The sequence below is a fragment of the Lontra canadensis genome, unplaced genomic scaffold (assembly GCF_010015895.1).
Source record: "Lontra canadensis isolate GAN:19392208 unplaced genomic scaffold, GSC_riverotter_1.0 scaffold67, whole genome shotgun sequence".
Classification (NCBI taxonomy): domain Eukaryota; kingdom Metazoa; phylum Chordata; class Mammalia; order Carnivora; family Mustelidae; genus Lontra; species Lontra canadensis.
This window is the reverse complement of record NW_022631061.1, coordinates 8,461,759-8,583,654: the sequence shown is the minus strand read 5'-3', so window position 1 is coordinate 8,583,654 and position 121,896 is coordinate 8,461,759. Positions and strand designations below refer to the sequence as shown.

At 38.9% G+C, this 121,896-nt stretch overlaps 2 protein-coding genes across 6 annotated transcripts; one reads left to right on the top strand and one right to left on the bottom strand.

Moving 5' to 3' along the window:
- The first annotated feature begins 794 nt into the window (after positions 1–794).
- Positions 795–76,027, top strand: SMAD9 (SMAD family member 9). 5 transcript variants are annotated; one of them, XM_032880082.1, is made up of 7 exons: positions 795–922; positions 10,436–10,644; positions 50,455–51,090; positions 57,338–57,601; positions 62,927–63,148; positions 69,515–69,771; positions 74,706–76,027. In XM_032880082.1, exons 3-7 carry the CDS (start codon positions 50,679–50,681, stop codon positions 74,847–74,849), a joined length of 1,299 nt encoding a protein of 432 aa, XP_032735973.1. In that variant the 5' UTR covers positions 795–922; positions 10,436–10,644; positions 50,455–50,678; the 3' UTR covers positions 74,850–76,027. The 5 variants fall into 5 exon arrangements, with proteins under 5 accessions (XP_032735973.1, XP_032735975.1, XP_032735977.1 ...); XM_032880084.1 differs by lacking the exon at positions 795–922 and adding an exon at positions 1,001–1,028; XM_032880086.1 differs by lacking the exon at positions 795–922 and adding an exon at positions 1,113–1,133 and having other exon boundaries at positions 10,443–10,644.
- A 10,551-nt stretch (positions 76,028–86,578) lies between these two features.
- RFXAP (regulatory factor X associated protein) lies at positions 86,579–102,943 on the bottom strand. The gene is made up of 6 exons (XM_032879950.1): positions 102,834–102,943; positions 102,477–102,562; positions 102,121–102,351; positions 101,370–102,007; positions 96,300–96,407; positions 86,579–87,858 (listed from the first exon to the last, which is right to left on the bottom strand). Exons 1-6 carry the CDS (start codon positions 102,941–102,943, stop codon positions 87,748–87,750), a joined length of 1,284 nt encoding a protein of 427 aa, XP_032735841.1. The 3' UTR covers positions 86,579–87,747.
- Positions 102,944–121,896: the final 18,953 nt, after the last annotated feature.

Genomic DNA, 121,896 nt, shown 5'->3' with positions numbered 1-121,896 from the left:
CTGAGTGAGTTCTAGGAGTCCACAGTGACCTAAAAAAAGCAGGCTATCTAGGGGGTAGCCAGGCTCTGAGGCAAAAAGTTTGTACATTAACGTTGTTCAACGCCCATAAGGTTTTATCTTTATTAGATTAGATAATACTATGTATTATATGCTAGTCTGTTAAGCAAATAAATACACAAAAAGAAGTGACAATCCACATAATTCCATGACTAGTTTTTACCACCACTCACCACACACAGTGATTAGATTTTTTTCCGCCCAAGCCAGTACAAAGCAGTTGCCCTGGTGCAGTTGATGGGTGTAAGGATCCCTTTAGCCTGAAAAGCTAGTAAGCAATAAATGGCGAGTAACAGTAACCATCAGGGCCCAGAAACGTGTCAGAAAAATGCCTGGGGCGGGGCGGTTCAAACCGATTTGTTGATCCTGTATCTCTTGCTCTGGTAACAACTCTCCTTGGCCTCAGGCTCCAGGCAGACACAAGAAATCTCAGGGGTGGCGGAAGAGCGAGAGACGCGAGGTGACCCGGCTGGCGGGAGCCTCCCCACCGCGGCCCGCCATCGGGGCTTAGTCACCCACTGAGGCTAGGCTAGGGTCCCGCAGAAGGACCGGGAGGCAGCGCAGGGCCGCTCCGCAGCGCCCCCGCCGCAAGTTTCCGCGCACGTGGCCGCGGGGCGGGCCGCGCTCCCCCTGTCTCGCGGGCTCCCGGAGCGGCCAGGGCGCGCGGCGGCGGGCGGGGGCGGACCCGTGCGCAGGGCTCCTGGCCGCTTTCCAGGTCGGCGCACTAATACGGGCGATGAGGCTTCGCGGCTCCAGTCTGACTGACGCCGGCTGGGGCCGCCGCCGCCGCCGCCGCCGCCGCAGCCGCTGTCTCGGTCCCCGCCGCCGCCGGGCCCTGCAGCCTCTGAGCGCGCGCAGCCACGCAGTGAGTGCGCGGCGCTTGGAGCGGGCGACTGGGGACCCACGGCGGGGGGTGGAGGGGGGAACCGGACCTGGGGTGGGGGGAGGGATGAGTGGCATCGTGGGGACAGGTAAGAGATGCCCTCCCCAGCGCGTGCTGGACGAGTGCGCGCGCGTGTGTGTGTGCTTGTGCTGCTAAGTTGTTCTTCCCCGAGGGAAGTCTCCGAGGCCCTTTGGTGTGTGGCTTGGTTCTTTTAGTCTCCATCCCCGCATTTCTTGGCGGAGCCTGTTTGGGGTGGGGTGGGGCCGGAGGGGACAGCTCCGGAGAGTTGGCCGCGCGCCCTCTCCGCCGCCGCAGCCGTCCGGGCTGCAGGCACCTGGGACCTGTAGGAGGATGCTGGTCCCGGGGCGGGGGCGCCAGCCGAGCGGCGCTGTGGCCCAGGGCGTGGGCAGGGATGCGCGCTAGCTCTCCGGCGCCCGGACTGGGCACCGCGCGGGGGTCGAGCACCGAGGACAGGCGCCGCGGAGACCCAGACTCAGAGCTGAGTAACCGTTTGTTGTGGCCGAAAGTGGGGGGGCAGTGGAGAAATCGGGGTGGGGGTAGTAATTGTGACTCAGCTTGCCTCCCTGGCCTTCTGTCTCATAGGCTTTTTTACTCTGCTTACCTTTGAGGCACGCGAAGTGGGACGAAAAAAAAAGTTAGGAATGTTGTTCAAGTGTCTCCGGGCTAGCGCTTGGATTGTGTTGGGAGCTGGGATGTTTGTCTTTTCCTTCGCCTGCCATTCGGTGCCAGCTCTCCGCAGAGGGGAGGGGGGCGAGGTGGGGAACAGATACAGGAGACTAACTGACGCCAGCATTGTGATCGGAAGGAGGAGCGCGGGGAAAACATTTTTATGGATGGCTAATCGCTGACAAGTCTTCCCGTTACTATTCCTTCCTCCTCCCACCCTTGACAGTGGAAATTTCAAAGGATAATTTAGATAATCCTACGTTGACTTGTTTCTGGGTTGGAACTGGTACTTCTGAGAAATAGCCTACAAATAATGTATATCTAGTTTCGGAATAAAATTGCATGTTAAATTATTTACCCAGTAATTAACAGTCGGATGCACACCCACAGGACACTGTGGATTGCTTTTAATGGATCCAATTTACAAGTGTCATTACAGTGGTTTGCCAGATTTCTCGGATGATCTTTTGGAAGTGTGGTTTAGCAGGAATAAAGAGGATAACTGTCAAGTCATACGGCATTTAATAATGCTACCTCCTTGGCCATAACTGAGCACAGCTTTGGGGGCATCCTTCTGAGGGAGTGAAATGTTCATGCTACAAACAGATCTTCTGTCTTAGGAGTCCTGCCGGTGTGAGGGAATGCCATTGGATTTTTTTATTTTTAAAATAGCGGTCTATATTTAAAAAGGAAGTAAAAGTAAAGCCCAAACACATTCTCCAAACTCCACATTCAGTAAGTGAGTCTTTCTATGCTTGTAGGAAATCATGAACAAGATTTTGGACTGTTTTCAAATCTGTGGTTATCCAAGAAGGACACTGCAGATAAGAAAATGATGTAATAGTTTATAAATAGGGAACATTTAAAATATAATATGACAAAAGTTTAAAATAATATATCAGAAAAGGAACTTGTAGTGATAATAATTGCCTTCATTGATGGCAGGACAACTGTCTTTAGCAGATAGCCTTGAGCCTCTTAATCTCTTCTGACACAACCAACTCCCATTTTTATGCTTGACTGGCTATCTTTGTCCGAGTTGTTTTATGTTTCAGCTCTGTGGTTTTAAGCTATGTTTAAGAGAATGTCAACATATTCTTGACCTGAACAAACTCATTTTTATCAGTACAGTGTTTACTGAAGATCAAGGGTATAAACAAATTTTAGGTTAAACCCCTAAGTACTTTGTAGTTCCCACACCTTTGTTGTCAGTGTCTTAGAGTCAACATGAGCTATTAGACTTTTCTCCCTCTAAAATATTTTTCTTTTACTTCTATATCTTCAGTTAATGGCTAATCAGAGAATGTTTACAGATATCAACTACTGCATCCCTGATTGCCCAAGACATGGAATGAAAAAGAAGAGGTTTTCTTGTTTTGTTTTGTTTTTTAAATGAGACCTTGCCAAGGATATCTATAAGTAATAAACAACTGGCAAAATTATTTATCTTTTCTGTCCATGTGGTCAGTTGGAAGAGAAAAAAAATCTGTCAAATTATTTCATAAAGATTAAAATATTCACTTTCAGGGTTACAAATAGTTTAATTCTGATTAATGAGAGTGCAATTTCCTTTGCCAAATTGGAGAGCTCATGTCTCAGGAGTGGTCACTATAGCATGTAGGCAACTAACTAGTTTATATCTAACATTCCCTTTGCAATAAAGAAAACAGCAATTTCATCGTATACTGCTTTATTATGTCAGAAATAATACGTATCCAAAGAATGTATTTTGCTTTAAGGGAAGGTAAATGTTACAGAAAATGAAGACTTAAAATTTGCAAAACATACTAATTACAGTTTAAGCTTCTATCAAACCTTAGTGCAGATTTTGTTATTGCTTCTAACATTTGGAGAGGAATTCAGAAACAAGGAAGTGTCCAGAATAAGAGAATAAATATAGCAGTACATTGAAAGCATGAATCTCTTCAAACAGTTGTAATTTTAGGTTGTTGGATTTATATTTCCTTGGTTACTGTTGCTAGTGAGTTGAAAAGTTATTCTAAAGCAAAAAAAACCCAAAACAAAACAGGCAAACAATGAATTCATGAGTAGTTATAACAGTTTGAGTATGCTTTATAGATTTTTTTTCTGTTAAGCTCGTGAATGTTCATGTCGTGAGTAGTCACATAACAAAAAATAAATAATTATCCTTTAGCAATAAACTAACCTTTTAAAATAAATATTCCTGTAAATTGTGTCTCAAGGAACGTGTGCTAACTAATGTTGTTAAGATTTCACAATATCTGTTAGTATTAGAAGCCATTATACCGGTGAAAACTGGGTGTTAATCTTCCCAAGGGACTGCATCCTGACACTTGCACCCCAAACCATCCTGAACACCCTATACTACTCTCCTTTGGTGGCAGCCTCCAGCTGCCCCAGACCACTTTTCCAGGTTGATCTTACCCCTCCTTCTAGATTTTAAGCTGTCATTAAATTATTATAATTCATTATAATAATGAATTATAATTTCCCATCATGCCCTGTCTTTTCTCTGTATCTGTACTCATGCTAAGGCCTAAAATGCCATCCCCTGCTTCCCAGCGTAGTATCAGATCCCAAGGGATAGCTGCATCTTCCTCATGTTCTGTGGTCCTGTCCAGGTGCAGCCTTCACAAACTTTTTTATGGTCCCAGTCTCAGATGTCTCCTCCTTTGAGCTGCTGAACCTCTTTGCCTTTTCCAATCTTGCTTCATCTCGTCTTATATGAAGTTACTCATGTGCTAATTTATTTCTGCTAGTCAGTCAGTGCTTTCAAGATATGTGAAAGAAGGGACCATGCTTCATCTTTTCTATTCCCTTAATGCCGACCACAGTGCCTAGCATAGTGCTCAGTCAATAAATAGTAATTAAGTCACACATCTTTCACTGAACCCATGTTTTTTTTTTTCTGAAATAAAATCTGTAAAAGAGTTTCCCCCATACAGTACGTCTTAGCGGTGCATCTTTCAAGAAGCCAGTGTTGAACTTGAGCTGAGGACTTTGTTCAGAGGCTGTGGAGAGCTGGCCCTGAAAAGCCTCCAGTCCAGTCAAGCCTCTTCTGAGTATTGTGGCTGAGCATTACAGTCAGGAAAGCTTATGTGATACTCTTATTGCATTAGCAATTTTCCATATCAGATTCACTAAACACACAATGGAAACCATTTAGGAAAAAAAAACGAACAACAACAACAACCAAAAAAACCCAGATTTTGATGTGATATGACTACCACAATGAAACTCTAATGTGATTCCACAGAAAATCGCTAACACGATATGCTAACCCCTCTCCCCAGCCCCATAGCCACATAAAAATTGATACCGTTTTTAATGTATATGTTTAAAACTATGCTCACAAAAGAAAAAGTAGACCGCTACTGAGATGAATTTCTGTTTAGGTCAGGTTGGCTGTATAAAGGGTCTTACCAGCCTTGTTAGAGAACTGACTCTCCTTTCTGTTCCGTGCTCATTGCGTTAATAAACGATACTAAATCATTTCTTAAAATATGTCATATTATGTTAAGTGACTCAGAATTAATAGAGATAGTGTAATATAAAAATATAATTTGTGTATAAATATCATGCCCCTATAATACATTCAATTTTACAGTTTTAGTTGGGAAGTCTAATCAACTCAAAACCAATTTTCTGAGATTCAAAGAGAGTCTGACATAAAATTTAAATTCATAACTTAAGATGAAATGCAGAAACAGTAAAACAAATTATAAATGTGTATGTTCTGTTCTGTATCATTTTAGAAGTCATAAACACTGAAAAGATTTTGGTTCTTCCCCTTCATTCTCTAACCCATATTTAATTCAAAGATAAAAATTTAACCCATAAAATAAATGTAAAGGAGTCCTACAAAGTCTGATTTTTCTTATAAAGACAATTCTGATTTCTTTCTTGGGGGGGGTAGTATTAAATGTCAAATTTTTTCTCTCTTTTTTATTCTGAGTACCAGATATCACTGGTGGCATTGCTTTAGTATATGAATTTCCTCATGGGGAAATTTAATATTTGATCACTTCCCCTTCCCCTTTTTCAAATTTAATTTTGAAGGACTATACATGGAAAACATATATTCCTCAGTCATGAAATGGGTTTAGTGAAAAGTAGTCTTTGGCTTATAAACACTGACATCACTAAGGATGACCATTCATCCCAATTCTCCAATACCTGGAGAAAACTCGGTTTTCAACCACTGCACAAATAATCTGTAAAGTGCACATGTGCTCTGGGGGCCACCCAGGTGGGTTGACATTAGAGATTGCTTCTGAAACAACCTAGAGGGAGGCTTTGGGAGTAGTGGAAGTGTGAACACTGAGTAGCAACAGCTTACATTCATTGCTCCTGAGGGCACTTCCCCAGCTAGGCTGGGCCATGAGCTCACTTGATCCCAACCCTGCTTTATCCCAAGGAATATCTTTTTCCATGTAGCCTAATATTTTTCTTTTTTAATCTGTTAAATTGCTTGGAAGCTGGTCAAATGTAGATTTGCTTTAGTTAGTGTGTATGTAACTATGTTTTGATTTGATTTGATGAAATACAGACATTGTGACATGGGTAGGGTAAGAGATTGATTTGGAACTGTCGTTTGGGACCATTTATCAGAAGGCGTGAAGGATTTTTAACTTAAGTACTTGTGGGTTGTGGAAGGTCTGGAACAGATTTGCAGATTTTTTTTTTTTTTTTTTTTTTTTAATGGAGAGTTTGATGGATGGTGAAATTCAACTGAAGTGCTGGGAGTTGCTTTCTGAATTCTTGTATCTAAATTTAACTGACTTGGGAGCCACACATTTCAGAAAATAACTCCAAGAAGGATTCACAGATTCCATCAGAGTTTTCCATCTCATGGTAGAATGTTTGACTTCTCTTCACGCTTCACTCTAAATCCATTAATCCATATTCCTTTTTTTCTTTGCGGGGAATCACACAGGAGAGAACTGGAGTTTGACTGCGTAGGAAAAAGAGTTCATTGAAAATCTCGTGCATTGGGGTAGTTGTGAGGATTCAAGACACCTTAGCTTGGACAAGCTTACTCATGCCGAAGACTGACATTGCTTATTTGGGCTGGTGTCAGCAGTATTAGAGGCTAATTAGGAGTTCAGAGGGTCTCAGTGGGCTGGCCAGGGAATCTAATCAGCACTCAGAACATTGTTTGTCTGGAAAAATGAATTCCAGTTTCCAAATGACTCCCCAGAAATTGGCACAACATGTTCACAAAATGGCACTGCTGGTGATTAATGGTTATGAAGAATGATATGGGATTATTGTTAGTTATGATTAATGGTTTGATTAATGATATGAGTGACTATTAGAAGCCAGTGAATGTGGAAGATGAGAAAATGTGTTAAAGCTAAAGAGATATTAGTTCTCCTGTGGTTTTCCTTAACTTGTTGGTGCATTGATATTATTCTTTCCTTGTTATGTGGTGGTAGTAGAAATTCATTTCTGGGAGCAAAAATTAGATCAGATGTTTGTCAAAGAGAAACCTTTGTGTACAGAAATGCTTCCCTTAGGGCTTATTGGTTAATTGTGTTGACACAAAGCAGTCATTAGGTTTGGGCTATGTTTGCAAACAATGGCAAGTCAGTGCCTAGGTGTTACTTCAAAGGAGTGGCACTTCCTTTCTGTTGTCATTAATTTAAGTTGATTGCAAATACACTTTTTTTTCAGGACATTGTATGGATTATGTTTACGGTTTTAAAATGTGACTTTGTTGATGTAGTCATTACACTAGAAAGTCAAATAAAATCTGAGCAGCTTATATAGGTTTATTCATTCAATCATTGTTTACTCTGTAATTGCACTGCTAGAAGGCCCCTAACCCTAAGGACCATATAACAAAATAAAGTACCAAAGGAAAATAAAATCAGGATTTCATAGCCTAATTAGAAAGAGAGAGATCAGGAAAGCAAATATCAAAATATTTACCCAGTAGTTTCTTTATGCAAAAAAAAGGGGGGGCAATCTATTTGGATTTCTCTATATTTTTCCTGGTTAGAATTCCGTTTTTACTGTGTGTGTATTTTGAATCACCCGTGACAAGGATAATTACAGTGGTCCCATATGGGGTTTTAGGAGTCTAAATAAAAGTGAAATACAAAGTGTAAGGGGAATAGAGATTGTTGCACCAGCTCCTTGTTTATAACTGAAGGATGCTGAAGACATCCCTGGGCCTGGAATTGTACTAATGTGTCTGTGGGGACAAGAACCTTTGCTTCTCTGGTTTTCCCTCTTAACCTCTACTGGCTCAAGAGTGAGCATGCATGGCCCCTCCTACAGGAAGTCGCCCCTGGTCCTTTTAATAGCAGTTGTAATCTATCACCTGTCTGGCATTAATATGTTTAGATTCTGTCTCTGCTCCTGTCTCTACAACTGTACTATCGGAGAGAGAAGGGACCAGCATCTAACATAGGTGTCTGGCTCATCGCTGATACTTGCTTGATTTCATTTCTTCCTTCAACCACCATCCTTTCTCTTTCCTAAGATACTGTAGAAGAAGGCAGAAGGAAGGGTTAGGCATTTGGATTTTACTCTGTAGGCAAGAGAAAACTATTAAATTTTAACCTGTGGGTAAAAGAGAAATCCCCAAAGTGTTTGGACAGGTGAATCACATCATCAGATCTGTGTCTGAAGGAGATTAGAGACCAATGGAAGGGGCGTGGTGCTTCTAAATGGCCACATGGACACCTAGCAAAGCCGGTGAGATGGCAGTTGACACACCATCTCCACAGCTTCATGAATGTCTTTGGCAATTAAAAATCTGAACTTTGCCAAAGAGCAATCTTAAGCACAGTTATCAGTGATTCTTCTCCCTCAGTTTATAATCTCCACCACTCAAGCCGCCCTTGGTCAGGAAACTCAACCTCCTCCAACACACATGCATCAATAAAACTTTTAAAGTTACCCACACGCCATTTAAAAAAATATATTTAAAATATTATTTATAGCCATTTCACACTTTGCAGGTGTTTCCATACAGGTTAGTGTGCAATATGACGGCACCTTAAGTAGAAAGACTATTAAATGTACAGGAAGGAGGAAATGCATTATGTGGTTCTGCCTGTCCCAGGAGTTTGTTATCTTACATCAGCAAAGCAATGGGCTATAGGTCGAAAGGTAGCCTAATTACATAGGCCTTAATAATACTGTAGATATTGTTCTTTTTTTTTTTTTTTTTTTTAAAGATTTTATTTATTTGACAGAGAGAGATCGCAAGTGGGCGGAGAGGCAAGCAGAGAGAGAGAGAGAGAGAGAGGAGGAAGCAGGCTCCCCGCAAGAGCAGAGAGCCGGATGTGGGACTCGATCCCAGGACCCTGAGATCATGACCCGAGCTGAAGGCAGAGGCTTAACCACTGAGCCACCCAGGTGCCCCTGTAGATATTGTTCTTGATAATCACACTGGATTTTACCTTCATTCATGCAGCATTTATTGTATGCCAGACCTAATGTTAGGCAATTCAGACCATTCTGTGGCATAGCCTGGGGCTTTCCTGGGAGCTGGGTGTCTCTGGGGAAAACAAGTAACAAATATAAAGAAGCAAGTGTCCTCTGAGCTTTCAAGAAGGTATATATATGCCGGGTGCTGTGGAAGCCCAGAAGAGCTGTGGATAGATGATTAACGCTGCTGCCTGGGGCCGTGGGGGAGGTTTCCAGGATGTCACTGTGCACAGGCCCCAGGGCAGAGGGGAGGCAGTGAAGACAAAAGGAATGAGGATTGATGAGAGGGGAATGTAGTTTGAGGAGAAAGATTTTGAAGAGCCTTGTTTGAAAGTGACGTTAAAAGTACTAAATCTTACCCAGGATACTGTTTTGTTTTTTCTGTTTTTTTGGGGGGGTGGGGGGCCGGTGGTTTCCATGTAAAATATATAAATGCATGCGCATAGTAGAAATTTGGAGACAGAGTGCCTGGCTGGTTTAGTCAGCGGAGCATGCAACTCTTGATTTTGGGGCTGTGAGTTGGGGCCCCACATTGGGTATAGAGATTACTTAAAAGAAAATAAAATCTTCAGAAAAAAAAAAGAAACTGGACAAATCTATATATACATGTGACAAACATTTTATTTTTAAAGATTTTATTTATTTATTTGACAGACAGATCACAAGTAGGCAGAGAGTAATAAGGCAGGCAGAGAGACGGGGAAGCAGGCTCCCTGCTGAGCAGAGAGCCTGATTCGGGGTTCAATCCCAGGACCCTGGGATCATGACCTGAGCTGAAGACAGAGGCTTTAACCCATTAAGCCACCCAGGCGCCCCTACATGTATGTGACAAACATTTTAAAGCACAAATACAACACTTTTAATCCCAAGCCCTAGAAATCGTTTCCGTCCCATTCTGCTTCGGTCTCACAGCAAGGTGTGTCACTAAAAAATGTGACAGGATCTGCTCTGGACTTGGAATGACAGGGCAATAGTGGCCCAACAGGGAGGGTACTTTCTTGGGGGTGGGTGGATGTGGGGAGGCCCAGAAGGACAGACTCATGAGGGATGTCTGGGATGGGGCATAGCTACGAAATATGTGGGAGGGTCCATCCAGGGGATTTAATGACCTATTGAATGTGGCCTTGAGGAAGAAGAGAAATAAGATTTCCCTGGGGTTTTTCTGAGTTTTTTTCTTGCTTGGGCAAGTGTAGTGTTATACAGAATGGTTTTACTACCCTTAAAGTCCTCTCTGCTCTACCTGTCCATCCCTCCCTCTCCCCAGGTCTTGGCATGGAGTTCATTACTACATTGGAATGTATTGCATTTAAGGATCCTGGAGTGTAGAAGTCAGTGGTGGTCAAATTTTAATTAAAAAAAAAAAATTTTTTTTTTTTTTTTAAGTCAACAGGGCCCTTTTATCAAAGAAGCCTCATAAGTAAAGCTGAATGAAGAGGGCTGCTTTGGTGGATGGTGGCATCTGCAGAGGGACAGAGTCGAGAGCTTTGCCCTTCCCCTGGCGTCCAGCTCTGCCCTGCTGTCTTGCTGCTGCATCTGACCGAATCTTTCTGTGGTCTCCAGATTTCTGAAGAACACCGTTTACAAACTGCTCGGTAAGCAAGGCTGGAGCTGGAAGGAAGGTCTGGTCGTTCCCAGATCCAGTGACCTCAAACTCTTGTACTTCTGAGACCTGCTGTCTGTTTTTCAGTAGTTTTTCTGTTTGTCAGTTTGGTTTGGTTTGGCTTGTTTTGGTCCCTTTCCTTGGGGTCCAGCTGCCAGCTTCGATTTCGTTTTGCTGTCACGTGCCCCCAGGAGCATCCCCTCATCCTTCTCCCAGTGTGCTGCTCTAATTTGCTGTAAACTTGGAAATCATATAAACATGCTTGTTTAAACGTAGCCAAAAGCAGTTGCAAGTAGGTCCTGTGTGAGCTTTTCTGTGCAGACTCCGTAACACCTCTTTTGGCAGGTAGACATTTGCTTGTCGCTTGTTCTCAGTTAGGTTTTGCACAGGTGGAACTGCTGGATAGTCAAATTTTATACAGTGATCACCTCATGTCTCTCAGGGTCCGTTTATCTTCTCACCTTCTTCCTCAGAACTATATAGAAAGTATAAATTATGGCCTCAGAAATATCTGTCCCCTAGCCCTGCTGGGTGAATAGTAGCATTTCATGCTGAGTATGCAGAAAATGATGCCATTAAAAAAATAATAATAAATTTGATTCCTAATGCAATGCTAGTATGTTGAGATACTGTTTTTCTTTTTATGTGAACATTGATCCTCTTTTTTTCCTTTTTTTGCCTCTGATCTTTCTCTGAGGTTGTTTTACTTTATCTTTCTTCCTTTCTTCCTTTTTGTCACCTTTTACTTCTATAATAAGGCATGCAGGAGGAATAAGCAGAAGTAGAACTATTTGTTAATAATAAAAAATAGTTATCACATTAATTTACAGTTTTCAAACTGCTTTTGCATGCTTCCTCTCAGTACGAAAAGTAGTAATTTTTGTTCCAGTTTTGCAGCAGAGGAAACAGGATCAAAGTGGTTAATTACTTAACGGTCACACTTAGTGATGGAGCTAGCATTCGGACTCAAGTCTTCTTCGTCCAAATATTCATTATATCATGTTGCATCCTGTTCCTGGAGACACTAGTTACCTTGTGGGCCCTTTCAAACTTGAATAATAAAATACCACATTTGTGGGGTGGTATATAACATCTCCAAGCATATGCTGACAATGTGAAGAACATAGTGTGGAATGCTAGAAACTTAGGCTGTAATCTTTCCAAGACAGTGTTGATGTTCTCTTACAACAGTCTTATGAGTTACTTACCCTTAATTTTTTTTTTTTTAGGCTTTTATTTATTTATTTGGTGGAGAGAGACACAGCGAGAGAGGAAATACAAGCAGGGAGAGCAGGAGAGGGAGAAGTAGGCTTCTGGTTGAGCAGGAAGCCCGATGTGGGGCTCGATCCCAGGACACTGGGATCATGACACTTAATGATTGAGCCACCCAGGTGCCCTTAATCATGTCCTAAATATTGAGAATACTACTTTAATAAAAATTTATAGCATTCTGAATCTACTTTAAAAGCAGCCCAAATGATTAGGCATGTTTGTTAGAGCCCCTGTTTGCTGCTCTAATGTCTATTCCTCTTTCCTTTCATGACATTTGTCATAAATAAAATATCAAACAGGCAAAAGAATCATAATTCTGTCTCCAAAAGAAGTGGTACTCTGCAACAATAAAAAATTATCTTTATTTATTTTTTATTTGTTAAATGTATTTTTTTAAAGATTTTATTTATTTATTTGACAGAAATCACAAGTAGGCAGAGAGGTAGGCAGAGAGATAGAGGAGGAAGCAGGCTCCCTGCTGAGCAGAGAGCCCCATGTGGGGCTTGATCCCAGGACCTGGGATCATGACCCGAGCTGAATACAGAGGCTTTAACCCACTGAGCCACCCAGGTGCCCCAGTCTTTATTTTAAAAAATAATTCTAAATCTCCACTGAAACTTAAGAAATAATGTCCAGTCAACATTGACTTTCTAGTTGAAAAATCAAACTAGATGAGTGGTCGAAAGAACCGTATCCCAGGGATTCAGGTGAATGTAAATCAAAACTTTCCCAGTGGCTTATTATTAAGTATAAATGCCGATGACACCTCATGTCATGAGCACAAGCCTGCCTAGTATGGTAACCCTGTCTAGGTTTAGTCAGAGCACATCATTTTTAGTCAGGGCCTTTTGTTTTATGTGAAATTCAGTATTAACATAAAAAGAAATCAAAGTGTTTTTTGGAGTTCTGTTTTAAAATGAGATTGCATAGGGCACATGGGTGGCTCAGTCATTAAGCATCTGCCTTCGGCTCAGGTCGTAATCCAGGGGTCCCGGGATCGAGTCCCACATTCTCCCTTTCCCACTCCCCTTATTTGTGTTCCCTCTCTCGCTGTGTCTCTCTCTGTCAAATAAATAAAATCTTTAAAAAATAAAAAATAAAATAAAATGAGATTGCATGTGTGTGTTAGGCATTATGAGGGTTTTGATATATTTGTGGGCTTTTATTGAATGTGACTCATGCAGTCATTACATAGTGACTCTGGGCCACAGTTAATCCGAATCCAGAAATGAGGATTAAAAATTAACTTCAGATATTCTTGTACTTAGTTGTATATTGTAGGATAAATTTATTAACCCAATAATATTTTCTTGCAGTAGATTCTGTTACATTCTTATTCCAGGAGGGATCGTAAAGTTTTATGAAAGAGTGAATTTCAAAATCTGTGGACCTTCTAATGGATTTGAAGTCATATAGGTTTTGGACTATTAGTAGATTTTAATACAACTTCAAATATCAGGTTTGGGGTACCTGGCTCAGTTGGTTAAGCATTGGACTCCTGATTTTGGCTCAGGTCTTGATCTCAGGCTCTTGAGATCAAGCCTCAGGCTGCCTGCTTAGTGCAGAGTCTGCTTGTCCCCCTTCCCCTACCTCTTTACTCCCCTCCTCCCCTCCTTCTCCATTCCCACCCCACACACATGCTTTCACTTTTTCAAATAAATAAAATCTTTTAATAAAAAGAAAATCTTTAATAAATACACATCAGATGTATTGGTGCATGGAAAGATTTAGATTTCTGCTTTCTTTCCGAATGCTCACAGTTGAATCGATGGATGTTTGTTGAACGCAATTATTTGTTTTCAAGGAATTTTATAGTTTATATTACAAAAATAATATAAATTCCAAGAAAATAAAGCTCAATAATGTTGATTGATAGTATACAAAATTGGTATTGGCTGGTTCTGGGATAAAAAATACACTTCGTTTAAAAAATAAGCTTTCTGGACATTGTTCCATATTTTCCCTTTTTTCTTAGTGTAGAAGCAAATGATACTTTAAAAATAGTACTTCCTTTCTCTCCTAAGCTATGGCCATCAGAGAAAATTGATATGTTTACATGAATCAGCATTAAGTGGAAGAAAGGATCTGAAAGGCAGGCAGAATGCCAGACAGTGTACAAAACTGTGCTTGTCTTTCACTGAGTATGGGCTTTGGAAGAAGATTATCCTATATAATTGGGCCTGGGGTATGTGTGATTTCCTAGCATTTTATGTTATGGGGGATTCTAGTTACTTTCAAGGCTTCCTTGTACCAATGGCACATTATTTTCCATCTCAAAATTAGATAAAAAAAAAAAAAACCTCAGATTTTTGTAGAGGGAGACATTATTTGTAAAATCCCTTGAAGGTAGTGATGAAGCAAATTATTATAACATTTGGAGTAAGTTTTTTCTTTATTGTGGTAAAAATACATAAAATTTACCATTTTTACCACTTACGTATACAAATCAGTAGCATTAAATTCATCACATTATTGTGCAACGATCACTACCAGCCTTCTCCAGAACCTTTTCATCCTCCCACACTGTAACTCTGTCTCCATTAAACAGAACTCCCCATTCCCCTTTCTCCCAGTTCCTTGTAACCTCTGTTCTACTTTATATCTTTATAAACCTGCCTATCCTAGTTACCTCATATAAGTGGAGTCAAACAAAATTTGCTTTTTTGTGTCTAGCTCATTTTATTAGTATAACATCTTCAAGTTTTATTCATTATGTAGCCTGTATCAGAATTTCCTTCCTTTTTAAAGCTGAATATTATTGCATGGTGCATATCTACCACATTTTGTTTATCCGGTCATCTGTTCGTGGACGCTTAGATTGTTTCCCTCCTTTTGGCTGTCGTGAGTAATACTACTGTGAATACTGGTGTACAAGCATCTGAATACCTGTTTTCAGTTCTTTTGTGTGTATATATCTAGGAGTGCAATTACTGGGTCATTTGGTAATCCTACATTTAATTTTTGAGGAGCTGCCAAACTGTTTAACACAGAGGCTGAGCCATTTCTTATTCTCATTAACAATACACAAAGATTGTCCTTTTCCACATCCTTGCCAAGACTTTTAAGTTTCTGTTTTGTTGATCATAGCCATCCTAATGATTATGAAGTGGTATCTCATTGTGGTTTAGATTTGCATTTCCCTAATGACTATTGATGTTATGATGTTATCATGCAATCATATTGTTGACCATTTATATATCTTCTTTGGAGAAATGTCTATTCATAGTGCTTTGTCCACTTTTGAATTATGTTTGTTTTTGGTTGTTGAGTTATAAGAGTTCTTTATATATTCAGGATGTAAATCCTTATCAGCTGTATGAGTTACATGCATGTTATTTTGAATGGAAAATTTCCAAAAAATCTTGTAAATATATTTTCCACCTACTTTTGTATGTGATTTTTTACATTTAAGAATTAATTCACAACATGTGGTCATATAAATGAAGGGAATCACATATTTTTTTTTAAATTCTTTGCTTTTAAAACCTACCAGCCTTAGATCACATTAATTTTGAACAAATCAAGGTTAGATTAGAGCATATCTAGCCAGGATAAGAGATCACAATTCAGTGTGTGGTATAATTTTCAGTGAAACAGCATTTAAACTGCAAATGAAGTTAGAAGGGAGATTTGGCCTTTGTAGGTTTAGAAATTTGGATCACTGAAGAAAAATTAGCTGTCATCTTTTAGAGTCTGTTTTTTCCCCTCAGTGTCCTCCTTATTTAAAAATGTTCATGAGAGTTGTAAAACACCTACATGAGAAATAGGAATTTTTAAGACTTGGTTCTAGTTCCACTTTTGACATATTGATGTATTGATAGTGTTGAAACTCCAGAAACAACTAAACCGAAAACTAAGGACATTAAAAAAAGTTTAAGACCTTTTGAACAGGAAAAGGATGATAGATATTTTTAGTCTCACTTATAAATAGAATCTAAAAAAAAAACAAAAACAAAAAACCAGATATATAGAATAGATATGTGGTTGCTGGAGGCTGGGGATGTGATGTGGTCAAAATGGGTGAAGGGGACAAACTTCCAGTTATAAAATAAACTATGGAATGGAACGGAATGGTGAGATAGTTAATACTATTGTATTCTATATTTGAATGTTGCTAAGAGAGTAGATCTTAAAAGTTACATCACAAGAAAAAACTGGTGACAGATGTCAACTGTGCTTACTGTGATCAGTTTGTAATATATACAGTATTGAATTACTGTGTTGTACATCTGAAATGAATATAATGTTTTATGTCAATTATATCTCAATCAATGGAGATTATAGGAAGAAGAGATTAGGGGAGAGAAAGAACAGGATTAGAGGGGAATGACCAGGAGTCAATTTCAAGAAATAAAAATCTAGCAGTGCCTCCTGGCATTGAGGGCAGGACAATTCTTTGTTATGGGAGCTGTTCTCTGAAATGTTTAGCAGCATCTCTGGCCTCTGTGCCCTAGATGCCAGTGGGACCCTCTCCCTCCAGCCAACTTGTGGAGCCAGAAATGTCTCCAGACATGGCCAGGAGACTCACAGGGAGCGAAGTCATCCCTCAGAGAGAACCAATAGTCTAGGGTGATGAGAGCCTGAGCTGAGTTCTAACAGCAGAATGGTGATGAAAAGGGGGGGAAAAAAAGAAGGCGAAATTTTGAGTAGAGGAGAGGAAGAAATTTTCTGGTAGTTAAAATTTATTAAACATCTACTATTTCCCAGGCATCGGCACTAGGTGACATAGTCATTTAACATAATTAGTAATAAATATTTATTAAATGCCAATCTTGGGCAAAACATTGGTGCTACAGAGGTGAGCAAGACAGTCAAGTTCTTAAAGACTCTCTCATTTAATAGAAGAGAGATATATGAACAAACAAGTTATGATCCAAAGTGAAAATCGTCATGTGTATAAGTTACTGACTGAGAGGAGAATTCCATCTGGGGAAGTCACAGAGGCCTAAGTGACCTGAGCTGCATTTGAAGGAGAAATAGCAATTTCGCCTGCTGGAGTGGATTTTGTAGGGGTGGTAGTGAACTGCCCCATGGTCTTTTTTTTTAGTTGCTAAGATGAAGACCAAGTTGAGGCAAAACTCTCTCCAGGCTGTCACTGCTGTCCACGGAATAAAACTCCCAGGCGGTAATTAAACCTAGGATGATTGCCTGGGGCAATTGTGCATTTTCCCTGAGGCTTGAGTAGAGCAATTAGCACCTGGCAAATCCCAGAGCTCTGCAGTTTTAGTGCTAGTTTATATATTTCACATACTGTGTTAAATCATCATCAGCGCCAAGAGGATAAGGAGATGCATATCTAAATCCCCTAATAAGTCAAACTCTGCCAAATTATATTAATAACACTTTGTTGATTTTGAACAGGTTAAATAAGAGGCATATTTGCATCATGTGGTTAACAGTTTCTTTTTTAACCAGTAGGTGTGCTGTAATGGAACCTAGAAACAGATGGAACCAGATGGCTTTATTTGTGGAGTGGCATGTATTGTTTAATCTCATGGCAGCAGTATTTGCTATTATGTAAGAAAAATACAATTATTCAGTGACAGTTTATATAATATATATTCAAGAGGAATGATCTCTTCATCCTTCCTTAATGATTTACATTTTAAAAATTTTGCAAATTGAAAAAGGTAACGAACACCAAAGAAAATTTGCCAACGCATTTATCGTAAGCTGTTCTACATGTACTCTAGCTCTGCTCTTTATTCACTGGCTTGTGTCCCATTAGTAACAATAGTGTTCAGACTTGCTGATGTCACTACCCAGTTATTTCATTTGACTAAATGTGATAGATGTATTTATTTAAGATTTTGTTCAGAATTTTTTTTTAAAGGTCAGTATGGCACTTACACATTTCAAGGAATGTTGTGTGATATGATTGTGAAATTACATTAACTTATCAACAGTACTTATTTACATATGCTAAAAGCTGTGCAGACTCTTGAGATAAGATGCAAAAGCTAGTTGTCCTTTCAGTCCACAGAAAACAATTCATGGTTATTCATTCTGTTTCATCTTATCTTCAAAAAATATAGAATGTTCAACATGACATTAACTACATGATTTTTAGTTTTAGTACATTTGAATTGCAGAAGACTGACTCATACACCAGAATGGTTACTGCTGCTCATGCCCTCCTGCCAGTATGGTTTTGAAAGGGTCTCTTGGCACTGGAGCCTGAGGCCTTAAGTCGCCCCTCCTTCCTGCCCTTTCAACTCTTCTTTGACCAGAGTTGCTCAACCGTGGGTATCTCTTCCTCTCCTCACCTCTCCTCCTCCCACCCCCACTCTTTTCTGGGAGCTGTGAATGATTCTATCTTCCCAAGAGCTCATTCATTCATTTAGCAAGTAGTAAACTCCTGCTACATGCTAGGCTTTAACTCTATGTGCTGGGGTGCCGAGGTGGACAAAAAATTCACATCCTCATAGAGTTTGTGTTGAGGGGAGGAAAAAGAGACAATGAACAATCAAAATGAGTAAAATGCAAAGCAATCTCAAAAAGGGTGAACAAAGTTGGAAAGCTCACACTTCCTAGTTTGAAACATCTTAGAAAGGTACAGTAATGAACACTGTGGAATTGGCAAAGGATAGGCATAGAGATCAATGGAATAGAATTTAAAGTCCAGAAATAAATCCGAGCAGCTGTGGCCAACTGATTTTTGACAGAGGTGTTAAAACCATTCAGTAGTGAAAGAATAGTCTCCAACAAATGTTACTGGGAAAACTGGGTAGCCATATGCAAAACAATGAAGCTGACCCCTACCTGACACTATTTCCAGTTAACTGAAAGTGATGAATGACCTAAATATAAGAGTTGAAACCATAAAGTTCTTTGAGGAAGTCATAGGGGCTAATCTTTGTGACCTTGGATTTGGCAGTGGATTCTTAAATATCATACTAGAAGCATAAGCAACAAAAGAAAAAGTGAATAAATTTGACATCAAAATTAAGAACTTTTGCACTTCAGGGAGCATTATCATGAGAGCAAAAAGGCAACATATAGAAAGAGGGTAATATTTGCAAATCATATATCTCAGTATTTATATATCCAGAATATATTTTTTAAAAGCTAAAAAAAAAAAAAAACCTCATAAAGCAACATAAAAAAACAACACAATTTAAAAATGGGGTGGGGGCCTGGGTGGCTTAGTCGGTTAAGCATCTGAATCTTGATCTCAGGGTTGTGAGTTCTAGCCCCGGTTGAGCTCTATTCTATGCTGTGGAGCCCACTTTAAAAATAAATAAATAGATAGATAGATAGATAGATAAAATATGTAAGGGACTTGAGTGACATTTCAGAAGATATACCAATGGCCAATAAGCTTGTGAAAACATGCTCAACACTACTAACCATTAAGGAAATCGAATGTAAAATGGTTCAGCTGCGGTAGAAAATAGGTTGGCAGTTTCTCAAAATGTTAAGCATAAAATTACCATATGATCCAGCAGTTCTCCTAGGTTTATACCCAAAAGAATTGAGAAGAGGGGCTCAAACAAATACCAGTACACAAATGTTCATAGCAGTACTATTTATTATAGTCTGAAAGTAGAAACAATTCAAAGGTCAATTAATGATTGACTTGATGAACAAATTGCTATATATATATATATATATATATATATACATACACACACATACACACTCAATGAAAAAATATTAGCCATAAAAAAGAATGAAATACTGATATCTACTACCATCGGGATGAACTCTGAAAACATGTCAAGTGAAAGAAGCCAGATACAAAGGCCAGGTATTGCATGATTCCATTTATATGCAATAAGCAGAATAGGTTACAGCCATAGAAATAGAGCACAAGTAGAATATTACCAGGGTCAGGGGCCTGAGGTTGGGGGCAGGACCTAGAAATAAGGAGAAATTGTATAATAGCTATAGGGTTTTACTTTGGGGTGGTGGGAATGATTTGGAATTAGAGGTAGTTGCACAACATTGTAAATGTACTAACTGCCACTGAATAGTTCACTTTAAAATGAATGATTTTATGTAATGTAAACTTCACTTTAACATAATTTGGAGAGGGGCACCTGGGTGGCTCAGTGGGTTAAAGCCTCTGTCTTCAGCTCAGGTCATGATCCCATCGGGCTCTCTGCTCAGCAGGGAGCCTGCTTCCCCCACTCTTTCTCTGCTTGCCTCTCTGCCTACTTGTGATCTCTGTCTGTCAAATAAATAAAAATATTTAAAAGAAAACATAATTTGGAGAAATAAGTAAAATATGTGGTATGTTAATCACACATCTCTTGGGAAAAATAAAACAAAAAAATTTTTAAAAAATTAAAAAAAGAGGGGGCGCCTGGGTGGCTCAGTGGGTTGAAGCCTCTGCCTTCAGCTCAGGTCATGGTCCCGGGGTCCTGGGATCGAGCCCCACATCGGGCTCTCTGCTCAGCGGGGAGCCTGCTTCCTCCTCTCTCTCTGCCTGCCTCTCTGCCTACTTGTGATCTCTGTCTGTCAAATAAATAAATAAAATCTTTTAAAAAATAAAAAATTAAAAAAAGAAAGCAAAAAAACAAAGTGAAAGAAGGTGAGGGGGCTTCAAATTAAAATAGAGGGAACTATTATAACACTGCATGTTAACTAGCTAGAACTAAAAGAGAAACTGAAAAAGAGTACATTATCTTAATGAACACTGACTAATGCGTAGAATTGTTGAATCATTGTTTTGCACACCTGAAGCTAACATAAAATTGTATGTTAATTGTACTGGAATTAAAAATTAAGTAAATAAAAAATTAAAAATAACGGCAGGAAGGCAGGGAAGGCTTCTCTGAGATGACATGAGTAAATTCTGAAGGAGATGGAGGAGAGAGAGAGCCCCATGATGGAAGAGCATTGTAGAAACAGAAATACCCTGGGGTAGTTGCAAAGCTGGCATATTCAAGACAAAGTGAAGAGGCAGCTGTGGAAGGAGTAGAGGGAGCAAAGGAGGAAGTAGAAGGAAAAGAGGTCAGGGAGGTAACGGGTGGATGCTCAAGGAAGGGTCATTCTAACATGCCACCAGCGTTGAGAAGTATAGTGCTGCAGGGTCTTGTAGACTATTGGAAGGACTTCAGCTTTTATTTGGAGTGAATAGAACCTTTGGAGGATTTTGAGCAGAGAAGGATCATGAAATTGACTTGTGTCTTAATAGGGTCAACCAGGCTGTTGTGTTAAGGACAGACTCTGAGGAACAAGTGTAAAAACAAGAAGACCATTTAGAAGCTCAATATCATAATTTAATAAAATGTTGTTATGACTCTGCTTTTCCCATACTCTACAATTTCACCCAAACTATCATTTCCTTTCCCCCTTAAGTGCTGATAAATTTGGGACTAAATCGCTTTGGTTCAGCCTTGTCCTCTGAGCTGTACCTAAGTGCCTAATGAATTCCACTTTGAAACAGTGCTTTTCCTGATCCTCTACCCACCTTACCACCTCAGACCCATATATCCAAAATAGACTTCATTACATCTGCCTGATACCCAACTTCAACTCCTCCTGAATTTGTTAATGAATGATATACCATCACCCATGTGCCCAAATAATCTGGACTCATCCTAGTCTCTGAATCTCAATAGTCAAGATTTTTTTATATTCTAAATTTTTTACTTTTTCATATAAATTACAAGTCACTAAATCAAGTTATACAAAAAAATACTACTGGGAATTTGGTCAAAATGGCATGGCATCTATGAAATGATTTGGAGAGAACTGAAATCCTAACACTATTGAGTATATAAATTCATGAATATGATATAACTCTTAATTTTTTTCTGCAGTATTTTGAAGTGTTTTGCAATTTTCATTCTAGAATTTTCTGCAGTGTTTTGCAGTTTTCATTCTAGAGTTCCTGCCCATTTTTTGATTAAATCTATTCTTAAGTGTTATATGGTTTTTGATGGTATTATAAAATGCTTTCACTTATTTCATTTTCCACTTGTTTGCTGCTAGTAAATAGGAATACAATTGTTTTTGTACATTTACCTTTTATCCTGCCACTTGTTAAATTTGCTAGTTTCCTTTTTTTAAAAAAATAGATCCTATAGGGTTTCCTGTGTTTTTATTTCTGTTTTCTGTGCATATCAACAGTTTACACCTTCTTTCCTAAGCTTTATGCCAGTTTTTTTTTTTTCCCTTGCTTTGTTTCCAATCTCAGTGGAAATTATCCATGTTTCATCACTAATTCTGCTGTTAGTTATAGGCTATTGTAGTTGTCCTTTAAAGATTATGGAAGTTTCCTCCTATTTTTAGTTTGCTGGGAGTTAATAGTATCTTAAAACTCATGAATGAGTAGTGACTTTTGCCAAATGCTTTTTTGGCATTTATTAAGATGATAATATGGTAGGGTGCCTGGGTGGCACAGTTGGTTAAATCTAACTCTTGGTTTCTGGTCAGACCCTGATCTCAGGGGCTTGGAATCAAGCCATGCATTGCGCTCTGCACTTAGCAGGAGTTGGCTTGACTTTCTCTCTCCTTTTCCCTCTACCCCTACCCACTGCATGTGCACACTCTCTCTATCCCATTCTCTCTCAAATAAATAAATCTTTTTAAAAAATGATAATACAGCATTTTTTCCTTTATTCTGTTTATATAGTGAAGCATGTTGATTTATTTTCAAAGGTGATACCAATCTTGCGTTTCCTGTGTTAGATCCCACTTGGTCATGAGGTGTTAAACTTTTTAATACTGCTGGATGTGATTTGCTTATATTTTGTTAAGGATATTTACATCTGTGTTCCTGAGTGATATTTGCCTGTGTTTTCCTATAATATCCTAATCAGATTTTTGTTTCAGGATTATGGTGGTCTTATGAGTTGGGAAGTTTCCTTCCTTTTCAATACTCTGAAAAATTTGTTTTTCTATTATTTCTTCTTTAAATGTTTGATAGAATTTGCCAATGAAGGCATTTAGGCTTGATGATCTCTTCCAGGGAAAATTTTTAGCTGTGAATTAAATTTCTTTAACAGATATAAGGCTTTTCAAAATTTCAACTTCTTTCTCTGTATATCAAAAATTAACTATGTTGTATACATCTGTGTAACCCACACCGTTATTAAGACATAGGACATTTCTATCACACCCAAAGGTTCCCAGTAATGAACTTTGGGTAAATAAGTCTTTGTAATTCAGGCTCTGTATGAATTAAGAAATTATAACTGAAAATGAAAATGTAATGTAACTTTTTTACCAATCATATGTTAGCTTTATTTCATTAACATTTATACAAATAGGGGAAAAGTAGAAATTAAAAAAATAGATGTTCTTCTAGATTATCAAAACAAGTTATCAAATTCTTCATTTTTCTTTTACAGGTAAACAGTTTTTATTGTAACATTATTTAAAATAAATATAAATGGGAAATAATCTAGAAACCAAAACTGTGAAGCAATTGCAGAAGAGCCAGATATAGACATATAATATACATCTGTTAGCTTCAAAAATGTGTGAAAAGTTTTATTATATATTGTTATTGTTTTATTTCATTTTGTTTATCTGTGTATTTGTCTAAGTTTTTATTTCAATTCTAATTTGTTAACATATAGTGTAATATTGGTTTTAGAAGTAGAATTTAGTGATTCATCACTTCCATATAACACCCTGTGCTCATCACAAGTGTCCTCCTTTTTTTTTTTTTTTTAAGTAGTATGGACATTTTTTTTTAAATTTTTTATTTCTTTTCAGCGAACAGTATTCATTGTTTTTGCACCACACCCAGTGCTCCATGCAATTCGTGCCCTCCCTAATACTCACCACCTGGTTCCCCCAACCTCCCACCCCCCGCCCCTTCAAAACCCTCAGGTTGTTTTTCAGAGTCCATAGTCTCTCATGGTTCACCTCCCCTTCCAATTTCCCTCAACTCCCTTCTCCTCTCCATCTCCCCTTGTCCTCCATGTTATTTGTTATGCTCCACAAATAAGTGAAACCATATGATAATTGACTCTCTCTGTTTGACTTATTTCACTCAGCATAATCTCTTCCAGTCCCATCCATGTTGCTACAAAAGTTGGGTATTCATCCTTTCTGATGGAGGCATAATACTCCGTAGTGTATATGGACCACATCTTCCTTATCCATTTGTCCGTTGAAGGGCATCTTGGTTCTTTCCACAGTTTGGCGACCGTGGCCATTGCTGCTATAAACATTGGGGTACAGATGGCCCTTCTTTTCACTACATCTGTATCTTTGGGGTAAATACCCAGTAGTGCAATTGCAGGGTCATGGGGAATCTCTATTTTTAATTTCTTGAGGAATCTCCACAGTGTTCTCCAAAGTGGCTGCACCAACTTTCATTCCCACCAACAGTGTAAGAGGGTTCCCCTTTCTCCACATCCTCTCCAACACATGTTGTTTCCTGTCTTGCTAATTTTGGCCATTCTAACTGGTGTAAGGTGGCATCTCAATGTGGTTTTAATTTGAATCTCCCTGATGGCTAGTGATGATGAACATTTTTTCATGTGTTTGATAGCAATGAAGACATTTGTATGTCTTCATTGGAGAAGTGTCTGTTCATATCTTCTGCCCATTTTTTGATATGATTATCTGTTTTGTGTGTGTTGAGTTTGAGGAGTTCTTTATAGATCCTGGATATCAACCTTTGTCTGTACTGCCATTTGCAAATATCTTCTCCCATTCCATAGGTTGCCTCTTTGTTTTGTTGACTGTTTCCTTTGTTGTACAGAAGCTTTTGCTCTTGATGAAGTCCCAAAAGTTCATTTTCGCTTTTGTTTCCTTTGCCTTTGGAGACATATCTTGAAAAAAGTTGCTGTGGCTGATATCGAAGAGGTTACTTCTTATGTTCTCCTCTAGGATTCTGATGGATTCCTGTCTCACGTTGAGGCCTTTTATTCATTTCGAGTTTATCTTTGTGTACGGTGTAAGAGAATGGTTGAGTTTCATTCTTCTACATATAGCTGTCCAGTTTTCCCAGCACCATTTATTGAAGAGTCTGTCTTTTTTCCACTGTATATTTTTTCCTGTTTTGTCGAAGATTATTTGACCATAGAGTTGAGGGTCCATATCTGGGCTCTCTACTCTGTTCCACTGGTCTATGTGTCTGTTTTTATGGCAGTACCATGCTGTCTTGGTGATCACAGCTTTGTAGTAAAGCTTGAAATCTGGTAACGTGATGCCGCCAGTTTTATTTTTGTTTTTCAACATTTCCTTAGCAATTCGGGGTCTCTTCTGATTCCATACAAATTTTTGGATTATTTGCTCCAGCTCTTTGAAGAATACCAGTGGAATTTTGATCGGAATGGCATTAAAAGTATAGATTGCTCTAGGCAGTATAGACATTTTAAAATGTTTATTCTTCCGATCCAAGAGCATGGAATGGTCTTTTATGTCTTCTTTTTTTTTTTTTTTTAAGATTTTATTTATTTATTTGACAGACAGAGATCACAAGTAGATGGAGAGGCAGGCAGAGAGAGAGGGGGAACAGGCTCCCTGCTGAGCAGAGAGCCTGATGTGGGACTCGATCCCAGGCCCCTGAGATCATGACCTGAGCCAAAGGCAGCGGCTTAACACACTGAGCCACCCAGGCGCCCCCAATTAAATATTTTTAAAAATTCAAACTCATACTTTTTTGTAAGTACCTATCCATGGATGAATAGGCAGAACAAAATACCTAAAAATAAGTTCAAGGGCACCTGGGTGGCTCAGTCGGTAAGTGTCTATCTTTGGCTCAGTTCATGATTCCAGAGCCCTGGAATCGAGCCCCGCATTGGGCTCCCTGGTCAGCGGGAAGCCTGCTTCTCCCTCTCCCACTCTCCCTGCTTGCGTTCCTTCTCTCACTGTGTCTCTCTCTGTCAAATAAATAATGAAATCTTCGGGGCGCCTGGATGGCTCAGTGGGTTAAAGCCTCTGCCTTTGGCTCAGGTCATGGTCTCAGGGTCCTGGGATCCAGCCCCGCATTGGGCTCTCGGCTCAGTGGGGAGCCTGCTTCCTCCTCTCTCTCTGCCTGCCTCTCTGCCTACTTGTGATCTCTCTCTGTCAAATAAATAAAGAAAATCTTAAAAAAAAAAAAGAAAGAAAGCTTTAAATAAATAAATAAATCCATTTAAAAAAAAGAAGTTCAAATTTGTAACAGTAGTCATATCAAGAAGCACATGAAGATTTGGGAATTTTGATTGATGATCAGATGAAATTTAAGTAAAAGAACATTTGTGTATGTTTAATTTTTGTAAGAATAGTAGCTTGATATGAAACTTAAGTAGTTAGAACTGTAAAGTGACTTGACTGATTTACATATGACTAAAGGCAAAATGCATCTAGGTTTTGTTTTTGTTTTTGTTTTAGCATTTACTCTGAAACTCCAGAAAGCCAGCTTTCTGTATAGGGAGTGCTCTAAATCTGTTTTGTGTTTTTCCAAATTACAGCACAAGAAAGTATTTCAAATGAAGTAAAAATGCAACTTAGAATTAAAATTAAAAGTCGAATATTACTCTGACTACAAAAACCTTTAAAAAACAAAATATTTAATAACAAAAATGCTTACAATATATCATTCATTGAAATAGGCAGACTGTGAGACATATCTATAAACAAATGCTCTTTTAAAATATGTCTTTTTATAAAAAAAGATTTAAAAATTTATAAAAATGTTAACAATGATTATTATCTCTGTGTGGATGAACAGTGGTTGAGGTTTTTTGTGGTTTTTTTTTTTTCATTTTCAGCTTTTTTTTCATGAACATGAATTGTTTTTTAAATCAAGGAGAGAAAAACTCCCTTTCTATCCCAATGAAAGAAGGAAGGAAGGGAGAAAGAAAAGAAGGAAAGGCTAGACAGGACAGGGAAAGTAAGAGAAGATAGGAAATTCTTAACATTTACAAACATGCTACACAGAGTTCTGGTACATTTTTAAATGAGAATGTTAGTAGTGGAGTGCCTAGGTGGCTCAGTCGTTAAGTGTCTGCCTTTGGGTCAGGTCATGATTTCGGGGTCCTGAGATCGAGCTCCACATCAGGCTGTGTGTTCAGCGAGAAGCCTGCTTCTCCCTCTCCCCACTGCTTGTGTTCCCTCTTTCACTGTCAGTCTCTCTGTCAAATAAAGGAATAAAATCTTAAAAAAAAAAAAAAAAGACAGTGTTGGTAGAGGTGTGTATTAGAAACCTGGTGATTTGTAGAAAGTTTGGGAGAGATGGAGGGAAGTGAGAGAGATGGAGAGGAAGAGATGGTTTTGAAAGATGTTTAGAAAGTAAACAGTCCACAGGACTGGTAAGAGAGTGGGTAGGATTGGAATGAGAGACTGAGGGAGAGGTCAGTTTTCTTTTTTATATTTGTCAATTTAAAACCAAGTCATTTCAAATCTATTTTGTAACTGTTACTCTTTGGTGTAGGTAGAACTGTGATTCTTCTTTCTGTGACAAAAACTCATGTCTAAGCCCTTTGGCTTTTGCCAAGGTGGTTCAAAATAACACTAAATCACAGAGTTTCAAGCTGCCCAGGAAAATGCTGTTTCTTTCCAGTGGGTTAATATCTGAGTACAGAAACCATGATCTAGAGCCTTCTGTTATCTTCAGCCTAAACAACTGCCCTGGGTAACTTAAAAAAATCAATCAATCAATCAATCAATCAATCACTAAATTTTCTATGCCCAGATTTCAAAACTTAATGTGCAGCCGTTAGCAGACCAAGTTCCCTCCCTCTGATTATTTAAATCCACGGTAAACACATCTTTGTCTGAAATTCCATTTCATTTTCATTTAACACTAATCTAAATCTGAATTTTTAAAGATTTTAAAGCAGAATTATGATTTATGTTAAACCAGGGGTGATTTTTGACACAGAGGGTGATTTTTGCCCCCCAAGGGACACCTGACAATATCTGGAGAACTTTTTAGTTGTCGCAGCTTGCAGAGGGCGGTACTATGGACATACAGGGAACAGAGAGCAGGGATGCTGCCAGACAGGACAGCCCCAAATCATTAAAATCAAGGGGAGAAAATGCAGAGTGCTGAGAATGAGAAACCTGTGTTAGACCCTCAGGGGAATTTAGTAAGGGATAGAGCCAGATAATTACAGTGTTGTTTATAGTAGAGGGATAGTTGGTCTATATGGATGTAGAGCATTGGGACTCATTAGAAAAAGGATGACCTGGGAAACTGAGGAAGACATGGATTTGAGGGCTTAAGGTTAATGGAGTGATAGAGGGATCAACTGATTAATCTGACCTAAGGCCAACTAGTGCTGGCTGGAACTGCCTGCAGGAGATGGGGTGGATGGCAGCTAGGCCATTTGGAGTCCCTCACCACCAGATCAGGCAGAGAAAGCGGACAGCCATCATTGCCACGAATGTGAAAGAGAGAGTGATGTAAATGAACTGATCATACATCACAGCCAAGGAGTGTTCTTGGGGTGGTACGTATATCAGCAAGGGCTTAGATTACTGCCATCTTTTTATTTCAGACACTTAATCAACTAAGCCACCCAGGCATCCCTCAATGCCTCTTTTAACGGGTTGGTTCAGGATCTCTAGGGAGACTTCACAGGGAGGTGAAAGGGATAACAGCCTCAGAGGAGGTGACGTTCTCTGCCAGGACCGGAATCAGCGTGAGGCCACGTGGGGTGAGGGCATATGGAAAGTACAGACTAGCATCATGAGCAATGGTAGGGATCACATTCACAAAGGCAATCAGGAAGATTCTATGGGTGAGAGCGAACTTTGAAGAGGAGAGATGGAGGTCAGGAAGTACAAAAGGCGAGAATGAAGACAGAGGGCCAGGAAGGGCTAGTAATCCATAACAAATAATTAATTCTTAGATGCTCACTCAGTGTTCCATGGGTGGCTTGTAAGTTTATAACTTGTGTTTAGTGGATGCTTAAGAGAGGCTTGTTCTTAACCTTTTTGTTCCTTGTTCTGAGGCTCTTCTGATTGTAGATTAGGGTCTTTTCTTTTTCATAATCTTTGATTGGACTTTGGTTCTTAAATTTGATCTGCTGAGAAATATTGTTAATTAACAAGAGGGACCATGTTATACATGTCCTCTGATATTTTGTTCTAAATTTATTAAATATTTTATTATGTAACAGTTGATACTTTCTTTTTTTAAGTTTTTTTTTGTTTTGTTTTGTTTTTTTTTTTGTTTTTTTTTTTTGAGAGAGAGAATAAGAGAGAGAGAGCATGAGAAGGGGGAGGGTCAGAGGGAGGAGCCACTGCGGGAGCAGGGAGCCACTGCAGACTTGATCAAGGATCCAAGGATCCTTGATCCTTGATCCAGGATCATGACCTGAGCTGAAGGCAGTTGCTTAACCAACTAAGCCACCCAGGCGCCCTAGCTGATACTTTCAAAAGAATATGTGATACATGTATAAAAAATTATGAACATTTTAATAATATATGATAGTATAATAAGATTCAATATTAATAATGCTATATCTTCCTGTTGTGCTGCTCCTTTGCCTCAAGTATTAATAGCTTGAATTTTGTGTTTTCACTTCTCTGATAGTTTAACTATAATTTCTTCACATATATATGTATCTCTATGATATTTTTTATTTTTAAACTTTAGAAAGATGATTCCATGTTCTGTGTAGTCTTCTAGGCTATGCTTTCTTTTTAATAATGTGTCTAAGATTAATTAATTAATTAATAATAATGTGTCTAAGATTAATCCTTGTGCATATAGTTAATATATTTTTATTATTATATAATACTCCACTGTGAGATTTTATACATCCATACTTTAGTTGATGGACGTTTGGGTTGTTTCTGCATTTTTGCTACTTTGAATGATACTGCTATGAATATCATCTTTTGTCCAGTAGTGTCATTAGGATAGTGACTTCCAAATGGTTTTGTTTTTAACTATAACCCAATACGTCAATCTCTCTCTCTCACTCTATGTATCTATCACTTTAAAGCTTTAAGATATATTTTCTCCAGTCGCTCTGATAAAATTCAGCCTATTTTAAAAAAAGCTAATACAGATCCAGTAAACTCAATAAATGAGTTAATTTCAGTAATCATTTCTCTCTGAGGATTGAAAACCAGTCTAGGATATATATATTGGGCTGTGAAATTTGCTAGATCCTATGATATTAAAAATACAACTTTAGGGGCGCCTGGGTGGCTCAGTGGGTTAAAGCCTCTGCCTTCGGCTCAGGTCATGATCTCAGGGTCCTAGGATCGAGCCCCGCATCAGGCTCTCTGCTCAGCAGGGAGCCTGCTTCCCTCTCTCTCTCTCTCTGCCTGCCGCTCTGCCTACTTATGATCTCTGTCTGTCAAATAAATAAATAAAATCTTAAAAAAAATCAGCTTTAAAAAATGATGGCAAATTGTTATCAAAATGCATACTTCACCTATTCCAATTTGTGGTTAATCACATTCTTATCAACCCTTGACATTTCAGACAAAATTAGGTTTTCAGCAAGAAGTCTATTAACTTAGTAAACCAAATGAGGGTATATTATTTTTATGTATGTTCTAATTTTAAAACTAAAAATTTCTTGCTGAATAAAGTGCCAAGACTTCTAGAAGACTAGAGAATACTGAGTCATCCTACAATTTGTTGAGCATTTACCTAAGGATGTCTTCACATTTTCTTAGCTTAAAAATATATCTTCCTTCTTATTCTCTTCCCTTTGCTGCTTAAATATGCAACTATTGATCTATCTCAGTTGTGGCCTTGTGCTTGATTATTTTAAAGTTAAGCATTACTGAGAAATTATCTGGGAAGTAAATGTTAAACATACTGAGAAAATAGCTATGTTGTCCTTGAGTAGTATGACACATTTTATCCTAAAAAGACTGAAATTTTTATGGATGGTTGATGATGTCAATTTTAAAGCTCAAAGGATTGGTTAAATGTACATAAAATAGGCTGTTCCATGAAAAATTTTGGTTCACTTTTGTCAAAATGCAGCATTATAGTCCCAGCCTTAAATCTAAGACTGCGTTAGTAAGAACTTCATTTAGCTTGTTTGTAGTCTTGCCGTCATTTTAAGGTAGAAAGTATCTTTCCTGGTATTTTCTTTGCACTTGCTAAGATAGTGCTTCCCCTCCTGGTGCATCCCCTCCTGGCTTTTGCTGTGTTTCATGATTCCTTAGCATGTAAAAATCTACTTATTAGTCTGGAGGCAGTAACTAAATCTACATAGGGAGAAATTTTGCTCTGCACAATGAATAACTTCATTATTCATGACTATCCTCTTGGTTTATGGGTGCTCAACTGTAACGTTCTAAGGCACTTGTCTTAAGCTCTAACTTCCCTACAGCTTAATCTTTCAAGTTCGTGGTACAATTAAGCTTAGTCACCCAACAGTGCCATTTTGTATATATTTCAACAAAATTGTCATCATCGTTGACAAAAATTTTTGCAGCATCGTCTTACACTCTGTCATTCTTTTGGGTGTGTGTTTTTCTGGCTTGAGAATATACAGAGCTCATTACAGTTGGTGAGCTTACTTTTCTCCAGCGCAGATTCAGTTTTTTGTTTTGTTTTTAGTTTCTGGAATCCTTTCCCAACAGTGAGAATCCATACTGTACATCTAAAGGCCTGCACAGAGGGAAAGTAGAAGTTAACACATGTGATGTGGAGTGGAAGGAGTAGATGAATTTCCTTGTAGAAATACTAGGAGTCTAGTTGGTGTCATGTTCAGTTATACCATGTCTGCCTTTGCAGAGTGTTCTGCCTGGAGAAAATGCAACAAGTTGGAGTTGCTCAAATTCATACCCCAGAGTCCATCCAGCGCTGGTCTAGGAAATAGGGAAACGGTCCTTCGGGTATCAGTTTCACTTGTGGGTCTCACTAGACCTGTACAGTGAAGAAAACACGCTGGGCTGGCGTTTTAGACCCTCTATGATGAAATCACTCTGTTGCCACCTATGTTTAAAATAAGGATAAAATAAAACAGTGCCCTCCCATAAACCATTTAGTAAAGCCTAAAATAGCCCCACAAGTATCCTTTATTATGTTTTTAGGACTCTAAATATTTTGAAGGAGTTTAATGGCATTGTATCCTGACTTAAATTTTTTTAATTCCTTAGGTAATGAAGATTTCTAATCTGAGAAGCCACTGTGTGGTTTTAGTACACACACAACACAGCCCCAGTGCATGGTAGAGACTAAATCTAAAAACTTTGAGAATTACTTCAGGATGGCTTCCCAGAGGATATTTTTAAGAGTTTTTTAGAAGTAATTCCTACTTTTTGTAGTGTGCCTAAGCACAAGGGAGGGTAGTAAAATGTTTTTGGTAAGTCATTCATTCTTCTCTAGATTGTTATTTCTCAGAGGACCTAAATGGGAAAGAGGAAAAGTGAAAGGTCATTTGTTGTGTTTAAAAATAATTATAGGTTGAAGTTATGAAAGTTAGTAAGAAAATTTTTTCTAGTATGCCTCATATACGTTACTTGTGTGTTGATATACGAGAGGCTCTGAATGAAAAATAGGGAAAATTTAAAAAACATGAAAAATAGGGAAAAAACAAACAAACCACAACGTGTTTCTGTCCTCTGTGTAATGTGGTTGTGATATACTATTCCTCCTGTGCCTCACGATCACATTCCCCCATATTTGGGCTGAACTACATTTTCTGAGAGAAACAGGGAGGAAGATGGTTGAGGAGGGGGAGGGAAGTAGAAAGAGGGGGAGAGTAAATAAGAATGAATGTTTGGGGGCGCCTGGGTGGCTCAGTTGGTTGAGCAACTGCCTTCAGCTCAGGTCATGATCCCGGACTTCCAGGATCGAGTCCCATATCGGGCTCCCAGCTCCTTGGGGAGTCTGCTTCTCCCTCTGACCTTCTCCTCTCTCATGCTCTCTCTCACTCATTCTCCCTCAAATAAATAAATAAAATCTTAAAAAAAAAAAAAAAAAAGAATGAATGTTTGTATTTGTTGAAGGGAAACTCATTTTTGTTGTTCCCAAACACTCCTCAGGGTTAAAAAATAACATCCAAGCTGTCCTGAGATGACTTTACAACAATGAAAAGGTGGAAATATACCTCATTTCCTACAAAACCAATTTTAAATCATCTTTTTTTTTAAAGTAGGGAGTACCCGTTTTCCAGACGAGATAAGCTAGTCTACATGGATATTATCTGATATTTAGAATAGTATAGCTTATCTGTTTTCGGAAGGACATGCTGGGAACATTTTTTTAAAAAGTGGGTTATTGACTACATCAGTAAAATAATACTGTATTGCTTACAAAAAAGCTTGGAACAGTTACAAAACTCAAAGTTTTAAGGTTTGGTGTTTGATGGGCAAGGAGTTTCACTGATTTATTCCACACTTTGCTAACAAGAGTGTTCTCCAGTGCCCAATAAAAACACTTAGATAAGGTGGGCAGAACATGTTTTTAAAATTAGAAATATATTTTAGAAGGAGGATGGTAAAATGAGTTCTCTTAATTCTGCTCTAGAGTCCAGATTTTTCTGACTAAAAAATTAGATCTGTTTAGAAGTAAACTTTGTGAGGTTTAGCAGTTAACTCTAGGAACTGCAGCCTAAAGAACTTGGTAAATATGTGTGAAATAGGACATTTTTTCCTGAAAAAGCTGTATACGGATCAGATTTTTCTAAATTGACTAATACTTTTACATTTATTATGATTCATTTTGTCAGACCAATAGTCTTTCTCAGATTTATATTTGTGGTAAACCCAGATTTTCATGGGTCAGGATTGCTTGGAGTAAGATACCTCTAAGATGCCTTGTATTGCTTAAGATCTGATTTATTCTTCTGAGGTTGCTAAGGGACAGAAAAATTTTTTTTTTTTTAAGAGCAGCAGTTGTTCGCCAGTATATAAACAATTCAGTAAAAATAGATTTCTAAAGATCTTCAATTCATAATTGATAAATCATTCATGCTGAAATAGTTGGCCTTGATTCTTATTCTCCTTGAGGCTGTGGAATGTTCTATAAACACATTAAGAGTTACAAATATAGAGAGAAGAAAGAGTTGCACTGTCAGTAATGCGATGATACACATTTGTGCCTAGTGAATTTTTAATCAAAGTACTCTAATGCCAATGATAAAGCATGTTAGAATTGCGTATAAATTAAGAATAGGCTCTAAGTAACACATAGTCTATGTTGTGGTCTGTTTGGGTACTACTGTGAGTTAAAGGTTTACTTTGTTTTTATAATCCTGGCTCTGCTGAGTTCTGTCTCTGAGGTTCAAGTTTTAGGACAAGTGAGAGCTCTTGATGAACGGATCATTTCTCATTGTGATAAATAGTTGCTACCTGCTCTTTAACTGGGAATGCAAGACTTATTTTGGAGTGAAGGAAACATGGAACCACGTCTTGGAGTGATAGCACACCACTTTCTGAACAGATATGGGAAATCCAGTCTTCCTGGAGTTTTAACAGGAGCAGAACCAGAATATGTGAGTCCCTCAGAGATACTCATGATACGCTTCAAAATGTGTTGAGGAAGGGGGCTGCCTGGATGGCTCAGTTGGTTAAGCCACTGCCTTTGGCTCAGGTCATATACCAGGGTCCTGGAATCCAGTCCCACATCCCGCTCCTTGCTCAGCGGGGAGCCTGCTTCTCTGCCTCTGCCTGCCCCTCTGCCTGCTTGCTTGTACTCTCTCTCTGACAGATAAATAAATAAATACGATCTTTAAAAAAAAAAGTATTTAAAAAATGTGTTGAGGAAGGGTGGGAAAAATCAATCTTTACTAACAAAAAGTTTATACAGAAAGAAATTCAAGTATGAAAAATTAGTGCTACAATAACAGTGGGCAGAATACTTTCTGCTTTTTTGTAGTTGACTTCTGTTTTCTGTTGGGATCTTTCCGACTCTGGAGGTATTTTGCAGTTGACACAAAATACAAAAAAGTACAGAAGTCACACGTCTTTCACTCTTCTTCCAGCCACCAGTAGTTCTTTCCCCAAAGCAACTGCTGTCCGTTTCACGAGTAACGAAAGCATTCATCTCTAGCCCCTTCTGCTGAGCTATTAAAGTGTTCAAAAGACAACCGAGTTAATTACATCTTTTGGTAAGAGATACAAATACTGTGTATCACCATTTCAAAATTTCTTCTGTCTTCCTGACTGCCAAGGGCTGATGAGTAGCATGCACATCATACACACAAAAAATCTGTGGGTGTTACTTTTTCCCCACCTGAGGGCACTGCCTACTTTAGCAGGAACATGACCAACTTATATTTTGAGAGTTTATTGTAATGATATTTTTGCGACCCTTATAGATAAAATGTCCAAGCATGTACTTGGCTGTCCGGCATCTTTATCCAGTTCTTGTCACCTCTTTGTATCAAAAGGGGAGAGAGCCCAGTGGTTAAAGGAACCAGGTTTCAGTCTGAGCAATGAACAATGTTCATTTTCTAAGAGTAGGTCTCTTTTTTTCCTAAAGTGCTTTGGAGTTGGACCCTAGAAAGTCTTTGTTGTCAGTCATGCTGGCTGACTGGCCTCTATAGGAGTCTGCCTTTTGTTTTCTGTCCTGTAAATCAGAACACACTCCTTCCTTCCCCACTCTCTCCGTACTTCCCACCTTTTCCTTGCTCCTCCAGTCTCTCACCCCGCCCCTCCCAGTCTTAACTCAAGACTTCATCGGGGCATTAGTCTTTCAGACGGAATACTCCCATTCTTCCTGTGACCAGATGGATAGACCTGCGCCGTCCTCTCTCTTCTCTTCCATCCGTGGTCCCACGTCCTCTCTCTCTTTTGCAACACGGAAAGTCTCCTTTTTAATGATTAATTCTTAATCTGTAAGATGCTCTTTAGAATCCCCATCTTAAAATAAAACAAAGCCACACTGTTGTGATTCCGGCCTTCCTCCTCAGCCACCACTCTGTTAGAGCTTCCGCAGCCTTTCACCCAAACTTTATGGCATCTTCTAGTTGGTTTCTCTGCTTCCATTTGTTCTTCACATGAGCCACCATTGTGATCATTTAAGAATAAGTTCAATCGGGGCACCTGGGTGGCTCAGTGTGTTAGGCCTCTGCCTTAGGCTCAGGTCATGATTTCAGAGTCCCGGAATCGAGCCCCGCCTTGGGCTCTCTGCTCAGCAGGGAGCCTGCTTTCTCTCTCTGCCTACCTGTGAGCTCTCTGTCAAATCAATCAATCAATCAATCTTAAAACAAAAAAAGAAATTAGATCACTAAACTGATTTGTTTTTGCAATCCATTCAAGGTTCCCCTTTGCAGTTAAAATAAAACCTATTTTCCATACATTGTCTTCAAGGTCCAGCACAACTACCTTGAACCCTCAGGTCCTGCCTCACCTCTAGCTGTGCACCTCCTTGCCCACTCCTCCCTGGCTACTCGGGCTTCCCTGCAGTTTCCCAAGGGCACCGAGTTCTACCCACACCTGTGCCATCCTTTTAGGGCTTTTGCCTGGAAGTCTCACTCCACAGCTTCTAAAGAGGCTGACACTTCCTCTCCCTCTCAGTTTAATTCTTACTTCCTCAGTGAAGTCTTCCCAGTGGGTCCAAGAAGGGCTCTCACCCCTGCTTTGCTCTATCCTGACACTAACACTATGTTTCTTTCCATATAGTACTTTATGGCTTGTTAATATTTGCTTGTTTAATATTCCGACAAGACTCTAAGCTCTGTGAGGGCAAGGACCATGTCTGTTGTTTACCACTAGGCAGTGCCTGGCACAAAGTAAGCATTGGTGGCAGGTAATTTTTTTGTTTTGTTTTGTTTTGTTTTGAAATATACAAATGAGTAAATGCTGGCTAACAAAGCAAGCTTAGATGTGGTTTATTCTTTAGATATAGAGCTGGTCCTTTTACAACAGAAAGCCAATCCTTCACTTGAACTGCATATCCCTTTAGAGTCACATTATTTTGGACCTTGAACTGTCTTTTCTCCTATCTTCCTATCATACATGCCCCTTCTGTCACCATCCTCCAGTTTAGTACAGAGTTTAGACTTAGCTTTGGGTCCGGCTCCTCTCTTGCCCTCAGTCTAAGCACAGCGGGGGAGACACCCACTGTTGCTTTCCTCCTGTCTCCTTTGGGTACTACTACTTACTAGTTCTGTAATCTTGGAGAAGTTACTTAATTTCAATGTGCCTCAGTTTTCTGAAATATAAAGTAGGGTTATAATAACCACACATAGCTGCTGCAGTGGTCCAGTGAGGAAATGCATGTGAAAACTTACCATGATAATACAATGCGGGGCTCAATCCCAGGACCCTGGGATCATGACCTGAGCCAAAGGCAGACGCTTAACTGACTGAGCCACCCAGGTGTCCCGAACATCTTTTCATGTGCTTATTGGGCATGTATTATCTTCTTTGGAGAAATGTTTGTTCAAGTCCTTTGTTTTTTTAATCATGTTTTTGGATTTTTGTTGTTGAGTTTTAAAAACTCTTTTTTCTGGATATTAATTCTTTATTAGACATAGGATTTCCAAATATTTTCTCCCATTTTGTGGATTGCCTTTTTATTCTGATGCACAAATTTTTAGAATTTTCATGAAGTGCTGTGTATTTTTTTCTTTTATTGCCTGTGCCTTTGGTGTCATGTTGAAGAAATTGTTGCCATATCCAGTGTTATGAATTTTTTGCCCTATGTTTTCTTCTAAAAGTTGTTTATAGTTTTAAGTCTTATATTTAAATAGTTGATCCAATTTTGTTGATTTTTGTGTATGGTCTGAGATAAAGATCTAATTTAATTCTTTTGCATGTGGATATTCAGTTTTCCCAGCACCATTTGTTTCTAAGATTGTCCTTTCCCATTGAATGGTCTTGGCACACTTGTCAAAAATTACTTGACCATATATGCAATGATTTATTCCTGGAGACTCTGTTCCATCCCATTGATCAGTGTGTGTGTCTTTACGCCAGTACCACTCGGTTTGACTTCTGTAGCTCTGTAGTAAGTTTTGAAATTAAGAAGTATGAGGCCTCCAGTTTTGTTCTTCTTTTTCAAGATTATTCTAACTATTCAGAATTCCTTCAGATTCCATATGAATTCTAGGATGAGTTTTTCTATTTCTACAAAAACTTCTTTGGGATTTTGGTCAGGATTGCAATGAATCAGTAGATCACTTTACAAAGTATTGACATCTTGACAATATTAAGCCTCTAATCCATGAAGATGGGATGTGTCTCCATTTATTAATGTATTCTATCATTTCTCTCAACAATATTTTATAGTTTTCATTTGTACAAGTTTTTACCTCTTTAGTTAATTCCTATGTATTTTATTCTTTTTTTTTCTTGAATTTCAAAACTGATCATGTCTTATTAAAAAACAAAACAGAACATTGAATATGATATGATAGCATTTTACAAATACAAGGATCCTCCCTGCATGTTCAAAAGTAACATATTCTGTTTAGCCCATACTAATACACAGGCTTCAAATTCTTCTGAATCCCACATGTAAATATCTCCCTCCAGTCAGGCTATGTGTGAAATCAAAGATTCATTGGGGTCTATACAATAATGATATTTAGATCAGGGTTGAGAACACAAGAAATTCCTAAGAAAATACATTCTCTCTCTCTCTTTTTTCTTTCTTTCTTTTTTTTTCTTTTTTAAAGATTTTTATTTATTTACTTGAGAGAGAGTGAGTGAGAGAGAGAGCATGAGAGGGGAGAAGGTCAGAGGGAGAAGCAGACTCCCCGCCGAGCAGGGAGCCCAATGCGGGACTCAATCCCAGGACTCCAGGATCATGACCCGAGCCGAAGGCAGTCACCCAACCAGCTAGGCCACCCAGGTGCCCCAAAAACACGTTCTCTTATGAGGAATCCGTATCTTCATCTGTGACAATGTTGTTGGGAGATCTTCAGAGGCTTACAGCCCTGCATTCTGCAGTGGTTATTCATGTGCTCACTGAGCCAGGTCCTGGAGGGCCTGTTGGAGGGTGTTATACTCAGCCACGATCCCCTCATGCCTGTTGCCACATGAGGGACCAGTGGGCTGTGAGCACCAGGGGCACTGATGATGCTCTCCAGCCTCTCCTCCAGCGAATGCTGAAACCTGGCCTCACTGAATATCATGGGGTCCAGGATTATCTTACTGTCAAACTTATCCATAGCCTCATTCAGCTCACCAATGCCCCTGTGACCTTTGGCTTCATCAGTGGGCCAGGTGGCTTAAGCAGCATTGGAGCAGTGGCCTCCTGGACCTTTATAAACCCATAATCTCGATTGGCTCTTTGGCAGCAACATCTCTGTGGTGGAGAAGCACTTGGGAGGCCGTGTACAGCATGGCGGCGTTCTACTGGGGCTACTGTCTCCTCCCAGCAGTGAGGGTCCTTCTGTTCCTTTGTCTTCTTGCTGTTACATAATTAAGTTTCTCCTTCTCTTTGCCCAACTTTTTTTTCTTTAAAGATTTTATTTATTTATTTGACAGGGATCACAAGTAGGCAGAGAGGCAGGCAGAGAGAGAGGAGGAAGCAGGCTCCCTGCCGAGCAGAGAGCCCAATGCGGGGCTTGATCCCAGGACCCTGGGATCATGACCTGAGCCGAAGGCAGAGGCTTTAACCCACTGAGCCACCCAGGTGCCCCTGCCCAGCTCTTTAAAGGGGTTCACAGGGTATTGCTTATTTGTAACATGTTTGACAGCTTCCAGGGCCTCCTCCCCTGCTGCACAGCATCTGGCTAATGGACGAATACTTTCCTAGTGATTTTGAAGAGGAAAGTCTTCCTCCTACTCTTGGAAATTCTGCAGACAACCAAGCACTTGGGAAGAATGGAAGCAACACAGCAGACAAGATATGAGCAGCAGGTTTCTGGTGAGGCCTCTCTAAATATTTTATTCTTTTTGTACTACTGTAAATGGGAATTTTTGGTAAGTTCCTTTCTGATTGTTCATTGTGAGTGTTTAGAAATTTTGTGTGTTGACTTTCTATCCTTCTACTTGCTGAACTTAGTTATTCTAACAGGTTCATTTGTTTGTTGGTATGTTTATGTGAAATCGTTAGAGTTTTCTAAATAAAAGGTCAAATCATCTGTGAGTATGGAAAATTTTACTTCTTCCTTCCCATTTGGATGCCTTTTATTTCTCTTTCTGCCTGGCTGCTCTGGCTAGAACTTTCGGTATTATGTTGAATAGAAGAGACAAAAGTGGACATCCTTGCCTTGTTCCTAATCTCAGAGGGAGGCTTTCAGTCTTTCACTGTTGAGTATAACGTTTGCTATGGGTTTTTCATATATAGTTTTTATTCTGTTGAAGTAGTTTTTTTCTATTCCTAGTTAATTCAGTGTTTGTTTTTTTTAATCATGAAAAGGTATTGAATGTTGTCATATGCTTTTTCTGCCTCACTTAAGATGATCATGTTTCCCCCCCTTCATTCTGTTAATGTGGTATATTAGAGTGATTTTTCTTTGTTGAATCATATTTGTATTGCAGGAATAAATCCCACTTGGTCATGGCGTATAATCCTTTTAATACACTGAATTTAGTTAGTATTTTGTTGAGGATTTCTGTATCAATGCTCACAAAGAATATAGTTTTCTTGTAGTGTGTTTGTCTTTGGTCTCAGGATAATGCTGGCCTTATAGAATGAGTTAGAAAATCTCTTTTCATCAATTTTTTTTGGAAAAGTTTGAGAGGGATTGGTATTCTTCTTTAAAGTTTTGGTAGAATTCTTCAGTGAAACCAACAGGTCCTGGGCTCTTCTTTGTTGAGAGATTTCTGAGTATTAATTCAATCTCCGTACCAGTTATAAATCTGTTCATATTTTTTTTTATTTCTTTGTTAGTAGCTTTTGTGTTCCTAAGAATTTATCCATTTCATCTAGATTATCCAATTTGTTTACATACAATTTTTCATAGTATTCTTTTATACTCTTTTTTAAATTTTTGTAGAATCAGTTGTCAGGTCTGCACCTTTATTTCTGATTTTAATAGTTTGAGTCTTCTCTTTTCTCTTAGTCCATCTAGCTAAGGGCTTACCAATTTTATTGCTCTTTGCTGAGAACCAGCTCTTAGTTTTGTTGATTTTTTTTTTTCCTTGTTGATTTCCGGTCTCTGTTTTATTCATCTCTGAGCTAATCTTTATTATTTCCTTCCTTTCATTACCTTTGTTTTTCATTTTCTAGTTCTTTAAATCATAAAGTTAGATTGTTTATTTGAGATCTTTCTTATTTTTTAATGTGTTTTTAGCTATAAATTTCCCTCTTAACACTGTGTTTGTTGCATCTCATAAGTTTTGGTGTTTTGCATTTTCTTTTTCATTTATTTATAAATATTTTCTAATTTCCTTAAGATTTCTTCTCTGATCCATTGCTTGTTTGAGTGTATTGTTTGATTTCCACAAATTTGTGAATTTTCCAATTTTATTTTCGTTGTTGATTTCTAACTTCATCCTTTTGGGGTCAGAGAAGATACTTTGCACGAAACCTATTTTTTTTATATCTATTGAGACTTAATTTGTGGCCTAACATATGGTCTACCCTGGAAAATGTCCCATGTGCACTTGAGAAGAGTGGTTGTGGTGTTGATGTTGAATAGGCTGTTCTGTTAATGTTTGTTAGATCCAGTTGACTTACTGTGTTAAGTTCTCTGTTTCCTTACTTACCTCTGTGTGGTTGTTCTATCCATTATTGAGAGTAGGGTATTGATATCTCCAACTCTTGTTGTAGCACTGTCTTGTTCTCCCTTCAATTCTATCAGTTTTTACTTCATAAATTTTGCTGGTCTGCCATTATTTGCATAAATGTTTATAGTTGTTCTATCTTTCTGACACACTCAGCCTTTTATTAATTATATAAAGTTTTTATCTCTTGTAAACTTTTTTGATTAAAGTCTATTTAGTCTGATATTAGTACAGCTAGCCCTACTCTCTTTTGATTGATGTTTGCATAAAATACTTTTTTCAACGTTTCATTTTCAATCCGTTTGTATCCAACGTGAGTCTCCTTGGATCATATTTTTTTTATTCTCTACTCTTCTGCCAATTTCTGTCTTTTGGTTGGAAAGTTTAACCCATTTACAGTTAAAATTATTAGTGATAATGAGAGACTTCCTTCTGCCATTTTGCTGTTTGTTTTATATATGCTTGATAGCTTTTTTAGTTCCTTATTTCTTGCATTGCTCTCTTCTTTTGTGTTATGTTGGGTTTTTTTGTTGTTGTTGTTAAGTGAAATATTTAAATTCCTTTCTCATTTCCTTTTATGTATACTCTTTAGCTATTTTCTTTTTCTTTTCTTTTTTTTTTTTTTTTTAAGAAGAGAGAGATTACAAGTAGGCAGAGAGGCAGACAGAGAGAGAGGGGGAAGAAGCTCCCCACTGAGCAGAGAGCCCAATGCGGGGCTTGATCCCAGGACCCTGAGATCATGACCTGACCCCAAGGCAGAGGCTTCACCTACTGAGCCATCCAGGCACCCCTTTTGCTATTTTCTTTTTAGTTACCACTGGAATTGCTTTAAACATCTTGAAGTCATAATACTCTAATTTGAGTTCATGCCAGGTTAACTTTAATAACATAAAATTCGGGTTTTTCAGTCCTTCAGGCCTATCCCTTTCAGTTGTTCACAAAATTGCATCTTTATACCTTGTATGCCTCAAAACATAAACTAATATTTTAGTGCATCAGTCTCTTAAATTACACAGAAAGCAACATGTAGAGTTGCAAAACAAAGTTACAGTAGTGCTAGCTTTTTTAGACTAATTTTTTTTTTTAAAGATTTTATTTATTATTTATTTGACAGAGAGAGATCACAAGTAGGCAGAGAGGCAGGCAGAGAGAGAGAGAGAGGGAAGCAGGCTCCCCAATGATCAGAGAGCCCAATGCGGGACTCAATCCCAGGACTCCGAGATCATGACCTGAGCCGAAGGCAGCGGCCTAACCCACTGAGCTACTCAGGCGCCCCTAGACTAATATTTTTTAAAAAATATATTAGTCTCTTAAATCATGTAGACAGTAAACTAGTGAAGTTATAAACCTTTGTTACAGTAATACTAGCTTTTATAATTGCCCATGCATTCATCTTTATTTAGATCTTTATTTCTTCATATGGCTCAAGTTAGTGTCTCGTGTCCTTCATTTCACCTTGCAGGACTCCCTTGATCATTTCTTTTTCTTCCAGGACAGGTCTAGTGGTAATGAACTCCCTTAGCTTTTGTTTATTGGGACCTTCTTAATTTCTCCTTCACCCTTGAAGGACAGTTTTTCCTGATACAGGGTTCTCAGTTTATAGTTTTTTCCTTTGAGCGCTTTGATATTACTGGCCTATTTTGCATCCCTCTACTGAATTTTTCATTTCTGTTATTGTAGTTTTCAGTTCCAGAATTTCTTATTGGTTTCTTTTTAGGTTTTCTATTTCTATTGATACTTTCATTTATTCATACTTTTTTTTTTTTTTTTTTTAGTTTCTCTACATCTTCCTTTATTTTTTTTAGCATCTTTTAGATAGTTGGGTTGACATCTTCGTCTAGTAGATCTGCCATCGGGTCTTTCTTGGGAACAGTTTGATTTGAATGGGCCTTACTTTCCTATTTCTCTGTATGCCTGTGATTTGTTGTTGTCAAAGCCTGAACATCTGAATCTGATAATGTGGTAGATCTGGAAATCAGATTCTCTGCCTTTGCCAGGTTTGTGGGTTTTTGTTATTGCTTTTGGTTTTGTTTTGTTTTTTAATATTATAAGCAGTTTCTGTGCCAAGGATCAGCCTGAGGTATAAATTCAAGGTCTTCTCTGAGCCTGCTTCTTTCCCTAGATATAGTCACTTTCTACTTTCTACTTTTCCCCATATATGTAGTGGCTTTTGAATATCCTACCCTTTAATATCTGTCTGGCTCCTAAAAGAAGAAAAAGAAAAAAGATGGGGGTGGGGGAAGGGTGTTGGCCCTATTAAAAGCCCTGGAAGTAACTGTGGCCAGAGAAGGAGAGACTTGCAACAATGGGGGAAGTACACATGTAGAGGCTTCCCTCACATTTGCAACTCTGTGATCAAAAACAGCAGTCAGCGGTCAGACCACAGATACCTGATGTTTGGAGGACAGGATCCATTTTGCTTTCCCTGGCTCCTGCAGAGTGAGTACGAGGTGCTGCAGGAACATATGCACAGTTGCCTGCCAAGGAGTCGGGGGTTGGTCACTGCTACTGAGCTAAGAACTGCAATGGACCCATATTAGCCACATTCGCCATCCAAATCTTCCCCTAGAAGCTGTAATCCTTCAACAGGTTCTAGAGTTCCAGAATAGTTAAGTTATCCTGCTAGGATAATAATCATCATCTCGATGGGGAGACAGATTTCTGGTGCTTCATACTTCTCCATCTTTCCAAAACCCTCTGACTCTAGTCTTTAAGGCTCTCCTCCGTCTTAGTTGGGACAGTCAACAATTGTCTTTAGTCTCTTCAGCTTGTTCCCTTCTCTCTCTTACCTTCTTCTTCTTCTAATTCAGTGTTTTGTGTTTTTTGTTTTTTTAACCTTTCAGAGGTCATAGGTTCTTTTCAGAATTTGCAGAAAAATACCCATGAACTGTCTCCCTAGAAAAACATGTATGTACAGTCACTCAAAATGAGCAGACAATTCAGATGTCCAACAGATGACCTGAAGTCCTATCATGGCCCTTTTGAATAGAGCCTCTATTATAAAGATGCATCTCTGTGATCTTCCTTGGTACTGTGGTCAGAAGATATTCTGTCCTGCAACAAGATGTTAACTAGCAGACTGTGAATAGGAATTGCCCTCTCTCAGATTTGTAGGAAAATTCTGAATACAGCTAGAAAAGCCTCTTTTCCAGAATATGAAATCATGATACATTTTCCATTTTTGCACAATTGATATGTTTATTCGATGACACTAAATTGGTGCATGTATGGGGTAGTTATTTATAGTTTACAATGCAAACTTGTAATTGTCACCCACTTGAAAAACATAGGGATGACAGACTAATTAAGTGAGGACAAAGTCAAATTAAGGAAATATACATCCAGTGCATTTGTGTCGGTGTATGTGTGTGAAGCCTGGTATCTCTTCAGGTGTATAGAGAAATAACACATTATGTATATATAATAATAGGGACAATAACAGCCAGTTATTTTCTAGGTAGACTTTTTTTGGATCTGTTTTTATGCTTCAAAGGCACTTGTTTTATACTTCAAAATCACCATATTAATTACTAGTATACAAAAAGTGTTATAAAAGTAGTCAAGGAAACAGACTTTTCCTTTAAGAGATTAAATGTTCCTTTAGCAGGTGAGTTCAAGTTCTGAATTTGGTTCATAAAACTGTTTTCTAGAAGGGATACCATGGATTAGAGGGTCAAATTGATAAGATTAAAATATTAAAAAAAGCAAAGCAAATATTGAAACAGTAACATTTTGTCACGGTGAGTATTTCTGGAGTGGGCCCTTGCAGAACAGACCAGTGCCTCCTGATCCCCTGGGCTGACAGTGGCATCCAGTCTGGTAGATGATGTGGACTTTTTTTTTTTTTTTTTTTAAAGATTTATTTATTTATTTATTTGACAGACAGAGATCACAAGTAGGCAGAAAGGCAGGCAGAGAGAGAGGAGGGGAAGCAGGCTCCCCGCTGATCAGAGAGCCTGATGCGGGGCTCGAACCCAGGACCCTGGGATCATGACCTGAGCCGAAGGCAGAGGCTTTAACCCACTGAGACACCCAGGCGCCCTGATGTGGACTTTTCTTGGGCACACTGACCAAGAAGCTGTGCCCATGAAGGATTGTTCAGAGGTTCTCTGTGTGTAGTGCTTAGGCATGCTCCAGGGCAGATAGCCAACATGTTCATCTAAAATGGTAATTTTTTTGAGTTTTGTTTTCTTCAGAATTAAAATCACCAATTGCATCTTCTAAGGAGGCCAGTAAGTAAAAATAATCTCGGTAACTGCTAACAGGAGTTTGACTTAGACTGACAGATTACAAATGAATGGTTCGTATCTCCCAAACTGTTTTCCAGCCTGGCAAATTGGACTTTAGTATAGACTTATGTACAGTTAAATCATGGTGTATGCATGTGGTCAGTGCTGCTCTTCTTTTAAGTGGTCCTGTTTAAAAACTTGGAAATGAGGAGTTTTTTTGTTCCCTCAGTGGGGTCTATCATAAAACTCATATGCCCGAAAAAGTCCTTTTTCGTGCTGTGCATGAAGTGGACCACGAGTGAACCGGAGGAGGGATGGGCATAGTGCTTTTGTCCTTCCGTCCACAGAAGGCAAGCTCTAATGGCCAACAGATGACATTTGTGGAGATCTGGGGTGATGAAGGCCTTGAGGAAGGCACTGCAATTGATGTCAAACACAGTAATGCCAAGCATACATTTTCATTCTTACTCCTTAGTGATAATAAAAACAATGCTAGAAAGAAACAAAAATCTGGAAAGACGAGTGAAAATCATGTGGTGTTGGTAGATGACATTTGCTGTGAAAAGGGTCGGTTTGACAACTGTGGAGGAGGGAATGTTGTTTTGCTCCACTCTATGCAATATAGCTTCACGAGTAAAGGTTTCGGTCTCAGACTGGACTATTCTGGGTGTCGGGTGGGGGAAGTAGCAATGTAGCGTCAGTAGCAGCTAAATGAGTTGCACAGTCCCATGTGGCAGGTACAGCTAACAGCCATGGAGTCATGGAACTATAGCTCAGACAGACCGTCACAGGGAGGGTGAGCACCCCACCCTTTGATCTGTAGATGAGAAAATGAGGGGGCTCAGAGAGACCACATAGTTGGTTTGTGGCAAGGGATAGAGAGTTTTCTTAGGAAGGTGAGAATTTAGCCACAAAAAGAATTGGTAGAAAATTATCCTAATCTGCCAAGTTAGTTATTTTTTTAAAGATTTTATTTATTTATTTATTTATTTATAAAGATTTTATTTATTTATTTGACAGATAGAGATCACAAGTACGCAGAGAGGCAGACAGAGAGAGAGAGAGGAGGAAGCAGGCTCCCTGCTGAGCAGAGAGCCTGATGTAGGGCTCGATCCCAAGACCCTGGGATCAAGACCAGAACTGAAGGCAGAGTCTTTAACCCACTGAGCCACCCAGGCGCCCCTAAGATTTTATTTATTTATTTGACAGACAGAGATCACAAGTAGGCAGAGAGTCAGGCAGAGAGAGAGGGGGAAGCAGGCTCCCCACTGAGCAGAGAGCCTGATGTGGGGCTTGATCGCAGGACCCTGAGATCATGACCTGAGCCAAAGGCAGAGGCTTCACCCACTGAGCCACCCAGGTGCCCTTTAAGTTAGCTTATTTTTTAACTGTGACCTAAATCCTTCTAAGTACAACTCAGTTATCATCTCCAAAATCCTTCTAGAACCCCCAGCCTTGGGCCAAGGACTCTTCCTCGTGTAGCCACCTCTGGCATCTCGCTTCCATAGCTCTTATTAGATGTTGCAGAAATTATCTGGTCAGGTTTTTGTTTATAAATCTTTCACATACATTCATCTTTAGAGTCTGTTTTGTTTCATTCTTCTTTGTACTTTTTATAGGAATAGAGGAACTACATGCAATATTAACAACTCCACTCCTATTTGTCGAACCGCTTTTTAATAACCTCCCTGGGAGTGTTGTCTTTTACTTATAGGGTAAGCCTGGACACTGGTGTTTTCAGGAGTCCGCAGTAAGTTTGAGCAGATAGTCTATGGGCATTTAAATTATCTGACAGTAGAAAGCTGTTCTGAGCCAGGTTGACACTCTTAAACAAGCTTGCATGGGGCGGAGGGGACGGGGTGGCTACACTGTTGATGTCGGGTAATGGCCAGCTGGAAATAAACAAGGGGCCCTTTGTTCTACTGGTGGCAAAAACTTTATGTGAGTGGGTGGAAAAGCCTTAATGAGCCTGAAGTGGCAACCTGGACAAATAGGAACTGAAGCCTTAGTGTTAGTGAGAATCCAAGTCTGATTCCCTTTTTGAGTTTACTTTTTCTATTAAAAATATATATCAAACATAGGAGCAAGTATAGAGAATATTGTTTGAACGTCTGCATGCCTACCCATTGCTTTACTAAATCTTAACTTTCTGATATTTTCTATCCTCTTTCTTCCCTACCCAGAGGCTTTTATTACACATTTGGTGTGAAATACTCTGAGATTCTGAATTTGACTCATTGGGGTCTCCCTCCATGCCAAGGCCTCTGTGTAATGAGACAGGTGCTGGGCCTTAGAGCAATAAAAGCATAGTTTTGGAGCCACTAATGAGGCTATCATAAAGATTCAGAATGTGGCAGTGAGATCAGACCACAGAGCCAGGGTTCCGTAGACCTTACGTTCTTGACCAGTCTCGGTGTTGCCCCCAACGGATGAGGAGAGATGGTGGCCCAGAAAGTCACTCACCAAGGTGAGCCTCGAACAGACATGGTTTCAGGATCTCTGGTTTAAGGGTGGTGCTTTTCAGTCATTCTGGGTTGTAACCCACAGTAGCAAACCGCATTGCGTTGTGCATTGCAAATTGCTCAGTGACCCTCAGCATAAGAGCGTGTACACTCGTACACACTCACACAGCACACGCCTGTGAGTGAGGGTGTTAATGAAATAATACCCTTTCTTTGTAAGCTGCACTACAGTCTAGTCTATTTTGTTGTACAAAAGCTATTTTGTTTGACTAAATTGATTTCATCTGTCATTAATAGGTAGGAACCCGTGGTTTAAAACAACAGCAGCAAAGCCCAGTTTAGAGAACCATTATTTGTCTCATGGAGCAAACATTTTTTGAAGGATTATTTGGTTTAACTCTGCTGAATATTTTGTAAAAAGCTTTTATGTATCCCTGACTTAAACTTCAAGCTTTATTTCACAATGTACTCATGGAAGTCCCATGTAAAATTGAGCAGAATTCAAAGCTCTTTGGGGGTTCAGGTCATTCTGCACTGTGTTACTTCTCTTTCAAGCTCCCAATCCTCTTCAACCATTGCTTTAAGGCAGCCTGTCTTGATTAAATAAACAGACCTTGAACACGGTGACTTAACTATTTTTATAAATTCATGATCGTTAAGCCACAAAATCAACCTTTCCAAATAAAACCGAGCATAAGTCAAACTGCCAAGTGAGAAAACCCAGCTATCAAGCCCTCAAGTCTCCTTTGCCTCAGAGTTTACCTCTCTATTCAATGCTAAAGTCTATATGAAGAACAAAGTGATGCGGGTGCTGCTTTATATTTATTAAACTCATCAATCTGCTTGTAACCAGGCTGACATCCTCCTCCCCTGGGGGGGCCTGACAACTCTCACGACAGCAGGGGTTTATGTAGCACCTTTGCTGGGAGAAGTTTATATAATTGTACCCGGATAGGTACAACTTTCCCTCCAGGGAAGTGGAAGAGAAAATGATACTTACTGCATATCAAATAAGCAGTCATTGGAGATTTTGAGCTAGATTGATTCTAACATACTGAAATGAGTTTGCATGCTCCAAAATGTTACCAACAGACACTTTAAACTTTAATAAGGTACTGGTTTCCAAAATCTGGAAGAAGGAGAGGGTTTTGTTTGAGCCAACTATTTCACAGAAGAGGAAGTGTGGTTCTACCTCAGGAAATTTAAATGGGACTGTTGAATAATAAGGAAAGAATGTCTCCTTTGGATGACAGGGTGAAGAAGTATTCAACTGATTTTCAGGCAGAATAACAAATGGGACAACAGTACTTTTGTGTACACATTTTTTGTACCATGAGTATGTATAACTTCTAAAAAAAAAAACCAGTTTTCAAACTTTTTGGTTTTATGACGCCTTTCTACTCTTAAGAATTATTGAGAACTCCAAAGAACCTTTCTTTGTGTGGCTCATATCTATCAGCCTTTACCATTTTCAGAATTAAGACTTAAAAACTTAAACATATTTATTGATTCATTTAAAAAGAATGATAAACCCCTTATATATTAACAAAAACATTTTTATTTAAAAATGATATTTAAAAAGAATTATTAAAAAGACTGTTACTGTTTCATATCTCTGCAAATCTCTTCAATGCCTGGTTAAGAGATGACACTTGGATTCTCATATCTGTTTTGCATATCATCATTTGTGATACATTTTTTTTAAGTTGAAACACATGAAGAAAATCTAGCACACACAGAAATGTAATTGGAAAATAGAGGACCCTAGCAGCCCCCTCATGGGAACTCTGGTCCTTTGAAAACCACTGTCCTATAAAGTAGTTTGTACATAAATGGTGAAATTATTAGTGTCCTAATTTTTTTTCTATTCCATTTATATATTTTTCCAACAGTGAAGATGGATTACTTGCACAAACTCTAATTGAGAAAGGAAGAAGCATGAGCATGTTGTGGAAAGATTATAGAGGCCGTCAAAATCCAGGGAGAGAAGTTTATACTTGGGAAATGAAGGAGTCACTGTAATTTCTTAAATAGGAAAATGACTCGGTAAAAATTGTGTTGGGGAGTAAATGGATTAGAATTGGAAGAGAAGAGCTACTTCAGAGGTTGTTGCAGTAATCCAGGAGCATGGTGAGGGGGGCGAGACCTCACATGTTGGCAGAAACGGAGAAATATCAAAATCTGAGAGGCACTTTGAAGACAGAATTACCAAGACTTGGGTAAGGGGATAGTAGAGAGGGAGAGTCAAAGGTGACTAAGACTTTCCAAGTCTAAAACATTTGAAGTGTATTTTCTTCCTTATATGCAATGTTTAATTTTTTTTTTTTAATTATCCTGATGAAGCTAATTAGAACTTTGTCTTGTCTTTTTGTTTTTGTTTTTGTTTTCCAGAGTTGGCCAGGCCCTTGTAGGGCCTGGGAGAAAGTCAACCGAGTTCCCAAGCTGAATTGGTCAGTTACTTCCAGAAGAAAACAAAGACCTACAACATCCCCGGAGAGTTTGTACCTATGACATCCCTGGAGAGTCTCTTGCTACATTCTTCCCTCAGGCCCTGCAGGCAGTAACGGGCCGTCTCTCCAGTTCCGTTGGCCCTGGACGCCTGCAGTTCACCTCTTATGCACTCCAGCACCCCCATCAGCTCCCTCTTCTCCTTCACCAGCCCAGCAGTGAAGAGACTGCTAGGCTGGAAGCAAGGAGATGAAGAGGAAAAGTGGGCAGAGAAGGCAGTAGACTCCTTAGTGAAGAAATTAAAGAAGAAGAAAGGAGCCATGGATGAGCTGGAGAGGGCCCTCAGCTGTCCAGGGCAGCCCAGCAAATGTGTGACAATTCCCCGGTCTCTGGATGGGCGGCTGCAGGTGTCCCACCGCAAAGGTTTGCCCCATGTTATTTACTGCCGCGTGTGGCGCTGGCCTGATCTCCAGTCTCATCACGAGCTGAAGCCGCTGGAGTGCTGTGAGTTCCCATTTGGCTCCAAGCAGAAAGAGGTGTGCATTAACCCCTATCACTACCGCCGGGTGGAGACTCCAGGTGAGTTTTTTTCTTGATGTCATCCTTTGTTTTAAAAGTTGAGGAACTGTGTCCCAGTTGATGAGGAGTGATGGGGCGTAGGCGAGACAAAGACCCCCACCCCCAACACCACCAACGAAAGAAAGGAAGAGGGGAAGGTTCAGTTTTGAGGAAGTAATCCAAACCTTTGTTTTTGTGGTCAGAAAAATCTAGAAAGAAGATAATTTTAGTATACATGTAAGTTTTGTGTGATTTTGAAAAATGAAGTTTGGATGTATTATGGAGTTTATTATCATCAGGTTTTTCTAGTTCTTGGGGTATTTGAAGATCTTAATATGGCCTTGATATGATTAACTTAAAAAAAAAAAATCCTCCTTCCTGTCCTATGTCCCTCAGTGAAACCGAACCAAGCTAAAGAAGGTTTTTTTGTTTGTTTGTTTTGTTTTTAAGATTTTATTTATTTATTTGACACACAGAGAGAGTAGGCAGAGAGGCAGGCGGTGGGGGGGCGGGTGAGATGCAGGCTCCCTGCTGAGCCCAGAGCCTGTTGCAGGGCTGGATCCCAGGACCCTGAGACCACCACCCAAGCCAAAGGCAGAGGCTTAACCCATTGAGCCACACAGGCGCCCCCTAAAGAAGGTTTTTGCTGCCACTTTCCACAAGCTCAGATACATGGAAGTATCTCCTATCTGGGTCTTCAAACAGCCAGTGAAAGAAGTGCTGGAAATCCTTTCAGGGAATGAAAGAAACAGGGGCTGGGAGAGACTGGCAATTGTTTTTAAGTGTGGCTTTAAATATAAGAAGATATCATTCTGAAACCCGTCACACGTGTGTGTGTGGACACACATTTTTGTGTGTCTTTTTGAAGTCTGGAGTTTACCTTTGTCCTTCACACTGACTGGAACAGTTGGAGTCCATTCCTCTTGGACTGAGTGTTTCTGTGGCTGCTGGGATGCAGATTTAATAGAAGCTTCCTCTCCCTATTTGGCTGTTTGCCTCATCCCAGAAGACCAGAGCTGGCCCAGGAGCTCTGGGAATGGCCCATGTACATTAAAAGATGGTTCTGTCTAGGCATGCGGGCCGTGGTGGGGGTCCAGCCTGCCGCCTGGCTCCAAAATTCAATTAACCTTACAGCAATGGTGGAGAAATTGTGCTCAGCTGCCAGTGGTCTTTGTGAGGTGACTTTCAGGCTTCCAGATCTTACCATCCTATTGTAAAACTGCCTGGGTGTAGATGCTTCTCACCGTCACTTCATCCCAGGATTAGTCCCTATAAGACTGTTGAGAAAGTCCTGGTGAATCTGATGGGTTTCCACTAGATCATATAGGTCTTAGCCTTCTTCTTTTCTTTCCTGCTTCTCTCTGGATTCTCTGCCTACTAAAAAAAAGTCATCTGGGGCACCTGGTGGCTCAGTGGGTTAAAGCCTCTGCCTTCGGCTCAGGTCATGGTACCAGGGTCCTGGGATCGAGCCCCGAATCGGGCTCTCTGCTCGGGAGGGAGCCTGCTTCCCTTCCTCTTTCTCTGCCTACTTGCGATCTCTATCTGTCAAATAAATAAATAAAATATTAAAAAAAAATAAAGTCATCCAGGTCTGACTTTAAGACAGTGGTTTGATACCTTTTTTGTTTCAAAGATTTGAGTTATATTAAGCATTTAGAATATACCCAATGAAAAAAATGTTCATTAAGAAATCATTTTCCTCTTTCTGAGGAATGTAGTTGTAAAATGTACATTGTAAGAAGTATATTGTTAAATGTCTCTGGCTTTCCTTTTGAATACTAGAAAACCTAATTTTATTTTTAAACTTTTTTAAAAAGATTTATTTATTTGAGAGAGAGAGAGCATAAGAATGAGCAGGGGAGGGGCAGTGAGAGAGAGAATCCTAAGCGGACTCCCAAGCCAAGTGTAGAGTCCAACGTGGGGCTTGATCTCGGGACCCTGAGATCACGATCTTGAGATCATGACCTGAACTGAAAGCAAGAGTCAGACACTTAACCAGCTGTGCCACCCAAGCACCCCTAGAACACCTAATTTTAAAGGCTTAGTTTGTGTTTTAGTTTATGTAAGGTTCTTTTTAGAAATGGTAATGTGAATATATTTACATATGGCAGATGGATTTCATATCATAATATTTTAGGTTTTAGTTTCCAAAATGAAAGATGGGTGGAGATTGTATTAATTTTAAGGTAATATTTAAGCCATCCGGGATTTTTTTATTCCTAACTTTGTTTTTGTTTTTTTATTATTTATTTATTTATTTATTTATTTTTAAAGATTTTATTTCTTTATTTGACAGAGAGATCACAAGTAGACGGAGAGGCAGGCAGAGAGAGAAAGAGAGAGAGAGAGAGGGAAGCAGGCTCCCCGACGAGCAGAGAGCCCGATGCGGGACTCGATCCCAGGACCCCGAGACCATGACCCGAGCCGAAGGCAATGGCTCAACCCACTGAACCACCCAGGCGCCCTGTTTTTGTTTTTTTATTAGAAAAATCAAATTTGTACTTAACTTTCTGCCCATGTTTAAAGTAAATATTTTGAGAACAGTGAGGGTGCTAATATTAAGCAAGTTTACTGGGTTCCTAGTTATCATAAAGCTTAATTAAGTTTTTTTGCATTTGAAATCTCATTTTTTTGACAACCTTCCCCCATTTTAGGAACACTGAAGGCTACACTCTGATTTTCTTATTACTCACACAACCTTTTATATCATTTATTTAAGTTCTTTCTAACTATCTGTAGTGAAGGATCCGTTTTAATTTTTAAATTTTCAATCCTTCAAATATCAGTACTTTTGTAATGTAAACGAATTACGTGGCAAATGAAATTTTAAGAAGACAAAAATAAAAAGGCAAGCATAGGTTTGCTTTTTTTTTTTACTATAATAAAATACATATATATATATATATTTTTTTTTTTAGATTTTTATTTTATTTATTTGACAGACAGAGATCACAAGTAAGCAGAGAGGCAGGCAGAGAGAGAGGAGGAAGCAGGCTCCCTGCTCAGCAGGGAGCCCGATACGGGGCTCGATCTCAGGACCCTGGGATCATGACCTGAAGTAAAGGCAAAGGCTTTAATCCATTGAGCCACCCAGGTGCCCCTATAATAAAATATTTTATATCTGCATTTCAACAGATATAAAATTACCCTGTCAAATTGCTAACTTTAATAAGTTTCTGAACAGTTCAGTCTCAACCTCAAAACTGTATTTTCCTTGACTGACACCTAGCAGCTGGTAAAGTGTTATCAGTCCCCAAATCTCACTTTGCATGGCTTGCGTCTAGTAGCTTCTGGGCAAACAGTGTTTTTGTAGTGTGTCATGATTTTACTCCATGCAACTGGAGCTTATTTCAGGAGTATAATTTCTTCTCTACATAAAATACCCACATATAAAAACCACATGAGTTTTGAAAGAGATACAAAATCTTTTCAGCTCTGCTCTGCACCCCATATGCAGCAGGAATAACTCCTGCCACTGTTCTTCCCCAAGTGGTGCTTAGTTGTTAAGATGGTGTTGTATTTAAAAGGTGGCATAAAATTGAAACCAATGTCTGTAATCTTACTATGTCATATTTGTAAGCAGCAATTATGATCTAGAAATAGAATTTAGTAATTAGGAATAGCTATTGCTATAGATTGAACATTTTTGTGCCCCCTCTCCTTCATATGTTGAAAACCTAATCCTTAAGGTGATAGTACTAGGAGGTGGGGGCGGTCGTTTTGGGAAATGATTCAGTCATGCAGACAGACCCTTACAAATGGGGTTAGTGTCTTTATTAAAGAGGCCCCAGAGAGATCCCTCATCCCTTTCCACCCTGTGAGGGCAAAAAAGGTCCCAGTCTGTAGCCTCAAAGAGAGCTTTCCCCAGAACCTAACGTTGCTGCACCCTAATCTTGGACTTCCGGCCCTGGAAACTGTGAGAAATACATTTCTATTGTTTATAAGCCACACACTGTATGGTATTTCTATTATAACAGTCCAGATGGACTAAGACAGCTATGTTTTGAGTGGAAATATTTAAAAACATGACCAGTGCATATCTAAGGTAAACTAGCCAGTCAAGCTGAATGCCAGCCGGGATGATTACCATTGGTTTTCTTTACAGAAATCACTGCCTTTGGTTTTAGGTGAATGGTAAAAAATACATTATCAAGACATTTGTTTCAATAAAGGAAAACAAACCTTTTTTTTTTTTTTTCCTTTTTTTTCTTTTTGGTGTCTCAGATCTTTGGCCCATGAGGAAATAGAAGTTTCTGCCTCTGGATAGTGTAAGGCATTACATTTAACAATGTTAGGAATACCTTATAGATATTTTACACTACAACTGAAGTTACAGAGATTATCCCAATTCTTTTTCATCCAAAAAAGAAAAATGAGTGTTTGTTTTGAGCCTTGTTAGCATTATAATGAAGTGTCATTTCAGAAGAAGCCATATACCATGTACTCTGTTGGGCCCCCCCTTCCGGGCCATATACCATGGACTCTGTTGGCCCCCCCCGCCTTTCATGAAGCAGGTCATCTTTTTGTTCCCACATACTCATGGAACACATAAAAGGAAGTGATAGCTTATCATCCAGCTCATTTTTAGATGATGATGTGGAGAGTTCTGTAATGTCATACATTATACACATAGACACATACACTGGCTTTTTAAGGGGGAAGAATTCATTTGTTTCTCTGCCACCCTCAGCTGGGGTGGTTTAGTTTTAAAACTTCATTTACCTGTTTATTTTCTAACTTGCTTGTTAGGAAAGAGATAAACGTATGATGGCAGAGAAGTGGTAGACTTTGTGATTGATGTTATTGTTATTTTATCGCTATTGTTGTCATCTGTTTATTCCAAAACATTTACTTTTTATCAAAGTTTTCATCAATACTTGCATGTGGTAACAAACCAGTAATATTATTAAAAACAAGAGCTACCCCATCCATCTCCAGAAACAACTTCTCTTAATCATTCTTGGTTAGTTCTTTTCTTGTTCCCTCCATTATTACTAAAAATTATGGACATAACTCTAGATAATATATTTATACATGTAGACGATATGTTTATACATTAATTACTAAAAATTATGGAGGTAATCCTATATAATATGCTTATATATCTGTTTCTGAACCTTTCACCTTCAGGTAATTTCATTGACTAATACAAAAGATGAGGACTTAGCTAATTTATATTAACTTCTTTCTTCCTCTTTTTAAATGTCTGGTATCTATCTTGTAGTTTATTTCTTTATTTATTTATTTATTTTTGGCTCTTCAATTGATTTCCATTTTGGCAGCTGGGGGTAAGGATTATTTTCCCTTAGAAGAGCTTTGCAATTGCCTTTGACCACTTCCTCCTTGTTTTCTCTGCTTCTCTTTCTGGAACTTACTTTGGTCACAGGTTGTACCACATTTATTGATTATCTTCTTTATGCCAGGCACTCTGACACTTTAGAAGTCAGTAAGAACTAGGAATGCCTGGATAATACTTGACCTTGAAAATTGCATCCATTCCTAACATTTTGTATAGAATCAGGATCAAAATCACTTTTTTTTTTAATGTGGAACCCAGAAAAAACATACATAGGGCTTTGTTTTTAAGGTTTTTTTATTGATGCTTATCTTTTACTGATTTGCTTTGTATTACTCTCTGTTTATCTTTTACTTAGTCATTTTTAGGTACCTTTAAGAGCTTTCTGATAAAGACAAGTAGATTTTTTCTTTTCTTTTCTTCTTCTTTTTTTTTTTTTTTTTAACTTTAGCAACACTAGGCTGCCCCTCTGAATAATTCAACATGGTCTCTGAAAGAAAAATATTCTGGGCATCACTTAGAAACCAATTTTGCCTTTTAAAAAAACCAAACCACTTTATTGGCAGAATCAAAAGAAGACACAAACAATTAGTCCTGCAGAAGGCCAGATAATAGGGCAGTTCTGGTAATTTCTGTGGTAGGAATGAATAGGCAGTCTCTTTAGTGTGCTGACCTCAGAATGATTCTCCTCTAAACTTTTTACTGTGATACTCTGCTTAATATTCAGTTTGCAAGAGTGTTTAAGTACTAAACACTGGTGTTTAGTTTGCTTTACCAGCTCACTTTCTGGGAAATGACGGAACCTTAATTGACAGTTTTACAATAAGCACAAAGAATGGTGGGTGGGCAGTTCCCAGAAAACAGAGTTTTATCATGAAGAAAATGGGCAGACACAAACAGCAAGCGTCCACTGGATTTTGTGCCGAGGAGCCAATGCTCAATTCTAATCCACTGGTTCCTTTCTTATCCTAGTGCTGCCTCCCGTCCTCGTGCCAAGGCACAGTGAATATAACCCCCAGCTCAGCCTTCTGGCCAAGTTCCGCAGTGCCTCCCTCCACAGTGAGCCTCTCATGCCACACAACGCCACCTATCCGGACTCTTTCCAGCAGCCTCCGTGCTCGGCCTTCCCTCCCTCTCCAGGACCTGGGCACGTGTTCACACAGTCCCCGTGCACCGCTGGCTACCCTCACTCCCCAGAGAGTCCTTCGGAGCCAGAGAGCCCCTATCAACACTCAGGTCAGTGAAAGCTGCTGTCCCTCTATGTGGAGTTTGACCCAACACAATCAGTTATGGTGGGACCGTCCTAATTACAGTCACTGTTACTCACATTCATATGGAACTTTGCCGTTTACATGGCCATGTCCTGTGGGCCTTCGGACCTGCCCACCTCTAAGATCAGGGCCAGTTGGGAGCAGTTATCCTGGAGCTACACATATCTTTGCTCTGGTTTCTGGTTCTCACCCTCTGGAAGATGCTAAACGGATTTGAACAGCATCTCTGGGACTTTCCAGGGATTTTTTTTAAGGTAGCAGAAATAAGATGATAAAATACTTCTCTAACCCAAGGAGAAAGACTTGACCTGAGGGTAAGCAACGTGAGGGGTCCATGCTTGGCCTTTTCTTTGGCTGTCTCTTTCAGTAAACACAGGGAGTCCCGGCCTCCAAAAGATGAATGCTTAACGTCCCCGGGGCAGAGTTGGGCCCCATCTAGCCCGTGCTTCTCCTTTTGTGCTGTGTGAAGCCAGCACAGCATCTTGAAGACAGAGCTAGTCAGTAAACGTTTGCTGAACTGAAAAAGCCAATGGAAGGGACATCCTGTGCAAAAGGGAGAATCAAGCACATTGTCACAGTTGCACATGCCACCGCTCCTATAAAGTGGGTCCAAGTTAGATCATGAAGAAGAGATTTATATGCACCTCTTGAGTGTGAGATGAATCATATCCTGAGCGACAAATTCTTAGAGGCCAGCCTAAACTCATCTGGCGCTAAATGTTACAATCTGCCTCATTCATGTGTTCATATATTTCTTTATTTAACGGATATTTATGGAACACTTATTATATACAAGCATTGCCTTGGGGAGCTGGAAGGAGAATTCAAAGATGGGTAAAAAATGTCCTGTCCTCACAGAACTTATAAAATGTGGGAAGACAGAAAAGGAGGTGCCCCTTCCTTTCTGAGTTATTCAGTTCTGCCTTTTGCTCCCTCAGCAATACAGCTACTATTTTCATACACATCTACTATTCCATTTATCACACTATGTTATATAATTCCTCATTATATATTACCCCCCCATTCAACTGCCAGTCATCTTCTCTTTTTTATATGTAGCGCAGGTCCTAAAACACAGTGTTTGCTCATCAGTTGATTGCAGAGTAAACAAATCACCACACAGGCATTTGGAACTGGGTCAGAGCCTAGGGTTATAGCTCTTGATGTTACTGAGACCGTAAGTAATGGCAGAGCATCTACTAAGTGCCAGGCACTGTGCTACTTGTGAGAGGTACAATGATGATTGAGTCTGACAAGAGTCTCTGACCTTCAGGAGGCAGTAGCTGTTGAGAACAATCATGTAAGTAAACAATGAGGCTGTCACAGTCCGGACAAGTAATGGTAAGGACCTGAACTAAGAAAGGGATGTGGGGAGGGGAAAAAGACAAGGATTTTGAGGAGACAGACTCAATAGAACTTGATGTGGGGGTGAAGGCAGAGACTCTGGGAGGGAGCTCAGGAGTCATCCACTCAGTGGGGAGGAGATGGTTGCTGTCTTACAAGGAGCTGGATTCACCAAGAGAGGGACACAACAGGAAGAGAAGTCATTTGAGGACAGAGCCAAGGTTAAGGGACAGGAGGATAATTATGTCACAGAACACCTGTTTACTTGAAACATATCTGTGCTGTAACATATCCTGCACTGGTGAAACTCAAAGGTTGATGTTTTTTCCCCTCTTCCCACCCATGAAGGACAGACCCCACACCTCTGCAGAAGCTGGTTCGTTTTCATAGAGGGAATGGCTCTTTTAATTTCAAAGAAAATAATTATTTTCTGAATGATTAACAGCAAAATACAACCTGCAAAACAGACCCATCGACAAGTGAAACTAAAAGGAGATTCTGAAATTTAATAGTTCAGCACCTTATTTCTTTCACCAGCTTTATTGAGATATAATTCATATATCATACAGTTTACACACTTAAAGTGTGCAATGTAGTGATTTTCACTTATTTTTAAAGTTGTGGTAAGATATATATCTCATAAAGTTGGACATTTTAACCATTTTAAGTGTACAATCCAGTGGCATTAAGCGCATTCACAGTTCTATGCAACCATCCTCACCATCTATTTCCAAAATTTTTTCATCCACCTAAACAGAAACTCTGTGCCTATTAGCAGTAGCTCCCAGTCCTTCCCCTGCCCTTTCCTCCTGCCCCTGGCAACCTCCAGTCCACTTATTGTCTCTGTGAATTTGCTTATTCTAGGTACCTCAAAGAAATGGAATCATACAATATATGTCTTTTTGTGTCTGGCTTATTTCAGTTAGCATAGTGTTTTCATAGTTCAACTATGTTGTTAGCCTGTGTCGTTTACTTCATTTTTGTGATTAAACAATAATATTCCAAAATAAAGATACACCACATTAAAAAAAAAATTTTGTTGACTGATGGATATTTGGGCTATTTCCACCTTTTGGCTGGTGTGGATAATGCTGCTCCAAACACTACCAGGCAAGCATCTGCTTGAGTCCCTGCTTTCAGCACCTTTGAGCATATGCCTAGGAGCAGATATGGTGATATGGTAACTCTGTGTGCAGTCCCTGAGTTTTACAGATAGACGTACTCTGGGACCTGCAGAAGAGCCACCTTGCTTGATAACTTTTTCACCAGGCTCATAGTTTATTTTCCCACAGGAAAATGTCTTACCCGTGGTTGCACGATGTGGTCTGCATTCGAATTGCCAGCAGTGCCTGGGGAATGTTCATGGCCACATCCAGCCATTGATCTCCAGACTCAAATTTCTGAGGGTGGGACCAGGAAACTGCATCTTTAACAAGTTTCACTGGTGACTTTGATGCATGCTTAAATGTGGGAACTACTTGGATGGACAAAATTCAGTTTTCAACAAAGGCAGACTGATTCAACTTTTTATGCCACTGAACTCTACCCACTGCTAATGTAACAAGACGATTATGAAGTGACATTAGGAATGTATACAGGAGGAGTCAGTCATTCTGAGGTTCTCACTAAAGAGGTTTTCGTCTGCTGCAGGAGTTTTTATTGTGTTGTGAATTACTTTCTCGTAAGATCTGATCTACCGAATGCACAGCATTTGCCTAAGTATGATCACTGCCCGATTATAGGAACTGATACTTGGGGAGAGGAGCTCTTCTCCGCATGCCTTGGGCACAAGGTTATAATCAGGTTTCCACTGTTGTGCATTTTGGAGGCACATTTGGAACTATCTCAGAGACCGCGCATCCCTGCGGTCATTGTACCATCCATGGCAACGGAGGAATTGGAAAACTAAGCTCAAAGAAGGTTTAACTTTCTGTTTTGAAAGCCGTGCAACAGACCCCTGTGCTATTGAGAAAGCTAGGAGAATAGCCCTTGATTTGAAAATCTTATGAAGTCGTTGGAACTTAAAACTCTTTAGGTAACTCCCAAGTCAGTGGGAAAACTAATTGACCGTTTAGTGAGGATGTCAGGACAACAGATTTCTTACAGTGTCACTGCAGAATAGCCTGATGACGTGACTGGTCTCTCTCCAGCAGTAGCCCTATGCGCCAGGCCCAGGAGTTTCACAGCGAGGAAGGCTGGAGCTGTCTTAGTGTAGTGTATCAGTTTTACTGCTTTCTTTTAGTTGATATACCACCCCCGCCTTATCAGGCCACAGGAACCCCAAGGACCCAGAATGGCTGACCCATAGATGCCACAGTTGATAGTCATTTAGTGCTGTCTGTCCTTAATGGAGGTAAATTTGTAGATGAATAGCTCAATGAAGCTGTTTTCTAAGAGCATTTTCTATTACCCCAAAACAAAACAAAATTAAACAAACAAACAAACCAAAATGTGCTAGCCTGCTATTTCACATGTCTTTGAAGAGGCAGAGAGCATGGCTTGGCATTCGAACTTTGGCATTCCTCATCACCATAGAGTGAATGTTAGTTTGTCATCCTGGTTACTAGAGTAAGTTAATTTTTTATTCTAACCTAACATTTAGACGCTTGTAGTTCTTGATGTTTAGTACAGAAATGGGTGTTTAAGTTAGCAATTTTATCCCCATTGTGTTTATACTATAGTTTTGTAGTGGTGTCTTCGATTTAGCTTAGAGGGGAACTCAACATAAATATGTAAATATATGCAAATATGCAAATGCACACGAATATGTAAACACACAAATATGCAGATAGGGTCTAGATAAATATGTAAATAGGGTTTTTACAGAATTTTATCTGTTTCTTAAAATAGGCTAGGTAAATAAATGTTGCTCCGTTTTAATGTTCATGTAAGCCACAGGGGGATCTTACACAAAGGCAGATTTTGGTTCCTTAGATCTGGGGTGGGATCCAAGAATCTGCATTCCTCACACGCTCCCAGGTGATGCAGAGTCTACCGTTCAGGAACCACACTGAGTAGAGAGAGTCTAACAGAGCTTACGATTTGAAGTCTGTAGGGGTGAAGTCTTTTACAAGTACAGGTCCTTTTGTAAATCAAATAATAACCCCCTAATTTATGTTTCATAAATTTATGTTTCAGTGCACATAGGAACACACCGTAGATACAAGAATTACTCGGGTATCCAAAGAAAAGAGAGCGAATATAATCAGTAAAAAGACAGAAAGAGTGTGCGTGGCAAAGAAAGAACTCTGAACTTTGGTTGGTTACTGGCAACTTAATTACTTTGAAAAATTTAAGGTGAAAACATAACGTTCATGGATATCCTGATGAAACATGTGCTGCTGTCTTTAAAAATACCTTATGCTGTATAAGTACTCCATATGTATACAATGGAGAATGTGACTCTATCTATGTAGAAGTTTTTCTTTTTTCTTTCTTAAGTAATTTTAAGTCCTGTCCAGTATTTTTGATTTGGCTTTCATCATATCCAAACTATTATTTTTTCAGCCTTAGTTTTTTGGAAAATGATACTCTTGTCACCAGGACTCTGTTCAGTCCAGTGGCAGTGATATGTTATCTTTAACACATAGAGAGGAGGCAACCTGTCCCCTTCCCTGGAGCTGTCTCCTCTCGGGGTGATGGAATTTACATTAATCTGTTCATACTGTTGTTTGTCAGACCCCCTCAGTACTAATACATATGAGTACAAATGCTCTAACCATGGGAGAGTCACAAGGATTGCGGCCTCTGTGCCACACGTGTGGTGACCAGATGAGCTCCCCACACAGATCTTCCATCAGGGGACAGGTTTGGAGAGATCACAGAGAGCATCTTTGTCTTGCAGCACCTCTCCTGGTTAAGAGCATGAATGTTGTCCAGGTACGATCATTAGACGGGAAGCCAGGCATGACGGGAGTGATGTGCTCTCTGGTTCTTTTCCTTCCAGACTTCCGGCCAGTTTGCTACGAGGAGCCGCAGCACTGGTGCTCAGTCGCCTACTATGAACTCAACAACCGAGTTGGGGAAACGTTCCAGGCCTCCTCCCGAAGCGTACTTATAGATGGATTCACAGACCCTTCAAATAACAGGAACAGATTCTGTCTCGGACTTCTTTCTAATGTAAACAGAAACTCAACAATAGAAAACACCAGGAGACACATAGGAAAGGGTAAAAGCAAATATGTCATTCACGTATATGTTCTTTGAAGCTAAAACGTGGGGAGAGAAACAAGCCACGGATTGGCCACGTAACCCGGCAGGCTGATGAGCCAGCAGGAGGCCTGAGGCTGCAAGGTCGTGTTCTCTCTACTTTTAGGGTCAGCATAGCATCTTTCAGAGGGTGGATTAGGATAAGTATTAAGACAAAAGTGGTAAGACAAGAGGATAAATGTGAAAGCAGGATGAAATTACTAAATAGAATTACCATGAATTATTTTTGAATTGCCTAAAGATGCTAAATAAGAATACTTCAGAGGAGGAATTCTGGTGGGGGATTATATTCTATCAGGTAAAGTGACCTTTGGAGACTTAGAAGCCAGATAGTGAAAATCATGACAATTTATATAGGGAAAGCTTTGGTAGCGATTGGGGTTCTCCTGTGCTCAGGATCGTTATGAAGCCAGATGGACACAGGCCTCCCTGAGCTTTGGCCAACGAAGCTTTGAAGCCTTTCTCATCGGTGTGATCAATGGTAGAAAATCCCATCTGAATGTGAGCCCTCACTGTGTATCTTTAAATCATCTTCTTTACATTAGAGTAGCTGGTAGTGTTTGACACCTGGTTGTCCACTATTATGTCAGACTACCGTGGAATCATAGTTGTACAGAAACTTTAGAGTCATTTTATCTTTCCTCTTTCCATCCAGCCCTCAGACCACCTCAGGAAGGTGGTAGACACAAATCTTTTCTTTCAAATTTCCAGGGGAGATTCATTATTGTACCTGGTGATACATTCTAATATTCTTCCTAGTATGCTTCCTAAATGTCTCTGTCATAGAAAACCTACAAGCCATTGGTTAGAAACAGGTTGAATTTATTCATTGATGTCCTTTTTTTTTTTTTAAAGATTTTATTTATTTATGACAGAGCTAGCGAGAAAGGGAACACAAGCACAGGGGAGCTGGCAAAGGAGAAGCAGGCTCCCTGCTGAGCGGGGAGCCCGATATGGGGCTGGATCCCAAGATGCTGGGTTCATGACCTGAGTTGAAGGGAGATGTTTAATGACTGAGTGACCCCCCCAGGCGCCCCTTCATTGATGTTCTAATGGTGATATTTATGTTTATTTATATCCTATATTTTTGTATAGTGGCTTTTTTTCGTTTTTGTTTTTCCCATAGTGGCTTTGAGATGGCTTATAGGAAAACTTTGCAGTGAAATGATAAATGGAAAGTAGAGAATCAGGAACAGGGAGTTGGGGGCAGCAAGGAAGGAGAAGGCAACTAAAGGTTAGCATTGTGGCTATGATTAAAATTGTGCTCTAGGTTTTCTGACAGGGAGGTCAAAAAATGGAAACACAACTATAATGTAATTTTTATCACAAAGGAAGAAACATAGCCATTCTTCAAAGGAAATAATACTTTCCCTTTGACTGAATTCTTAAATAAATTTCTCAGATACTATAACTTTACTTTCAAATGGTTTTTATAAGAATCTTCAGGTAAAACTTAAAGGCAGAATATTACAACATAGTATTGTGGGGTTGGCTGTGTGCTGAGGGGCTTTCTGGACTGGTCTGCATATGAGACTTCTGCTGATGCGACTTGGTCGAAAGAGAATTCAAACATGAAAGGACTGTTGAATGCCTTCTGGGAATCTTTCTGCAAGTAGCTCTTTGAGGGTGCTGCTGATGCAGACATGGGAGTTGAGGTTCTATGTGTTCCTGCCTGAGAGCTAATCCCCAGGTTAAGAAACCATAGGAACAAGAGCTAGGAATGACAACCTTTTATGAAAATCAGAAAGTCCACCTAAGTGCTCAGTGAATGGAAGGGCCCTCCACCCTCATGTGGTTCCCCAAGGCAAAGTCAGTTTTTTTCAGAAAGCTGTTTGGAAGTGCTTTCCTGAGAAAATGATTTTTTTAAAGGAGATATAAACCATGCCATAAAGCATGGGGAAAAATTAGTGTCGAATATTTTTAAAGGAAGAGCTGTCGGTCTTTTATGAGGTCAGGGGACTGCTTCTTAGGTGCTCCCTTGGATTGTTTGGTTTTGAGCAGCATGGCTTCCTGCAACACCAGCCTGAATAAATTTGCAGCAAAATGCCTCCAATCATTAGTGAATAAGTTAACTTGTTCTTTGGAGTTAATTAATTGAGACACTTAGATTTTAGAGATAGGCATTCATCTCACAAATCTTTGTTGAGAATCTATTCTTAGCCAAACTGTCCCACCATTAGGGATGCAGCAGTTGGAAACAAAGAAACATAACAAACAAAAACAAACAATAACAGGCTTTCATTGGTTACACATAACCAAGGAAAGACAGAAAAGGAATAATGTTATATATCTCTAAGGATTTGTCTAGAGGAAAACAGAGGAGGGGAAGAGATTGGGGAGAACTTGTTAGGAAGTAGAATGGGATAGCCAGGGAACACTTTCCTAACCAGGTGACATTTGAGCAGAAAGAAAAATGCAGTTAGTCACATGGAGGGGGAGCTTTCAAAGCAGAGGGAGCAGCAGGTGCAAAGACCCTGAAGCCTACCTGGTATATACATTGTAAGAACAGCAGGGAAGCCAGGGTGAGTGGAATAAAATGGATAAAAAAGTGGGGAAGTTGTAGAAGAAGAGGGGAGAGGGCCAGGTCACAGGAGTTTACAGATCTGAATTTTCACTTTAAAATGATTCCCTGGCAACTGCAGTAAAATTAAATTGTTAGCGAGGGAAGAGAGAAACATTTTTGTTTTTAAGATTTCATTTATTTATTTGAAAAAGGGGGAGACTACCAGAGAGGGAACACAAGCTGGGAGAGTGGAGGAGGGAGAAGCAGGCTTCCCGCTGAGCTGGGAGCCCTTTGCGGGCTCATCCCAGGACCCTGGGGCCCTGACCTGAGCTGGAGGTAGAGGCTTAACGACTGAGCCACCCAGGCGCCCCAAGGGTGAAAGGTGTAAGAACACACGTGAAGGAGAAAACTGAAAGGTATATAACAAATGTTAGCTTTGATTATTTCTGGGCTGTGCATTTGTGGCTGAGTTTTATTCTCTGCATCCCTGCATTCTCTAAATTGTCTCTCCTGGGCTTTCTTGCTCATGTGAGCATGGAGGCGGTGGGACTTGGCCTGTCAGGGCAGGCCAGGATTGCTGCAGTGGTGCTGAGAAACATCACAGGGGGCGCAGCCCAGCCCAGCAGAAGGGCTGAGTGAGTACTGAGGTGGGCCATTCTCTGTAGTCCAGTTGGGCCCCACCCTATTTGTTCATCATATTGTCCAAACAGACTTAAAATTTTCAGATTCAGATTTGGGGAACTGACCTTGCCTCCAGGCCAGTGATGGCTTTGTGTGAATTCTAAGAGGCCCCTTTCTCAAGAGAAGTTACTGCCATCTTCTGGAGAAGCTGTATAATGATGCTATAAATCTTGGAAGGCTATGAAGCACACCCTAGAATTGTGCAGTGCACAACAGTGGGCACCGTCCCACTGAGGGCCTGTCCCCTGAACCAAAGTCCTGGTGTGGATCTGGAAATTTGTGCTTTTATATTATTACTTTTCTCATCATATGTTAAAACATTTTTTATTTTGGAAAATGTCAAACACATACAGAAGTGCACAGAATCATGTAAAGAATATTCATATCACCCTCTCCAGCTTCCGTAATGATTCACAGTGAATGCATTCATATCTGCTGTCCCTCCACAGTATTTCTGCAAGAGTATTTTAAAGTAAATCTCCAACTTCATATCCCTTCATCATAGATTTGAGTATTTATCTATCTATAGAAGGGATTTCTAAATATAAGTACCATTATTACACCCGGAAGTAGGGACTTTCTTAAAGCTCTAAATGATCCTGATATTCAGCCATGTTTTTAAAATGGTGTGTGGAAGACAGGGCAACAAAGGCAAGGCAAAGATGGATTACAAACTCATGATAAGGTGTTGAGTTCGAGCCAGGAAGTTTGGGATTATTCTAAAGGGAATGAAGAGGTACCAGAGTCTCTGAGCAGGGCTACAGGATAATGAGATTTACTTTCTGTGCTGGCATTTGATCCTTCCTCCCAGTCAGCAGGGGAACCTATGTGCATTCCTTCCACTCTGGGGCTCAGCTTTCTCTTTCTTCTGGTAGAGTCCAGAGCCTCAGAACCGTCTCAGCAACCTAAGCAACCTGCCTTCCTCCCTATCTTTCCTGTCATTTCTCTGTTGTTCAAGACTGTGGAAGAGGACCCAAAGGGAACACATTTGCAGTCTGACTTGGCAGACCCAATTCAAGCCCCTTCTCTGGCCCTAAGTAACCGTAGCATAGGACTCCACACTCCCTCATCTCCTAGAAGGCGGGAGGCAGTCACACACAAATGGGAAGCCCGGATAGAGGGATGCAGCCCAAGAGAAGTTGGAAGAGCTTGCCTGAGGACCACACCGCCTGGTTCCTCTTTGGCATCTCAGGAAGGGCATTATCCTATTGCTCACTGTTCTTTATGGAGATTTTGAATCTAAAACACAAGTCATTTAAAGCCATGGTTTTGGTTTATCAAGTGGATGCAAATAAAATCATTTGCCTACTTGACTTTTTTTTTTTTTTAAGATTTTATTTATTTGAGAGAGATCACAAGTGCGGGGAGGGTCAGAGGAAGAAGCAGACTCCCTGCTGAGCAGGGAGCCCTACACCAGACTCAGTCTTGGGACTCCAGGGTTATGACCTGAGCCAGAGGCAGTCACTTCAACTGAGCCACCCACACACCTTTGACTTTTCTTTGGATGCCACTGTCTCTAGCCAACGCTCAGCTTCCTTCATGGTGGGGTTGAATTCCACCCTTGTCCTGCTGTTCAGAGCCAAATCAGGCCTCTGTGTGCTCATCCCATTGGCTCTGCCCCCTCTTTTTGTTCAGGACACTAAACTCCTGCCTGTCTGCTCAGCCTCTACTCTGCTTTCCTTATTCTGCCAACTGTGCTGTGGTTGAGGATAATACTTCCACAGGATTGAAAATCATCCCCTAAATAAAGACCAGAGTCAGGTAACAAAAATCCTATCAATTCTACTTAGTAGGTTCTGGGAGGATTATAAATTTGAAGATCATTCAATTCAAATACATCCTGAACACTGGGCCATCTCATTCTCTGGCTCTTTCCCCACCAGCTCTCCCTCTTTTTGAACAACCATAACCACCACAGGGGCGGCCCTCCCCGGGAGCTCATGGGGACTGGGAACGAAGTCTGTATTTGCCCCAGCCTCACCTCCAGCACGTTGGTGCAGCCAGATACCATATCCCAGCCAAGAGGACCCTCTTGCCTCCTTCTCACGGCCGGGACTGAGGGTGCCTAACCCCAGGCTGTTCAGGGAGAGAATGGACATGAGAACGAAAAGGGAGGGGAAGGCTGGGAAAAAAGGAGAGGAGATCCAAGATATATCAGTCTCCGTGTATTCTGGATCATTTCTATGAACCCTTTGTGACCCCATGACAATTGTATTTACCATCACGTTGACACATAATTCTGGAGAATTTTGTTTCTGCTGAAAGGCTGGAGGAAAACTGTGCTGGTATTTAATGTTCACTAGACTGGAGCATCTTTGTTTTATTTAACGCCAGTCTCTTGCTATAAATATATGTGAAGTCTTAAACCCAGAGACCTGGAGTGAGAGCGTCAACTCAGATTTAATCTGGAATGAAAATTAGTTTGGGCAGCACCAATCTCAGGATGGTGTTTTGCTTTTAAAGTCCAAAAATGTGATGTAAAGTAAAATAAGCAACATTTTGACTGGAAGTCTTTATATCTGAAAAGGTGACAAGAATTTCGTTGTTCTTAAGTAAAATGTAGGCATTATTTCTATAATGGTAGGTGACAAGTTCTAAAATGAAATAAATCTCTTTGAGATATTTATTAAGACAAATGGATTCGTAATTGTTGTTAAAATGTAAACTTCAAAAAAAAAAGTAAACTTCATTTATTTTTTCCTCTGAAGCGGGTTTAGTGTATGCACTAAAGGGGTAAGTGACATTTCCTTGATATTTTCTGTGCCCAGTTTCTATTTTTTTATTGATACATGGACCTGAAGGATGTTTTCTGCATTATGTATTTATTTTGCTTCTAATATTATGAGAGTAAATAAGCGTGAGATCGAGAGTGACAGAAGGAGCAGTGCACGACAGCCTCTGCAATCGTTGTAAACATGGGGTGCAATCCACTTTTAAATGGACTCATGGGGAAAAGAAAAACCCTACAGTACCATTAGAACAAGTGGGCATTTTGATCACTCTTTTACTCTGGCTGGTAATATTAAAATTAATTTCACGAGAGATAGTCACATACCACGAGGTTGCAGTGAGAAGGGAATGATGTTAATCCGAAGCTAAACACGAGGCTGGTATTTGAGGGACGCTGTTTTTACCTCGTAGGTGTGCATTTATACTACGTCGGGGGCGAGGTGTACGCCGAGTGTGTGAGCGACAGCAGTATCTTCGTACAGAGCCGGAACTGCAACTATCAGCACGGCTTCCACCCAGCCACCGTGTGCAAGATCCCCAGCGGCTGCAGCCTCAAGATCTTCAACAACCAGCTCTTTGCTCAGCTGCTGGCACAGTCGGTTCACCACGGATTTGAAGTCGTCTACGAGTTAACGAAGATGTGCACTATCCGCATGAGCTTTGTTAAGGTAAGGATGCTTGCTCTCAGATAGTAAGATAGAAGAGGACAAACAAAGTAAAACAAACCAAAAAGCATCCCTTGGGTGTGTGGCGTCTATACTGCCCATTCGAGTAGGAAACAGGGTTGTTGTTGTTGCTTTGGGGGGTTTCTTTTGGAACTCTGTTCAGGTATTTCTAGGAAGAGCTCCTCCAGGAGTATCCACTCTCATTCAATAGCAGTTAAAAGAAAATTTTTTTTTTCTTTTAAGATTTTATTTATTTATCTGACAGAGACACAGCGAGAGAGGGAACACAAGCAGGGGGAGTGGGGGAGGGAGAAGCAGGCTTCCTGCCAAGCGGGGAGCCCAACACGGGGCTCCAGCCCAGGACTTTGGGATCATGACCTGAGCTGAAGGCAGCCACCTAACCAACTGAGCCTCCCAGCGCCCCTAAGAAAATTTTAGAAGATTTTACTTGTGAAGGAAAACCAAGGCGGTAATCTGATTTTTTTCATGCAGAAGATAAAGTGACAATGATGATTTTATAGGATTTAATGCCACAAAGTTTTTTCTTTTTTTTTTTTTCTCATCTCTCAAATTGCTGAGCATGGTTGTCTCTCAGTAAATGTTGAATTTATCTGATTTAAATAAAACATTGCTCTTACTCTTAGAAAGCATACAGGTCAACAGAAGAAATCATATTTATAAAAAAGCTACAGAACAGACAGTAGTGGCTCTAATACAAGCTGCTGTACATTAAGTGCTATTATAAAGGCATAAACAAATTAGGATAGAAATATTATGTTGGGTATGATCAACTCTGAGCGAGTAGTAGCTGTTCTGTTTATGAATATTTATTGAATTTCTTGAATTAGATCTTACTAACGTTGATGTGAAGGCTTCGGAGAACTGAGGAAGTTAGTGGGAAGGAAAACCCACTGGATTTGCACACTGAAGTCTTCAGCTGTTTCATCTCTTGTAAAGCAGTTGCAAATAATTCTGAAATTTCAAAATCTTAGCTTGTTTATCAGACTCTCTGGGTCTATGTGACAGTTTTCACATTGTCACATATCCACCCAGGAAATCAGTATGGATTGTTCCAGGTTTTTTTCACAGTAAAATTTGTTAATCTTTTAAGATTACCATGAAAAAGAGTTGTCTTATTTTTCTATACTCTTATTTTTATTGTATTTATAATTTTAGTAATTATTTTAAAAATAACAATCAAGAATATAGTTTCCAATTTAAAAAATCGCTTTTTGAAACCCTTTCTTTCATGATGACAAAGCAAATTTACTGCTAAGCTTTAAAAGCATTTTTATGTTGTAAAGCTATTAGCAAATACCTGGAGATCTTTCTAAATGCTCTGATGCTTTGGAACCAGCAGAGGGCATTAAATTGCCATTAATGAACAATCATTTGACTCCTAGTTATTTTCTCCAGGTCCGTGTTTTTAAAGTTAGGATGAAATGCCAGTACATCAGAGGTAATTATTTCACTGTCACGTAAGCTTGCATAGACATCTGATTGTCCTAAGATCAGCTAGATCTATTTCATAAAGCTATACAGTTCACAGAAAACAGTTAATAATGTTGCAACAGACAATCAGTTTAAAGAAATTTAAAATTTCTCATCATGGGGAAAAATGGGTAAGTATGTGAGGTGATAGATGTTAACTAAATGTATTGTGGTCATCTTGCAATGTATGTATATCCAATCATTGCATGTACACCTAAAACTGACACAGTGTATCAATTACATCTCAACATAACTGGGGCTGCAGGGGAAGACAGTACAGATAAAAATAATGTGGCTGGGGGGGAAGATAGTACAGATAAAAATAATGTAAAATATCTCATTAGTAATTTCATATCGATTATGTGTTGATAAGATAATATTTTAAGTAGATTGAATTGAATAAAACACATTATTGAAATTTAAAAAAAAGAAATTATAGGACTAACACTGGTGGCTTCCACTGAGAGGGGATGGACTAGATCATCTATAAAGCATCTTTTAGCTTTGATTTTTACTGATTCTAGGACTCGGTCAGTCAGTCAATAAGATAATATTGAGGACCTACCATGGGCCACACAAAGCGCCATTCTAGGAATTGAGATATATCAGTGATTACTCAAGGTCACTGCCTTCACGAAATCAATATTCCAGAAGGCAGAGACAGGCAGTAAACAACAGCTATAATAAAGAACGTGAAGGGAAAGAAACAGAGCAGAGTATGGGGAATTGGAGTGCTGGGATAGGGGTCGGTTGCAAGTTTTATAAAGATAGACAGGGTGGACCTCTGTGGGGACTTAAAGGAGATGAGGGAGTCAAGTCATAATGGTATCTGGAGGGGAAGCAGTAGACACAGAGGAAAGGCCAACCATACAGCAAAAGCTTACCCTGACATTTGTAGGAGCAAGGAGGCCAGGGTGCCTGGAGCATGAGTCAGGGATTCGGGGGTGGGGCTGGGGGTGAGATCCAACACAAGGATTTCAGCTTTTATTTTAAAAAGGTGGAGAGCCTCTGAAGGTGTTTGAGCCTAGGATTTCATGATCTGACTTAAATATTTAAGATTTTATTTATTTATTTGTTTTTGGCAGAGAGGCAGGCAGAGACGGGGGGTGGGGGGGCAGTGCAGAGTGGGAAGCAGGCTCCCAGCTGAGCAGAGAGCCCACTGCAGGCCTTGATCCCAGGACCCTGGGTTCATGACCTGAGCCGAAGGCAGAGGCTTAACCCACTGAGCCACCCAGGCACCCCTGACTTAAACATTTAAAAGATCACTGCAGCTGCTACGTGATTTGCAGGTATCATGCAGACAAGTATGGAAGTAGAGACCAGCTAAGGGGCTATTGCAGTATTCAGATGAGAGATAACTGTAGTGCCCACTAGGGGGAGCAATCTCATAGAAGGTGTAAGAAGGGGAGAGATTCTGAGTTGTGCAGGTGATTCCATGGGGGGAGGTGAAAGGAGGAGTTAAAGAGATAAAGTTGCCCCCACCCGGGAGGGAGAAGATGCAGGTGGATCAGGTGTAGATAGAAGGTAAAACCTTCAGTTTTAGTGAGAATACCTCTGTGATGTCTGACATGCGTCAAAGCAGAGATGTGAAGGAGACAGAGATACCAGTCTGGATTTAGGGAGAGAAGGCTGGGCTGGAGATGTCAGTTTAGGAATTGTCAGTGTTTGCACAGTATTTATCCATGAGCCTGGATGGAACTGCCAAGGTTTGAGTTAAACAGAGAAGATCAGGGGTGCCTGGGTGGCACAGTGGTTAAAGCCTCTGCCTTCAGCTCAAATCATGATCCGAGGGTCCTGTGATGGAGCCCCGCATCGCATCGGGCTCTCTGCTCAGCAGGGAGCCTGCTTCCTCCTCTCTCTCTGCCTGCCTCTCTGCCTACTTGTGATCTCTGTCAAATAAATAAATAAAATATTTTGGAAAAAAAAAAAAAAAACAGAGAAGATCAGAGCTTCTAGGACAGAGCCCTAAGGAGAGGAATTGGTACAGCCAGTATGGACAATTTGTTTGAGGGTTTTTCCTAGAAAGGAAGTCAAAGATATAGAGCAGTAAGCAGTGGGAGTGGTAGGGCCAAGAGAAGTGTTTTGAAGATGGGAGATATTTCAGCATGTTCCTATGTAGATGGGAATGATCCAGCAGAAAACAAAATCTTGTAGGGAAGAATGGGGAGATTTGCGGGAATGATGTCCTTGGGAAGGCATTTGAGTCTTATGCACAACTGGATGGACTGGCTTATTTGGAAGCGCGGATAATTAATCTGTGCTGAGAAGTAGAAAGGGTGAGTGTGTTGGCACAGGTGCTGTGGAAACTCTTCTGATTGCTTTACGTCTTGTTAAAATAAGATCAAAATTAAGAGGAAGGCAAGCCATAAGTAATGCTGAACTCTTAAGAAACAAACTGAGGGTTGGCAGAGGGGAGGTGGGTAGGGGGATGGGGTAACTGGGTGAGGGACATGAAGGAGGGCACTTGATGGAATGAGCACTGGATGTTGTATGCAACTGATGAATCACTGAATTCTGCCGCTGAACCTAATAATACAGTGTATGTTAACTAAATTGAATTTAAATAAAGAATTTTTAAAAAGAAGATTATCATTCACAAACAGACTGGGGAGTAGGTGTTAGAGTTTTTAGGGAAAAAGAGCAGGAGTGAGCAGACATTTGGGGTGCGGGGAGGAGTGGGAGAGCACAGTGACTCGGGGACAGTCATTCCATTGCAGGTGGCATCAAGAGGGGCACTTGAGGCTTGTGCTCATGAATGTAAAGTGTTGGTCAGGCAGCATGGTTGTGTTGAAATCGATTTTTTAAGAAGTACAGATAGTCACCCTTCCCAATAACAGTGATGTGTGATGTCTCTTATTTCTAAAATAACTTGTCACTGATGTATAATGTACAGAGAATAAAGATAGGCAAATTTATTTTTTATTTATTTTTACTGTCTCTTCTGTGAATGGTAATAAATGGGAAATTGCCAAAAATGAGCCTAAAAGAGAGGAGAAACAAGCTTTGTAAACCAACCCTGAATAATCAAGAACACCCTCACTTCTGTCTTTACACCTTTGAGATCCAGTCACTGGTCTGTAGTGAGCATCCGTTTTGTGCAAAACACTATCTTCAGCAGGAAGGGGTTGAACATAAAGTCAGGCCCCTTCCCTTGTGGAAGAGAGATGATTTTCCAGTGTTTCCAGTGTGCCTAGAGACCAGACCACTCTAGATCCGAGTGTTGAGCTGTGAGCCCAGAGGGAATCCTTTGATTTGGACTCCTCTTCGGGTGTCTAGTTGATGCACAAATTGTCCTGTGCTTACATGAAGTTGGAGGGCACGCTCCCCCCAGGTCTCAGGAACTGCTCTGGTGCGTGGGCTCTATGTGCACTGATGCCTGTCTCTCTCCTCTAGAGGCTGACTGAAAGTCTGCCGCCATCACTCTGAGCTCTGTTCTTGCTTTCCAGGGCTGGGGAGCTGAGTATCATCGCCAGGATGTCACGAGTACTCCCTGCTGGATTGAGATTCATCTTCATGGACCACTGCAGTGGTTGGACAAAGTTCTGACTCAGATGGGCTCTCCACATAACCCGATTTCTTCAGTGTCTTAACAGCCGGTCATGTCTTAATCCACAGTTCTGTAGAGTAAATGCTATTGCAGGCAGTGGCTTAGATACCATTTCAGATTTGCAACTAACTGAAGTTTCTAAGTATATAATGTAAATACATATAATATATACTCTTCATTTTTTTTTATCACCAGTTAATTTGCACTAGAATTTCTAGTTAACCTGATGCTGATGCCGGCACGACATGATTAGGAAAGCAGGTTTTTCATGCCAATGCTATAATAAGAAGCAGCTTCTTTTGTGGGAGGAAACAAAGGAAAAGCAACCGTGTCGATAGAATTTGAAAAATGTTGGCAGAAAAAAAGGCAGCGTTAGTCAGTCATGTCATTATAAGGTATGTTGTGTGGCCTATCAGAAAAATATCGAAACTGTATCTTACAAATTGGGGTACGAGCAGCACCAGAGCAAGTAACGCTTTCAGACAAAAGAAAGCAGTCAAATCCATAGCATTTAAATAATCTCACTTTTAGTGCTATTGGCAAGAAGGGGGGACAGGAAAACACCAAGCTTGTAAAATTAGTTATGTAAGATAAGTCACGTAAATTATTTCCCAAGTTGAAATACCTATAGCTAAACTATGGTGCTGATATTAATGGTACATTTGAAACAAATTTAAACTGTGATTGGAAAAGAGACTGTGAAGCTGGGAGTCATGTTGCCTCATGATCCACCACTATTAAGAAGAAAATAATGAGTCTAATACATGGGAATATTCATATGAAAATGGCATGAAATGAGCTCTATTCCCAAATTGCAAAGTAAGACCAGAACTTAGTCCAAGAATCACTCAGGAAGACTCTTGCTTTCCACATTGGAAATCGGGCCCCTGTTTTCCTGGTTATTCCACTCAAGCAGTCTGGCAGACATCTGAGTCTGCCCAGTGAGCTAGAGGACTTTGTGTGTAAATTCTAGGTGGGGAAGAAGCAGTAAAGGAAGAGGGTTGGACGAAAGCATTGGATGTTTTCTCACACCTTCTCACATTCCCATTAGAAGACTTCGTGGCGAGAGCACTCCTTTTGCCTACATGTTGGCACATACTATTTACAGATGACTAAAACGGTGGTGAAGCCTTTGAGAGAATCTGGACATATTGCTGGAGTCACATTTATGGGTTACGTAACTTGGTGTCTCGATCTGCTGGTCACGGCTCTTAGCCTCTTACAAAGCTGAAGCCTTGTACCTGGAAATAGCTTCCCCAATAGAATAATAATTTCATAACCCCTGTAATTTCTGGGGAACAGTGGTACTGAAGAAAGGGACATTTAAAAAATATATATATATGGTATTAAAAACCTGTTCTTATTTACTCTCAGATAAAGAGAGGAGAGGAAAATTCCCCACATTTCTAGGTACTTTCATATAAAATATATATATATATATGTGTGTATATATATATATATATATATACACACATATATATATATAATTCCCACCCACTAAACACTGCATTGCTTCAAAAAATATTTCACACCCTCTTAAAAATGTATAATTTAAGAAGGTAATTATACTTGTTAACAGACGGTACTTCAGTAATCCAAGAGGTTTCTTCATTTATGCATTCTGTCAACTCTTTTTAGCTTTAGCGCACACAATAGTTGCTTCTCATTAAATCGTATTCAAGGTAGAAATGATCCTGTGAAAAAGATATGCAAGTGAGCTCCTACTGTCACCTCTTGTAAGAACTAGTGTTATCTAATAGAAACTTTCATATATGTAATAGAAAACAGTACATTCTACGTTAAAACTAGGTGGTCCATTTAGTGTTTAGAAAACCCCGTAGTTCCTTGGTTCAACAACTATGTATTGTGCCCCTGTATGGGCTGGGTACAGTGTTGGGTAACTGTGGAATCAGATGCAAACCAGAAGCAGCCCCAGGCTCTGGAGCTAAGAGTCTGTTAGTAAACCTGTGTAGACATCTTCATGTTTCAGAACTTTTAAAACACAACAAAACCTATGATCTTTCCTTTGCTCAGAAAGATATAACTCATTTCTTAATTATTTCTGTTTTGAAACTTAGTTCCCTTCTCTTCTGAGCAATCAGGTAAGAGATGAAGTCTTCCTTGGAGAAGCTACTTTTCTTCCGTGCCCCAAAGTTGTTTGTTTTCTCCCCTGACTTCCCTGTTTTCCAGGTTTTTCCCCTTTCCTCTTTTCTTGGAAAAGGCATTAATACAGTGAGTCTTCCTCACATGAGTACAGCTCTGTGAGAGCATAAGGACACATGATTTTTCTCAAGAAAGCTAACATAGCTTTCTTGATCTCTTCACAAATGCTCAAACTCATCCTCTGGTAGCGATAACCTTATACCTTTGCAGAATTAATCATAACTGGTTGCTTATAAATTACATTAAGAAAGTTAAGTAACCTGGATGGCCATGCAGGTTTGGTAAAACCAGAACAAAATATTCCAGGAAGCCTGTGCTCATCCTTTGAAAAACAAATGATTAAAGTGGTACATTTGCATCATCACTGGTCCTGTCTCTCCAAAAGTCCATATTCGGATAGGAGTGAAATTCAGAAAAGTTAACCCTTCGGTCACTGTAACTAGTCACCTTCTCATCAGCCTTTGAACGTTTTTGCTGTCAGGAATTGTCCAAAGTTGTAATGTAGCATTTTTTTTTCAGACTTCCATGTTTGTTCATGTAGCATTCATTCCTTGAGATGGACAGCCCCCCCAAAAATGTAATAGCATTCTTTTAGAGGATAACTAGCGAAGTGGACATGCTAAGGCATTTAAAGGCACCAACAATGCCACACATTTTTAAGGTTGCCTTGGACAAGGGTCGTGCAGTAGAGAACAATGTTTTGGCCTGCTCTGGAGACCCAGAACATTTACTGTGTTGTTCAAGCCTGTTTTCTATTCTTTTCCTGTTTAAAAATTGAGATATGAGAAGTTTGTTTTAGTTAGATGGTATTTTTACTATCTCCCAGTGTTTTGGAACTGTAAAGATGTCATTTTTCAAGTTACCTTTTTTATTTTTATTTTTTTTTACATTCAGTATAAATCAGGAAAAGTTGAACAACAAAATAGCACTAGCACTTAGAATCTCTTTTTCATTTTCTTCTAAGGGATTAAATGCAACAACAAAAACATTTTATAAACATCACCTGCTAGACTTTAAGCACTTGTTTAATTTTGAGTGTGTCCTGAGTATTTGGATATATGTATTCAACAACTAAAGCAAACTATAACGTGCATTCCAAATTTGTCTTCCCCTGTTATGATTTTAGCAGTTGAACCGTATGACAAGACTGGAGGATCCTGACATATGTTCAAATTAATGTAACACCAACAAGAAACTATTTCTATTTAAGGAATGCTTTTGTCGATCATATCTAGGCTTCAATTATCCTTCAAATGTACACTTATACTGTTATGTGATTGTTTATAATAAACAATACTGTACCTATATGGTTCTGGCTCATTTTTCCCTACAAACATTATAGAAAGGTCACTGCATATGGATTTTAGGTGATCTTAAACCATCTTATTTTGAAAAGGAGATGCTTTTAAAATCCAGTATGCTATAGAGAAATTAAGTAATGATTTTGAATTAAACATCTTGGTGTCCCCAGCATTAAGTATAGAATCTTGGAGATACTTTGTGGTAATTTTAGAGAGGATATCATAGAAGTTTTTTTCTGGATAGTGGTAAATATTAAGTGATATTGTGATATAAAGGAAAGAACAATTTTATTATTGTAAACATCTGTTCGTTGTACATGTATATTATGTATCAGGAAAGGTGCTAAAGATGACTCATGAGGAAAAAATAAAATAAAATCCAGGAGGAAATTCTCAATTCCCTCCATTTTCTTCTAGTCTTAAAATGGAGGGGGTAAAATATGTCAATATTTCAAGAAAGCTTAGCCTTCCCATTAAACTTGATCAAAGTTTTCCTTTTTTTATCATTTTAAGAAATTCACCCTTTATTCAAAGAGGTATTTGTGGACTTCAAAACTGTAAATGAATGAAAGGCTGTTGTGGTTCAGATGTAGGCAGGGATTATGAGACCTCCCATTTCAGCTGTGAGTTTATGGAGAACCATGATTACATCTTGTCTGCTTTTGCATCTTCTTGCCTCTAATATTTGGTATTGGCATTTCAAACACTAACTATAGAGATTGTTTTTAATATATCATGGCATAGACATACAAGACAGTCTTTAAACATTGACTTATCTTTGAGAAGGGATATTTTCATCCTAGAAACCTGTGCATATTCTTTTATCAGATGGTTCTTATACGTCAGCCACTGTAGATACAACGAGAGATAACAGTTTCTGCCTTTAAAGGAATTTACAAGTTTGTGGAGGAAGATGAACGAGTATGCCAGCAAAGGTCAGTGCACTGTTGGTTGTGGCAGCTTGCTGGGGGAAACAAACAGCAACATCTCCATCAGGCCCTGGGTGGGTAGCTGGTAAGGCTTCTGGGCCAATCCAACTCTCTTCCTCCCCATCATTTCCCTTAGCAAGTCACCCAAGACCCTCCTAAGCCAGGTTGGATGCCTGCTCTCTGTGCTGCTATCATATTGGTGCTCATCAATGATCAGTTATTAATTCCTGGACCACACCGTTTACTTGTCCAACTGTCTACAAGACTGGGAGCTCTTGAAGTACAAGGATTGTATCTATTCATGTTTATCATTTTCCAGCTATTGTTTAGAAAGGCATTTGGGATTCACATTGTAAAAGCAGAAATGATATTTGTTTCCAGTTCCTCTTTTTAAAAATCAGCAATTATTTCATTTCTCCTCTTTTTAAAAAATATTTTATTTATTTATTTATTTGTTTGTTTGTTTGAGAGACAGAGCACAGGCTAGAGAGAGCGAGCACGAGCAGGGGACACAGGGTAGAGGGAGAACCAGACTTCCCGCTGAGCAGGGAGCCCAACGTTATTGGGCTCCATCCCAGAACCCTGGGATCATGACCTAAGCCAAAGACAGATGCTTAACTGACTGAGCCACCGAGGCTCCCCTCATTTCTCTTTGAAATAAAATAATTGCAAGCCTCCAATTGCATGTCCAGTGACCTTACTCTACTGGTGGGGTAAGAGAAGAATGCGTATACTCAGCTGCCTGTGTAGCAAAGAAAGGTAGCTTTGACAGTTAAACAGTTATCATTGTTTTTATTCCAAGCACTTATTTTCAAAATGTGAATTTCAGTAAAGATTAGAAAGAAGCATAAGGAATTCTGATGGGGCAACCAGGAGTTGCAACTGCTCAGCTCCAACCTTACCTGCGAAAGCAGCTGTAAACAGTATGCACACAGTGAGTGTGGCCGGGCTCCTGTAAATGTAAAATGTGAATTTCAGTATTTTTCACATGTCCGAAAACATGTTCCTTTTGATTTTCATCAACCATTTAAAAATGTAAAAACTATTTTTAGCCTGCGGCAGAACAGAAATAGGCTGTGGGTCAGTTTCAGCCTGGGGCAGGGTGTCCTACTTTGCCAAGTCTTGCTTGGATGACTGAGAGGTCACCCTGTGTGTTCCAGTCACAGCCGTGCTCCCTCTGAATGCAGCCTCATGAGACACCCCAAGCCCAATCACCAGAACCCCTCAGCTGAACTCAGCCAACCCACAGCATGTGAACACGACAACAGAACGGTGGTTATTTTAAGCCATCATGCTTTGAGGTGGTGTGTTGGATGACTGAAACGGTGGTCCTCACCGTTGTTCTTATGTTGGGAATATTGATGAGACCTTGTCTTTGATTCAAAAGGAGGTGAGAGTAGCTGCTTCTCACCACGTTCAGGCATGCCTGTCTGAAAGCACCGCCCATGTATTCCTGTGCGGTTGCTACTCTGGTTTTGATGAGTATTCAGACTCAAGGTGATTTGCCAGTTCATTAGCTACATAGGAGATCTCTGTTCAAAATACTTGTGTCTCTCTCCTAGACTATGTGGGAAGGCTTGCTATTTTGGTTGTTAGAAATAGATCAGTTCCTGCTTCCAATTATTAATAGCAGAGGTGAGCTATTCCATTTCACACCGAGGGTACAGTGTAGACAGAAAAGTGGCACTGGTTTCTGAGGACACTGCTGGTCCTGTGTTGCTGTGTTGGCACAGTCACTATGGTGATCCCAGCATCTGACCTTCACCTTGCATCTAGTGGAGTTCAGGCCCAAGTGCTTATTGGTCAGAAAGCTCCCAGCCTTCCTCTCCAAAGTGAGCATGTGAGAGTTGCTCCACATGCCTCAGTTTTAAGTTCTTGTACTGGTTTATAATAGGCAATGCCCATCCTGGCCAGGGGCTATAGTCATTTTCCAACTGCAGACAAAGCCAGAAGTGTTCAAGAAATTAAATACTGGATGGACTTTATGCTGTATTTACAGGCAGCAAATGTCTGGGACTAGTGAGTAAGGGACAGTTTCGACTGTTGCTGCATGAATGATAAACAGAAGAGACACAGGAAACCCGGTAACATATTGTTTCGATGTAAGGAAGAGAAAAGAGTACTTGGATATGAGAGGAATGTTTGGTTTTTCTCAGGTACATTCCTGGACACAAGGGTCCACTCACTAACACAAATGGCAAGGTGTTCATGCCATGAAGTCTATTTTATTTAAAATATATATATATTTATTTAGAGAGTGTGAGTGCAAGCATGGGGAGGAGCAGAGGGAGAGGGAGGAGAGGGAAGACTCAGAGCCAACTCCATGCTGAGTACAGAGCTGGACACCCGGCTCCATCTCACAACCCTGAGATCATGGCCTGAGTGGAAACCAAGAGTAGGTTGCTTAAGCGACTGAGCCACCCAGCCACCCCCCCTACCCCCCGTGAAAGTCTCTTCTAGAAAGAAAAGATCAGCTTTGTAAATATAATAGGAGCCTAGAAAAAAGGATCTCTGAGTACTACCCTGCTGAAAGCAAACCTGAGTTTTCATAGTAGCAGACAACTTTTGATGATCTCAGAAAAATACTGATAGTTCTCTAAGACTCAGACTCCTTCACTTTCTGTAGGAAATAATGCTGTCCCAGTTACAATTCCCTCATAGATGAGTCTGTTCAACATGATGAGGAAATTCAGGTATGTATGTGTATTTTTACATAATTATAATTAGTAATACATTTTGTGCAAATGCTTAATATTAATATAATACTACTAATATATCCTGTTTGTTATTAGATCTTCAAAGGCAACTGGTATAAAATCTTATTAGTGCTGACTGTGGTTCCAATTTGAGGTCAGTAAATGATACAAGGTACAATCATAAGAGAGGAAAACAAAATCTCACTAGTCATAACTTCTGGTTGTTTTACAAATCTTAAGAAAGCCTGCATGTGGGGCGCCTGGGTGGCTCAGTGGGTTGAAGCCTCTGCCTTCGGCTTGGGTCATGATCCCGGGGTCCTGGGATCGAGCCCTGCATCAGGTTCTCTGCTCTGCGGGGAGCCTGCTTCCTCCTCTCTCTCTGCCTGCCTCTCTGCCTGCTTGTGATCTCTGTCTGTCAAATAAATAAATAAATAAACAATCTTAAAAAAAAAAAAAAAGCAACCAAGCCTGCATGTATTTCCATATCACTAGGGTAAAGCTATGAAGATGGAAGATTTCTTTCTTTTGCTGCAGTATACAATAACAAAAACCATTCGTCTCTAATGCTTTCGAATGTTACAAATGATTATTTGGTGGGCAAGTAATAAATGTTGGGCTGATAGAGGAAAGTAGTCCATGTCCTGAGTAGGAGATGAGATCAACTTCTCTATTAAACAGTTCAAATATCTTCACTAAAATAGTTTTAAAAGAAATTTGTTAACTTTAAACTCAATAAAATCATTTTAATCAGACCTTTTTCTATAGTGGGGCAGTTCAGCCCATTTTAAAATAAATTGTTACCTTTTTAAAAAAAATAGTTGTCTGAACACAAGTAAATGTTATGTGCCATTCAATAGCACCTGTTGTCATGATTATAATATTTATTTTCATAGCTAAAGAAAATGAGAAGCTGAAGGAGTTACAATGATAAAAAAAGAATATGAAATTTTCCATGTCAGTTAGTTACACAAAAGAAATTAGGACCATTTGGCAATACCTGCACTAATTATGTTTTCTAATTCTAGACAAAGAAACAGCACATTATAAATCAACAATCATTTGAAAGATCCCAAATTGGATTTTTTAAACCAACACTGGAAACCCGAAAACCACAAAAGAAATGTCATATATGTTGAAATCTACAAAAACTAAAACCTTGTATGGCAAAAATACCACAAAATAAGTAGATAGGCAAATTTTAGATTTGGGGAAATATGAACAAAAATGACAGAGTTGGGGCACCTGCATGTGTGGCTCAGTTGGCTAAGTTTCTGCCTTTGGCTCAGGTCATGATCCCAGGGTCCTGGGATGGAGCCTCACCTTAGGCTCCCTGCTCAGAAGGGAGACTGCTTCTCCCTCTGCTCCTCCCCGCCTCCCACTCATTCTCTCTCTCTCTCTCAGATAAATAAAATCTTTTGAAAAAAAGACAGGCTTAATTTTTGTAATACGCACCAGACTTTTGCACATTGGGTAGAAAAAGGGAGCCTAAATATATGACTAGGCGATTCACAGAAGAGCAAATCTAAATAACAAGCATATATGAAGAGATACTCAAGTTTTCCACTATTCAGAGAAATGCTAATAAATGTAACAATTAGCAGTACATATCTATCAAGGAAGAGTTAAAAAAAGAACAGTAATTCTTGTTGGCAAAGATAGGAGGAAAAGAAATTCTCCGTTGCTGCTAGTAGACATTTGCAGTGATACTTTTGGGGAGAAAGAAATGTAGTATCTGAAGAAAGCACATATCTATATATTTCCCTCCACCTAGCAATCCCAATTATGAAAATCTATTCCAAGGCCATTGAACTGCCAATGCACACCAGTACATAAGGATACACTACAGGGAGGAGGCATTGTTCATAGTGGCAGGAAACTGGACACCAAGTGAATGGCATCAATAGTGGAATGATTGAATGTGATGACACATTCCTATCATGAGATGCTCTGCAGCCATCTAAAGGAATGGATCATAGCCACAGAAGTGATTTGGGGGTACTTCTGAGTACTGGAGCATAAAAAAGTAATATGCTGACGTGTATAATATGCCCACATTTTTATGTAACTGAAAGTTGCTATATGTGTATATATGTGTGTTTAAGATTCACAAAACAGTAAAAATAAGGAAGAATACATGCTAGGTTGTTGACATGGGTTATCTAGAAGGTGAGCAGTGCATGGAAGACTGATGGTGGGGAACCAAAAAATTAAACAAATGGGAGAACCTAAACCAGAAATCCTCAGTACAGGTATTAGGATTACATTGATGTATTTATATAAAATTATATGTGTGTGCATACAGAAACTTGAAAAAATTTAGCATATATTTAAGTGCCTACTGTGTTTGAAACTAGGCACTTGGAAGTGTTAGCTCCTAATTTAGCAACAACACTCTACTGTGGGCAGAGCATCATTTCTGGAGACAAGATTTAATTCAAGTCTTGGCTCTGCATCCCACAGTTAGACCTGTTTTACAAGTCACTTCTCTTGAGTTTTTTTCCTCATCCAAAAACAGGGACAATATTTGCCATATTTTGAGGTTCAAATGAATTAGTATATGAAAGTACTTTCTAAAGTAATATAATTAGGGTGTAAGTAATATTTGTCTTTTATCATAATTCCAAAACTCAAGGGTTAGTGTACAAAGGCTCTATTTATTTATGATAGTACTTCCACTGTCAAATGTGAAGTTCATGCTCAAACTGCACAGGCCTCACCATGATTACGTACACGGCTCACACGATGTACAACAGTGTGCAGTGAGTAACTTAAAAGTCCTGGATTTGAATCCAGCTGGTTGTGCAATCTTGAGCAAGTGACAACCTCTGCAAGCTTCCATCTACACAATAACCGTTGTGCGTACACCATGGGATTGTCAGAAGAGTAAGTAGCCAGAATTGTTTTCAAAAATTATAAAATGCTAGAAAATTGGTATCATTCTGTCATGATGTCTTTAGATTATAATCTACTTTCTTCATGCACCTCTGTGAGGGAAGTTTACATTTGGGCCTCAGAATGGATGGCAGGAAACTCCAGGGGGAAACTGCACTATAAGTAAGTGCTAAATATATGGAAATGAAGATTTATTAGTAAAAACATTTCCTATAAACTGCAATAGAAAGCACCTAGCTTGAAAGCATTGGGACAGCTATTTAAAACTATAGTAATCATGGGGCACCTGGGTGGCTCAGTGGGTTAAAGCCTCTGCCTTCGGCTTCGGTCATGGTCCGGGGGTCCTGGGATCGAGCCCCGCATCGGGCTCTCTGCTCAGCGGGGAGCCTGCTTCCCTCTCTCTCTGCCTCCCTCTCTGCCTACTTGTGATCTCTCTCTCTCTGTCAAATAAATAAATAAAATATTTAAAACAAAACTATAGTAATCATATTCAGAACTATGAGAGATAATAATAAATTAATAAACCACTAAAATTGGGGGTCATTTGTTAGGCAGCAATAACTATATAGCTAGGTCTATCAGTTACCTGCTCTCCAGAATGCTGTGTAACAAAGGACCCCCAAACACTGTGGTTTATAATCATAAACAGCTATTATTGCTCACAAGTCTACAGATCAGTTGGGTGGTTCTGCAAATCTGGGGTAGGTCTGGTTGATTTGGCCTGGGGTCAAATGCATCTGCAGTCAGCTGGCAGGGTGGCTGGGGGCGAGCTAGTGGAGCACAGCCTCACTCACATCCGGCTGTTCACCACGGCAGCGGAGTAGGACTCTAAAAGAACAAGTAGAAGGGTTCAAAGTCTTGGAAATCTACTCAAAGCTGGCATATATTATTTCTTCTGCATTCTATTGACTAACCCAAGTCACAAGGCCAGTCCTTCAGATTTAAGGGATAGAGGAATAAAGTCAACTTCTGGGTGGGAGAAGTGTCAGTTATATTGCACAGGTCTGGAGTACATGAAGGGATAAACAAGTGGGGACACACTGCAGTAAATCTACCCAAAATAAGTAAAAACCATACTGTTTTATTAATGAGCTGTCTGTAAGCATATACTGAGATAGATGTTTATTTATACATAAATTCAATCCCTCTTATTTTAATTCAGCATTCTGGCCTATTACTTTCCCCTCCTTTCCTATCCTTCTTATTCCACTTGAAAGATAAGCTGATTTCTTTTCTTTTCTTTTTTTTTTTTTTTAACTTTTGTTTATTTATTTGATAGAGCAAGCGAGCACAAGCAGGGGAAGGGGCAGAGGGAGAAACAGACTCCCCTCTGAGCAGGAAGCACCATGTGGCACTTGATTCCAGGACCCTAAGATCACGACCTGAACCAAAGGCAGATGCTTAACTGACTGAGTCACACAGGTGCCCCTTATTTTTTCTTTTTTTTCACTATAAAGTTTAACTTAACACTGTAGGGATTCAATAAAGGCTCCAAAACCATGAGTAAGAGAACTAATAGTTAATAACAAGTATAAATGAATTCCTCTGCATCCAGAATGAAAAAACTAAAGAACAGAATAAGTGAATCAGACAACTGAAAGGTCTACAATGGACTTTAATGAATAGTTTTGGTAAAATCTGTGTTTTTGCACAGATACACAGGTACAAAACACCTAAAATATAAAAAGATTCTCTCCTTAAGTACTTCTTAGAACAGCCGCGACTAAGGTTAACTCGATATACATTTCAGGGCTTAAAACCCAAGAAATGAACACATTTTTGCACAGTTACACCTAAGAGACATAAATTTGTTATCTAACATTGGAAATACTCTCTTGACATCTGATTTGTTATTCTTATTGGTAGGTTTGCCTTTTAAGTTTTCCTAGGAGACAACACACAAAAAAAAGTATCTACCCAGATTACCCATCATCATTCTTTTGAACATTACTTTAGGAATAACACGATATTAAATTAGCTCAATTTTGAAAAACATTGACAAAATGCTGAAGTGTTATTCTTACTTTCAGAATCTCTTTTTGAAAAGGAAATTAATATTAAAAAAATTGTTTTTGCCCTGACATTGGTGGAATGAGATACACCTATGCTGTTTACAAATTCAACATATAAGTCTGCTTTAAAAGAGAAAACACTAATAGGTAAAATGAAATGAGAAGCCAACTTTAGGAGATCCTTTCATTCCAGTGTACTTAGTTAACCGCCTCCTAGGTTTTACCAGCACATCTCTGAAAAGGAATGCATATCCTAATTTCATAGATAATTAACAATGATCATTTTCCTTATACATTTAAAATATGCTTACCTCTTTGACAGCTCCAGTCTTAACTGTAAAGCAAAAGTTATTTCAAGAACCCAATTTTAGGTGCTCCAATGACATTTTTTCATCACAAGTAGTATCACAACTATCAGTGTTTCTTAAAAGGAGGATTACTGACATTGTGGGTGAGATAATTATTGTGAAAGGCCATTCCAGACACTGTAGAACATTTAGGATTCCTGACCCATTCACTAAATACCAGGAGTTTTTAAGATCATTGTGACAATTAAAAACATATCCATCCATTTCTGACTGCTCCTTGATAAGACCACTGAACTAAATGATCAAAAATTAGTATCTATTAGCTTTGTGACTTCCACAGAAAGTAACTGTTTCATTACCTTCAGTAACAATGACTGAAGAGGAATACTTTGTTTAAAAAAAAATCGTAATTTAATGTTATTTTGGAAAGATAAGCTGTTTCTTCAAATTCATGGTAATCTGAAAGGATTAGATGCACAAAGGGCAATACTTACTTATCCCAAAATGCACACATATATTTACAGGAAAATGACTGTTTATGTTTTACTGGCATATCTAATCCCATTTATCTTTAGTATAAAAATATGTCCATCTTCTACAACAAAATAAAAAAACATGTGGATCTTCTTGGTAAATTCCTTCACACTGATGTTCCTGGAAACTGCTGCTGTCTTTGCTCCAAAACTTGCTGATTTAATAGTTGTTGCTGTTTCTGTAAAAACTGCACCACTTCTGGACTTCTTAGTAATGACTTGAAAAGAAAAAGGAAAAAAATATATTTATTAGCATTATTCTTATGGGAGTAGATTGTCTTCATGCTATAAAATTACTCTGATGTCTCTACATAAGGCACAATATGCTTACAAAACAAAATGTGCCCGAACTGAATTCACACTTGCACCTGATGCAATGCATTAAACTGCAAACTAAGAATAATAAAATTCGATGTCATATATCAAAATACTAAAACCTACAGTAATGGGTGAAGCCTAATCTTATCGGTGACTGTGTACACAAAGGAAATGAAATGTTTTATGTTATGCCAGCATATATACTATCTATGAAACATAAGAGCAAACAGCCAAGAAGAGCACTGGTCCAAGGTCACAGTAAGAAAAACAAGGGGCCACGTGTGAAAATGGCAATTAGATGCCAGGTTGGAAATCCATGTAAGGATTCAATTTCTCCACTAGCCTATTGAGTCTTTCTGAAGAAATTAAAAAGAATGTGTGTGTGTACAGGTATTAATGAAAGTAGTATTAGCATATTACAAAAATTTCAGAAAAGGCAGAATATGACTGATCTAATACAGTTTTGTATACCTACCATTTTTAAATATAGTCATATAACAAATATAGTTAGTGTGCTTTTACTTAAATAAAATACTTCTATAAATTGATGAGGGAAAAAAACTTTGGATCCCCAAAATTAAAAAAGATAAACCGAGCAAGGTGGAAATACTATCATTAAACACTGATTTTAAAACTTAACATTAGAGGAGTCAAGATGGCGGAGAAGTAGCAGGCTGAGACTACTTCAGGTAGCGGGAGATCAGCTAGATAGCTTATCTAAAGATTGCAAACACCTACAAATCCAACGGGAGATCGAACAGAAGAAGAACAGCAATTCTAGAAACAGAAAATCAACCACTTTCTGAAAGGTAGGACTGGCGGAGAAGTGAATCCAAAGCGACTGGAAGATAGACCGCGGGGGGAGGGGCCGGCTCCCGGCAAGCGGCGGAGCAACGGAGCACAAAATCAGGACTTTTAAAAGTCTGTTCTGCTGAGGGACATCGCTCCAGAGGCTTAACCGGGGTGAAGCCCACGCGGGGTCAGCGTGGCCTCAGGTCCCACAGGGTCACAGAAGGATCGGGGGTGTCTGAGTGTCGCAGAGCTTACAGGTATTAGAATGGGGAAGCCGGCTACAGAGACAGAGCCGAGGAGTGAGCTCACAGCTCGGGGTTACCTTGAACCGGTCGCAGGCTCGGTCAGCTTGGAGCGCGGCCGGAGGCCAGGGTGACGGGAGTAATTGGGCGCTGTTCTCTGAGGGTGCACTGAGGAGTGGGGCCCCGGGCTCTCGGCTCCTCCGGGCCGGAGACTGGGAGGCCGCCATCTTCATTCCCGTCCTCCGGAACTCTACGGAAAGCGCTCAGGGAACAAAAGCTCCCGAAAGCAAACCCGAGCGGATTACTCAGCCTGGCCCCTGGTAAGGGCGGTGCAACTCCGTCTGGGGCAAAGACACTTGAGAATCACTACAACAGGCCCCTCCCCCAGAAGATCAACAAGAAACCCAGCCAGGACCAAGTTCACCTACCAGGGAGTGCAGTTTCAATACCAAGGAGAGCCGCAGAATTCCAGAGGAGGAGAAAGCAAAGCACGGAACTCATGGCTTTCTCCTCATGATTCTTTAGCCTAGCAGTTAATTTAATTTTTTTTCTTTTTCAATTTTTTTTTCTCTTCTTCTGCTAAATTTAACTTGTACCCTGTTCTTTTTTTAACTTTTTTAACTAGTTTATCTAATATATATATATATATATATATATATATTTTCCTTTTTATATTTTTTCTTTATTGGTTTTCTTTTTTAAATTGTTTTTTTTTTTTTTTCTTTCTGAACCTCTTTTTATCCCCTTTCTCCCCCCTCATGATTTGGGATCTCTTCTGATTTGGCTAAAGCATATTTTCCTGGGGTTGTTGCCACCCTTTTAGTATTTTACTTGCTCCTTCATATACTCTTATCTGGACAAAATGACAAGGCGGAATTCACCACAAAAAAAAGAACAAGAGGCAGTACCAAAGGCTAGGGACCTAATCAATACAGACATTGGTAATATGTCAGATCTAGAGTTCAGAATGACGGTTCTCAGGGTTCTAGCCGGGCTCGAAAAAGGCATGGAAGATATTAGAGAAACCCTCTCAGGAGATATAAAAGCCTTTTCTGGAGAAATAATAGAACTAAAATCTAACCAAGTTGAAATAAAAAAAGCTATTAATGAGGTGCAATCAAAAATGGAGGCTCTCACTGCTAGGATAAATGAGGCAGAAGAAAGAATTAGCGATATAGAAGACCAAATGACAGAGAAAAAAGAAGCTGAGCAAAAGAGGGACAAACAGCTACTGGACCACGAGGGCAGAATTCAAGAGATAAGTGACACCATAAGACGAAACAACATTAGAATAATTGGGATTCCAGAAGAAGAAGAAAGAGAGAGGGGAGCAGAAGGTATATTGGAGAGAATTATTGGAGAGAATTTCCCCAATATGGCAAAGGGAACAAGCATCAAAATCCAGGAGGTTCAGAGAACCCCACTCAAAATCAATAAGAATAGGTCCACACCCCGTCACCTAATAGTAAAATTTACAAGTCTTAGAGACAAAGAGAAAATCCTGAAAGCAGCCCGGGAAAAGAAGTCTGTAACATACAATGGTAAAAATATTAGATTGGCAGCAGACTTATCCACAGAGACCTGGCAGGCCAGAAAGAGCTGGCATGATATATTCAGAGCACTAAACAAGGAAAAGATGCAGCCAAGAATACTATATCCAGCTAGGCTATCATTGAAAATAGAAGGAGATTAAAAGCTTCCAGGACAAACAAAAACTGAAAGAATTTGCAAACACCAAACCAGCTCTACAGGAAATATTGAAAGGGGTCCTCTAAGCAAAGAGAGACCCTAAAAGTAGTAGATCAGAAAGGAACAGAGACAATATACAATAACAGTCACCTTACAGGCAATACAATGGCACTACATTCATATCTCTCAATAGTTACCCTGAATGTTAATGGGCTAAATGCCCCAATCAAAAGACACAGGGTATCAGAATGGATAAAAAAAACCCAAACCATCTATATGTTGCCTACAAGAAACTCATTTTAAACCCGAAGACACCTCCAGATTTAAAGTGAGGGGGTGGAAAAGAATTTACCATGCTAATGGACATCAGAAGAAAGCAGGAGTGGCAATCCTTATATCAGATCAATTAGATTTTAAGCCAAAGACTACATTAAGAGATGAGGAAGGACACTATATCATACTCAAAGGATCTGTCCAACAAGAAGATCTAACAATTTTAAATATCTATGCCCCTAACGTGGGAACAGCCAACTATATAAACCAATTAATAATAAAATCAAAGAAACACATCAACAATAATACAATAATAGTAGGGGACTTTAACACTCCCCTCACTGAAATGGACAGATCATCCAAGCAAAAGATCAACAAGGAAATAAAGGCCTTAAATGACACACAGGACCAGATGGACATCTCATATTCAGAACATTTCATCCCAAAGCAGCAGAATGCACATTCTTCTCTAGTGCACATGGAACATTCTCCAGAATACATCACATCCTCGGTCCTAAATCAGGGCTCAACCGGTATCAAAGGATTGGGATCATTCCCTGCATATTGTCAGACCACAATGCTCTGAAGCTAGAACTCAATCACAAGAGGAAATTTGGAAAGAACCCAAATACATGGAGACTAAACAGCATCCTTCTAAAGAATGAATGGGTCAACCAGGAAATTAAAGAAGAATTGAAAAAATTCATGGAAACAAATGATAATGAAAACACAACAGTTCAAAATCTGTGGGACACAACAAAGGCAGTCCTGAGAGGAAAATATATAGCGGTACAAGCCTTTCTCAAGAAACAAGAAAGGTCTCAGGTACACAACCTAACCCTACACCTAAAGGAGCTGGAGAAAGAACAAGAAAGAAACCCTAAACCCAGCAGGAGAAGAGAAATCATAAAGATCAGAGCAGAAATCAATGAAATAGAAACCATAAAAACAATAGAACAAATCAACGAAACTAGGAGCTGGTTCTTTGAAAGAATTAATAAGATTGATAAACCCCTGGCCAGACTTATCAAAAAGAAAAGAGAAAGGACCCAAATCAATAAAATCATGAATGAAAGAGGAGAGATCACAACGAACACCAAAGAAATACAGACAATTATAAGAACATACTATGAGCAACTCTATGCCAACAAATTTGACAATCTGGAAGAAATGGATGCATTCCTAGAGACATATAAACTACCACAACTGAACCAGGAAGAAATAGAAAGCCTGAACAGACCCATAACCAGTAAGGAGATTGAAATAGTCATCAAAAACCTCCAAACAAACAAAAGCCCAGGGCCAGACGGCTTCCCGGGGGAATTCTACCAAACGTTTAAAGAACTAATTCCTATTCTCCTGAAACTGTTCCAAAAAATAGAAATGGAAGGAAAACTTCCAAACTCATTTTATGAGGCCAGCATCACCTTGATCCCCAAACCAGACAAGGATCCCATCAAAAAAGAGAACTACAGACCAATATCCTTGATGAACACAGATGCAAAAATTCTCACCAAAATACTAGCCAATAGGATTCAACAGTACATTAAAAGGATTATTCACCATGACCAAGTGGGATTTATTCCAGGGCTGCAAGGTTGGTTCAACATCCGCAAATCAATCGATGTGATACAACACATTAATAAAAGAAAGAACAAGAACCATATGATACTCTCAATAGATGCTGAAAAAGCATTTGACAAAGTACAGCATCCCTTCCTGATCAAAACTCTTCAAAGTGTAGGGATAGAGGGCACATACCTCAATATTATCAAAGCCATCTATGAAAAACCCACCGCAAATATCATTCTCAATGGAGAAAAACTGCAAGCTTTTCCGCTAAGGTCAGGAACACGGCAGGGATGTCCGTTATCACCACTGCTATTCAAATAGTACTAGAAGTCCTAGCCTCAGCAATCAGACAACAAAAGGAAATTAAAGGCATCCAAATCGGCAAAGAAGAAGTCAAACTATCACTCTTCGCAGATGATATGATACTATATGTGGAAAACCCAAAAGACTCCACTCCAAAACTGCTAGAACTTGTACAGGAATTCAGTAAAGTGTCAGGATATAAAATCAATGCACAGAAATCAGTCGCATTTCTCTACACCAACAACAAGACAGAAGAAAGAGAAATTAAGGAGTCAATCCCATTTACAATTGCACCCAAAACTATAAGATACCTAGGAATAAACCTAACCAAAGAGACTAAAAATCTATACACAGAAAACTATAAAGTACTCCTGAAAGAAATTGAGGAAGACACAAAGAAATGGAAAAATGTTCCATGCTCCTGGATTGGAAGAATAAATATTGTGAAAATGTCTATGCTACCTAAAGCAATCTACACATTTAATGCAATTCCTATCAAAGTACCATCCATTTTTTTGAAAGAAATGGAACAAATAATCCTAAAATTTATATGGAACCAGAAAAGACCTCGAGTAGCCAAAGGAATATTGAAAAAGAAAGCCAAAGTTGGTGGCATCACAATTCCGGACTTCAAGCTCTATTACAAAGCTGTCATCATCAAGACAGCATGGTACTGGCACAAAAACAGACACATAGATCAATGGAACAGAATAGAGAGCCCAGAAATAGACCCTCAACTCTATGGTCCACTAATCTTCGACAAAGCAGGAAAGAATGTCCAATGGAAAAAAGACAGCCTCTTCAATAAATGGTGTTGGGAAAATTGGACAGCCACATGCAGAAAAATGAAATTGGATCATTTCCTTACACCACACACGAAAATAGACTCAAAATGGATGAAGGACCTCAATGTGAGAAAGGAATCCATCAAAATCCTTGAGGAGAACACAGGCAGCAACCTCTTCGACCTCAGCCGCAGCAACATCTTCCTAGGAACATCGCCAAAGGCAAGGGAAGCAAGGGCAAAAATGAACTATTGGGATTTTATCAAGATCAAAAGCTTTTGCACAGCAAAGGAAACAGTTAACAAAACCAAAAGACAACTGACAGAATGGGAGAAGATATTTGCAAATGACATATCAGATAAAGGGCTAGTGTCCAAAATCTATAAAGAACTTAGCAAACTCAACACCCAAAGAACAAATAATCCAACAAGAAATGGGCAGAAGACATGAACAGACATTTCTGCAAAGAAGACATCCAGATGGCCAACAGACACATGAAAAAGTGCTCCATATCACTCGGCATCAGGGAAATACAAATCAAAACCACAATGAGATACCACCTCACACCAGTCAGAATGGCTAAAATTAACAAGTCCAGAAATGACAGATGCTGGCGAGGATGCGGAGAAAGGGGAACCCTCCTACACTGTTGGTGGGAATGCAAGCTCGTGCAACCACTCTGGAAAACAGCATGGAGGTTCCTCAAAATGTTGAAAATAGAACTACCCTATGACCCAGCAATTGCACTGCTGGGTATTTACCCTAAAGATACAAACGTAGTGATCCGAAGGGGCACGTGCACCCGAATGTTTATAGCAGTAATGTCTACAATAGCCAAACTATGGAAAGAACCTAGATGTCCATCAACATACGCATGGATAAAGAAGAAGTGGTATATATACACAATGGAATACTATGCAGCCATCAAAAGAAATGAAATCTTGCCATTTGCGACGACGTGGATGGAACTAGAGGGTATCATGCTTAGCAAAGTAAGTCAATCAGAGAAAGACAACTATCATATGATCTCCCTGATATGAGGGAGAGGAGATGCAACATGGGGGGTTAGGGGGGTAGGAGAAGAGTAAATGAAACAAGATGGGATTGGGAGGGAGACAAACCATAAGTGACTCTTAATCTCACAAAACAAACTGAGGGTTGATGGGGGGCAGGGGGTTGGGGGGGGTGGGGTTATGGACATTGGGGAGGGTATGTGCTATGGTGAGTGCTGTGAAGTGTGTAAACCTAGCGATTCACAGACCTGTACCCCGGGGATAAAAATATATGTTTATAAAAAATAAAATTATAAAAAAAACCCAGAAACTTAACATTAGAATGCAGTACATTTTCTAATTATTTCTTTAAAACTTATTTATAATACTTCAATAAAAAATTGTTTGTAAAGATGTACCAACATCCTATTAAGTAAATGCACAATAATCTACTGCACTATTATCAAACTGTTGAACATTTATGTTGTTTTAACTACTATTTTACTATTTGTGATAATTACATTTCTGGCAACATCTTCATGCTTAACTTTATCCATATATAGGGTTTATTTCCTGCTGAGACTCCTGATACCACTGCCCAACTGCTTTCTAAGTCTGATATATACATAATACCACCAATAGAATGAGAGTGCCCATTTCATGAAACCCCCAACATCACTGTGATGTCTTTTAAATAGTTTTCATTTGTTGTATTGTTAATTGTGATTTTTACTGATACTGAATACCTTTTCATATCACTTCATGGTAGCATTTCTGCTTTTATTCCTGTTTATACTTTTGCAATGTAGTGAAGCCAACATTTTTTCTTCATCAATTTCTATGAATATTTTGTAAACTAAAAATGTCAACCATCTTAACCATAGTGTCTTATATGTGCTGCAAATATTTTTCCAATATGTTAGTTTGAAGTTTGCATTTTTTTTCTTAAAGCTTTTATTTATGACAGAGAGAGAGAGCAACAGAGGGAACACATGCACAGGGGAGCTGTAGCAGGAGAAGCAGGCTCCCTACTGAGCAGGGAGCCCGATATGAGGCTCTATCCCAGCATCCTGGGATCGTGACCTGAGCAGAAGGCATATGCCCAAAACGACTGAGCCTCCCAGGTGATGCCTGAAGTTTTGCATTTTTATCACCATTTTTGACTACAGCATTCATTACTTCATACTTCTACTTCTTTTCAGCTAGAAAAAGATTTTTAAGATTAAGTCTCAATTGTATTTTTTTTCCTTTATCAGGAATTTAGTGTGATGTATAGTGATATTATGAGCTAAATTCTCTTTTTGTCTTCAAATTATTACCCAATTATTTCCATGTTTATTGAAAAATCTCTGCTTTTCTGATTGAATTCTGATGTCTTCTAGCAAATTTATAATAGAAATCCCTATTAAATGTTGGTCTCATTCTATTTCCATACTAACTAATGCATTCTTCCACAAACCACAGAATTCAGTACAAAGTCTGCTTTAAAACCCCATTTTGCTCAGATATTCAAGGTTTAGTCAATGAAGATAAAGGATTAAAGGTTTTAGGAAAGCATTATGAGATTCCAGGGTGTACTGGCAAAGGAACAATTCATTCTGATGACCAGGTGAGCAAGTTTTAAAATCTCAAAAATCTAAATAATTCTAACAACTTCTGATAATAAATTTGTAAGTACTTTACAGATACTTACCAGTCTTTTTTGATTTAACACTTGTTCTAAAAGAGTAGGTCTTGCAGGACGATCCCCAAAGGTTCCTGTTCTTTGTTTAACAATGGAGAGTATGTTATCTGTACTTTCCTGGGATAAATGATAAAAATGCAAAAAGGATTAACAGTTCGCATATTATAATAATCCATGATTGTACGCTTTTAATGATGTAATGAATGAGTCCTCAGTGTCTCTTCCTTCTTGCCCAGTTCCTGTGAAACTTTGGGAAAAGCCCTCTTTAAGTCACAGAGAAGATGTTGGCAGTTAATTTTATAGAACACTCTTCACTCCCACCCCTCTACAATTTCTTTAACCTCAGATCTCCAGTCTCTTGAAGGTCTCAAAAATCAAAAATGGGGTAGAGGTGGGAGGAGCAAAGAGTTACCTGTGAGCTGTTTTCAGTATTACAAAAAAATGCCAAGTGGAAATTGAACATTCTCTTCAGATAAAGCTATCCAGGCCAAAACAGTCTGCCTCCTTTGGATAGAATATATACTCAAAGGCAATCTACCTATTGCTAGAGACACTGATAGTTTTTTATCCAGTTAACAACAACAATTAAATGGGCGGAAGCAGTAAAATATTAAAGAAGCAACTGATGGACAAGGCTTTCAAAATTTGTAAGTCACTAGGAGAAAAATGACAAACTGGCTTTGAAAAAACTGTAAAGCACTGGTATAAATAATCTCCTGCCACTGGTATAGACAAAATAGCTAGATCCTAAAATGAAAACCATACTCTGAGATATCCTACCCAAATAAACTCAGCAGCCCTACCTACCAAATATGTATCCCTAGTTCCTTGACAGTATCTTAAAAACTCACAATTTTCCTGGCATAACTAAATACTGGAGTTAACTGAGATATATTCTGACTCTTATAAAACCACGATACAATACTGATCACATCCAAAAATGATGACTAAGCAAATATAAAATTATAAATGTTTTACATAAACCCATGCTATATGTAAATTTACTCTTCTCTCTTTGCTCTTCATTTAGGTGGTTACTGAAGCTGTTTCCTTCTCTTGACCTCTCTCTACTGGCCTCTGAGTTCTGTTAGAATAGCCACTATCTCTCTTTCATTATGGGAAGTTTATCAACCCGATGTGACAAAAATGTTCAATCCCTAAACATTTTGGGCCGCAAAATGTAAAAAAACAAAAACAAAACCAAAACTATAAAAAGAGCATTCTCATACCCAAAGAAAACAAAAATAATTTCTTCTCTTTCCACAGGATTAACTATGTGTGGCACTATTTCATATTTATATGCACAAGAAGTGGAATCATGAAACTGACTTGATGGCAGAGTACCCTGTATTCTCACAACCCCAAACAAAGTACTACGCAGATTAACAATGTGAATGTTACAAAATCACGAAAACTTGTAGTAGAAATAACCTTGAGTCAGCTAGTCCAAACTTCTACAATGTTGAGGTTCCCTTTTTAAAAATTTTCAACACCTTTTCCCTTTTCAAAAATTTTCAACACCTTTTGTCCTAAGGAGTTTACCAACTTTTGAGGCATCCCGTTTAGTTTTAAATAAGTCCAACATTTAGGTAAACTTTTATTTCGACTGAGCTGAAATACATATCTCTTATGATTTTTACTTAAATGTCCTACTTACATAGAGCTACGCAAAATAAACCTACTGCTTCTTCCAAATGATACCCTTTTAAGGATATTTATGGGTAATGATCACTCCCATAAGTCTATTCTTTTATCCCTAGTTCCTTATGTTTCTCTCCTATAGCATAATTTTTATTTTTTTAATTTTTAAAAATTTTTTTAAAGATTTAATTTATTTATCTGACAGACAGAGATCACAGGTAGGCAGAGAGGCAAGCAGAGAGAGAGGAGGAAGCAGGCTCCCCGCTGAGCAGAGAGCCCGATGAGGGGCTCGATCCCAGGACCCTGGGATCATCACCCAAGCCGAAGGCAGAGGCTTTAACCCACTGAGCCACCCAGGCGCCCCTATAGCATAATTTTTAGATGCAGGACTAAATGTCATATACATTTGTTCCTTATTTAACTTGATTTATGTAAATGATTTTAAATACCTTAATTTCTAATCTTGCTTTTAGATTACTACAAAAGAGCCCTATTACCACTCATCAGTCCTACTATAATGATCTCCTAAATAATCTCTAAATCTCTAGGCCTCAACTTTAATCCACCCCATTAGAGTCCCTGTTACTTTCTAATTAGAAACTTCGTTTGAAGACCCCAAACCCAAATCCCATAGTCTGACATTCAATACCATACAAAAACTGGCTTCAAATTCTATTTCCAAATTTATTTTCCATGAATTTTCCAGATAAATATTCTTTCGTTAGAATGGTCCCCTTGCTTCTTCCCAAAAGTGTTTTCTGTATTCACACTTCCCTTCCTTTACTAAGATGTGTTTCTCTTTATTTTATCTACCAAAATTTGAGGGAAGCAATATAGAGTGGGGATAGAATGAAGGCTCTAGAATCAGACTGCTTGGGTTTGAATACTTGTTGGCTGTATGACCTAGGCTAAGTTACTTAATCTCTCTGTGCCTTAGTTTCCACACGTGTAAAATATAGCATCTGTCTAGCACTGTGTAGGGTGTGAGACTCCAGGCCTGGCACATAAGAAACTTAGCTGATTAAGCTTAAACTATTAGCCACACTTTCTGGTGTCTACTGAGTTATATTTTCTCTGCAAAACCTGAGAGTATCTCAGCCGGTAAGGATCTATCCTCCTCTCTTCTAGTAAAGTAAAACTATATAGTTCGCCCTTATTATATCCTGATGATAACTATTGGTTATTTTCTTTACACTCAGTTGGACAAAGATAAAGACTTACAGATCTTGATATCTCCTCAGAACTGGTAAAGTGTCCCCATTACATAAGACAATGGTATAGAGGGTATTAATTTTTGTTTATAGCAGTTATTTCTATTCATGCAAATTATTTTAGAATAGGAAAATTATTAAGGTTCTTTTTGTGGGAGGTAGAGGGGGAGACTTAATTCAGTATCTTTTTGCCTTTTATTCATTCTCCTTAAACAGTAGATGTAAAAGCTAGACAGTTAAAAGAAGGTAGCTATAGATAAAATACTTCTTTCTTGAAAAGAAGTATATCATTTTCTCTCTCTGTATTCTGAAGTGAATTTGGAATGTATAGAGGGCAAACATGACTCTTACCAACTTTCATTTTGTAATAAGTGAGATGTTTATTTCCATAATTACTTATAATCCAAGATTTGGTAAAATATATTTTACAAGGATGTGGATACAGATTTTAAGCCACAGGGGTCCTTAACTTTGTAATGTGTATGCAAAATTAAATACCTACCTGTGTGTATTTTTCTAGGAAAAGAGTTCATTAGGTTTCATCAGATTCTCAAATAAGTCCTTTAACACTAAACAGATTAAGATTCAATGGGATAAAAGGGAAAGAGAAGTCATTCAGACCCTAATCAGTAGGTGATGCCGATTACTATAGATTACTATAATATACTAATCTATAGTAATTACTATAGGTACTATAGTCATGCTGAATACTATAGATTTTAAAAATATTTAGGACTTCATATTTGTAAGCAATTCCAAAGTCTAAAATTTTAGCAATGAGGCAGCTGTTCAAGTACAGCAAAAACTAAGAATATTTTTAAAAGAGTTTTAGAATATATCCTAGGATAGCTTTCAGTTTAAAAAATTTTCTGGATTAGGGGCGCCTGGGTGGCTCAGTGGGTTAAAGCCTCTGCCTTCAGCTCAGGTCATGATCCCAGAGTCCTGGGATGGAGCCCCGCATCGGGCTCCGCATCGGGCTCCACATCGGGCTCCACATCAGGCTCTCTGCTCAGCAGGGAGCCTCCTTCCCTTCCTCTCTCTCTCTGCCTGCCTCTCTGCCTACTTGTGATCTCTGTCTGCCAAATAAATAAATAAAATCTTTAAAAATTTTTTTTCTGGATCGTTTTTAACAAAATTCAATTTTTCAATGAAAATGTACAGAGGGATTATAGCTTTTATTAGAAGGAGTAAAGCACACAGGATGAAATATCTGCTTATCTATAACAACTTCAAAGTGTAGCATTAATAATGACCATAATAATGGCTAAGGTTTACTAACTTACTATCTGCTAGACACTGTGTGAACACTCAATATGGAATATCTCACATATTCACTGCAGCATTATGAACCAGGTACCATTTTAATACCCATTTTACAGAGGAAGAAGCTGGGCTTAAAAAAGTTTAATAACCTGTTCAAGGCCACACACAGCAAATGATGCAATGGAGATTTGTGGCCGGAAGTCCAACACCAAAGCACTGGCTGTAACCTTCAACACAGTTCAAAGCAAACACTCCAAAAATCTTCCTAAGAATTACACCCCTTTATGATTCCATTTTCTTTTCTAGGAGCACTAAGAAAAGGGCTAATGAGAACAGGGATACTGAAAATAAGGTATTAAGTACAGGGTACTAAGCATGGGAGTACTGAGAACAAGTCTATTAAGTATAAGGCTACTGAGAATAGAATTACTGAGAACAGAGTACAAAGAATAAGATTAACAGAGAACCGGACACTAAGGACAGAGTACTATTAAACACAGGGGTACTAGGAGCAGCTTACTAAGAATAGGCATACTGATAACAGTAAGCTGTGAATCGAGAGGGTAATAAAACCAGGAAGAGATCACCTTCTCCAAAGTACAATTTCATCTAGGTTCCTAAGTCTCTTGGCCTGCTTCTTTAGCGATGAACCAGACCAATCACCTACTATCTGTCCTTCCAGCCTATATCCCAGATCTTTGAAATGACAGATCTGCTGATGTATCACATCATTTCCATTGACATTTATTCATCACAAGGATGCAACAGAGCTGTTAAGGCTTTGCACATGTGCGTATAAACTTTAATTTAGGATAAGCACTCACTAACTCTCAACCATAAGTCCAGCCCCAGCAACCTGGCCCATCTGGGAGCCGGTGGGTAGTGCTGGAAATGCGCTTCGCCTAAGAGTGGAGTTTTTTCTAACCACCTCCCTCTGCCCAAGACCCCATCTAAGGTCTGATACCTCCAGTCTGACGTTTCCCGTGCTGCCAGGCTGGGCGGACCCACTGCAGTTAAGGGCCTGGTCACTTTTCTTCTTTTTGTATTTGTCCTTATACATCTTGTTGCGGTGTTTCTTGCACATCCAAGGCTTCCGTTGCTTGGCCACCTGGCTCGTGGTCTCGCTGCAGCCCTCGAAGGTGCAGGTCTTGCTCATGCTGCCCCCGCCGCTGCTCCGTCTCCGGGCTCCCCCGCTGCCACCCTCGCCGCCAGAGTGGGTCTCCTCATCCTCCAGATCCTCCAAACTAGCGGTGCTTTCGCCTCCTCCTGGGGCGTCGGAAGTGTCCAGCAGGTCGGCTTCGTCCTCCCCTGCCTCCTCCTCGCCAGTCCCCGCCACTTCGCACAGGTACCTAATGGACTTGCCTGCACCGGCGCCGTCCCCCAGGGCCGGAGCTTGCCTCAGGACGCCCTCGGCCGCAGAGTCGTCCTGCCCTCCGCAGGGGTGCATCACCAGCAGAGTAAATTGCGAGGCCTGGGCCGGGACGGGGGCCGGAGCCACGGCCTGGCCCAGAGCAGGGTCCGGAGCCCCGGGGCGGAGCGCGCCGCTGGCAGCGCCCGGCCCCGCACCCTCGACAACACCCTGCACCTCCGTGCTGCTGACACCTTATGGGGGTCCACGACCCCAGCCCTTCAGCACCTGTAGGGCCCAACGGCACTTCGTAAACCAAAGACCCGGGACCCGCGAGAGGAAAAAAAAAAATCTCCAGCTCCGCTACGGCAGCCCGACTGCGCCTGCGCGTGAGCGTTTCCACGCCGGGTGCCTTTCAGGGAACTTGGCGTTTCTGAGGGGCGGGGCTGAGCCGCCAGCGAAGGAACTGCTGCGCAAGTGCGGCTCTGGCGCTGGCGGGAGGCGCCAAGCTTTGCTGGCGCCGCCGCTGCTGTGGAGGGTGTGTGTGAAGTTGAAGTGTCCGGGGCGCTGGGTAAGACGGCGCTTTTTTCGCTGAAACCTACTGTTCAAAAAGTTTCAAAACACTTGTGAACTGGAACTCCACAGTGTAAATTAAGGTTGTTCCTGAGCGATTTATGACTTGTGGCGTTCGGACGCTGGTTGTCCTAATATTTTGTCCCCAACTGCCTGAAGTGGGAGATGTGAAGCGGGGATGTGGTGATGTCACACCCTGGGACCGCTTGTTAGCAGTCAGGGACGGCAGAGGCGGCCTATTTGAAAATGATACAGTGGTGAAGGAGTGGGCCAGACTGGGGCCCAAGTTCTATTTGTGTTGAGAGCTAAGCGGTTTGTTTTTGATAAATTTGTTTTTCTCTCCAGGAAACCTACTTATTTGATTTTTAATGTTTATCCTTTGCTATGACCGCTGAGGTAAGCCTTTAATACCTTTTTCATTAAATTCAGTGAAAATGTGCGAAAAGCAGCAATGAATAACAAACAAGAAAAAAAAAAAGCCCTCAATAGACGATCTATCATTTTTACCAGTTGTGGCACAGTTGCTGGTTGTTAAATCTTAAATTAGCCAAATCTCGCGGGGGAACCGATCCTGCAAGGTCTTGTACGAAACCGTCGAGTAATTGTGCTCTTTCCATGTATTCCTTCCTCCTTGCGTAGTCGGGGTTTGCATTCCACCTGTTGCTAAGGAAAGCAATGCTCTCCAACCAATGATAAATCCACTCACATTAAGGTATTTGGGTGTTCATGTGTGAGTAGATCACCAGCTACATTTCAAAGAGAGGCACAGTGGATGGGAGAAAGTTTGGAATTCGACAGACCTGGGTGGCACCGTCCTGTTGTGACCAGGCCTAGTTAGTGAGAGCCTGTGTGAGCTTTGGCTTTCTCAGTGGCCAGAGGGGCGGTCAGTGGTGTGCTAGACCCGGTGGATGAGAGCCAGTTGTTAAAATATCAGGAGTTTAATGAGCTGGAGTCTAAACACCTTCATTTCTAAAAATGAATTACACCAACAAATTATGTTCAAAACAAAAGTTAAAAGCCTCAAAACTTATCACTTTCTAATTGTGTTACAGTGTTTTACTATAGCAATGCTTATAAGAATAGTTATGTCTATTGTATCTGTATGTGGAAATACTATGGAGTGATGTGATAGGGCACCTCTCAGCTCTGTATACATTGATGTCACAGTGGTTGCTTGAAACTAGCCATGTTAAGAGTATTTACACAATGGAAATTGCCAAATGAAACAAAACGGAGCTCGATTTAGTAAATGTCCGATTGTCTTCAGACTTAAAGGGATTATAAAAATGTTAACAAAGATTCAACTTAAAACATTTATCTGTGGCTGTCACATTGTCAATAGCTTCCCAAAATTGAGGAAATATTCTTTCAGTATTTGAAGACTACCGTGATTTCAGAAAAGTAGTTGCTTACATCAATGAAGAACAAGTGAAGTCCTAGCATACATCTTCATTGTTTCACTTTTGTCTTACTCATAAATATAAACAAAAATATCAGCCAACATTCATGTCTGAACTACACTCTGTCAGTGATGTGAGCAACTTCTTTGCTGATTTGGATAAAAATCAAGCATTTATTTATAGTTTGAATTCATGACACTGCTGTTACTGCTGTTGGTGAAAGAATTATAAAAACTGACAGTGGGTTTTACAAGTAACAAGTCACTGACGTGTGGGTGTATGGAATTTACAATAAAGTGACTTGTGATTTTTGTCATTATTTGTAAATCGCGTGCTAAACATTTTTCTATCAGTTAACTCTTTTTTAAAAAAATTTACCAGCATGTCACTGAGGGCAGTGCTATTTAAATCCTAGTACAAATTCCTGTTACGGTATTTAATAAATGACAGCAGGGTTTTCTTTTTAATTTATTGAGAGATAATTTACATATCATGAAACCCACCCATGGTAAGCATCCAGTGTAATGATATAGGCCAGCAGGAACCAATTGACTCCTAATATTCCAATTGACTCCTCCTAATATTCCATTTTTCAGTGTTACTGTAATTTAACTCTGACTTAGCCTTCTTCCTTTGCTTAAGAAAATGATGTATGGTGATGGGTATTAAGGAGGGCACTTGTGACAAACACTGGGTATTATATGTAAGTGATGAATCACTAAATTTTACACCTGAAACCAGTATTACCCTATTTGTTAGCCAACTAGAATTCAAATAAAGACTTGAAATAAAAAAAGAAAATGATGTATGGTTAATTTTTATGTAATTTGTAATTCAAATAAAATTATTATACAACTGGAACCAGAGTTCCCCATCTGTTTTCCTCTCTTTCAAACTCTGTAGACTAGTTTGCCTTCTCTAGCTTATTTTTTTCTTCCTTTCTTGCTTTTAGACAACAGTTCTATGCTTCCCTGAGGAGTAATATATGCTGTGTGTTGGGAGCTTATGAAAAGAATCATTCTCATTTCCTTTTTTCAGTCACCCTAGGTGTTCTTTCAAACTATGAAACTTGATGTTCACAGAGTACCAATTTTCACCAGAAGAGAACTTTACCATTGTGATTACAGCATAGTAGAATGGTCTTAAAAGCAATTATGACCCTCATTTTTTATCTAAGAATTCTTGCATGGAAATAAGTCTTTAGGTCTTGGATTTTATTTTATTATTTCAGAGGAAAATAAAGTACTTAACTGTACCATATATCATGCTTGTGATATTGATTGAATGAATGTTATGATCATTACAAAACAATAATTTTCAATTCTACAATTTCTCTGTATTTATGAGTTGGTATTTTACTGTAAAGAAGAGCCTTCCCTTTTACTTTACGTATTTATTTATTGTTTATATACTGTCAGTATAGACTGATAGATTAATGTTTTATTTAATCAATTGCAATCTCTTACTTACCTTATTGATTTTGCTGCTCAAATTGTTCTGATTCGGCTGGACTTTCTAGATTTGGCTGGTAGTAGTCCTTCAAGTTGTGTCCTATATCCTTTTGAGCATTTCCTTACTTTCTGGCACAAAAAGGTATTCCAGACCTGTCTTGTACCTTTCCAGCTGCAGTCCGTTTCTCCTTTCTCCTAGGATTTCTGGTTCTTTTTCATGGAGAATGATATCTAGACACCAAGATCTGGGTGCTAGATGTGCTCATTTTTAGTAGGCACTTTTAGCAGAAAGAGGTAAAGGGGAAAAAATCCAAATATGTGTATATTTATGTATGTATCTATATGTAGTCATAAATTCATGCTGATTACTGATAGCTCCAGTTAAGATCCTACCCCCAGTAGTCTTTCTTGCCTTCCCCCATTCCACCTAGTATCTTCTTTCTTCCCAATGAGAACTTTGTTGATGATATGAATCATCATGAAATGAGAAGTTTGTTTATGATAATCTATATTGCATGTTATATTTTATATTAGTTTTTTCATTCAATGATTTTTTAAAAAATTATTTATTCTTTGCTTCCAAAAAGGTAAAAGGCGTATTAAGATAATGAAATGAACACAGAGTTCATTTTTGTATTTGTATTTGTATTTCTTTGTATTTGTATTTGTATTTCTTGCATCTATCAGTCCACAGATAATGCATGATTATAACAAAAAGCAGACTATGCTTAGACTTCCACATACATTGTTTGCATTTTGTTTAGGAAAGCCAGGAGATAACCTCCTTTGAAAGAGGATTTCAAAGAGTTGCTGGGTATGTAATACTTTGATAATAATGTTATCAGTGTAAGAGTAGAGGACTTCTAGGGGAAGAAATATTCTTGGACATTAGTGTGTGATGTTTTGACTTTAGTCAGAGGTTAAATGCCTGTGTATTTGATCTTTCATACCCCAGTCATCCTTGAATCTAACTTAATTGTCACAAAATGCCTTACCTAAATATAAATAAAATACAGAACAGCAGTGAAATATCTGTAAGATGACCTCTGCTAGTTCATTTACAACAAGGGAGTTCCTCTATCCCCATGTGATATGTATTCATAACACTTGTGATGTTATTAGATGCTCACACTACCAAACTGAGTTCTCATTTGAACATAAGCAGGGGAACTTTAAAAAATAAATATTTTATTTATTTATTTTATGGAGAGAGAGAGAGCACAAGCAAGCAGAGTGAGAGGCAGGGAGAGAAGCAGGGTCTCCCCTGAGCAGGGAGCCCAATGCAGGGCTCCATCTAGGACCCTGGGATCATGATCTGAGCCGAAGGCAGCTGCTTAACCAACTGAGCCACCCAGGCACCCCAAGTAGGGAAACATTTTTAAAACTATTTCTAAGTAAGTCAGATAAGTTTGTTCTCATGGAAATAGTGTGACTGGAAGAACAATGAGAGGCAAGACTTGATCTATATGAACATAGAGTTGGCATCTGGACCCATTTGCTATGACAGTAAAAGTCTGGGTTTCATTGAGAAAGAGGTTATCTTTTCATCCTTCTCGAGCTATGTGTGGAGATAGGGAGGACATAAAAAACTCCTGGAGGCTTCATGATTTAGTTTAAATTATACAACTAAATTGTTTTTCTAATTAGGATTTTTTTTTTAATTTTATTTTGTATAAACATATATTTTTATCCCCAGGGGTACAGGTCTGTGAATCGCCAGGTTTACACACTTCACGGCACTCACCATAGCACATACCCTCCCCAATGTCCATAACTCCACCCCCCCTCCCAACCCCCCTCCCCCCATCAACCCTCAGTTTGTTTTGTGAGATTAAGAGTCACTTATGGTTTGTCTCCCTCCCAATCCCATCTTGTTTCATTTACTCTTCTCCTACCCCCTTACTGTTCCAAAAAATAGAAATGGAAGGAAAACTTCCAAACTCATTTTATGAGGCCAGCATCACCTTAATCCCAAAACCAGACAAGGATCCCATCAAAAAAAAAGAGAATTAGGATTTTTTTTTAAAGATTAACTGAAATAAGGAATTACATCCCATCAATTTATAGCAACATTACTTTTTTCAGAGATGAGAGATCTTAGAGGTGTGGGTAAGTTGCTTTATCAAAAGTCCATTCTAGTAGATAGTTTTTAGACAAAACAACATTCTAATGACCGATTAAAGAGGCTAACTCTGGTAGCACAATGTATGAAGTAATGTTCACTCTGAGACACGTTAGTCTGGTGGCCTTAAGCTCTGTTTTGGCATAAGTCTTAGCATGATAGCTTCATCAAGGGAATTTGAGATGATTTGAAAGGACACATGATATGTAATAGGGAAGCAAGGAAAGAGTCACAATCATATGGTACAAAAAACATGCATTTTGCCTGTTGACGTAGTTATTGTTGGTAGTACTGCTAGGTTTATGCCTAAAAACATGGTATTCTGGTAAATTCTGTCTTGCACAATTCCCATCAAAGAAAGGGGGGAAATACATGTTATGTTTATAATTGCATATGCCATATAATAGGATAGAACTTCTTTTTGAGTAGCTGTTGATGGAAACCAAATCTGTGCTTATGATCTTACAGATTTGATGATTAGAATAATTTTCCACGAATTGGTTTGTGGCTCCATACCTTTCAAACCCTTTTTCTTCTCCAGTGTCTCATGTTAAGAGCCACAGGACACATTTGTCACATTCATATTGTGATTCGACCTCCGATTGTATACTTTTCTTGTCTTGATGCCCAGCGAGTCAGTACAGTATAGGCAGGAGGAACATTCCTGAAAACCTGGACTACATGGCAGAGTGGGGGAGAGAGAGAGCGTTAGCAATCCTTTGACTATGAACCACATAAATATATCCCACTAAACCCAAACTAATTGTATCTCAACTCATCCTCCCCCAGTCAGGTCTCCACATGTCTAGATCCTCTTCAGCACCACCAAGCACAAGAAGAAATGTGACAGGAGGGAGGTCCAAGTAGAAAGAGACAGGGGTCTCAAGATTAAGTCGCTTACTTTCTTTTGCAAAAATATATGCCCATGTCAATACATTGCTGCCACCCTCCCAGCCTTGGACAGGAAGAAAGGAGCTTAACCATCATCATTTGTGTGTAAATCTACCTCAGTTCATTAGTACTTTGTCCAATAAGTACTTTGCCTCTCAGAGAAGAAATCTTCTATTTAAGGGTCCACTTAGGAGGATTGGGTTTGGAATTTTCTTAGGGAAAGGATTACCTATTATCCAAGCATTTGAAAATGCGATTGTGCTGGCTTCTAGTCATTGGAGCTCATCTTTTCATTTTCTTTCTTTTTCTTTATGAAATCCCTTTAGAATTTCTTTTTAATAAGCTCCAAAAGAATATTATTCCTAAATTACCAGGAGACAGTGAGAACTGGCCTGTCTCATAGATTTACTCTATTATAGGACATAAGATTCTGGCAGTTAATAAGTGCTCAATTAAGGATAACGTCAGGATAAACAGTTTGTTAAATGAGCTGAAATGGTAGGGTTTGGAAGTATTTATATGTTCTCTTTAAACCTGTTGCATCTGCTCTTTCTCACCCCCAGACAATCTTTTGGGAATATCCCATTATTTTTGTTTACTAATAAACAGTCTCATTTTCAGATTTAAACAACCCCGGGGAAATATATCAAAACTTCATTTTTTTTTCCACTTACTTTAAAGTTTCTCTCCTCCACCATAACTCAAGGTTGACCAAGTTTGAAACTGACTGGGTGGTGGTGGGCTTGGTTTCTTTACTTCCCACCTTCCACTTTCTCCCCTATTTACAATTGCTATTTCTGACCCCTCTAAGTCAGGCATAGGGATAAGGGGAACTTTTGAAGAACAAAAGCTTATGTGGCAGGTGTTTTTGTAGTCCACAGTTATAACCTTTCATGCAGCAGATGCCCTAATGCTGGCTTTATTCCTGGTGGATACTTCAATGAATTCCGTTTTCCTGATTTTGGTGATACCATCTCCATGGTATCTTTCTTTCTTTCTACTGGGATCTTTCTACTGGGATCCATATACCTCATCCTTTCAGAATAACTCAAGACCAGCTACCTTGCCCCATCATGGTTGGAAGAGTGGCTGGTTTCTGTTGCTCCTAGCTTTTCACTGTGTTATGAAGATAGCTTCATCCATTTTTAAGGAAGGGTCTGTTAACAATCCCTGTCACCCCCTGAACTCTAAGGTATATGTGCAATTTCTCTGAAATGTTCTTTTTAAGCTCAGCACATTCATCTTAAAAGATGCAATGAGGGAAACACATAGTTCACCTGCAACTCCCTTCAAAAAAGTCCTTTTCAATCTTTCTCATTCTTGTCACACTCTTAACTTCTCTTCTATGTAAAGGGATGATGATAGTGGGGAATGGGTTTCAGGTTACAGAACCAGTTTGGAGCCACACTGGTGTCCTGGCACCTATGTACGGGCACTTACCACATGTTATTCTCATCTTTGGGGGCTCACTGAGAACTGTGAGACAATAGGAAGGAAAGTAGTTGTAATTTTGGAAGTCGTAACTTGTGCCACTTAGATTGTCCATATATATTTTTTTCATGGTCTACTGTTATTTTCTCTTTCATCCCTGCCATTTTTCATTCAGAAGGGCTCTAAAGTCATCCCTTCATCAACCCAGTTTATGTACCATTACCATGAACAATCCCTAGTGCCTTCAGTTTACGTTACCATCATCATTATCATCAAATCTGTGCAGACAGCTTTGTATGAATTGCACTAAAAGAGGGAGGTAATAGTTTGAGATAATACTGAATTTGAAAGTAATTAAAAGGTAATAAAACTGTTTTAGGCCCCTCATTGCCATCAGAGAGTCCCTGCCTACTGAGCCTAGAAACCATACCATAAAAGGACTCATTTCTTCATTAGTTACATATCAGAGGTGTTTAGGAAAAGAACCTTCATCTCTGAGGAGGAAGATACTATCTTTTCAGAAGACACAAAAGCAGTAGGCAATTAATACAGTGATTCCAAGAGAAAAGCTGAGAATATGAAGCTAGATTAGAGATACAGTTTAACAAATTAAACTGGGGATAGGGACCTTCTGACTAAAAATAATGGACTCCCTAAGGAAGTAGTGTGACCAAGGAGAAAAGTTTGAAATGCAATATTCTAAAGCCACCCAGGAGGTCTGAGCACTAGAGAATAATCTTGTATAGATGAAGGTGATCAAAAGTCAATGACAGAAATATATTAGGGAGCTGAGAACAAACAAATGGTGACTTAGAAAATGTGCAAAACATGTAATTTTTACTCTGAAAGACAGAGCAGGGTGGAATCAACCCACTGACAGAAATGTCTCTCTGGAGAGTGAATTGAAGAGGAGAGTTTTCTGGAATTCATCAAACACATAAATAGAATTGGTCTTGTGACACACAAGCCAAAATACTGACTCCATACCACCCACAGACCTGGTTTCAGTCTAAATAGTGTTTATTGAGTGTTCCTGTGAAGTAAGGGAAATCCCTTTATCCCGTGGATCAAAGCATTTGCCTTCAAAATTTTAGGGGACTTTTTGTGATAAGTAGAGCACTGAAAACCAATCTTGCCTTCTTTTGAAACTTTTTATGGAGTCAGTCTTCAAGCTAAGCAAATGTCACAACCTCTTCATGAGAGAAAAAGGACAGGTAGCAGAGACAGACAGGTAGGTAGAACTAGTATGTTTTTAGGTGATGAATGGCTGGTAAGTGTCTAAATTTGGGAATCTTTATTTTTATTTTTTAAATTTTAATTCCAGTATAATATACAGTGTTGTATTACTTTCAGCAGTACAGTATACTGATTCAACAATTCTATACATTACTCAGTGCTCATCATAATAAGTGTACTCTTAATCCCCTTAACTTATTTCACCCATCCCCCCACCTTCCCTCCAGTTTCCATGAGGTTGTTCTTTATATTTAAGGGTCTGTTTTTGTTTTGTTTCTTTTTTATTTTATTCATTTTCTGTTTATTAAATTCCACATATGAGTGAAATCATATGATATTTGTCTTTCTCTTTCTTATTTCACTTAGCATTATACCCTTTAGATCCATCCTTGTTGTTGCAAATGGTGAGATTCCTTCCATTCTTTTTATGGCTAAGTAATATTCCATTGTATAGATATATGCCACCTCTTCTTTATCTGTTCATCTGTTGATGGACATCTGGGTTGCTTTCATAATTTGGCTATTGTAAATAGTGCTGCAATAAACATAAGATGCATATATCTTTTCAAATTAGTGTTTTCATATTTCTTAGGTAAATACCCAGTAGGGGAATTACTGGATTATATGGTATTTCTGTTTTTAATTTTTTGAGGACCCTCCATTCTGTTTTCCACAGTGGCTATCCCAGTTTGCATTCCCACCAACAGTGTAAGAAGGTTCTTTTTTTTTTTTTTCTCCACATACTTGTTAACAGTTATTTCTTGTGTTTTTTATTTTAGCTTTCTGACTGGTATGAGGTGATATCTCACTGTGGTTTTGATTTGTTTTCCCCTGATGCTGAATGATGTTGAGCATCTTTTCATGTGTCTATTGGCCATCTGTGTGTCTTCTTTGGAGAAATGTCTGTTCATGTTTTCTGCCCATTTTTTAATTGGATTATTTGTTTTTTGGTGTCCAGTTGTATAAGTTCTTTATATATTTTGGATACTAATCTTTTCCAGATATGTCATTTGCAAATATCTTCTCCAATTCAGCAGGTTGTGTTTTAGTTTTGTTGACTGTTTCCTTTATTTTGAACAAGCTTTTCATCTTGATGTAGTCCCAATAGTTCATTTTGCTTTTGTTTCCCTTGCCTCAGGAAACATATCTAGAAAAATGTTTCTCTGGCCAATGTCAGAGAAATTACTACCTGTACTCTCTTCTAGGATTTTTATGGTTTCAGATCTTATATTTAGGGTTTTCATCCATTTTGAGTTTTTTTTTATGGTATAAGAAGGTGGTCCAGTTCCATTCTTTTGCATGTTTTGCATTTTCCAGTTTTCCCAATACCGTTTGTTGAAAAGACTGTCTTTTTCTCATTGCGTATTCTTGCCTCTTTGTTGCAGATTAATTGACCATATATGGGTGGGTTTATTTCTGAACTTTCTGTTCTGTTGATCCATATGTCTGTTTCTGTGCCAGTATCATACTGTTTTGATTACTGTAGCTTTGTAGTATATCTTGAAATTACTACAACTTTATAGTATATCTTGGAATTGAGGTATATTAGTTTAGTTCTTTTTCAAAGTTACTTTGGCTATTCAGGGTCATTTTGGTTCCATACAAACTTTAGGATTATTTTTTCTTGTTCTATGATAAATGCTGTTAGTATTTTGATAGGGATTGCATTAAATCTATAGATTGCTCGAGTAGTATGGACATTTTAATCAGTATTCTTGCAATTCACGAGCAGGGGCTATCTTTCCATTTTTTGTTTCTTTCATCAGTGGTTTATAGTTCTCACTGGCAGGTCTTTTTCTTCACTTCCCTCTCCCAGGCCTAAGAAACCACTAATCTATTTTTTTCTATTGATTTTCATATTCTAGACATTTCATTACATGGCATCATACAAAGTGTGGTATTTTGTGTTTGTTTTCTTTCACTTAGCGTATTAGTAATTAATTTTTTCCAATAAAATTTTAAATAAAAACTCAGCTGAGTAATTTTAAAATCTTTTTTTAAGATTTTATTTATTTATTTGACAGAGATCACAAGCAGCAGAGAGGCAAGCAGAGAGAGAGAGAGGAGGAAGCAGGCTCCCTGCTGAGCAGACAGCGCGATGCAGGGCTCGATCCTAGGACCCTGGGATCATGACCTGAGCTGAAGGCAGAGGCTTTAACCCACTGAGCCACCCAGGTGCCCCTAATTTTAAAGTCTTAATTGGCTTTATTAATGGAGTCATGAATTGGGCAGCCTCCTATCTAGCAAGTAGAGGGAAGCTTTAAGGGGCTACAGAAAAGGAAAGGTTTTTAATGGTATGGAGTGGGAAAAAAAGAAATTATTAGCAAAAAAAACCCCTCATTGTTTTACAAGACCAGTGCTCTAACCCCTGAGCTATGGAGCCTTCCCCTAACCTCATTGTTTTAGGCAATTTTACTGACAGACTCCTGCTAAGGGGTCTGTCAGTAAATTTCCTATTGCTGACCAGGAAATCCCCATGTATTTCTGGTAGGTTGAAACCAGTTAGATACTAAGTTTTGGCTTACTGACTTGGGACTATCTTAACCTAAGTGATGCCATTTGGGGTGTGTGGTTTTGTTTTTAACAACTTTTATTGAACTTGTGTTACTTACACAGTGCTATAAGCCTTGGAAATACCAAGATAAATAAGAAACTCTTCGTTTAAGTAGCTTAGAGTAGTGGTCCTTGACTGTGTGTATTAGAGTTCTCGAGATTTGTTATAGAAATGGCTCACACATGAGAAGTCCCATGATTCCCAACTGCCAGCTGCAGAACCAGGCATGCTGGTGGTGTAATTCCCTCTAGGTTCTAAGACTTGAGAACGAGGATCCTCAGTGTCCGAGAGCAGGAAAATATGGATGTCCCAGCTCAACAGAGAGCAATTCACCTTTCCTCAACCTTTTTTTTTTTTTTTCCTGTTTAGCCCTCAGTGGACTGGATAGTACCCACCCACATTGGTGAGGGCAATATTCTTTACCCAGTTTACGGATTCAAATGCTAATCTCTTCCAGAAACACCCTCACGGACACACTTAGAAATAATGTTTTACCACCTATCTGGGTTATCCCTTAGCCTAGTCAACTTGATACATAAAATTCACCATCACACCCTATTAGACCCAAGGTTGGTTGGCCTTTCTTTCTTTTAAAAAATAGTTTGTAAAATTCCTTCTCTACCTCAAAATGAAATTTTAATTTAGTTTAATTAACATTTAATATAATTTACTTACATACATAATTTAAAAATCAACATTGTCCTCAGGAGCTGGGACAGAGAGGAATGGGGAGATGTTTAGTGGGTATAGAGTTTCAGTTTTGCAAGACCAAATTGTTCTGGAGATTGGTTGGACAACAATGTGAACATATTTAACACTATTAAAATGTACATTTAAAGTAGTTAAGATGGAAAATTTATGTCATATATATTTAACCACAATTTTAAAAGAATCGACATTATCCTAAATGCAATATAAAAGAGGCACAAAAAGAAAATAATATTGCATTATTTACATATTATTATGGATAATATTGCATTATCCATAAATAATATGGAATCAAATAATGTATCTAACATTTTAATTTTCAGGGACAATTAGCCTGGAAAATATAATGATGTAGTTAGATGCTTTTATCTACTAAAATGAATAAGAAGATTAGAAGTCTTTCCTTACAAGGGTTACAGAACAAAAAAAGAGCAGAGACATGGTGGCCCCCAGAATAGGAATAGTTTAGGATAAGCTAAAATAAACCAAATTAGTTTGTATGTGATAGGAAAGAGGGAGAAACATTTAACTGAAGTGGGGAAAACATGTGAAGAGAAGTTGTAGGCTGTCAAAGGAAGAAGGTGACAAAGAATGAGTTGGGCATTATTTTTATTTTTTATTTTTTTAATATTTTATTTATTTATTTGACAGAGATCACACGTAGGCAGAGAGGCAGGCAGAGAAAGAGGAGGAAGCAGGCTCCCCGCCAAGCAGAGAGCCCGATGTGGGGCTCAATCCCAGGACCCTGACATCATGACCCTAGCCGAAGGCAGAGGCTTTAACCCACTGAGCCACCCAGGCGCCCCTGGGCATTATTTTTAAATGAAGGGTGAAATTATTTTCTATATTATGACATGAAGTAGTAGTAAGAGTATCTCAGAAAACTTTTACTCTATCAAAAATTCCATAATTTATTAAGTTATATATCCAGCTTCTAGAAATTAAAAATATGTCAAAGACTATTTTTTAATAAACAACAATGAATAAAAATAGACTGGTAAAAGAAATAGTCATACAAGAGGCTATGGAGAGATAACGCCTCTCTCTGGGGCCTCAATATCAGAGTCAAACAGAAACAAAACAAAACAAGTAACCAAAAACTTAACACACAGTTTCAAAACGTAAGTTTATAACATGTATGTCTTATAAGAGTACTTAAAAATTTTAACATGAAAGTATGAAATATTTGAAAACTATCTTTCATTGAAATTCAATGAGATGTCTATTTTAATATTTTGTATTAAGTCTATTAAAGTTAGTTTAAAATGTCCTGTCACATCTTTGCAGTTGGTTTACATGACAATGAACACACTGACTAAAACCACTCTCAGTTATAAAGATAGCAGGAAATGCTGCCATAATTTGGGTAATTTTCAAATAGGTGGGTGTGAAAGTCTTAGATCCTAAACCTTTTTAAATAGATTGGTTAAATCATGGTTTGTCCTAAAGTCCTTTTGAAGATCAATTAATTTCTTTTGAAAATGCTTGCTGACATATTTCACATCTGTTTAAAACCATTAAAACTGTTTTAAAAAGTTCAGAATCTTCTATTGTAAAAGTTAACTGTCTTTGAGTCTAATTATTATTGCATCCAAATGAGAGCAATATATTTCTGAGTCAAGTATTTTTAATCTGTCTTCATGTTAGATAGATAATAGTGCAAGGCTGAAAACTGTAAAAGTCCCCGGTGAGCAAGGTTATTTTTAAGTATTTCATTTGTTGAAAAAGCCCTGAAAATTCCCTTCAATTTTAATGAGATTGGTCCCCTTTCCTTAAAGTTTAAGAAGGAGGTCATTGATGCTCTAAATGTCCCTTTCCAATGGAGAGATCTGACTATTCCCCTTGATCCACGTGATAGCATTAGTTTAATAGGATAAGAATTGCTCTTTTCTACTTCCTATGTGAGTGAATATGAAGGATAAGCATTACATGATGTTTTCTGCCAAAAATTTTTAACATGAATCTAATTAAGCCCATAGAATGAATTTCCTGTTTACAGGAGAGAGGGAGCAATAAGTTAAACTACACCATAAGGAGACAATCAGAAGCATCCAGAATGTGGAATTGTGAAACACAAGTGGCCTAGTGGCCACTTTATTTTTTTTTTAAAGATAGATTCAAGAAATTTTCTAGATTAAAGAAATGAAAGAGTTGTATAACAAATGAATACAAAGTGTGAACTTTGATTAGGTCCCTACTGAAAGCAACAAAAAACAATTATAAAAGGTATTTTGGGGACAATTGGAGACATTTGAAAATGACATTAAATAATTATTTCAAATTGTTGTGGATGTGATAATACTGTTATGGCCATGTAAGAGAATATCCTTATATGTAGCAGATTTATGCTTGAGAATTTAGGCATAAAGTAGCATGATATCTGTATTTTCCTTTGAAATGTTTTAGCAAAATATACCTACATGCACATAGGAACTGATTATGGGAAAATTCTTATAACTGTTGAATCTAGGTAGTGGGGATATAGGTGTTTATTGTCCTGGTCTTTCAGCTTTTCTGCATATTTAAAAATATACATATTAAAATATAAAATATAAATTAAAATAATTATAAATTAAATAAAGAGAAGGACCTTTTCAAATATGGCTTGGAAGATATACCTCACTCTTTTGCATTATTTCAAATTTGATATTTATTTTTTTCATTGATTTTATCAAACATTCCACAGAACCCCATAATGTGAGCCAAATCTTTTTAAATATTTATTTATTTATTTATTTATTTATTTCAATATTTTATTTATTTATTTGACAGAGAGAGAGAGACATTGAGAAGAGGGAACACAAGTTGGGGAGTGGGAGAAGCAGGCTTCCTGCTGAGCAGGGAGCCGATGTGGGGCTTCATCTCAGCAACCTGGGATCATGACCTGAGCTGAAGGCAGACGCCCAATGACTGAGCCACCCAGTCGCTCCCAAATCTTTTTTTTTTTTTTTAATTTATTGGAGAACCATCTTATTTGGATAAGACATTCAGATTCTTCAAGACGTTTGATAGATTGTGGGTAATCTGTCATTGAAGGTATTACTTTTGAACATTCATTGATCCGTGGAGTTTATCTCAATAATTCTCAGTAAGTATTGCTGATGAATAACAAAATGACTTTTTAAAAACATTTGGTACTTCTTTCTTTCTGATTTCCTTTAATATTCACACTTACAAATATAGTTATCACTTAGTATAAAGTATATATAAAGGCATACTTTTATTCTTCTATTTAGAACATACATTGTGTGAAAAATCAGTTATTCAATTTAAGTATTACATATATGTGATGCACCTCAGTTATTATTCGCAAACTATGATATTTATAGGGAATACTAATGACACACAGTAAATCAGATCAGAACACATTACAAAGTAGAAATATATGTATGAAACAAATTATTTCTATATGCATTTGTGATACATATTATATATTTATTATACAATTATATATAATTTTAAAATCTGACATATAAATTGCCCTACTAAATTAAGAATTTTACTATAGTTACCTGAGCAGAAGTAAGGAACATTTACAAGAAAAATTGTGTTTAGTTTTGTAGAGAACTATATTTCAATATATATAATTTCACTTTTTAATTATGCTGATATGGCATTCAAAATTAGAGTTTATTTTAATGTGAATTTACTAGAAAAATGAATAAACTTATAAAATTGTATTTACCCGAAATAATATATGTCATTTATTTGTCATTTCAATCCGTTGTGTTTTTTTAACCTACATTTTTTTAAATTTTACTTTAATAGTAATAGTTTTATTTTGTTGAGTAATTTTAGTACATCAAATTCATGATCTTAAGACTTGCCATTTAACATAAATGCTGAGTTAAACATGAGTTGAATTGAAAAAAAAAAACTCCAGTTGGTAGCCCAAGAAGGTATACATTGTGGGAGTGTATGAGAATGACTGAAGATGAGGAAATACCTCAGATATTAAAATCATTTTCAGTTGTATTCCTGACAGGTAGACAAAGTTCAGAATTGTGTTGAGGAAAGTAAGAGTAACAGAGTACCTTTTCATACATCATTTTATTTGCTCCCAAAGAAAGCACACTGCTTTTTGTTGTTAAACTTATTTCCTGAACTCATCTTTTCTACAGATACAGGTTTAATATAATTGTATCTTTTGTTAAGGGTTAAATGTGTGGAGATGGAAAGTCATACTCTTTTCTAATGAACTAAATGCACACAGTTTTAAAACCAGCAGCATTATAAAGTTTTAAAAGCAAAAGGAAACTTAGGAGTGTCTGTGCTTTATATTTTTTCCAGTTTTATTGAGAAATAATTGACATACATCACTATATAAAGTTTAAAGTATACAGCATAATGGCTTATTTTGCATATGTTATAAAATGATTACCACAAGAGGTTCAGCTAACATTCATCTTCTCATAAAAATACAATAAAAGGGAAAGAAAGAAGAAAACAAAGGAAAAAAATTTTCTCCTTGTGATAAGAACTTTTATGATTTATTCTCTTAATGACTTTCCTATATACATACAGCAGTGTTAGCTGTAGTCACATGTTGTACTTACATCCCTATAACTTATTTTTTATTATTGAAGTACAGTTTACATTCATTGCTATGTACATTATATGCTGTATATCAGAGGTACAACATAGTAATTCAACAATTCTGTGCATTACTCAGTGCTCACCATAAGTGTAGTCACCATCTGTCACTGTACAATGTTATTATAGTGTTGTTTATTGACTATATTTCCTATGCTGTAATTTTCATCTCTGTAATTTATTTTACAACTGGAAGTTTATATTTCTTAATCCCTTTCACCGATTTTGCCCATCCCCCAATCAACCTCCCCTCTGGCAACCACCAGTTTCTTCTCTGTATTTAAGTTTTTTGTTTTGTTTTTTAGATTCTATCTATAAATGAAATCATATGAAATTTGTCTTTCTCTGTCTGACTTATTTCACTTAGCATAATATCCTCTAGGCCTACCCATGTTCCACAAATGGCAAAATTTCATTTTTAATGGCTTAGTAACATTCATTGTGTTTGCATGTATATAGATATAGATATATATCTCTCCATATAAAAATATATAGATATATATACTGCCTCTTCTTTATCCACTCCTCTATTGATGGGTACTTGAGTTGCTTCCATATCTTGGCTATTGTAAATAATGCCATAATAAACAAAGGGGTGCATGTATCTTTTTAAATTAGTAGTTTTGTTTTCTTTGAGTAAATATCTGGTGTGGAATTAATGGATCATATGGTATTTCTATTTTTAATTTTTTAAGGAACCTCCATACTATTTTTCACAGTGGCTATACCAATTTTTATTCCCACCAATAGTGCACGAGGGTTCCCTTTTCTCCACATCCATGCCATCACTTGTTATTTCTTGTCCTTGTGATAGCAGACATTCTGACAGGTATAAGGTGATATCTCATTGTGATTTCAATTTGCATTTCCCTGATGATGAGTAATATTGAGCATCATTTCATGTGTTTGTTGGCCATCTGTGTATCTTCTTTAGAAAACCGTCTATTCAGGTCGCCTGCCTATTTTTAAATCTGATTGTTGGGTTTTGTTTTGTTTTGTTTTTCTTTATTTGTTTTTTGGTGTTGAGTTGTATAAGTTCTTTATATATTTTGGATGCTAACCCTTTATTGGATCTATCATTTGCAGATATTTTCTCACATTCAGTAGGTTGTTGTTTCATTTTGTTGATGGTTTCCTTTACTGTGGAAAAGCTGCTTATTTTAGTGTAGTCCCAATGGTTTATTTTTGCTTTTGTTTGTTTTGTCTGAGGAGACATATCCATAAATATGTTGCTAAGGCCCGTGTATAAGAGATTACTGGCTGTGTTTTCTTTCAGATCCCTAATGTGTATTTATCTTATAACTGGAAGTTTGTACCTTTTGACAACCTTCCTTCCTCCAGTTCCTCCTTCTCTTGTCCCCTGCCTTGGGTCACCACAGTCCTGATCTTTTTATTTATGAGGTTTTTGTGCATATATGTGTGCATCTTTTTAAAATTGGTTCTAAACTATCATTACTCATGCTCTGTTATCTGTTATATAAGCAATGATGTTGGAAAAGTATTTTTTTCCTTTAAGTAATTTTGAAGGTTTCAAAATTGACAATTCTTCTTTATTCATGTCAGTAATCTTGAAAATAACACTTTACAACTACTGTCCTTTCAAACTTGACATATGCAAGTGGTAAAGCCTCTCTGAGACAGGATGCTTTCATCTACTTGTAATAAAGATATATTATTCAGTTGGTTTCAACTTTTGTAAACTTCTTAAGGCAACAATGCACTGGAATAGAGGAAATCATTTAATATGATGTATTTTTATCATCTTTTATACAGCTGTTAAGATTAATTTTTCTTGAATGTTGTATAGCATACCATATTTTGTGATCATTTATGTTGGTCTGAAGAAAACAATGAGACTTGTCTTCTTTTGTGTAGAACATTACCAAACATTCCAGTGATGGTATTGCAGTTTTCAGTATTTTTCAATATGTATATGTATAAAATATATATGTATCTTTTACAATTTGATGAGCATGTTCCTTTGTAAAATACTCAATCTTGATGGGTTTGTTAGCTTGATTAGGAAAATGAGTTGGCAAAGTAAGCACATTGGTGACTGTTTATTTGTTCAAATAGCTGTACCTAATTTCAAATATTTAACTGAATATTTGCCTACATTTTAAAGTTATGTTTGACATTTGAAATAAGATCCAAAGAAGGAAATTTGTAAATTTACTTAGAATCACCATGATTCTATAGCTACAAATACAGACTGATCTAGTTGTGTTGTGTTGGTGATTCAAATACCCATCACAGTGGTACTGTCAGTGACCTGACTTTCTGAAATGGGAACAACTTCGTAAAGTTCTGAACAAAACCCAAGTAGATTCTTTCCTCAATTTATGTAGTAGTTATATTCTTGTGCAGTCATATTTTTGGTGATATATAAACCAGAGTTTGAATCTCAGCTCAGATAGTTATAAATTTTTCACCGATATGGAAATCTAAAGGAATATTCAAAAGTTGGACATGATGCCTTTTTTTTTTTTATAAAGGGCTGTCTGCATATTGCAAGATGTTTAGCATCCCTGACACTTCCCACTTTATATTTATAGTGGTCCTCCAACCCCCAATCCTATGATAACAAAAATGGCCCTTATAGAAACCTTCTTGTACTGTTGGTGGAAATAAAAACTGGTGCTGCCACTTTAGTATGGAGGTTCCTCAGAAAGTTAAAAATAGAACTACCCTACAACCCAGCATTCACTACTAGGCATTTACCTGAAGGGTACAAAATTACAGATTTGAAGGTGTACATGCCCCTCTGTGTTTACAGTAGCATTATCAACAGTAGCCAAGATATGTAAAGAACCCAAATGTCCATCAACTGATGAATGGATAAAAATGTGGTATGTGTGTGTGTGTGTGTATACAGATGCATGCTGTGGAATATTACTCGGCCATCAAAAAGAAATGAAAACTTGCCATTTGCCATGACATGGATGGAGCCTAGAATGTATTATGCTAAGTGAAATAATTCAGTCAGAGAAAGACAAATATCATATGATCTCACTCATATGTGTAATTTCAGAAAGAAAACAGATGACCATATGGGAAAGTGGGGGGGGGGATGGGGAAGAGAGAAATAAACCATAAGAGACTGTAATGATAAAGAACAAACTGAGGGTTGATGGGGGGGATAGATGGGTGAAGGGTATTCAAGAGGGCACTTTTTATGATGAGC

Excerpts from the sequence above, each read along its gene's own strand:
- SMAD9 (XM_032880082.1), top strand. The coding sequence starts at position 50,679 with ATGCACTCCAGCACCCCCATCAGCTCCCTCTTCTCCTTCACCAGCCCA. Across the intron at positions 57,602-62,926 it reads GAGCCCCTATCAACACTCAG|ACTTCCGGCCAGTTTGCTAC; the intron begins GTCAGTGAAAGC and ends TTTTCCTTCCAG. Across the intron at positions 63,149-69,514 it reads CAGGAGACACATAGGAAAGG|GTGTGCATTTATACTACGTC; the intron begins GTAAAAGCAAAT and ends TTTACCTCGTAG.
- RFXAP (XM_032879950.1), bottom strand. The coding sequence starts at position 102,943 with ATGGAAAGAGCACAATTACTCGACGGTTTCGTACAAGACCTTGCAGGA. Across the intron at positions 96,408-101,369 it reads CGGGAAACGTCAGACTGGAG|GAAAGTACAGATAACATACT; the intron begins GTATCAGACCTT and ends CATTTATCCCAG. Across the intron at positions 87,859-96,299 it reads TGTTAAATCAAAAAAGACTG|TCATTACTAAGAAGTCCAGA; the intron begins GTAAGTATCTGT and ends TTTCTTTTCAAG.